The sequence below is a fragment of the Bos javanicus genome, chromosome 24, assembly GCF_032452875.1.
Source record: "Bos javanicus breed banteng chromosome 24, ARS-OSU_banteng_1.0, whole genome shotgun sequence".
NCBI lineage: Eukaryota > Metazoa > Chordata > Mammalia > Artiodactyla > Bovidae > Bos > Bos javanicus.
Genome location: NC_083891.1, coordinates 378,652 through 500,547, shown reverse-complemented (window position 1 = coordinate 500,547; position 121,896 = coordinate 378,652). Strand labels below are relative to the sequence as shown.

At 46.2% G+C, this 121,896-nt stretch overlaps 1 protein-coding gene across 1 annotated transcript; it reads right to left on the bottom strand.

Annotated features, from left to right (window-relative positions):
* Positions 1-9,817: 9,817 nt before the first annotated feature.
* On the bottom strand, positions 9,818-87,773 carry PARD6G (par-6 family cell polarity regulator gamma). The gene is made up of 3 exons (XM_061399454.1): positions 87,104-87,773; positions 46,658-46,880; positions 9,818-12,639 (listed from the first exon to the last, which is right to left on the bottom strand). Exons 1-3 carry the CDS (start codon positions 87,173-87,175, stop codon positions 11,819-11,821), a joined length of 1,116 nt encoding a protein of 371 aa, XP_061255438.1. The 5' UTR covers positions 87,176-87,773; the 3' UTR covers positions 9,818-11,818.
* Positions 87,774-121,896: the final 34,123 nt, after the last annotated feature.

Sequence of the window (121,896 nt, the reverse complement as noted above, 5' to 3'; positions counted from 1 at the left end):
CAGTGGGTTAGGGTGTGAGATGCACTTTCACTTCAGTCATGTGGAGTTGTTGCAAACCTAAACTGTAAAAGAAAAGGGTGAGCCTACAAGAAATTACTCTGATGTTTTGTATAAATGTGGTCTTCATTACTGTATTACGTATTAGAGGTTTCTAAAAGTTATCAAAATCTTGGCCATTAATTAATGTTGGACCCTTTGAGTTCAGTAGCTCAGTGCCTCATCACTGGAGGATTGTGGAATTTGTACATGTGTGTGATGTGGGTCTGTGTTTACATTGCTTCTGGTCCTTGTATGGTTCACCTGAGCCCACCTGTGAGTTGGTGTTACACTGCCCCAGACTGAAAGCATGAACTGCCTTAGAGATTTAGATTCTAATGTTTATTCTTTGCCACGTGCTGGTTACAAAGTCATAACCTGAAATGAAAAGATAGTAAATAGATGAAATAGCTTTTTTTGCTATTGTTGCAAGTTCATTTGGCATCTGAACATTTGGATGCTGCTGCTGCTAAGTCGCTTCAGTTGTGTCCGACTCTGTGAGACCCCATAGCAGCCCACCAGGCTCTGCCGTCCCTGGGATTCTCAAGGCAAGAACACTGGAATGGGTTGCCATTTCTTTCTCCAATGCATGAAAGTGAAAAGTGAAAGTTAAGTCACTCAGTCGTGTCTGACTTTTAGCGACCCCATGGACTGCAGCCCACCAGGCTCCTCCATCCTTGGGATTTTCCAGTCAAGAGTACTGGAGTGGGGTGCCATCACCTTCTCCGAAATATTTGGATAGATTAATTAAAAATCCATATATCTTGGTAATTTGGACATATGACCATATCTTAGTGTTTAAATGACAGCAGTTTTTAAGATATAATCCAACATATCGACAAACTCATCAGCTCTCATTAGAAGGTCTTCAAGACTCTTATCTGAAGGTTTGTTCTGTAATAAGAAAATGTTAGTTTTCAGTTCAGTCGCTCAGTTCGAGTTAGTTTGTCAGTTCAGTTCAGTTGCTCAGTCGTGTCCGACTTTGCGACCCCATGAATCACAGCATGCAAGGCCTCCCTGTCCATCATCAACTCCTGGAGTTCACTCAAACTCATGTCCATCGAGTCGGTGATGCCATCCAGCCATCTCATCCTCTGTCGTCCCCTTCTCCTCCTGCCCTCAATCCCTCCCAGCATCAGGGTCTTTTCCAGTGAGTCAGCTCTTCGCATGAGGTGGCCAAAGTATTGGAGTTTCAGCTTCAGCATCAGTCCTTCCAGTGAACACTCAGGACTGATCTTTATGATGGACTTGTTGGATCTCCTTGCAGTCCAAGGGACTCTCAAGAGTCTTCTCCAACACCACAGTTCAGAAGCATCAATTCTTCAGCGCTCAGCTTTCTTCACAGTCCAACTCTCACATCCATACATGACCACTGGAAAAACCACAGCCTTGACTAGACGAACCTTTGTTGGCAAAGTAATGTCTCTGCTTTTCAATATGCCATCTAGGTTGGTCATAACTTTCCTTCCAAGGAGTAAGCGTCTTTTAATTTCATTGCTGCAGTCACCATCTGCAGTGATTTTGGAGCCCCCAAAAATAAAGTCTGACACTGTTTCCACTGTTTAGGAGTAGCTAAATTTGTGCATTGAATTTATGAACAAAAAGTTTTTAAGTTTTTAACAAAAACTTAAAAGAGTAGTGTGCAAAGAGTAGTGTTGTTATTAGCTAGATAATTTGAATTGCAAAACTATTTTCACGTGGAATGTTTGTTTTTGAGTTGATAGGTTTGCTTAATAGAAGTGTTAATTTAACCTTTCTTGTTTCCATTATCGCAATTTGTAAAACCTGATAGGAATAGTGGAGCAGGGGCTGAGGTTCTTTCTACTCGTATTAATTTTAAAGGATACCTATTCAATTCTTGATCACGTGCAGAGGTGCCTGCTATGTCTGCGACGCAGCACTGGTGTGGCCGTAGACAGCAAGCCTAGTAGCCGCTGGGGACATCACTCCTTCGTCCATCATCCCCGCTCCGTTAAGTGGTGAAGGGGCAGAAAACAGACTCGCCTCGGGGTAACCCGAGCTCGAACCCAGCACGCAAGTCCTGGCTTCCTGAGCAGCTTTCTTAACACAGGCTTATACTCCTTGTGCCTTCTCATTTGTTTGATGAGAAATGAGGCTTTCTTTAAAGGCAAGTTTTGAGAGTCCCAGTAAGAAACAGGTGTGAAGTTTTTGTTTTTTTATTTCAATAGAAATGGTTCCGTAGAGTGTGTATTTGCATAATGCCTGCAGGCCGCTCACCTGAGCCTCTCGATCCTGTGGAAGACAGAGGTTAGGCTTTCCTACTTGCAGACAAGCCAGCTCTCCCGGAGGGATGCGTGCCTTTGCTCAGGCCGGGTGACACGGAGCGCGGGGGTGACTGCCTGCCTGCCAAGCACGTGTGGCTCTGCCGTGCGGCGCGAATCAGGACGGCTGCTCCAAGAGCACCGCGAAGCCGCGCGGAGGGCAGGGGCGCCGGGGGGCGTCAGGAACCGGGCCGCAGGGCCCCCAGCCCTTGAACCCCGCGGAGGGAAGGAACTGGCCAACTGACTCAAGATGTATTGGCTTTCATATTCTCCAACTGCGCTTTTCAACCTGGGAAGGGCAGAAACACCTTGCAGAGATTGAGGAGGGTGAGAAGGAGCCGCTTTCCGAGCTGGACAGTGCAGCTGCCCAAGCGGATCACCGATGGGGCTGGGGTGTCTCCGCCCGCGGCCTGCCACCTGGCGGGCCCTGCTGCGGACGCCGGGGAGAGGGCTGCGCCTGAAGGGCCGGCGGTCAGGTCCGAGCGCTCATTGAGTGGTGCGCGCCCGCGGCCTGTAGCCGCCTGCTCTCCTGCCTCTGCCTCACCCCCTCAGGTGCGGGGAGAATCCCAGTCTCCGGGAGACCCCACGGCCTGAGGCCTTGAGCCCCGCTCGCCCCGGGCGGCTGGACCACTTCCTCCCGGCTTGCCTGCTCTCCCAAGGTGGGTGTTGGCACTGCCCTGGTCGCCGTGCTGGCTGGCCTTGTGCCAAACACATGTGAAACGCCATTTATTGTCTAGTGGCCGCACTGTGTCTCCCTTGCTGCACGCAGGCTTTTCTCTAGGTGCGGTGAGGGGGCTGCTCTCCCTTGCGGTCCCTGGCTTCTCTCTCATCGGGAGGCTTGTGGGGAGCCTGGGTTCTGGGGCGCTTGGGCTTCAGCAGTTGTGGTGCGTGGGCTCAGTTGTCCCTCAGCGTGTAGAACCGTCCGCGTCCCTTGAACTAGCAGGCGGATTCTTAACCTTTAACTACCAGGAAGTCCGAAAAGCACTTTTTTTATTTTTTTTTAAACAGTTGGAATGTAAGTGGTGCATAAGTCCGTTTTTTGTTTTAGGGGTCTGGGGTTCATTCCGTGCTTTTCCTTTGGGTACTGAATTCTGCATTCAGTTAGGAAACATCCCATTCAAGTTACTTCTCGTCCCCCGACCTCGCTGCCCTTCTGTTTCCGCCTGGAATGCTTCAAGTGAAAGTGAAGTCGCTCAGTCGTGCCCGACTCTTTGCGACCCTATGGATAGTAGCCTGCACCGAGCTCCTCCGTCTATGGCATTTTCAAGGCAAGAGTACTGGAGTGGGTTGCCATTTCCTTCTCCAGGAAATCTTACCAACCCAGGGAACGAACCCAGGTCTCTTACACTGTAGACAGACGCTTTACTGTCTGAGCCACCAGGGAAGTCAAATGACGCTTCAATCAGCTACTTCTTTGTTCCTTGATATTTAAGGACCAGCGCTAGCCTTAGATTTGTTGTTGGGAAATTAATGTACTCCAGGAAAGTGTCATGTAACCTTTAAGACCCATTCAAGCACAGACCCCAAAGTGATTCATGGTCCACATTTTGCTGGTTATCAGACCACAGGTCAACAGGGTAGGTTGTGTGCAAAAGGATGTTTGTACCCAGGCAGCCTGAAGAGACAGGGAAGAAGCCGAGTGAACAAATCAGCTCAGAGTCCAAAGCATATTCCTAGACAGCTTAGGACCAGAAGTTTTGGACTCCTTTCCTTCCCCCCGCCCCCCCAGTTTTAAACATTGTGTTAGAATATACAGAACATAAAATATACCATCTTCAGTTCAGTTCATTTCAGTTGCTCAGTCGTGTCCAACTCCTTGCAACCCCATGAATTGCAGCACGACAGGCCTCCCTGTCCATCACCAACTACTGGAGTTCACTCAGACTCACATCCATTGAGTCAGTGATGCCATCCACTCATCTCATCCTCTGTCGTCCCCTTCTCCTGCCCCCAATCCCTCCCAGCATCAGAGTCTTTTCCAATGAGTCAACTCTTCGCATGAGTTGGCCAAGTACTGGAGTTTCAGCTTTAGCATCATTCCTTCCAAAGAAATCCCAGGGCTGATCTCCTTCAGAATGGACATGTTGGATCTCCTTGCAGTCCAAGGGACTCTTCAAGAGTCTTCTCCAACACCACAGTTCAAAAGCATCAATTCTTCGGAGCTCAGCTTTCTTCACAGTCCAACTCTCACATCCATACATAACCATAGGAAAAACCATGGCCTTGACTAGATGGACCTTTGTTGGCAAAGTAATGTCTCTGCTTTTGAATATGCTGTCTAGGTTGGTCATAACTTTTCTTCCAAGGAGTAAGTGTCTTTTAATTTCATGGCTGCAGTCACCATCTGCAGTTAAGTTTACAGTTTGGTGGCATTAAATACTTCTACATTGTTGTGCCACTGTCACCACCATCCATCCACAGAACATTGTAAAAAAATAATTGTTTTATGGGTTGATGGGACTTTTAAAACATTTTTTTGTTTGACTGAGTTGGGTCTTAGTTGTGGCACACGGGGTCTTGGTTTTCCTTGTGGCAAGTCGGATGGATACCTGACCAGGGACTAAACCTGGGTTCCCTGCACGGGGAGCACAGAGTCTTAGCCATTGGATCTCCAGGCAAGTCGCCAGAACACTTTTATCTTCCCAAATTGAAATGCTGCCTCTATTCAACAGTGACTCCCAAATCTCACCTCCCCCAGCGCCTAGACCCCAGCATTCTGGTTTTTGTCTCTGTGTGATTTTTGCCTACTCTAGGGATCTCCTTTACATGGAGTCATTCAGCGCTAGTCCTTTTATGAGTGGCTTATTTTACCGAGCAGAGTCCTCCAGATTCATCCATGTTGTGGTGTGTGTCAGAGTGTCCTTCCTGTTCAAGGCTGAATGATATTCCATTGTATGTGTTTCCATTTTCTGTTTACCCGTTCTTCCATGAACAAGGCAGCCGTGAACATGGGTGCCCAAAGGCCTCACGCATCTGCTTCCACTTAATGCTCAGGGCATATGGGCCGGTGAGGGTCAGCTGTGATGTGGGAAGGGCAAGCTGCGCCTGGTGCAAGACGAGCCATGAGTCCCTTCTTGGTGTTTTTCTGTACTTTACAAATTTTCTAAAATTTCACTCAGTTCTTTAAAAATACAAGGGGTGTGTCATCTAACAGGGTTACCAGTTGGAAAATGTGGTTAAATCCAATTGACCCACTCATAAGTGAGATCAGAGTGTCTGTCTGTGTCTGACTGACTGCACTTAGCATGGTGCCCTCAGGTCCATCCATGTTGTCCCAAATGGCAAGAGTTTGTTCTTGTTTATGGCTGAGTAGTATTCCTTTGTATGTATATGTGTTTACATAAATATATTAATGAAAATTATCTGTATATAATTATACTAGGCCTGTTAGTATTTTCTTTATATATGTAGAGGCTCCTGTGTTGGGTGCATAAATAGTACTTCTTGTTGTTTAGTTGCTAAGTCGTGTCTGACCTGTAGCCCTCCAGGCTCCTCTGTCCATGGGATTCCAGGCAAGAATACTGGAGTGGGTTGCCATTTCCTCCTCCAGCATAAATATTTACAAATGTTATATCCTCTTGTGGATTGACCCCTTAATCATTGTGTGATGCGCTTTGTGTCTCTTATCACAAACTTTGTTTTAAAGTCTATTTTGTTTTAAAGCATAGCTGTTGCAGCTTTCTTTTGGTTTCCATTTGTGCGGAACATCTTTTTCCACCCCTTCATTTTCAGCCTGTGTGTTCTTACATCTGATGTGTAGATAGCATATAGATGCGTCTTTTTTTTTTTAATCCATCAGCCACTGTCTTTTTTTTTTTTTTTCCAGTCTGTCTGTTGATTAGAAAATTTAACCAATTTAAATTTAAATTTATTATTGATGGGAATATATACGTTCCCATTTTGTTACCTGGTTTCTGACTGTTTTGTAGTTTCTCTGCTTCTTTTTACTCTCTCCCCTTGTGGTTTGATGACTTTCTTTAGTGTTCTTAGATTCCTTTCTACTATGTATATGTTGTAGTTAAGAGTTATTTTTACTACTTTAGTTTCTTAACCTTCATATTAACTTTATAAGTGATAAATCCATGTTTTGCCTTCTTATACAGTTCATGGGGTTCTCAAGGCTGGTATACTGGAGTGGTTTGCCATTCCCTTCTCCGGTGGATCATATTCTGTCAGAACTCTTCACTATGACCCATCCATCTTGGATGGCCCTGAATGGCATGGCTCATAATTTCGAGTTATGCATGAACTTGGGCAAACTCTGGGAGATGGTGAGGGACATGGAAGCCTGGTGTGCTGCAGTCCATGGGGTCCTGAAGAGTTGGACATGACTTGGTGACTGAACAACAACAACAATCCACTACCTTTACCTTTTTCAGTGAGAATTAGACTTCCATATATTTTCTTTTTACTAATTAGAGCTTAAAATCATTCTTTTCACATTTCTTGTAAGGCTGGTGTACTTGTGATGAACTCCATTACTTTTTGCTTATCTGGAAAACTCTTTATCTCTCTTTCAGTTCTGAATGATAACTTTGCCAAGAAAGTGTTATTGGTTGGAAATGTTTTCTTTCAGCACTTTGAATATATTGTGCTACTCCTTACTGGCCCGCAAAGTTTCTGCTGAAAATACTGCTGATGGTATTATGGAGCTTCTCTTGTATATATGTTGTTTTTCTCTTGCTGCTTTTTTTGAAGTATAGATTTACAATATTACATTAATTTCAAGTGTACAACATAGTGAATACATATTTTTATAGATTATACACCATTAAAAATTATCACAAAGTAATGATTATAATTCCCTGTGTTGTACAATATATCCTTGCTGATTATGAATTTTATACACAGTAGTTTCTGTAACTTAGTCCCATCCTGCTAACATGCTCCTTCCCATTCCCCTCTCCCCAGAGGTAACTACTAGTTTGTTTTTTCTATCTGTGAGTCTGTTTTGGTTTTGATATATATATTCATTAGTTTTATATTCCAGAAATAAATATCATTATAGTATTCGTCTTTCTCCATCTGATTTATTTCACTAAGTGTATTTTCCAGGTCCTCCCGCATTGCTGCAAATGGCAGTGACTCATTTTTTTCTTATGACTGAGTAATATTCCATTGTGTGTGTGTGTAGTAATATTCCATTGTGTGTGTGTGTACAGTAATATTCCATTGTATGTGTGTAGTAATATTCCATTGTGTATGTAGTAATATTCCATTGTGTGTGTGTAGTAATATTCCATTGTGTGTGTGTGTACAGTAATATTCCATTGTATGTGTGTAGTAATATTCCATTGTGTATGTAGTAATATTCCATTGTGTGTGTGTGTAGTAATATTCCATTGTGTGTGTGTGTACAGTAATATTCCATTGTATGTGTGTAGTAATATTCCATTGTGTATGTAGTAATATTCCATTGTGTGTGTGTGTAGTAATATTCCATTATGTGTGTGCGTAGTAATATCCCATTGTGTGTGTATATAGTAATATCCCATTGTGTGTGTGCGTAGTGATATCCCATTGTGTGTGTGTGTACAGTAATATTCCATTGTATGTGTGTAGTAATATTCCATTGTGTATGTAGTAATATTCCATTGTGTGTGTATGTAGTAATATTCCATTCTGTGTGTGTGTAGTAATATCCCATTGTGTGTGTGCATAGTAATATCCCATTGTGTGTGTGCATAGTAATATCCCATTGTGTGTGTGCGTAGTAATATCCTATTATGTGTGTATGTAGTGATATCCCATTGTGTATGCGTGTAGTAATATCCCATTATGTGTGTGTGTAGTGATATCCCATTGTGTGTATGTGTAGTAATGTCCCATTGTGTGTATGTGTAGTAATAGTCCATTGTGTGTGTGTGGGTGTAGTAATACCCCATTGTGTGTATGTACAGTAATATCTGATTTGTGTATGTGTAGTAATATCCCATTGTGTGTATGTGTAGTAATATTCCATTGTGTGTGTGTGTGTATGTAGTAATATTCCATTGTGTGTGTGTGTAGTAGTATTCCATTCTGTGTGGAATTTGCAGTGCTTCCCTGGTAGTTGCTTCAGTTTATATTCAGTTCATGTGGGTGGGCTTGTATGAAGACCGTGATTTGGTTCTGGAGCAGTAACACAAACCCTCGGTTTGCCATGAAACACGTGTAGGCATGCTTGATGCAATCACTGGATCCACTAGAAGCAACACTTGTGTGGAGAGAGCTCTTCCCCCGGCACACTAGCTTGGGGTCAAGAAGGTTCAACTCAAGAAATGTTTCCTTACAAAGCTCCCTGGGAAAGGGAATGTGGAAAACAGTGCTTGCTTCCTGGAGGGGGGACCATTCCTTAGGAAACTGGTAAGGCAAAGTTCTCAATCCCTGAAAGTTATCTTTTTATGAAGATCCTGAAGAAAATAAGATAAATGAGGAAACATGGAAAAGGAACTTGTGTGTTGACCTGGGAGGTCTTTGGGATAAGAAGTATGTAGCAAGTTGATGTCAGAGGCAGAAAGGAACAGGTGTGGTGTTAGAAGAAAAAGTTAATCACTGAATAGTATTTCTGCCCATCAGGAAACACTTTTTGAAGGTTACCTGATATTAAGTTAGGATCTTAGTACCAGCATTTTCCAGACATCTTTGTGACTCACCAAAAGACGTCACTGCCAGTCTTTGGCTGCTCTGTAAAACTGAGATGCTACATAACCACTGATTGGTGGATAGGGTCTCCTTGTCGGCTGCAAGGCTGGTTCTTCTGAGGTGTTGCAGGCTCTGGGGCTGGCAACATGTGTCACTATAAGGTCACATGACCTGCACTCCCCAGCTGGTCAGCCAGGTATGTTCCCCTGCATCTCTGACCCCACCCCTGAGTCAACTCAGAGCATGGATCCAGCCTCAGTCCCCGCCTCCCCAGCTGCCCCTCACAGGTGTGGGGTCACTCTAGAAGCACTGCTGGTGTTCCCTCCCAATGGAAAGGGCTGTCTGTAGCCCAGTGTGTCAGGGAGGGTGTAGTGCAGTGCCTCATGCTGGTAAAGCATACGTGCTATTTCTTCCAGGAATTGGTACTTGCTGCCATCACCTTGTCATTTGTAATTTACTGCATGAGTGGATCTTGATGTATTTATCATTGACAGTACTGAATGTATAAGTGTTATTGGAAAATTTTCAAACTAAGGTGTATTTTCAAAAAGCTGCATGGTTAGTTTTTCAGAAAAGCTGTTTCATATTGACTTCCAAAGAAGGTTCTGGACCTAAGACACCACCACCTCCTGTCAAATATGAGTGCAGTTTGTCATTTGAAATGCCCTACTGCCTACTTCAGTCTGAGCCCATTTTCCCCTCTGTAAAGTAGGGCTACTGGTGCTTTCCTGTGAAGAATGCGTGAGCATCAAGGGAACACACCTGGCACACGAGAGGCACTTGGTAAACATTAGAGGCGTTTCATCCTGAGGGTAAGTTTATCTCTGCTGATCGTTAACACACATGCTCTCCGATATTTAGAACCAGCTGGAAAATATTAAAAGCAAAGAAAGAGTTTTTATTCTTTGATATATAAAAACCAAGAAGACTTTCAAGTGTATACAACATAGTTTTTTTTTTTTTTGTCTTTTTTCTTTTTTTTAAGAAGAAAATTGCAGAAATATAGACTTGGGTAGAAAAATACACTCAAGCAGCTGCTCAAGACAATTTGTAACTCCTAAAATTATGAGCAATAGCACACAAATCTCAGCATAAGCCTTTTTTTTTTCTTTAAAAAATTATTCACATTTGTTTAAAAACTTAAGATACGGTAAGAAATATAACTTTCCTTCTTGGTAACACACCTTGTTTTTTGAGAAGATATTCAGTGACCAGCAATAACTTAGTGATAGAAACTTTGCCTTAGAGTTTTGGTTCTATGACACGTGTCATAGTAAAAGAAATACTTCCTGCTCCTGGGGCCCCCAAATGCTCATACAGTTCATTGGAGCCCATAAACTTGGGGGTCCTAGACCTCAGAGGAGGAGCATCCTTGGTCTTCCCTGTATTTTAGGACCAAAACAGACAGTGATCTTGGCATACAAATAACAAAAACAAAGGTGCAGGAGACCACAGCTACTCAGTAAAAGCTATTTATGTCCAATAAATAGTTTCTAAGAGAAAAATAACTTTCTTTTCACTTAATGAATTCAGGAGAAATAAAAACATTGTGATACACGGCTTGACATCTGTTATCAAACTGACATCCATAAAGTCAGTTCTGCCACTGACCAGCAGGGGGTGCTAGACCACAGGAGAAGCAGCTGCATAGTTTCCCAAAGGGCAACCTACAAAAATACATCTACCTGTATTTACATGGAAACTTTTTTGGGTGAAAGTTTAGTTTTCAAAGGATAAATGTAACATTTTCTCCTCAACACTGGGTTCAAGCAAAAATACATATAAAATTTGGATGAAACATGAATAAACCTTTAAGATTACTAAATATGTAAATATTGATCGAATATCAAAGGGAAGTGACAATGAATTTACTCTGTGTTAAAAATCTTTACACTTCATATGACTTGTTATTTAAAAGGAAAGATGCAGAACGCATACATCTGAATGGCTGAGACCTCTCAGAGGCCCAAGTGACATGTGGCTGGCTTGGCCACCATTCCTCATGGAAACATGTCAAAACCACCCTCAGAGTCACAGTCCCAGAACAGAGTGGTGTTTATCTCAGAGTAGATAATGGCTTTTGATCACAGATGGTGAGCTGCACCTTCCACTCTCTTCCAAAGTTAAATTCACCTTCAAAGGTCTTACAAAGTTGCCCACAGGGCGAGTCCCCCGCCACGATCACCATGACCACTTCACATGGGTTCTCTCTTCCCAGCGAGGTGTGGGAGTTCAACACCCACTTGGCTATTTGAGACAGGACTACAAACTGTGAAATTCTGAAATTCATCCTCTGCAGTCATGCTTAGTATAGGTTTGGGTGCACTTGCTCTTAAATTCCAGTCTCTGCCTTCTTGCCACATTCTGTCTTCACAGCCTTCTGGCCCATCAGCAGGATCAGTGCAAGTCGGCAGGAAGCACAGTGAAAACATGACGACTATTTACTGAGTTGGCCAAAAAGTTTCTTTGGGCTTTCTCATAGCATCTTACAGAAAAACCCGAATGAGATTTTTTGCCAACCCAATACAAAAGTAATTTAAAGGCTTCATTTTTAAAAAAAGTATGTTTTTAAAATTTAAAAATGAAATATTTTCTGCGCTTAGGTCATTTCTACCACTTCACAAAGGTGCTGGACCTGGCACCTGGGCCAGTATAGACTGTGCACGTGTGTGTATTTTATATTCTACGGAGAAACTCTATAAAGTTTTTTTCTATTCATGAGTTGAAAGAAAGAATAGGGTTATGGATGAAAAGGGAGGGATAAGTAAAAACAACAAATAGGAGGAGTGAAGTATATAATTTTTTCTTATTTTAAAATTGGAATAGAATTTTAGAAGTGTTTCTCCTTGGTAAACTGAGCTGTCTGGTGCCTGGCCCTACAGGGTGACCGCCGGCCCGTGCTCCTCCACCCCTCCCGGGGGCAGGGCCAGGCTGTGGCGAGGGTCAGAGCGGAGGGAGCTGAGAAGCCTCTGGACACTGCCCTCCCGCCCAGGGCTGTGTAGGCTGGGCGCCAGGCCTGCGCCGTTGACGCGCGTGAGGCTGCCTGGAGGCGGCCTGGGGGCCAGCCGGGGCTCCAGCACGCCCTCGAGGACCACGTCGGCCTCCTCGTCGCTCTCCATCTCGTCCGGGGGCAAGTTCTGCAGGACATGGGCCGCGGGCAGGCTGTGGCGGCTGGCTGTGCTGTCCGAGGAGCGGCCGGAGCTGCCTGAGGCACGGCTGCCCCGCACCACGTTGTTCCTCTGGTTGGCGGGCTTGACCGTCACGATGAGGTTGTGGCTGTTGGCGATCATCATGTCCGTGACCTGGTCCAGTGTCTTCCCAGCCACCTCAATCCCGTTCACCTCCAGGACCTCGTCATCCACGGCCAGCAGCCCGGTGCTCTCGGCGAGGCCGCCAGGCACCATGCGGGAGATGAAGACGCCAGGCACCTTCTCCAGCCCCTGCGGGGCCACACGCACACTCGTGCCGTCGCGAATGTAGAAGCCCAGCGGCTTCTGGCAGCCGTGCCGGTACAGCCTCACGCGGCGGTGCGTCTCAGGAACGATGTCCACGTCGATGATGGAGGACACCGGGCGGAAGTCGTGTGGCAGGCCGATGTGCAGGTGTGTGCGCCGGCGGGGGCCATCTTCCCGCAGGGCCAGTGGGCGCCGCCGCCTGGACAGCGAGCCCGCCCCAAAGCTGCAGTGCTCAGCCTCTTCTGGAAAAGCACAGAGAGGACAGTGAGAGCACAGATCGGGGGCAGCGGGGAAGCACAAGTCAGGCTGCACTGAACACTCAGAGTGTCAGGTAAGTCCTGACTTTCTGCAGCTCGCCTCCCACCACCTCTCTGATGTGTTGTGTGATCCTAGGAAGTCTGAGACGGTGAGCAAATCAAATGGTGTAAAGAACTAACTAAAACACAGAACTCCCACACATGCCTTGGAGCTGAATCATCAATTCATCTTGTCACACGTCAGTTTTTGGGAGAGTCTCGGCTTCTTGGATGACATGCAGGCTACTAGCTTCACTAGTGGTTTTGATGAGCCCACAGCAATCCTGCCATCGGCCAAACTGGCCCAACAATATTCACCAGGCAAATGTTGGATGCCAAGTTCAAGCACAATCACCTCCCTAAATTCAGCTCTACAGGCAACCAACAGAATGGTTGAAAGGTTAAGACAATTAACAGTAGATGCAAGGTTTAAACGTGCCTGGCTGGATTCTGTAGTGACAGTGGAGCAGGGACTCCAGGAATGGCCCCCCACCTGGACAGCAATGGCAGGGGCAGAGTCTGTCTGATGTAACTAATTTGGAACTTGAGAGTCTGTTGAAGGCTCACCTTCCAAGGGAAGAGCTGGCTGCTAATTGAACTCAGTTCTGGGTAATTCAACTCTCAGTGCAGTAGCAGCTACCTAGTCCACCCCCAGCACCCTGGCAGGCAGCTGTGCACTGATCCTGGAGCAGTTTGTGGGACCTGTCCTCCAAACATCAGGTATCTTCTCTGACTACTGATTGATCCTTCTCATCACAAAGGTGTAGACGGGTGGGTGGCTTTTGCTGCACCTCCCTGTGTTGTTGCAAGCCCCTCCCCTTCCACCTGAAGGAACATTCCAGAGAGTGAGAGGACTGGCACCCTTTCTCTCCCTTCATTTTTCACCTTTTCCCACTTTGGGAGCCAAAGCTTAAAGTCCAGGACATTAAAAACAGCTGCATATATAGGGAAAGTTAGAAAGTGACTGTGCATGCTCAAGGAAAGGCTCAGAAAGGACCTTAGAAGACCTTAAGTTCACACTTTAATGCTGATACTCAGCACAAAGACAGTCTACAACAATTAAAAAAAAATTAGAAAAACAACCATAGCAAATCCTGGGGAAGGGGTACAATCTAATTTTCAGAGCTACCACATTATGAATCCCCATTGTTCAGCAACAACAGAGAATCACAAAGCCTACAAACAAACAAGAGTGTGCCCCAACTCAAAGGAAAATCGTAGTAGAAACGGTCCCCGAAACAACCTGATGGCAGATTTACTAGACAAAGACTTTAAAACAATGGCCTAAGACATGATTAAAAACAAAAAGATATAGGGCAAATCAAGAAAACAATGTGTGAACAAAATGGAAATATCAAGAGAGAGATAGAAAACCTAAAAGGAAACTAAATTGAAATTCTGGAGATGAAATTACAATAATGGAAAGTAGTGAATGGGGGATTCCAAGGCAGATTTGAGCAGGCAGAAGAAGGAATTAGTGAACTTGAAGACAGGACAGTAGAAATTATCCTTTCTGAGGAAAAACAACAAAAGGTTAAAGAAAAGTGAACAGAGCCTAAGCAATCACCGGGACATCATTAAGCAAACTGACGTGTAGTTTGTGAAACTCTCAGAAGGAGAAGCGGAGAAGGCAATGGCAACCTACTCCAGTACTTTTGCCTGGAGAATCCCATGGACGGAGGAGCCTGGTAGGCTATAGTCCATGGGGTCGCTAAGAGTCGGACACAACTGAACGACTTCACTTTCACTTTTCACTTTCGTGCATTGGAGAAGGAAATGGCAACCCACTCCAGTGTTCTTGCCTGGAGAATCCCAGGGATGGAAGAGCCTGGTGGGCTGCCATTTATGGGGTCGCACAGAGTTGGACACGACTGATGCGACTTAGCAGCAGCAGCAGCAGCAGCAGCAGCAGCAGCAGCAGGAGAACAGAAAAGGGTGGAGGGACTATTTGAAGAAATAATGGCTAAAAACTCCCAAATGTGATGAAATGTGCAAATGTAAAAGCCCATGCTCAACGAACTCTAAGAAGAAGTCAAAGAGACCCAAGATGACAATATAATCAAACTTAATTAAGACAAAATGTAATTTTACATGCTCCAGAACCCAGAAGCAGTAATATGAAAGGAGGCTGGGGCAGACCCACCTGTTGATCTCAGAGAGTCTCCTGGGTAGGTAGAAGGTGACTGCAGATCACCCTAGGGACACAGATGCTGGTGGCCGCCATTTAGGGGAACTCATTCTGTCACATGGACTCTAGCACTAGAAAGTGCCATCTTTGACTTCTCCCTCTAGCTTATTAGCTTCAGGACCCAGCCCATCCCCTGCCCAACAGTCTGAAGGCACCAGCACTGGGAGCTGGGCAGGGACACAGCCCCACCTACCAGCATGCAGGTTGCCTAAAGACCCCCTGAGTCCACAGCTACTCCTGCAAACACCTTCTCCACCAGAAGGCCCTGGCACCACACACTGGAGCTACAGCCAGGGTTCCCCTAGGAACACCGCAGCTAGAGACTCCAGGACCTAGCTCTGCTCACCAACGAGCCTCAGAGCCCCCTGAGCCCTGGCCACCAGCAGACAGACACCAGCCCCAGGAACACCACAACCAGAGACTCCAGGACCCAGCTTCACCCACCAGTGGGTGGACACTGGCCATAGGATTATTGCAGCTTGCCTTATCAGCTCTCAGGCCATCAGCAAACTGGCCACAGTCTAAGGATATCTCAGGATCCAGCCGTCAACGCCCCCCCTCGCCCCCACCAACAGTGGGATGAAACCTGCTATGAAACCCCAATGGCCTTTCAGTGAGAGGCCTCAGGACCTGGCTTCAACCACCAGTGAGCCAGAACTAACCCCTGGACCCCCGGTCCCCAGAATCAGTTACCTTAAAGCCAACAGCAGCTCTGAGATACCTTAGAATCCTCAGCCAGCTGCCCAAGGAGAAAGTCCCATTCACCAGCAGGCCGGTATCAGCTTTGGGATACTGGAGAGCCTACCCACCAACAGGCCAACACTAGATCCAGGAAATCTGGTTCTGCAGCCATCCACCCTGGAACCAGGCTCCACCCAACAGTGAGCACTAGACCTGCAGGCAGGCAGGGTTCTGCAGCCAGCTGCCCTGTGACCTGGCTCTGCCACCCAGAGGCCAGTGGTCTCCACCCACAGTAGAGCCTGGCAAACCAGCAGACAGGGCCAGCTGCACCTACCAGACTGCCCATAGGGTCATCCTGCTGCAACAGAAGAGCCCACAAGCCCTCACGCAGCATATTGCTCTGGTGACCAGAGAGGTGTGTGCTGCAAGGAGCATGACATCTCCTAAAAAAGGCTGCTTCTCTAAGATCAGGAAATGTAACCAACATATGAGATACACAGAAATAAAAACAGCAAATTAGGCAAAATGAGGCAATAGAGGAACAGATTCCAAATGAAAAAAACAAAACAAAAACAACCCATAAGAACCAAGAGAAATAGATAAGCAATTTACCTGGTAAATAGCTCATGGTAATATCATCAAGGTAATCAAAGAACTTGGGAGAAGAATGGATGAGCAGATTGAAAAGTTATTAATTTTAAACAAAAAGCAAGAAAATATAAAGAATGATCAGAGACATACAATAACTAAAATGAAAATACACTAGAAGGAATCAACAGCAGATTAAATGATACAGGTCTGGATCAGCGAGCTGGTAGACAGAGCAGTGGAAATCAGAGTAGTGCAAGCTGAACAGAAAAAAATAAAATGAGGATAGTTTAAGAGGTCTCTAGGATAATATCAACTATACTAACATTTGCATCAAAGGGGCCCCAGAAATAGAAAAAGGGGCTGAAAATACATTTAGGATATACTAGCTGAAAACTTCCCTAACCTGGGAAAGGAAGCAGACATCCAGGTCCAGGAAGTAGAAAGCCCACGCAGGATCAATCCAAAGAGGACCATACCAAGATAATTTGTAATTAAAATGGCAGAAATTGTGATGAAGAGAATATTCGTGGCAGAGAATATTAATGGCAGCATTAATATTAAAGGAAAAAACAAAAGCAACACACAAGGGGCTTTTCAGCAGAAACTCTGCAAGCCAGAAGGGAGTGGCACCATATATTTAAAGTGATGAAAGGGAAAAACCTGCAACCAAGAATATTCTACTTAGCAAGGTTCTCATTCAGATCTGATGGAAATCAAAAGTTTTACAGCTAGGCAAAAGCTAAAAGAGTTCAGCACCATGAAACCAGCCTTACAAGAAATGTTAAAAGGACTTCTTTAAGCACACAAGAAAAGACTACAACTCGAAACATGAAAACTACGAAAGGAAGAAAGCTCACCAGTAAAACCAAATATATAGGAAAGATAGTAAACCTACCACATACAATGGTAGTAGGAAAGTTAAAAGACAAAAGCAGTACATCATCTGTATCTGCAATAGGTAGTTAAGGGATAGAAAAACAAAAAATATGTAAAATGTGATGTCAAACAGTAATTGTGGGGGGAGGGGAGTAAAACTGCAGTTGTTTAAATGTGTTTGGAATTGCAAGATCAACAACTTATCATCCCTCATGGTAACCACAAACCAAAAACCTATAACACAAACAAAAGAGAAAAATTTTCAAACATAACATTAAAGATACTATCAAAAGACAAGGGAACAAAAGAAGAAAGGATCAAAAAAGAGCTACAAAGCTGCCGGGAGCCGGCATATTGCATATTGAGTGCATATTGAGTGCATGTTGCATATTGAGTGCAGCACCTTCACAACATAATCTTTCAGGATCTGGAATAGCTCAACTGGAAGTCTATCACTGCCAGGAGCCAGCGTGAGGAACTCCGCCCGTGGCAAAGGTCATGAGGAAGGAGGCTCGGCATATGCAAAGGTGAGATCGAGCCTCAGGAGTCCCCCTGGAAATTCTCAAGCATCTACCCCCGAAAACCAGAGTCTGCCTACTTTCTGCTTTGTGCTCTCACCTACACCTCTGACTTTACTGGGGGCTGTCCCCCACTACCTCTCTCTGAAAAAAGAGTTAGCTTATAGCTCCAGTTAATAATTCCTGGGTGTGACAGTGTTTCAACCTACAAACTCCTTTGGAAATCCTCTAGCCTGCCTGAATAGGTTTTTCCGGCCACATGTGATTGCTCAGAGCCTCCCAACTGTGAGAGGCATGAGATGTTCTAAACTGTCTAAATACAGATTCCTTTGAGCAGTTAAAAGATTGATTAGAAATTGTGTTGGTGAAGGGTTTTTCACTTGTTGGGCCAATGTTTGCTGCTAGGTTTCCATATCCCTTACCTACTGTGTCCTTGGCAGTGTATTGATTGATATAATGGGTGTATAGAAATGTAAGTAATAGCCTCAATGTTTGTAACCTTGGACCCTTGAGTTAATTCTTTTCTTGATTGAGCCCACCTCACTTTTGCCCTGTAGGAATGCAACTTTATCCAATGCTTTTTTGGAGGCTGGCGCCTGACTTTAGAATAATCACTTTTAGAGAAAAATAAGTTTCTTAAAATGTTAACAGGCCTCCTGGCCAGAAGATGATGTAAATCACCTAAACTTTTGCATATGATAAGTTTGAAAGCCTGGCTTCGATTAGGATCAGGAACTGCTGTCCTTGCATGACTCTACCCCTTCCCCCGTTATCTTCTATGCATAACTTAAGGTATAAAAACTACTTTGGAAAATAAAGTGTGGGCCTTGTTCACTGAACTTGGTCTCCCCATGTCTCTCTCTCTCTCAAATTCTGGCTGAGTCTCCATCTGGAGTGAGGAACCCGCCATGCTTACTAATTATGCCTGGGCTTCTAAGATCCGACCAGGGAGGCCTCAGTGTCTCCTCTCCTTCGGGAGAACGGAAGGATGCCTGCAGCCTACGTAAGTGGTGCAAACTTCTTGTCTTGAAGTTTTATTGGTCTCCCGCGTAAACCAAGCTACTCAGCCTCTTTTCTCCACTGAATTTCCTCACTGAGCTATCCTCATTCTATTACTCTTTATATCTTTGATAAATATTTAAATAAATACGCCGTCTCTCCTTCGAATACCCTGGATCAGCCGGGGCTGGACCCTGGCACAAAGCAACTCAAAATTAACTAAAGTGACAATAAGTATGTACCTATTAATAATTACTTTCAATGTAAATGGACTAAATCCTTCAATCAAAAGATACAGAATGGCTGAATGCCTACAAAAACAAGAGCCATGTATATGTTGCAGGAGACTCACTTCATATCTAAGAACACACACAGATTGAAAGGGGATAGACAAAATTTATTCCATGCAAATGGAAATGGAAATAAAGCCAAGATAAGAATACTAGACAAAATCGATGTTAAGATAGACTGTAACAAGTAACAAAGAACGACATTAAGTAATGATCAAGGTATCACCCAAGTAAAACGATATAATAGTTGTAGATATATACATACTCAACGCGGTAGCACCTAAATACAGAAAGCAAATGTTAACAGACACAGAGGGAGAAACTGACAGCAGCACAGTAATAGTGAGGGTCTTTAACATCCCACTAACATCAGCAAGGGCGTCCCTGGTGGCTCAGTGGTAAAGAATCCGCCTGCCAGTACAGGAAATGTGGGTTCAGTCCCTGGGTTGAGAAGACCTCCTGGAGAAGGAAATGGCAACCCACTCCAGTATTCCTGCCTGGGAAGTCCCATGGACAGAGGAGCCTGGCAGGCTGTAGTCTATGGGGTTGCAAAGAGTCAGACACAGCTGAGAAACTAAACAACAACAACATAAACAGATCAGACAGAAAATCATTAAGGAAACTGGTCTTAGATGACACATTAGATTACACGGACTTATATAATTCCACCCAAAAGCATCAGAATATGCATTCTTTTCAAGTGCACATGGATAGATCACATGCTGGGCCATAAAATAAGTCTGAATTTTAAAACATTGAAATCATGTCAAGCATCTTCTCCAACCACTATGCTATGAGACGACAAAACCAACTACAAGAAAAAAAAAAAACAAAACAAAACAGCAAAAGACAAAAGCATGTAGAGGCTAAACAATATACTACTAAAGAACCAATGGATCTTTAGTAAGATGAAATAAAAAAATATTTGGAGACAAATGAAAATAAAAACACACTGATCCAAAATCTATGGGACACAGCAAACGTAAGAAAAGTTTACAGTAATACAAGCCTACCTAAGGAAACAAGAAACATCTCAGACAACCTAACCTTTCACACAAGGGAACTAGAAAAAGAACAAACAAAACCCAAAGTTAGTAGAAGGAAATAAATCATAAAGATCAGCAGAAATAAATGAAATAGAGACTTAAAAAATAGAACAGATGAAACTAGGAGCTGGTCCTCTGAAAAGATAAATAAAATTGATAAATTTTTAGCAAGACTCATCAAGAAAAAGCTATCAAAAAAGAAAATTATAGGCCAATATCTCTGATGAGCATAGATACAAATATTCTCAAAAAAAATGTTAGCAAACTGAACCCAACAATATATTAAGATCATACACCATGATTACACAGGATTCATCCCAGGGAAGCAAGTATGGTTCCACACCCAAAGATCAATCAATGTGATATAGCATTTTCACACATTTGAAGGATAAAAATCATAGGATCATCTCAATAGATGCAGAAAAAGCTTTTGACAGAATTCAACATCTATTTATGATAAAAACTCTCCACAGTGGGCATAGAGGAAACATACCTAAAGATAAGAAAGGTTGGACCTTGTTTTCATCACCGGTCACATCCACAACTGGGTGTTGTTTTTGCTTTGGCTCCATCTTTTCATTCTTTTGGAGTTATTTCTCCACTGATCTCCAGTAGCATACTGGGCACCTACTGACCTGGAGAGTTCATCTTTCACTGTCCTATCTTTTTTGCCTTTTCATACTGTTTTTGGAGTTCTGAAGGCAGGAATACTAAAGTGGCTTTCCATTCCCTTCTCCAGTGGATCACATTCTGTCAGAACTCTCCATCACGACCTGTCTGCCTTCGGTGGCCCTACATGGCATGGCTCATAGTTTCATTGCGTTAGACAAGGCTGTGGATGTGACTGGTGATGGAAGCAAGGTCCGATACTGTAAAGAGCAATATTGCATAGGAACCTGGAATGTTAGGTCCATGAATCAAGGCAAATTGGAAGTGGTCAAACAGGAGAATGGCAAGAGTGAATGTTGAAATTCTAGGAATCAGCAAACTAAAATGGACTGGAATGGGTGATTTTAACTCAGATGACCATTATATCTACTATTGTGGGCAAGAATCCCTTAGAAGAGATGGAGGAACCATCAAAGTCAACAAGAGAGTCCGAAATGCAGTACTTGGATGCAGTCTCAAAAATGACAGAATGATCTCTGTTCGTTTCCAAGGCAAATCATTCAATATCACGGTAATCCAAGTCCATGCCCCAACCAGTAATGCTGAAGAAGCTGAAGTTGAATGGTTCTATGAAGACCTACAAGACCTTCTAGAATTAACACCCAAAAAAGATGTCCTTTTCATTATAGGGGACTGGAATGCAAAAGTAGGAAGTCAAGAAACACCTGGAGTAATAGGCAAATTTAGCCTTGGAGTACAAAACAAAGCTGGTCAAAGGCTAACAGAGTTTTGCCAAGAGAATGTACTGGTCACAGCAAACACTCTCTTCCAATAACACAGAGAAGACTCTACACATGGACATCACCAGATGGTCAACACTGAAATCAGATTGATTATATTCTTTGCAGCCACAGATGGAGAAGCTCTATAGAGTCAGCAAAAACAAGACTGGGAGCTGACTGTGGCTCAGATCATGAACTTATTGCCAAATTCACACTTAAATTGAAGAAACTAGGGAATACCACTAGACCATTCAGGTATGACCTAAATCAAATCCCTAATGATTATTCAGTGGAAGTGAGAAATAGATTTAAGGAACTGGATCTGATAGAGTGCCTGATGAACTATGGACAGAGATTCGTGACATTGTACAGGAGATAGGGAGCAAGACCATCCTCAAGAAAGAGAAATGCAAAAAAGCAAAATGGCTGTCTGAGGAGGCCTTACAAATAGCTGTGAAAAGAAGAGAAGTGACAAGCAAAGGAAAGATATATCCATTTGAATGCCAAGTTCCAAAGAATAGCAAGGAGAGATAAGAAAGCCTTCCTCAGTGATCAGTGCAAAGACATAGAGGAAAACAATAGAATGGGAAAGACTAGAGATCTCTTCAAGAAAATTAGAGATACCAAGGGAACATTTCATGCTAAGATGGGCTCAATAAAGGACAGAAATGGTATGGACAGAAGCAGAAGATATTAAGAAGAGGTGGCAAGAATACACAGAAGAACTGTACAAAAAAGAGCTTCATGACCAAGATAATCACAATGGTGTGATCATTCACCTAGAGCCAGACATCCTGGAATGTGAAGTCCAGTGGGCCTTAGGAAGCATCACTACGAACAAAGCTAGTGGAGGTGATGGAATTCCAGTTGAGCTATTTCAAATCCTGAAAGATGATGCTGTGAAAGTGCTGCACGCAATATGCCAGCAAAGTTGGAAAACTCAGCAGTGGCCACAGGACTGGAAAAGGTCAGTTTTCATTCCAATCCCAAAGAAAGGCAATGCCAAAGAATGCTCAAACTACCGCACATTTGCACTCATCTCAGATGCTAGCATAGTAATGCTCAAAATTCTCCAAGACAGGCTTGAACAATATGTGAATCGTGAACTTCCAGATGTTCAAGCTGGTTTTAGAAAAGGCAGAGGAACCAGAGATCGAATTGCCTACACCTGCTGGATCATGGAAAAAGCAAGAGAGTTCCTGAAAAACATCTATTTCTGCTTTATTGACTATGCCAAAGCCTTTGACTGTGTGGATCACAATAAACTGTGGAAAATTCTGAAAGAGATGGGAATACCAGGCCACCTGACCTGCCCCTTGAGAAACCTGTATGCAGATCAGGAAGCAACAGTTCAAACTGGACATGCAACAACAGACTGGTTCCAAATAGGAAAAGGAGTATGTCAAGGCTGAATATTGTCACCGTGCTTATTTAACTTCTATGCAGAGTACATCGTGAGAAACGCTGGGCTGGATGAAGTGCAAGCTGAAATCAAGATTGCTGGGAGAAATATCAATAACCTCATATATGCAGATGACACTACCCTTATGGCAGAAAGTGAAGAAGAATTAAAGAGCCTCTTGATGAAAGTGAAAGAGGAGAGTGGAAAGTTACCTTAAAGCTCAACATTCAGAAAACAAAGATCATGGCATCCAGTCTTGTCACTTCATGGCAAATAGATGGAGAAACAGTGGAAACAGTGTCAGACTTTATTTTTTTGGGCTCCAAAATCACTGCAAATGGTGACTGCAGCCATGAAATAAAAAGACACTTACTCCTTGGAAGAAAAGGTATGATCAACCTAGACAGCATATTAAAAAGCAGAGACATTACTTTGCCAACAAAGGTCCATCTAGTTAAGGCTATGGTTTTTCCAGTAGTCTTGTATGGATATGAGAGTTGGACTATAAAGAAAGTTGGGTGCCAAAGAATTGATGCTTTTGAACTGTGGTGTTGGAGAAGACTCTTGAGAGTCCCTTGAACTGCAAGGAAATCCAACCAGTCCATCCTAAAGGAAATCAGTCCTGAATGTTCATTGGAAGGACTGATGCTGAAGCTGAAACTCCAATACTTTGGCCACTTGATGCAAAGAGCTGACTCATTTGAAAAGACGCTGATGCTAGGAAAGATTTAAGGCAGGAGAAGGGGACGACAGAGGATGAGATGGTTGGATGGCAACACCGACTCAGTGGACATGAGTTTGGGTAAACTCCCGGGGTTGGTGATGGACAAGGAGGCCTGGCGTGCTACAGTCCATGGGGTCGCAAAGAGTTGGACACGACTGAGCGATTGAACTGAACTGAAGAAAGGTCATATAGGATAAGCCCACACCTAACATCATACTCAATAGTGAAATGCTCAAAGCATTTTCCCTAAGATGAGGAAGAAAACAAGATTGCCAACTTTCACCAGTTATATTCAACATTGTATTAGATGTCCTAAGCAGAGCAGACAAGAAAAAGCAAAAAGAGGAATCCAAATTGGAAAGAAATAAAACTGTCACTATTTAAAGATAACATGATCCTATACATAGAAAATCCTAAAGATGCCACCAAAAACTTACTAGGCCTCATCAATTAATTCAATAAGGTTGCAGCATACAAAATTAATATTCAAAATAGTCATATCAAAAGAGAATAAATTACATAGGAATAAATCCCAGGAGGTAAAGGACCTGTGCTTGGAAAACTAGAAGACACTAACGAAAGGAGTTGATGATGACACAGACAGAAGGAAACATACGCTGTTGATTGGAAGAGTCATCATAATACTGTGAAAATAACCGTACTGCTCAAGGCAATCTACAGATGTAATGCAATCCCTGTCAAAATACCCATGAGACTTTCCACAGAACTAGAACAAGTAATTAAAAAATATGTATGGAAACACAGAAAACCTGAATAGCCAAAACAATCTTGAGAAGAACAGAGCTGAAGGTAACATGCTCCCTGAGTCCAGGCTATTATAAAGCTATACTAACCAAAACCATATGGTACTGGCACAAAACAGACACAGATCAATGAGACAATAAAAAGCCCTCAAATAAAGTGTGGGAGGCAGGTGGCTGTGGCCTTGGCCAGGCCGTGCCGGACCTCAGCACCCAGACACCTCACGCCTACAGGCCACACTTCCACCCACCCACTCCCCTCCGTTCTTGTAACTGCTCAAGTTGGGAAGCTCCAGACAAATGTAGAAACCAAGGCACATTCTGCCCACCTGACAGAAAGCCCCTGCCCTGGTGCTCAGAGGGGTGTCCTCAGCTTTTCCTGCCGATTAGGCTAGGCCTGCAGGGAGGAGAGGGCCTCTCCAGGCGCCCCGCCTGCCATCCAATAAGCCGGGTCCACTGTCCTCCGTCTTGTGCTGCTGACTCAGTTTCTCCAGACACAAGCTGAGGCGGTCTGCTTTCCTCCTAGCAGAGTTAGCATCATGGAGAGAAGGAAGAGCTGAGGAATGAGTGTGATCGCTGTCGGGATCACAAGAGAGCCCCAATGACTGCTGCATGGTCACCGGAGGAGCACCCAGACCCACAGCACAGGAAGTGGTGCAAGCAGACTGCTGGCTTCTGCGTAAAAGAATTCTACAAATGAAAGGGATTCCAGACAGAAATGAGAGCGCGGAGGGGAACAGTGGGGAGGGGGAGTGGCCCAAGAACATCCTTCTACCTTTCAGTGACGCGTACCCCACGGGTTGAGAAGCTCACACGGGGACTTTAATTAGCCGTCACCCAGCTGCGTGCAAATACTGCCTCCAGTCTGAGCTTGTCCAGGGTAGCTAAGGCCAAGCAGCTCCCCTGCCCATGATTAAGCAGACATGGACACCTCCCGGAAGAGCTGCACTGCTGGATCAAACACAAGTCAGAACGAGTCTATTCTTAGAGACACTGGAAACGTCAACATTTGAAAAGTCTGCCACATAAGCTGAAAAACAAAATGTGCCACATATTGCAAAGGAATCTGAAACTCCTGCAGTTTTCTTTCCTCACAAGTTTTGTCCTGAAGCCTCAAGACCTGTCTCCTTAGTTTTTTTTTCCCCTCAGTGCCCCTGATAAACTCAGTTCCTGCAGCGATCAGAACTCCCTGGAGGGTCCCCCACCTCCCAACCCCAGGCACTCAGCTCTCTCCACTCCTAGCTCTGATTCGCTGGGCTGCAGGGACTCAGATGCCACTTCCAGATGTTCCGTCTTGGCCCCCACCACCCCATCCCCCATTTTCCTCAAAGGAAGCTGTCCTGTTAGTCCCCATCTCCCCCAAGAGTGCAGCCCCCAGGCTTGCTGAGCCCCTGTGGGAGGAAGCATGGTGGGATGGCTCCAGGGGCACCCAAGGGCCACACACTGATCATGCGCCAGGCATTGGTTTGGCATCATGGTTGCTTTTATCAGGTCTGGTTCCAGAATCAAAGGAAGTTAAAGAGGAAGTTAAAGACACTAACGAAAGGAGTTGATGATGACACAGATAGAAGGAAACATACGCGTGGCTCGGGAGCCGAAAGCCCCGTCTGTCCCTTCCTGCCCCACAATGGTTCAGCTGGTTCCGGAACCACGATCTTGGGTGGGGCTAGGGTTGGGCTCAGGCCAGTCAGGGCCCCTCTTGGAGCTGTGGTCCTAGGACCCTTCCTAGAGGTAAACCTGCATTTCAGTTCTCTCTGGGAAGAAGGGGCTGCTTTAGGGTGTGGCACCTCCCGACGGCAGACACAGCTGTTCTAGCAGGGGGTGCACAGGCTCTGGGGGGCTTTCCGTGGACACTCAGCACATGTCTAAGCATCTCTGCTAATCATCCCAGCAGGGAAGCCCTGGTAGCCCTGGGTCACTGGGCCATCTTGGGGATGAAGGGAGGCAGGTCCACTGTCTGTGCCATCTGCAGAGACCCCACAGACCAGTGTCAGGAGCCTGGAAGGAGAGCACAGGAAGCAGGGCTGAGGGCCGCTCACAGGGCTCCCGGGGCGCGGCCTTCTCAGAGGCTGTGAGCTCCATGTCCGGGGCAGGCAGGGGCCCTGAACTGTGTCCATGAACTAGAGTCGGCTTCTGGGGCTTGTGCTTCTCAGGTGACAACATCTGTTTTAACCAGCACAGAGGTGTCTTGTGTGCTTGTGTTCTGCTCCCAGTTGCTTGACTTTTCTTTTTTTTTCCCCCCTCCTCTTTCCACGAGAGATGCTAGTTGCCTACCTGCCCCCTGCCCCCACCCACCCCCCTGCAACTTCAGCAGGACAGGCTCTGTCAACCCCGAGGCTGGCTCTCGGTTGACCAGACTGCAGATGGTGGTCAGCAGGTCTCAGGCAGTGGCCTCCACCTACATCGGGGCCAGGGACTAACCAGCTTCCTAGCCTCTCTGCCTCCCACATAGGTTGGGTTGTGGGACGGCCAGCAGCCTCCTCCCCCAACCCCAAAAGCTGACTGACAAAGCTTCCTTATATTCACACCTGTGGATCCACCCTTTTTGATAAACTCTAAGAATCTTTGGTCCCTTATTATTAGCAATACTCACTTATAACCACCTCGCGGCAGAGTAGCACCTTGGGTCCTACATCTGCCAAGCAGGTGACGGGCCTGGAAGCTGCCCTGGGGTGCTCAGGTGAGCATCAGCCGCAGGCAGGTGGGCTGAGACACACCCGTCAGCTAGGTGTGCAGACAGCCAAAGAAACCTGAAAACAGGTGGGGCACAGGTGCCCATCGAGAGCTGGGAAGGTGGGAAGGAGCACCTCCAACTCGTACGGCGGTGGTTGCAGGGCGGAGGCTGGAGCACCAGTTGGGAGAAACCCTCCCTAACAAGCTCTCCAGTCCTCCAGCCCGGCTTCCCTCAATTTAAAACATGTTCTTTCAAAGTAAACTCCTCTCATGTGAGCTTCAGAAAGGCTGGGCGCTTGACAACAAGCTTTCTTCTGACGAAAAACAAAACGAAGTAAGTCATTCCTGGGTGTCTGAGGGCTCAGGCCTCTTACATGGCCCAGTGCCATTGGCCCTCCGTGTCTGTGGGCTCTGCATCCGCATCCTCTTCAGTCCTCAGTTCAACCGAATCCGTGGACGTGAGACCGCGGATACAGAGGGTCAGCTGCTCTAGTTTCCCCCTGGGTACTGTTTTTGGTAACTTGGACATAGAATTCTTTAGGCCACTCCCCACCCCAAGTCCAGGGCATGGAGTGTGTGTCGCTGGCCCTGACAAGGAGACACAAGGAAGGAATCAGCAGGATAGGGTTTAAATTTTCCTTCGAAAGACCCCAAAGCCATAACCCACTGCTCGGTCACCACTGTCGGTGTATCTTCTTCCCATGAGAACTGTCTCAGGCCGTGCCTGCCTGCTCCCCTGTGAATCCCTTGAGCAGGTGAGCATGGACGCAGCTAGAGGGTATCCCCACCCCAGGAGGATATTTCCACACCACCCTCCTCCCCTGCAAAATCTCTAAGACAGAGGAGCTTGCAGGCCCCCACACCTACCCCAGTCCATGGAGGGGTGTCAGCACGGAGCGCCAAGTGGCACCGCCCAGCTGTGTGTTTCACCAGCCCGTGTTCCTTCCCTGAGCGTTTGCCTTAAAAAGTGTTGTGTGCTTTCTTGAGATAGCATTCACATAACATAAAATTCACCATTTAAACCAATTTAAAAATGTATAATCCTGGGGTGTTTAGTAAATTCACAATGTTGTGGAAACATCACCACTATCTAATTCCAGAGCATTTTCATTACCCCAGAAAAAAACACCATTCAAGACAACCTCCTCCCTCCAGCCCCAAGCAAATGCTCGTCTACTGTCTGTCTCTGTCGTCTGGACACTTCATATAAGTGGACTCATACAGTATGTGGCCTTCTGTGTCTGACGTCTTTCAGTGAGCATTGTATTTTCAAGTTAATTTCTTATCTACAGCTGAATAATATTCCACTGTACAGATGGACCGCATTTTTTAAGTTCACGCCTCCTTGATGGACACTTGGCTTGTCTCCACTCTGGGCCTTTGTGAGCTGTGCTGTGTGAGTGTTCTTGTGTGGACACACGTGCTCATTTCTCTTGGGTAGATAGCTAGGGATGACATTGCTGGGTCGTATGCTAACCATAATTTCAACTTTTTGAGGAATCGCTGAACTATTTTCCGTGGTGGCTATGCTATTTTATATTCCTGTCGGCAGGGCGTGAAGGCTCTAGTTTCTCCACATTTGTTTCTCGTTGTCTTCATCTTTTCATGTGCTTATTGGCATCTGAATATCTTCTCTGGAGAAATGTCTGTTCAGGTCCTTTGCCTTTTTGTCATTGGTGAGGGTTTTCTTTCTATTCTAGATACAAATATAAGGTATATGACTTGAAAATATTCTATTCTGTCAGTTTTCATTTTCTTGATAGTGTCCCCTGATACACAGAAGTTTTACATTTTGATGAATTCCAGTTTATCTATTTTTCCTTCTGTTGGGTGTGCTTTTGGTATTATATTTAGGAAGCCATCGCCTAACCCAGGGTCATGTCCCTGTGCATTTCTAAGTAAAGCAGCAAACAAAAGTAGCTATGGCCCTGGTTCTAAAAAACAGAAACATAAATAACACCGTGTGTGCGGGATCTGGTCTTAGGAGCTCTTTTCTGTCTGCCCTGCAGAAGAGGCCCAACACAAAATACCATGCATTAATAGAAGTTGCTGGAACCAGCATGATGAGAATATGAGCAATGCAACCACACAATGCATAGAGTCCTAATTTGAAAAGTGAAGCACGGCGTTCCCTCCCAGTTTCCCAGTCTCGTGTGAGGGTGACGCATGCCAGGAGGCTGAACAAGTTTACCAGGAAGACAAGACTCAGACCATCGTCCATGTTTTCTGTTAAAAATTTCCTCAAACAGATGAATCTTGAAAGCACCTCAAAGTGAAAATAAAGTCAACTCTAAAACACTTTTCTCTGCCAAGAGGAAGCCATGCCCAAGTTCTGCGAGACGTTTGATCCGCTCCCCAAAGAGTCGGCTGAGATGCTGTCAAAGCCCACTGTGAGCAGTGCTAGGTCCTGCGTGGCCAGTTCTGGGCAGCACCCAAGATTCTCCACCGAGATTCAGGGTCTAGATTGCTGGTGGGACCTCTGAGGTCAATGACCAGTGAAGCTTTATGGCTTCAGGGCATGGAAGAAGCCAGGCTGAGGCCCAGCTGGGTCACTGTAGCCCAGGGAGTGGTTTGCTCCTTCTGAGCCACCCTCGACCTCCCCGGGGCTCCAGAGCAAGAAAGCAAAGGCACATGGAGCCAGGATGTCTGAACCACCCTCTCCAACCCACTCCAGGTGCTCAGGGCCCAGCCTCAGGCCCACAGACACAGGCAGGTCAGGGGGCCAGGAGCCACTTGGGTGACTTTCCTGAGGCCTGGAGAGGCCACGTCAGCTGGGATCACCCTTTCCCGGAGGCCGAGCTGGCTAAGAGCGTCCCACCCCTTCCTCCTCAGTCCTCAGGGCTCCCGAGGCCCAGGGAACCTCCCTCTGAGGCTAGATGCAGACGCCACTAGGTACAGGACCCCGGTGCTCGCCTGCACACTGCTCCAGAGGTGGCAGGAGTGAAGACAGCGTCAGGAAGACTCACTCCCTCCTGCTGGTTCGTTCATTCAGTCAATGTACAGAGAAAGTGCTTGACATCTGTCGGGAGCCAACACTAAACAGATTGGATCAAGTGGATTAAATACACAAAACACGAAGAAAACGCCCCGACATTCCTGCTCCTCCCTAGTAAATGTCTCGTGCAAACTTTCCCAGGCTGTTTCGTGCGCCGAACACGTGTCTGTGTGGGGAGGTTCTCCAGAGACATGGAGCTGGTAGCACATGTGGACACAGACAGGAGAGGAGATTCATGGTGGTGTTTATGGAGGCCGGGCACCCCCCTGTCTGAGGGCAGGAAAGGCAGACCCTCCAGCCCCAGAAGAGAGGACCCCCTGGTTCACCTTTGTCCTCATTTGGTTGTCTGGCCGGTGGGGTGGTGGAGACTGGCCCCAGCCAGTCCCCAGTTCAGATGCCCATCTCTCCTGGAGACATGAGCACAGACGTAGCCTCTCTGGGCGTCACTCACAGCAGTCAAGCTGACATGTACGATTAACCATCGTGACACAAATGCAGAAAATACATTCAGTAACACTTGATGTTTTGAGCGGAATGGGGGGCTGTGTTAGCTTGCCAGGTGGAGCTGCTGTGCAAAGCACCACAGGCAGTTTATTCTTAGTCCTGGGGCTGGAGCTGCACTTGGTGATGTGTGCTGGATTCTTGTGAGGCCTATTCACAGTGGAGGGGGTACCCTCGTGGCTCTCTTCTTTCTAGAAGGACACAGGTCCCCTCCTGTGACCTCATTTAACCTTAGTTGCCTCCTGAAGACCCTCAGGTTGGGGTTAGGGCTTCGACGTGCGGCTCTGGGACAGAGTTCGGTCTGTGCTGCGTGTGTGCGGTTCACGGCCGGCTCTTTTTGTTTACTGTATCTTGAGTGCCGTCTGTGTGGGACAGGTCTTTGTCACTCTGCAATGTCTAGTGCACACTGCAGGGATAGGCCTCCGTACTCATGTGACCCCCCAACTGCTCTATGTGGGGGCCCCCCACAGGCCCCCACTCTACGTGCCTCTCCGTGGGCTCTTCCCGGAAGTGAGGCTGCTGAGCTTTGGGTCAACACGCATGGTGAGCCACCCCAGGCCCGCTTCTGTGATGTCGCTGCGGGCAGCATCTCTAAATCCAGTGACCCTAACTGGCCACGAGCCCCAGCAACACACCGTGATGTCTTTCTGGCCAGATAACAGGAAATCCTAAGCGGTTTTCTGAAGGAGGGGCTTTGGGAGGAGAGGAGAGGTTGGGTTTGTGGTGAGGATCAGCCTGGAAGATAGAGGAGGATGGGTCCTCTGGGGACACTCCTGGTGCCGACTCCAGGGCCTGCAGTGTAGACCAGGTGCATGGGAGGGGCTGGGGGCCAGTGCTCTGCTGCTCCAAGAGGGCGTGGATCTAAGACAGAAGGGGCAGGGAACACAGTTCGGGGTATCCAGTATGGCTTCCTTGAATGTCATCCCCCAAGCCAAGCTGCAGAGGCTGCCAGGAGGGTGTGCTCTCTCCTTCCTCGGCCCCAGCCCCCTCCCACCTTCAGGGCCATGTCAACTCCAAATAGCCTGAAGGTTGCAGGCCATTTGCTCCTCTTGGGAAGAAGAGGGAGGAGGACAACCCAGCCTGGGCAGATGGTTAATAAAGAACATGCCGAGTCAAGGGAAACACAGAGCCAACTGCCCGATTTCTTACATATTTGCAGAAGCCACAAAGGGGGACGGATCACAAAGCACCAATCGGAACTCGCCGTTCCCGCCTCTAGCCCATGTGGGAGGACTTCTTGCCAAGCCTCCCGGCCTTGTGCCCACAGCCTAGCCCACAGGGAGGGCCTGGCTGGAGGGCTGCAGTCACATTTTTGACTAGAGGGGAACATTTTTACTCGGTTACTCCGGGATCTGAAATCACTCAGGTGTGTCTCGGGGCTGCTGCCTCAGACACATGCGAGGCCAGGGCAGGTGAAGTCATCTTTCTCAGCTAGGCGCGCACGCCCCAACCTGCAGCAACACGCCTCCCACCCCCTGGCCGTCGCGGGAGAGCAGTCTTTGCTTGCCAGGACTGTGTCCTGCCCTCCACGGGTCACAAGCCTCAGCGTCACTGCAGAAGGGCTAACGGTGGGGCCCTGACGAGTGACCCGCTCCCTCTCCCCGGGTCCCCAGGCAGGTCTTGTCCGGAGCCTCCTGCCTCCGGGCCTGAGGTGCTGACCTCAGACAAGAAGCTCAGCTGAAGACTCAGCACCGTGCCCTCCTACAGTGTGGTTAAGCCACAGCTCCAGCTCAGCAACCGGGGAGCAGGCTGTGAGCAGCCGTCCTGTGGACCCATCGCTTCACAAAGCATCAGGAGATGGAGCTGGTGTCTCTCCCAAAAGGCACACTTTCAGAAGCCTGGAAGCAGGGGCCCTGATGCCAGCCCTGCCCTCTGCCCTCACCTCCTCCACCCTCACCTCCAGCTGGGGCTGCTGTGCTGGCTCGTGGTCCAGACACCACACCCCAAGACTAACAGTCATGAAAGACCCTGGGTCTCGTCTCACCAGCCCCAGCACACTGTGTTGGGGGCTAAGCCTGATTCAGGCCCTCCACTTCATGGACATGGACAGGAAGAGCTGTCCCCATCTCCCACTCTCTCACATTTAATCGTTTTTATGAAATAGGCAAGAGGTCAGATGAAATGAAACGTGAACCTTCAATTTCCAAGGAAAACACAGGGCCTCTCAGGAGTCTGTCTGCGAGCAGGACGGAACTGCCAGGGGCAGAACGGGGTTGGACACTTCTGAAAAGCCAGCTCTCCAACCCATGTTGGAGCCAGTGGGTTGCCACCAGCTCATGGTGGGCTCCTGGTTCAGCTGCAGAGCAGAGGGTGTGGGAAGAGTATCAGGACTGAATCAGAGAGAAAGGGCCGTGTTCCATGGCTCCCTTGCCTCCGAGCGGCCACTTAAAGCCCCAGGGGTCGCCGGCCCCACCAGGAGGAGTGGAGCCATCCACGTGTCCACCCTTCCTGCCTGGGGCTGTGATTCAGCCTGTATTTACAGGACACTACAGCGGTTACCAGAGGGGACAACTGTAATTCAAACAGCTGAAAATAACTGTTGGCAGAAAAGCCCATACTTAGAGCAGACCTCCTTCAGCAATTCCCACAGCTGGGCCCGACAGCAGAGGAGGGCACGGATGTGCCAGAGCTCAGCCGGGCAGGGGGTACAGGCCCTTGCCCCTGCCCTCAGCTGGCCCAGCTCTGCGCCCTCCAGGCACTGTGAGCCTCACAGCACCCGCCCGCTGAGTGCCCACACACGGCAGCAGCCCTTTCTCAGCAGAGGCCGCTGGGCACTGCGTGATGCCAACAGGCAGATGTCTGTCTCGTGAGCCCACGGCAAAGGCCACCAATGCCACCCAGGTGCCTCACCAGCAGCCCCTGAGGATGAATACCCGCAAGCAGACCCAGGACCCTGCACACACTCAGGCCAGCCCTCCCCTGGGTCCTCTACTCCATACACCCTGAAGACTCTGCAGAAGACACAACTTCACAGGGACCCTCAGTCCAAGAATCCAGAGCAGAGTCGAAGACCAGCTCATGTTATATATGTGGCAGAGGCTCAAAGTCAAGTGAAACACCTGCTTCAAAAAGACGCTTTCACTGCTGGCTGAGCCATGTTCGGTGCGGCCCTCGAGAACAGTGCACTCAGCTGTGCAGCCATCACTGTCGCCTAATTCCAGAGCACTGTCATCACCCCAGAAGCAAACCCCAAAGCCTTCGCTGCTCCCCACCCCCACCCGAGGCTGTGACTTTGCTCATTTATCAATCACCCCAGAGTCTGTCTGTGCAAATATGAGCAGGTATGAACGCAGACTCTTACCCACTGCTCAGTGTAGCATCGTGTGCATACAATTCTGCACTCTGTGTTTTCTCCTCAGTACGTCTTGAGGACCCAGATTTTAAGAGCTGAATAGGCCATCTTCCTGCTGTTTCTCAAGAGCTGCCTGGTACCCCAGCAACAAGCCAGGTCAGCAGAGGGGCTGGACAGCACGGGCATCCAAGACGGAAAAGCCATGGCAGCCAGGAACCACAGTGTGCATCCTTCTTGCGTTTCAGAGGAATTTGTGGTCTGTCCAGGGACACTTTCTGATGCTGTCTTTAGGCCCATGGAAACTGCAGCCTGTGGGCCAGGCTTGTGCAAGTGCCCAGCTCCTCTGCTGACCGCCCCAGAGAGCTGCAGCCTCCTTCACTCGCAGCTCCAGTTGTGGGAGGAGACGCAGAGACACCTGAACCTCTGAGAAGCCACATGACCTCTCTGGGACTCAAGTTTGTCCGTTGTAAAGGAGGGATAGGTCACCCCCCTCAGAGAGACCATGGACTCGAGGACACCAGGCTTGCCTGTGAGGCTCCGCAGCCCCGGGAGTCTTCCCCGACAAAACCAGCTCCTTTTGCAGGAAACAGGGCTCATTGAGTTCCTGCTGTGACAACAGCCCTGAACCTGACGCCTGACTCCTGGTGAAACACACACAGTCTCTGCAGCTCCCTCACCCCCATTCTTGGGACACCAGGACCCCTGCCAGTCAGTTACCATGGGGCCTGGCAGAGAGCATCTGCAGCGCAACCCCGCAGCTCACAGCACTCGAGGTTAACTGGTCTGTGGCACCAGTGGATGAAGACTTAAAAAGTAACAAAGGTGAGGAGGACGTATTTTAGTTTCAGAAGCACCTCACGACAGAGCGTGGTCGGCAGGGATCTCCCAAGGGGCCTGAGGAGTACCCAGGGCCGCGGGATCTGGAAACCTCCTCATGCAAAGCCCAGGGAGCTGTCGCACTGAGTGCAGGGTCCCCTCACCTTCTGAATTACGGCAATTCCACTGATTCTGCCGGCGCAGGAGCTCCATCAGTGTGTGCTAAGTGTGCCCAAGTGCCTCAACAATGAGGGCCGCCAGAAAGCTGCTGGAGAGATGGTTTGGGGGTTCTCTTCTTCACGCTGACAAACCCTGAATCTAAACCTCAGTCTCAGATTCTGCCCTCTGATGGTCCTGAGCATCAGAAACATGCATCTGGTGTCTTCAGTGTCAACTGCACAAAGAAATTTCATTCACTAAAAGATGCTGAAAGAGACTGGGGTGGCTCCAAGGTCAAAGGCTTACTAGCTGCAGGTGGGAGCCATGCGGGCTTGGCCGTCACCTGGCTCCCCTCTCCTGAGTCTGGGAGGCGGAAGGAGGAAGGTTTGCAGGGAGGCAGACAGGCAGCACAGCTGTTGGCCGAGGGTTCCCAGTGTCTCAGGGGACTCTACTCCCAACACGCAAACACATGTCATGACACAGATTGCACTTGCCAGCTCACTGGGGTCCCAGCAAGAGGAAGACCAGTTAGGGCGCTCGACCTTCTGAGTCACTGCTGATGCCCTGACGTGTCCGGAGTTGCTGAGACTCCACATACAGCTGAAGTCGAAGAAGCACAGCTCCCACTGCCGGCCTCCAGGCCAGGGCAGTCAGTGCAGGGGAACCAGGGGGAGGGTCAGCTGCAGACGCAGCCCCCAGGAAGGCGTGGGATCTCTGCAGGGACGTGAGGACTCCAACTAGCAAGTGACAGTTATTTCCTAAGTGATTTACTGTTTGAAAAAGTGTAATCCCTCACCTTGGATTAGAAATTCTAACAAGACTGTAGACGTTTATCAGCTATAAATGTGCCCCATGGGCATTTTATAGGGATTTATACTTATATGGACAGAGGTACTTTTTGGCATTTGATTTAACTCCCTAAAACACACTATTTTTAATGGGTGCAGTTCCAGCTGGGAGACAAAAAGGTTTAGGAGGTGGGTGGTGTTTGCACATCAGTGTGAATGTGCTGAGTGCCCCTGACCCGCACGCTCAAAAAAGGGTAAAATGGTCAGTGTGATGTTGCCTGTGCTTTCTCACAATGAAACAGCCTTCCATGTGGGTAGTGTCAGGACTCTCTCTCCTCTGCAGGCCGACAAGGCGCAGCTCTCCGGGGCACCTCCCTCCCTCTGTGGTTCTCGCGGGACAGGGAGTGTGGTGGGTGGGCCAGGGGCATGGCCTGCCCTGGTGTCCCCACAGAAGACAATGCAGGAGTGAGCAGCTCCAGTGCCAACCGTCAGTATCGCCCTCATGTCCGCCTGCACCTGTTAAATGCTACAAGATAGCTCGGGTTTATGAGACCCCGGGTGCAGGTGGAGTCTAACAGAGACGCGGCTCCGGGCTGAATCACTTTCCCACCGGAGAGGGTGGAAAGTACAGAGAAAAGGGCAAAAACAGGAAGACAGATCACTATGCAAGAGGAAATCCAAATCTTGCTTACGTCTCTGGAAAAGAGAAAAGTTCATGATGGAAATGTTAATCTCTGGACTCCAAACCAGCACAGGTAAACCATTCCCATGATAAACACCTTGCGCTGAGGTCCCACTGAAGTTGCTGCTGCTGCTAATGCTGCTAAGTCGCTTCAGTCGTGTCCGACTCTGTGTGACCCCATAGACGGCAGCCCACCAGGCTCCCCTGTCCCTGGGATTCTCCAGGCAAGAACACTGGAGTGGGTTGCCATTTCCTTCTCCAATGCATGAAAGTGAAAAGTGAAAGTGAAGTCGCTCAGTCGTGCCCGACTCTTCGCGACCCCATGGACTGTAGCCTACCAGGCTCCTCCGTCTATGGGATTTTCCAGGCAAGAGTACTGGAGTGGGGTGCCATCGCCTTCTCCGCCCACTGAAGTTGACTGTATTCTAAATAAGGGCTCTCCTGGCGATAGGAAGACAACATGGTTGTGAGGTGAGGGCCCACCTCGGTTCCAGCTCCCAAGGCTGGGGCTTCCTCTGACTGCCGACAGTCACATGTCACACCCATCACAGTGAAATGCCTGGATGTCACCCCGTACATCCTTTGTTGAAAGGTGCCAGATAAGCCCTCACCAGGGGCTATTATAAATAGATTCCGAACAATTTCAGTTGAGAATTATGTTTGGAAGCTTTGACCTTTTCTGAAGCTTCAGTTTCATCATACACAGAATGAGAACAATCATATAGCCTGGTTTGTTGTGAGAGTCACATGATAGCTGGAAAGTCCTTGGTCAACCTCAAACTGTTAAATGAGCATTTGTTATGAGAGTAGAAGGGATAGGTGCATTCTGGCGCCATGAACACGAGGCGCTGGAGGAGCAGCTCTGACCTTCACCCGGGGGTCCTGGCTGCAATTGGGACAAGCTGCTCACAAGCCCCTCACCTCCCTGGGGTGCTGATGCCAGTGGTCTCCGGACCACACGGGAGCCACTTCTAAGGGCTCCCTGAGTGGGCAGGTAACAGCGATGGATCTTAGGCAGGAATGGATGCTAAAGGGAAACAAGCAGGCTGCGATGGAGCCGGCCAACAACACAAACATACAGAAGGCACAGTGTGAGATGCCCACGAGACACGCCTTGATACACCATAATACGAATGTGACGAGGATCCCCGAGGTTGCTGCGGGGCCGGGCAGCGCGTCGGGGCCAGTCCTGCCTCTAAGCTGTGGAACCAGGAGGGAGTGATGGGCAAGGAGCCAGCCTGGCCCAGTGCAGCCAGAGAGAAAGAGGAGGGGGCAAGACAGGCAGAAGGCTGAGAAACAGTGTGCGGTGCGGGGAGCCAGGCCAGAGTTTGGGAAGGAAGGAGAAGGAGAAGGAAAAGGTAAAAAGGAGCAAGCAAGCATCTCCAGAGCTGAGAGCTCGGGCCTGGAGGAAGGCGGCACAGGAAGGCTTCATCCCAGGCTTGGGGCCACTCTTTGAAAGCAGGGCTTCCTTCCCTCGGCTGCTGCCTGTTCACAGCGGTTCCCTCCTCCTCACTGGTGAGCCCCACTGAGGCTGCATCATCGTGGATGGGTGGGCTGAAGACACACCCTCTGGATTTCCACCTGCCTCTGGTCTCCACAGCTGTCCTCTGCCACGAGAAGCCCTTTAAACAGAAATGGCCTGTCGCAAGAACACCCTTAGTGTCTCTGTGCGGGATGATTTCATGGGAGCTGCTCCGGGGCGCAGCCTTCTCCCTGGGGGCGCCGCCTTCTCCCTGGGGGCGCCTATGGAGCCCCCAACCAAGTGCAGCTTCTCCTCCAGCTGTCTTCATTCTCGTCCCGAAAGATTTCCCTCCAAATGCAGTGGCATTTAATTGGATTCAAAGCGATTACTAACAGGAATGAAAACAGCTTCCTCAGCTCACTGACCGTGAGAACACAGGCAGGTGTAGACTAGATGGGTAAGAAAGAAGATTTAAGTTTCCAGTGTCCTGGAGCTTTTTTCCAGCAAAAATGCATCAAATAGAAAATGCTTAAGATCTTTAAACATTTAAGATGAATACTCATCAACTATTTCTCACCTAAACAAAAGATGTTTTAGCCAGCCACTGTTTTTTTTTTCCTGCTCTGGGTCTTCGCTGTTTTGCTTGGCTTTTTTCTTGTGTCAAGCAGAGGCTATGCTTCGTTTCGGTGCAGGGACTTCTCACTGGGATGGCTCCTCTTGTTGTGGAGCACAGGCTCTAGGTGCGTGGGCACAGTACTTGCAGTATGCGAGTTCTAGGGAGCTTGTGCTTCAGTAGTTGTGGCTCTTGGGCTTAGCTGCTCCATGGCATGTGGGATCTTCCTGGACCAGGGATCAAGCCCACGTCTCCTGTGTTGGCAGGCAGATTCTTATCCACTGCACTACCAGGGAAATCCCTGTTTTAACCAGCCACTTTATAAACAAGGACACTCCACCAGTTCACAGAGCATCTGCTTAAACCTCCCCGTGGTTCTGCATCAGCTTTGGCACAACCTGCACAGTCTGTGGGACCCGGCCCCTCTCTGGAGCTGCAGTGGCCCCGCGACCTGCCCCCCAAAGGACAAACAGGACCAACCTGCTCGCCGCAGCGCTGGAGACTCAGCAAGTCCAGAAAGGAACGGCCATATTCGCCGGCCTGAATGCTAGGTGGGCCCTGGGGCTCTGCCTCCGTGGGAGGTGCCCCAGCGCCAGGCACACAGGGGAGGCTGGCAGTGCAGTCACAGAGTCTATAGGCAGGGTGGTTTCAGAAGGCCAAAGAATCTCTCCCTTCTAAAAATGGGCAATGGCACATAACCCTAACCCACTCTGGAAACAGAAACACAGCCCTGTTATGTTACCAGAGGAGTCTGCTGCTTTGTGTTTAGACAGATTTTTACAAACAGAAATCCTACTCACACTGGCAGCTTGACAACCAGGATTATCAGCTCAAACATGAAAAGAAAGCCCCAACTGTGCTTCTGTTTTGGGGCCTTATTTCCCGTCAGACTGGAAATCCTTGAGCTCATGCTCACTGAAGAACCAGCTTAAATACACGTGTTAATTGTCGCAAACGACCCACTCGGACCAGACAGGAAAACAACACCGTGACCACATTCAGCCCCACGACCCTCCGGCCCCTGTGGAAGCACGCTGCTTCAGCAGGTACCGGCCCCCTGCACCGCCTCTCCCCTGGAGCCCTGTCCTGAAGGTCCCCCGGGGAGACCTGGCTGGGAGGGGCTCCCTGAACTCGGGGTGCGGTCAGGCTGGACTCTCGGAGTCCCCCGTGGCCCCAGGTGGTGCTGTCTTAGCCGAGGGCAGCCCCTCACCCCACAGCGCTGCTAGATCCTTGCTGGCCTCACTGCAGCCTTCAGGAGGGTCAATTCAAAGCTCACGAGTTTTCATGCCACATAAGAACAGTCTTCAAAGGTGTGTTTTAAAAGACCCAATTCAAATGTCATTTTAATGCCCTGCTAAAGAGAGGCCCACTGGCATAAATACACTTTAATTAAAAATATGCCTTTTAATCCAGCAAGAACCTGAATAATAATAAATAAATACCAATTTAATTAATACCAATTAATCCTGAATCTGACATGTATATAAAAGGTACAACACAGTTTACTATAGTGAAAAATTGGAACAGTGTAAATTAATATGGGATTAGTCAGAGTTTGTTACATTCATACAATTGCTGTGTCTGTTAAAAAGATGGTAAATACTATATAATCTACAAGGAGTCAAAAATGTGATGCTAGACTAAAATAATCTCTGTAGTATGTGTATTATGACCCTGTTTATATAAAACTGTATCCAACGAGTTGTATCTACACCAAGGGGTCTGGAGGCGCCTCACCAAACTACTGACAGTGGTCGTCTCAGGCTGGTGGAGTTATTTCCATGTTGTTTGAATTTTCTTTTACAAATATGTTATAAATAGTAAAAAAAATTTAAACGTTTCTTTTTAAATTAATTAATTTTTGGTTGACCTGGGCTTTTGTTGCTGTGCAAGGGCTTTCTCTAGTTGCAGCGAGCTCGGGCTACTCTTCGCTGCTGCACAGACTTCTCATTATGGTGGCGTCTCTTGCGGAGCACAGGCTTGAGGTGCTCGGACTTCGGGAGTTGCAGCCCAGGGGCTCAGAAGCTGTGGCTCGCAGGCTCGAGGGCACAGGCTCAGAAGCTGTGTCACACGGGCTTTAGTTGCCTGTGGCATCTGGGATCTTCCTGAACCAGGTATTGAACCTGCGTCCCTACGTTGGCAGGTGGATTCTTATACTGGACCACCAGGGACGTCCCAGAAAAAAGCAAAACAAAACATTTTTTAAAACAAATGTTTTACAGAGGATTTAATGACCTAGGATATGTTTGTGATGTGTAAAGATTTTTAAAAGAATCCAAATTATTAATATACTATGGGCTTAAAAGCATTGAAAAGTATATATGACTAGCAAGTAAATAAGAAAGGAGCAGATTCCAATTCCATCTGTGTAAACGCTCACTGTTTATACACAAGGTGTCTGTGGGGTGGTCAGAGAACAGGCTTAGGCAGCTGTGTCTCCCCTCCCTCCCAAAGGCCCAACTGGAGGAGAGGCTGCAGTGACACGGATGGAGGGAGCGCGTCCAGGAGATGGGGCGGCCCTGGCTGTCTGACGGCGCCTCCAGAGTGGCCAGCCTCCCCAGGACAAGCCCTGGACTCTTCTGGACGGTGCGTGGCTCGGGCTCTGTTTGCTTTTTAATGAGCTGCGTCAGCACATTCTCTCCCACATCCACTCCCACTCCAGGGTGAACACGGGGTTCAGGCGTTTTGTTTTCTGCATATTCCCGTGGTAGAGCAGTGGGAGAATTTTTGTCCTGTTTTATAATTAGAAAATAAAAGGAAATTCTCCAAACATGTAAACGTCCAGAAATCAGTGACAAAAAAGTAAATGTGTCTTGTGAAACATCTCCCATAGAAGAGGGTGTTTACCTGCAGGTTCTATGCCTGTTCCGAAAAGTGTGGGCACAGAGAGGAAGTGAATTCAGTGAAATTACATCTTTACCCTACCCTCAACACACAGCCTCAAAACCTTAGGCAGTATCTTAGGAAACAGAATAAAATGAGGAAAAAAATACAGAAATTCAGTGTGGGAACTTAAAAGGTTACACCCACTGAATGCTTTCTGCTCAGCAGTGAACCCCTAACTCCAAAACCAAACACACCTCCTGCTACTTAACGCAGAACCCAAGAAAAGCATTTATAAAGCAGAAATTATAGATTCTGCCAGTATCTGTAACCAAATTTGCAACCAACTTATTTTGAAGAACACCCCTTAATTACTTTTTCTGGCAACTCACTTAAGTGACATCACAAGCAAATACCCTTACCTCCCTACCCTACCCCCAATCATGCAGTTTCTGATAACCAAAAAAGTTTTAAAATGTATCTTCCTCATTCTAGGAACCCAAAAGAATGCCAAAATGCCAAGAACAGTTAACAGACACATGCAAATGACCCATATTTATGTTTATTTTAAAAGTAAATAGTTGCTGAGAGTCCTCTAATTATGCTGGGAATCTTTTGGTATACTTAAGTCATCAAGCCTCCCCTGGCACTGTGGGAGGCCCCTTACCCCAGGGGCAGAGAGCCACTGAGATTCCATTAGGGCCCCTCCCCTGGTCGTGGTCTGGGGCCTGAAGGGTACAGGCCCATCTCATAGATGGTTAGAACACAGGGGTCGATAGTACTGGGAGGTTTTATTTTGTGGGTGAGTGGTGACAAGTGAGTATCTGTACTTCCTGTTTATTCTGCTGAAAATAGAGACACTCCCAGTGCCTTGCTGGTCTCCTCCTGCACTCCCTCCGCCTTGGGCCAGTCTCCCGCTGTTCTCACAGGCCCGGGGAGGACAGGAGTGTGTGTGTGTGTGTGTGTGTGTGTGTGTGTGTGTGGCGGCGGGGGGGGGGGGGGGGGGTGGGGCGAGGGTGGGGTGGAGTGTGCCGGGAGGGAGCAGATTTTGACCAGATTTGGATTCCTCCACTGTGAGTACTTAATTCTGGGGACTGCTGTTCTTAAGTGGGCAAAGCATTACAGTGAAAGGTACAGTGACATCTCTTACCCTTCCAAGGGGAAAACCTGCACAGCTTGTAACAGTAGACAGCCCTGGGCGGACGAGGGATAGTGTAGTATGTGCAGAAGGACAGGAAGCTGCAGATGTGAAGGCTATGGGCGTGGGTTTGATCCCTGGTCAGTGAGCTAGATCCCAGGGGCCACAAATAAGAGTTCCCACACTGCAACTAAATGTCCTGCATGTTACAACTGAGATGCGGCACAGATAAAGGTACATTTATATCTTAGAAAAGACACATGCCACTGAGTAAAAGACAACCCTCAGAACAGGAAGACATATTTGCAAATAATGTGTCTGAATGAGGGATTAATATCCAGATAAATAGAGAACCAAAACTCCACAACCGGAAACAAACCACCCAGTGCAAAATGAGCAAAAGACTTGAATAGATATCTCTCCAAAGAAGGCATATGAATGATGATTAAGCAAGTGAAAAGATGCTCAACATCACTAATAATGGGAAACACTAATCAAAACTACAGTGAGCTATCAGCTCATATCCATCAGGATGGCTATTACCCCCAAACCAGAAAACAGGTGTTGGTGTGCGTGTGGAGAAACCAGAACCCCTACCCTCTGTTGGTGGGAATGTAAAATGGAACAACCACTGTGAAAAACAGTATGGGGCTTCCTCAAAAAAATAAAAAATACAGTTACCATTCCACTTCTAGGTTCATACTTGGGAATTGAAAGCAGGGTCTCGAAGAGCTTTTTGTCTCTCATGTTCACAGCAGCATTATTCACAATAGCTTAACGTGGAAGAAACCTACGTGTTCATCAATGGATGAGTGGAAAAGCAAAATGTGGTAGCCATAGAATGTACTATTATTCAGCCTTAAAGGAACAGTAAATTGTGACATAGGTTACAGCATGGATGAAGCTTGGAGGACATTTTGCTCAGTCACTGAAATAAGCCAGTACAAAAGGACAAATACTGTCTAATATCACTTATATGAGGTACTCAGAGTTGTCAAAATCATAGAGGCAAAAAGTGGTGGTTGCCAGGTTTGAGGGAGGGGAGATGGGGAGTCAGTGTTTAATAGGTAGAGTGATTCAGTTTTATGAGAAGAAGTTACTGGGGCGGATGGTGGTGGGTGCTGCACGACAGCAGGAGCATATTTAATTAGCCAGTGAGCTGAACGCTTACATGGTCCCAACACGAAACTATTCTTTTTATAATTGTGTTTGTTTATCTGGCTGTGCTGAGTCTCCATGGCTGTGCTGGCTTTTCTCTAGTTATGGAGATGGAGGGCTACTCGCTCGTTGTGGTGCACAGACTTCTCATTGTGGTGGCTTCTCTGGTCGTGGCCCCCAGGTTCTAGGCACAGGCTCTGTAGTTCCGGCACCTGGACTTGGGGACTCTGTGGCATGTGGGATCTTCCCGGATCCGGGATCCAACCTGTGTCTCCTGCATTGGCAGGTGGATTCTTTACCACTGAGTCAACAGGGAAGCCCCTACACTGCTAAATTTTATATGTATTTGAATACATTAAAAAAAAAAAAGAAAAATGTGGAAAATGTGGCACTAAATAGACCATGGAAAGCACACAGTTCACAGTGTGAGCTGAAACAGGCAGGCAGAGCAGCGCCTACTCTGCCTCGGTGGGAACGTGCGTTGGCAACCTGTGCGCGTCTGCAGACAGCCGTGAAAGTGCTGCTACAGATAAACTGGTCACAAACAGAACCCGGTGGATCGTGCGTGGAGCCGTACAACACAGGCCGGTTTCATCCACGAGGCCTTGCTTCCCGGCTGTACTGCAGGCTGGACCCCAGCGCTTCACTCCTTCTTATGGCTGAATAAAACCTTGGTGGGCAGATACACCGCATTTCGTTTATCTGTTCATCCACCATCAATTTACAGAAATTTATGAAGTAGATGACAGAGCGGGTGTGATTACCGTAAAATCACAGAAATAGCATTTCTGTGACCCAAAGCTCAGAGCCCATGCTGTGGGAAAGGACGTGGGGTTGGAGAGTTCCCTCCAGGACTCTCAGGCCCGTCCATTCCCAGGAAGGACAGCCCCGTCACAGGGCTGGTGGGCCTTTCCTGAGCACGGCGGGCATCAGGGTGGTGCTGCTTCCCGCCTGCCGTCCGGAGAAGCGCAGCTGCCCCTGCCTCTCCCGGCAACAGCGACAGTATCGAGGGGCCAGGCTTCCTACACAGCGGGAACATTCTTCTCTTGAAGCCTGACAACAACCCGAGGTGGGCTCCCCCATAGAACCGGTGAGAACGGTAGGCTCAGGGGCCACCAGGCCGTGATAGACTAGTGCTGGGGGGAGGGGGGAGCAGGGGGGAGAGCCCCTTGCAGTCAGGGTCCCTGAGAGAGTGCTGGGGGGCCGGGGTGAGCGCCCCCTGCAGTCAGGGGCCCTGAGAGAGTGCTGGGGGGCAGGGCAGGGGTGAGCACCCCCTGCAGTCAGGGTCCCTGAGAGAGTGCTGGGGAGGCGGGCGGGGGTGAGCACCCCTGATATCAGGGTCTCTGAGAGAGTGCTTGGGGGGCGGGAGTGAGCGCCCCTGCAGTCAGGGTTCCTGAGAGTGCTGGCGGGGGGGCGGGAGTGAGCACCCCCTGAAGTCAGGGTCCCTGAGAGAGTGCTGGGGGTCGGGGGTGAGCGCCCCCTGCGGTCACGGAACAGAAAGGCAGCGGCTGGAGGCGAAGCCCCAGCGCTGGAAATGCTTACAAAAAGGTTAGAGCCCTGAGGCAGCTGGTTAATCTTCGGGCCACTTCTGTGAGGCCAGGGAAAAAGCAAAAAGTACAAAGGACAGGACGCGGGGCCTGAGGCCGCACGCCTGAGCAGCAGAGCCATGTGTGCGGCCCCGCGGGCAGCGTCCCGCCTCCCCTGGTCTGCCAACGGCACAGGTGTGTCACGAGGGCGCCAGTGGTGCCTCCCACCCCACTGCACGTGCCAGCGGCACAGAGACCCGTTTCTCACACACGCGCACGGCTTCACACCCACGCCTCACTTTCTGCACCTCGGGAGGTGACGCCACAACCTGGGATGGCCGGCAGAGCTGTGGACGTGGGATCTGGACAACACACCAGCCCTGGGAGCAACTGATGACACAACACGGAGAAGCCAGAATAAAGAGACGAGAGGATGGCGGGGATGCAGGCTAGTGGAGATCAGGCCTGGCTGAGAGGGTCGAAGGAGAACAGGCACCCAGACGTGAGGGGCAGTTGGTGCAGGTGTAGCCACACAGGAGGGGCCGTGGAGGGCCCGAAGCCCCGGCGACTGCACCGGAGCGCCCGCGCCCGCCTCACCCCAGTCACCGTGAGGAAGTGGCAGCTGTGTTGACTTTTCGGGACCAGCAGCAGGACACACTGGCTCAGTCAGGGCCGCAGATGCAGCGCTTCTGATCTGGTGCCAGAGAACCAGATCGAGGTGAGGTCAGCGGCCCCCCTGCGGGCCCTCCTCCACGTCCCCTCCAACAGCGCACACAGGAGGCCCTGGCCGATGCTCAGCGCGCTCTGCATGTGTGGCCCCCTCGCCACAGGACAACTGGTGGCGAGCGATGTAAGAACACCGTCAGTCAAGCAGGGACTCAAGTGGAGGAGAGAGAACCAGGTCCCCGGCCCCATGCCAGCAGCTCTGGGCTCCGCGTCTGGGCCTTCCGCCCGCACACTGCTGCTGCTTCCGGTGGGAAGAGCCCACAGCCCCAGGGACTAAGGCCAGTCTCCCTCCTCCCCAGACGGCAGAGTCCTCAGCAGAGAACACTGTGAGAGGTGCCCCCGCCCACCACACTGCTCCCCCAGGGCGGCGCAGAGGCCCCTCAGGGAAGGAGGGACAGTCACCCCACGGGAATTGGAAAGAGCCCTTTCCCCACGCCAGGCCTCCCCTGCTAGTGTCCTTCTCTCCAGGACGGTATTTAGAATTGTTAAGGTTCTCCCAAGTCCAGAGACAAGAAAACAAGTCTAATGTGCAGCTTTGAGGAGTAAATCCACCGGAATGCCCCCACCTCAGTCATTAACCTGTGTTAGCGATTTATTTTCACATAAAGTTATACTGCTGTTACAGGCCTTCAGAGCTAAAAACCAACCAAAGTTATAATCTAAAGTTTACATTTTTTCCCAACCCTAAAAAGACAGTGGAAAACATATACTAACAACCTTTACTTTAATTCTTGGGTTACTGGCTAATGACTCCGGTTAAAATACTGAAAATATCAATGTCATTTTCTCTCAGTATTTAAAAATCATGAGTCAACACAATTTCAGGTGGAAAATGCAGTTTAAATATTATTAAGAATGTTTTCTAAGAAATTAATGTTGACCAAACAGATCTTAATTTCTTTAGTCTCTCATCAAAGGCTAGAAAACAGAGTAAGTGGGATGGGTGGAGGGGATATATATATATAATTTGTGTTGTTGTACGGCAGGAACCACACAGCATTGTAAAGCAATTTTCCTCCAATTAAAAAATAAATAAAAAAAAGAAATCAGAATAACATGGTTCTGAAATGACAGACGAAACTGGAAGGTGTATTTATTTTTTAAATGAGCGCCAAGCAGGAGCATGGGCTCAGTCTCTTGAGTACCTCGTTTCTGGATGAAAACCCTGAGCAGGGGGTTTGCGCTGGAGACGGCCTTGCAGAAGTTGTCATCGTTGTTGATGGGCAGCAGGTCGCCATGCACGTCTGCATAGCCAATGGTCACCTCGGTGTTGGCGATGTGGTGGGTGTGCACGACGAGCTTGTAGAAGTCTTCGAACCTCCCAGGCTTCTGGCGGTCCAGAGAGAACCTTCGGAACTCGGCTCCAAACTAGGAGGAAACAGATAGTGGGCGTGTAAACAGCAGGGACCGGCATCGGAGAAGAGGCGTCATGACCGGGCCTCCTGGAGGCCTGGACATGGCTGCATCAGCACCCCAGTCCTCGTGGAGCTTCGAGAGAAGGGAGACGGGAGTGTGGGGGAACAGTTTATGCGCATGGACCCCTGTCCTGCGGACCCCAGGAGAGGTGCGCAGCTCAGGCTGTAGGGTGGGGGCCCCTCCCTCACTGGGGACCCTGGAGCATCCCCAGGCTGGGCCACACTGTCTGCACAGCCCCTGACAGCCATCAGACACTCAGAGGCGTGAGTGAAGCAAAGGCCAGCTGCAACTTCTGAACTCTCCCCTAAGGGGAATGGGAAGTCCTGGGCAGTTTTAATATTAAGGAAGGAAATGACTGGATATGATTTGCATTTTAAAAACACCAAATGGCTGCACTTCAAAAGGATCAGAAGTGGCAGCAAAATTGAAAGAAGAAAAGAACCTGGTGAAAACCATGCTTCACAAACCTCTGGGAGGCAGGAGCATGGGTTCTGGCTAAAAAGACAGAGCAGGTCCCTTTAAAAAAGATGCAGCTCGGCCCTGCTCTGGGAAACAGCCGGGCCCACCTCTTTCCTGTCAGCCCCTGGCTCTGGCTCAAATGACCACAGCGTTGCCTGCAGACCTCCAGGCCACCTGCTAGGCGTACCCTAGGTCACCTCCCGCAGGCTGACCTGTCCAGCGATCTAAGGACACCGCCTGTTTGTTTGGCCTGAGGCCGCTGGATTAGGACACGCTGTTGTTCCTCACTTGGCAAAAGGGAACTTTATTCATCAGGCAGGACAGACTTTGTGCTCTTCTATATAACTGAAAACTAATTACATTGGTTCCAAAAAACACAAAAATGAAATGTCTAATGTTTACATAAAACTAACAGTTACATCACCTAGACATGTCAACTACAAGGGCAATGCAACTCAAACCATGCAGGTGTGAGTGGCTCTAAAATTTGGGGAGGCATCAGTCATGGAGGACCTCCGAGTTCTGGAACTGGCTAATTTGGAATGCAGCCCAAGAATGTGCATTTTTCACAAGTTCCCAGGAGAAGCTGATGTTGCTGGTCTGGGAATCACGCAGATAAAACCACTGACTTAAAGGGAATATCACCAGACCTCAACTTACACAGATCTCTGAGAAACAGTCTCAGATCCCATTTCCCTTTTAAAAAGCAAAGGAAAACACTATTCTTCATTGCCCCTGGAATAAAAAACTTCAAGTTTGGGAAAAGCCACCTTCAGTGGCTAATTAAAGTAAAGCCTGCTCCACACGCTAAGGTCCAGAGGCGCGCTCTCCTCCATCCCCTTGCCCTCTCCCCGTTACTTCTCGATATTTTCTCCAAGCACGCTCACATGAGCAGGCTGCCAGGCTGCCAGGGAGCGAGGCACACCCCCTCTTACACACAGGGAGACATCCTAGGCTGGCAAAACTTTTCAAGACACGAGATCAAGCAGACAACACAAGTTTAATGTGATTTCTTTCATAATCAGTTATCCAGTCACGTCATGATGTTTATTTCAGTAACAGTCACCCATCATCTTTCCTGTTTGATATTTCACATATGCTAATTTCCAGAGCAATTAGTTTTTATCAACACTTGCCTCATTTTCACTAAACTAAAACTCTGCTCCCATCAAGCAGTAACTACCATTTCCTGGCTCCCTGACCCTGCAACCACCGCTGTGCTTTTGCTTTCTCTCTCTCTCTACATATGTATAGATTTCTCTCTCTCTACATATGTATAGATTTCTCTCTCTCTCTATATATATATGTATATGCATATAATTCATTATCAGATACATGATTTGTAAACCTCTCCTCCCATTCTGTCTTTTACTGTGTGGTGCTGGGAGGGAAAGATAAACTTTTGATACAGTTGTGTAACTTACTTCCTAACCTAGGCCAGGCACAGTAATGCAAGTTTTTCTTAAAACTTTCCTTGAAATTGGTAGCTGTTTTACAGGTTGATTATGGAATAATGTAACAGACGAAGGGGTGAAGCTCAGCGGCTACCCTTTCATGAGTCCTGCTGTGGAGACACTGTCCACAGTGAGATACTGAATACGTTAGGATGTGAGTCTCCAGTGAATTTCAATTTTGGTTCAGTATTCCATAGGGATCCCTCTCCCCTAATGCTGTGGTCTTCACATGTGACATATCCCGTCAAGAATTTTGGAAAAACCTACTAGTATAAAAGGGATAATACACCTTTAAGTTGGCATCTAAATTTTTCATAATAAAAATAAATAGTTGCAAAGGATATAATTTCCAGCTGTGCTGTGCTTAGTCCTCAGTCGTGTCTGACTCGTTATGACCCCATGGACTGTAGCCCGCCATGCTTCTCTGTCCAAGAGATTCTCCAGGCAAGAATACTGGACTGAGTTGCCATGCCCTCCTCCAGGGGACCTTTGTAACCCAGGGATAGAACTCAGGTCTCCCGCATTGCAGGTGGATTCTTTACTGTTTGAGCCACGAGGGAAGCCCTAATTTCCAGCAAGCTGTAAATATTTTATTTAAAAATAAATATTTTATCATATGATCTTTTAAATATAGTCAACGAAATCTAAATGCCATAGTCATTTGATACTACCATCATGCATTTTAAAATAGAATGAACGAGCTCTTTTATAACAATCAAAAAATCCAACAAGGTTGTTTCTCTTTGATCTCTGGTTTCCATTGCACTGCCCCAGAAGAATTTAATCCTGATATATATATATATATTTTTTCCTCAGTTCATATAATTCATTGCAGTTAGCACACAGTTTAAAAATTCACCAACACACAAATAGTACAAAACTAAACAGCATTATAAATTATTCCCCCCTCAGGAAAATAAAACATACTATGATTGTCAAAGCTAGATGTCAGTCTAAGTTTTAGAACAAAGGAAGAATGTGAAACTAATAAAAGGAAAAAGCAATCACTTACAATGACCACAAAAAGAAAATCCAAAAGAAAGTCCGTTTTCTCACAGACATTGATTGTCTTCTCTAAATTAATAAAAATTATCTTAACATAAACTGTACTTTAAAAAAAACTAGAAACTCTTCAAGTAACTAAAGATAATGCTCCAAGGCCATTTTCACAGCTTTTTTTTGTTTGTTTGCTTTAAATGCCTTTACAGCCAAATTAACACACATTTGACCAAATATGTCCAAAGCAACACACAATGGAGTTTTCCATTCAGTATTTTAAGCACAAAAATAGGCTATGTTTACAGTAGTTAAGGCGATCAAATTTTAAACAAAAGCAATTAAAAAAAAAAAGGGAAAAACAGTAAACGTTTTCCATGCTACTCCCATAGACCTTATTTGTAAGTGCTAATCCTGATATTTTATCCTAATAATTTATGCTTGGTTACCCTATCACTCTCCTCTACAACAAAATTAGATAAATTGAAGTTAAACATTACCCTTGAGGCTAAGTCTCTCTTTGTGAAAATATTTCAAAGTTGTTTCTATTGGGAATAGAGTTTTAGTTTTGAAAAATGGAAAGTGTTCTGGAGTAGATGCACTACAATGTGAATGTAACTAACACTACTAAACTGTACACGGGCTTCCCTGTGGCTCAGCTGGTAAAGAATCTGCCCGCAACGCGGGAGACCTGGGTTCTATCCTTGGGTGGGGAAGATACCCTGGAGAAGGGAAAGGCTACCCACTCCAGTAGTCTTGCCTGGAGAATTCCATGGACAGAGGGGCTTGGCCGACTACAGTCCATGGGGTTGCAGAGAGTCGACGTGATTGAGTGACTTTCACTTCACTTCACTTCAAACTATATGCTACAAAGTGGCTGAGATAGTAAATTTTATGCATGTGTATTTTATCACATTTATAAATCAAGTAATGTAAAAAAACAGATTTTTACAGTAAAAAAATTTCTAGATTGAGTCTTTGCAATTATTAAATCAAATTGGAACATAGTTATAAGATTTGACAAATGATTATTAGCCTTCCAAAGTAAACATTTAAAAAGTCTTTAGTTTAATGACAAGTATTGATTGCTGAATGTGGCACGGCTTGCACTGACTCTTCTGGGGCTTCTCGTTGTCATGGTGTTGGTACTGAGAGGCCTTTCATGTGACAGGAGGAGACAGCAGTGAGAGCTCTGAAGGCACAAAGATGCTCAGCCTGTGAGTCTCACCAAGTCTAATGCCAGAAATAGCCATAGAGCAGCCTATGATTAGAATTATTTCAAACGGTCCATTAGACGACAATTCAATTAGGACCACATTCAAGTTTGCTGAAAACAGATTTGGAAAATATGTGACTTGGAAGATTTATTGCCCAGTCATTAAAGCCATTCACTTTTTCAATTTCTGGTAATTATACCAAGAATTATATGGCAATGAACTGTGCCAGTTAATTCCTTCATTTAGAGGAAACTTGTCTGATCTGATCTAACGGGAAAGTAAAAATAGAAAATTAAAAAATAAAATGGTTTTGTCATATTGAAGTTGGACCCTTCCCTAACACCATTATAAAAAATTAACTCAAAATGGATCCATGGCCTAAATATAACACATACAACTATAAAATTCTTGGGCAAAAACATAGGGCGAAAGTTTCAGGACACCGGGTTTGGTGATAATTTCTTGATATGACACAAAATGCACAGGTAACAAAATAAAAAACACACTAGAATTCTTAAAAACTTAATTTTATTCATCAGAGGACAATATCCACAGAGTAAAAAGGCTTTGAAAAGTGGTGAGCACAGTCCTACCTTTATTTCAGCAGAATCCTAAGAAGGTCAAGTCCCTTACATAAAATGCTGCAATATTTGAATGTAACCTACACACACTCCACACGCCCATACTTTAAATCAACTCCAGTTCAGTTCAGTTCAGTCATTTAGTCGTGTCCGACTCTTTGCAGCCCCATGGACTGCAGCACGCCCGGCCTCCCTGACCATCACCAACTCCCGAGTTTACTCAAACTCATGTCCATTGAGTCAGTGATTCCATCCAACCATGTCATCCTCTGTTGTGCCCTTCTCCTCCCGCCTTCAATCTTTCCCAGCACCAGGGTCTTTTCAAATGAGTCAGCTCTTCGCATCAGGTGGCTAAAGTATTGAAGTTTCAGCTTCAGCATCAGTCCTTCCAATGAATATTCAGGACTGATTTCCTTGAGGATGCACTGGTTGGATCTCCTTGCAGTCCAAGGGACTCTCAAAAGTCTTCTCCAACACCACAGTTCAAAAGCATCAGTTCTTTGGCACTCAGCTTTCTTTATAGTCCAACTCTCACATCCATACATGAAACCATACATATGGTTTTTCCATACTGGAAAAACCATAGCCTTGACTAGATGGACCTTTGTTGACAAAGTAATGTCTCTGCTTTTTAATATGCTGTCTAGGTTGGTCATAACTTTCCTTCCAAGGATCAAGTGTCTTTTAATGTCATGGCTGCAATCACCATCTGCAGTGATTTTGGAGCCCCAAAAAATAAAGTCAGCCACTGTTTCCACTGTTTCCCCATCTATTTGCCATGAAGTGATGGGACTGGATGCCATAATCTTCGTTTTCTGAATGTTGAGCTTTAAGCCAACTTTTTCACTCTCCTCTTTCACTTTCATCAAGAGGCTCTTTAGTTCTTCTTTGCTTTATGCCTTAGGGGTGGTGTCATCTGCATTTCTGAGGTTATTGATATTTCTCCGGGCAATCTTGATTCCAGCTTGTGCTTCCTCCAGCCCAGCGTTTCTGATGATGTACGCTGCATATAAGTTAAATAAGCAGGGTGATAATATACAGCCTTGATGTACTCCTTTCCCAATTTGGAACCAGTCTGTTGTTCCATGTCCAGTTCTAATTGTTGCTTCCTGACACGACTGAGCGACTGAACTGAACTGACCTGACCTGCATACAGATTTCTCAGGAGGCAGGTTAGGTGGTCTGGTATTCCCATCTCTTTCAGAATTTTCCAGTTTGTTGTGATCCACAAGTCAAAGGCTTTGGCATAGTCAATAAAGCAGAAATAGATGTTTTTCTGGAACTCTCTTGCTTTTTTGATGATCCAATGGATGTTGGGAATTTGATCTCTGGTTCCTCTGCCTTTTCTAAAACCAGTTTAAACACCTGGAAGTTCACAGTTCACATACTGTTGAAGCCTGGTTTGGAGAATTATGAGCATTACTTTACTAGTGTGTGAATAAGTGCAATTGTGCAGTAGTTTGAGCATTCTTTGGCATTGCCTTTCTTTGGGATTAGAATGAAAACACCTTTCCCAGGGCTGTGGCCACTGCTGAGTTTTTCAAATTTGCAGGCATATTGAGTGCAGCACTTTCACAGCATCATCTTTTAGGATTTGAAATAGCTCAGCTGGAATTCCATCATCTCCACTAGCTTTGTGTATTTTGTTCTGTGTATTTAACACAATTTTTCAAAAAGATCTAGGGTTCCTCATCAAACGGGGTAATTCTAGATATGAGTCAAGAAATTTGTATGAGCCTATGAATCTCATCCTTCTAAGAGGCAAGGAATTATCAAAGACTATTAGGGTCATATCAAAAGGACTCAGGAACTAGTTTGAATAATCTCCCAACAGTGGATCATTTGTGTGTTTATCATTGATAAGGATGATAATTTCTGGAAGTTTCCTAGGAACCAACCTACTTTTTTTTTTTTTTAAGTTATGGCTGTGCTGGGTCTTCGTTACTGTGCAGGCTTTCTCTAGTTGCTGTGAGTGAGGGTTACTCTGTGTTGTGGTGTGTGGGCTTCTCATTGCAGTGGCTTCTCTTGTTGAGAGTATGTGTTCAGTAGTCGTGGCTACAGGCTCAATTGCTCTGTGGCATGTGGAGTCTTTCTGGACCAGGGATTAAACCCATGTGCCCTGCACTGGCAGATAGATTCTTATCCACTGTACCACCAGGGAAGTCCCAACCTACTATTTTGAAAATAAGTAAATAAAAAGAAAGAATCAAGCATTAATATTTACTGAATTTTACAGCTGACCATATCTGTTATTTCTACAATGCTGCTGCTGTTGCTGCTAAATTGCTTCAGTCGTGTCTGACTCTGTGTGACCCCATAGACGACCTCCTACTAGGCTCCTCTGTCTCTGGGATTCTCCAGGCAAGAACACTGGAGTGGGTTGCCATTTCCTTCTCCAATGCATGAAAGTGAAAAGTCAAAGTGAAGTCGCTCAGTCATGTCCGACTCTTAGTGACCTCATGGACTGCAGCCTACCAGGCTCCTCTGTCCATGGGATTTTCCAGGCAAGAGTACTGGAGTGGGGTGCCATTGCCTTCTCCGTATTCCTACAATAGAATAGTAAAGTGGCAGGGGAGGGTGGAGTTCACTTCTTTAAAATTTTTAGTTATCTCAAATGAAATAAGGAAGTCAGTAAGCAAAAATGAATCAGTCTTTAAATGAAACTCACTTTTATTTCCTTTAAAATATTAAGTAATAAAATGACCATTATAATTTCAAAACAAAGATTTATCTATCTATATCTATCTTATCTATTTTGACACCTTTTCCTTCAGGAAGAAGGGATAGTTCTGACAAGTGCTTGTTGAATGAATAATACCTAGAACTCAGTTGCTACAAACATAATATGCTATTGAGTAAACTATGTTTCCAATAAAGTTCTTTTTCACTGAGAAGCCTTTCCTTGGCCAAGAAGCAAAGAGGCAAAAAGAGTGGTAGAAACCCAATAAAGCTAAGAACTTGGGAAACACAAGTTATTTGTTGTCCTAAAAGTTAACCTTGAAGTACTTCTAAAACAGTGGAGTAATGGTCAGCAAAAATCTGCTCCTCCATAAAAGCAATGAGAGCACTGGCAAAGAGAGTAAAAAAATCCAACTTTTTGAGAATTCTGGAAATTAATCAAAGGTTTGCAAGCAACAATGCAAGGTGTGTTTATTCCAGAAAAGCAGCTGAATCTCAGAGTGGCAAGCTTTATGGTGTTTTAACTTCCTGTCCTCTGTTCCTCAGCTTTGGAAACCAGCAGCCTAATAGTTTTACAGGGGGCAGAACTGGTTTGGAGCTCACCTCAGAGCCCCATATGCACAGAGCTGTCATCATTAAACCTGTTTCACAGGTCCCTAGAAAAGCCCTGTTCACAGGGTTTGTCTTTATTTGACTTGAGTCAGAACTCACTTGTTGGGAAAAGCCCTTTCCTCAGGACATTTGTTAAGAACAATCAGCAGCAATTGTTTAATGAATAAAGATCATATGGTACAAGTTTCATTTTTAAATGGAATTTTTACAATGTGATGGAAATTATCTTTTTTTTTTTTTTAAAATCATTATTTATTTGGCTATGTTGGGTCTTAGTTGTAGCATGCTCAGTCTTTGTTGCCGCATGTGGGATCTTGTTCCTGACCAGGGATTGAACCCAGGCCCCCTGCATTGAGAGCTCTGAGTCTTATCCACTGGACCACCAGGGAAATCCCCAGAAATTATCTTTTGTAACTACATTCATTAGGGACTTCCCTGGTGACTCAGATGGTAAAGTGTCTGCCTACAATGCAGGAGACCTGGGTTCAATCCCTGGGTCAGGAAGATCTCCTGGAGAAGGAAAGGGCAACCCACTCCAGTATTCTTGCCTGGAAAATCCCATGGACGGAGGAGCCTGGTAGGCTACAGTCCCTGGGGTAATAAACTACATTTATTACAAGAAAACTTAGACGTAAACTTCAAAATACATTGGCTTCCCTGATAGGTCAGTTGGTAAAGAATCCGCCTGGAATGCAGGAAACCCCAGTTCAATTCCTGGGTCAGGAAGATTCCCTGGAGAAGCAGTAGGCTACTCACTCCAGTATTCTTGGGCTTCCCTTGTGGCTCAGCTGGTAAAGAATATGCCTGCAATGCAGGAGACCTGGGTTCAATCCCTGGAGAAGGAAAAGGCTACCTACTCCAGTATTCTGGTCTGGAGAATTCCATGGACTACAGTCCATGGGGTCACAAAGAATCGGACATGACTGAGCAAATTTCACTTCACTTCACTATACAGGTAATTCTCAAAATTCTTTTCACGGGGTTGTAATGTATGAAGATTACTGCATAGGGCATAGGAATTGCCACAAAAATACCCGAGTTAAGGTACCAGCTAGGACAAAGACAATAAAAAGGAATGCTGGTGATTCTCACCTCTTAGGATGACTACTATCAAAAAACAGAAAACAAGTGTTGGGGAGGATATGGGGAAATGGGAACCTTAGAGCACTGTTGTTAGGGATGTAAACTGATACATCCACTATAGAAAACAGTAGGGAGGTTCCTCAAAAAATTCCCCAACCAGGGATCAAACCCATGCCTCCTACAGTGGAAGCGTATAGCCCTAATGACTAGACTGCAGCGAACTCCTGGAAGTTATTGTTTAATGGGTATGCATGCATGCATGCTAAGTTGCTTCAGTCCTGACTCTTTGTGACTCTATGGACTGTAGCCTGCGAGGGATTCTCCAGGCAAGTATACTGGAGTGGGTTGCCATGCCCTTCTCTAGGGGATCTTCTTGACCCAGGGATCTAACCCGTGTCTCCTGAGGCTCCTGCACTGGCAGACAGATTCTTTACCCCTAGTGCCACCTGGGAAGCCCATAATGAGTATATAGTTTGAGTTTAACAAGATGAAAAGTTATGAGTATAATAGTGTGATGACTGTACAACAATGTGAATGCATTAATACTATTAAACTGTACCCCTAAAATGGCTAAGATGGTAAATTTTACTACAATAGAAAAATAGAGGAACATTTTTGAAATGCTGGGGAATGAGTTGTCCGAAGAAGGCTTTGATAAGCTCTGATATATTCCTGGAAATATATAAGCGCACATACACGTGCAGGACTGTGGGCATAGTCAGGAAAGACCTGAGAATGCTGTAATCTCTCATAGCTGGCTGACTGTGAGATTCTGTGCAATCAGGAATTGAAGGCTAAAGCAAAGCTGTAAACTGCTGGAGTGCTGAAGATGTACTCTAGTACATACATATAAACCAAAGGACAGGAGACTTATTGGTTCAAATCATTTAAAGATATCTATGTCCAATCATCAGATGACCATTTAAGCTAAATGAGCAGAGCTTCAGTGGTCACATATGAGGAAAAATACACTTTACAGCATTAACCCAGGAGAGTTATTGAACAAACAGTAGGAGCAACCACAAACCTTTGAGGGAACAGTCTGACTTTCAGAGTTATCATATCATATTATTTAAAATATTTGGTTTTCAACAAAATTATAAGATATACAAAGAAATAGTGAAAAAAGCCTAAACAGAGTTAAACACTCAGTGCAAACTGTCCTTGAGCTGGCCCAGAAGTTGCACATACTAGACAAAGATTTTTAGATAAACTATTATAAATACTTACAAATAACTGAAGGATACCGTATACAAAGAACTAAATGAAACCATAAAATGATGTCTCACCAATAGAGAATAATAGAGATGAAAATCTTTTGTTTGAAAAGAAACAAATAGAAATTCTAGAGTTGAAAATTATAACTGAAATGAAAAATTCCCTAATCTCAACAGTAGATTAGACATGGCAGAGAAAGAATCAGCAAACTTGAAGATAGGTCAATTGAGAGTATCCAGTCTAAGAAGCAGAAAAGAAAAAGAAATGAAGGAAAATGAACAGTCTTAGAGATGTACTATCTGTGCCATACTATCAGGCATACCAAAGAACACATCTGGAAGTCCTAGAGGAGAGTGAGAGAAATAAAGGCTAAAGGATATTTGAAGAGACACTGGTCAAAAACTTCCCAGATCTGATGAAAAAGTTTAATTTACATATCTCAAAGTTCAACAAATTATAAGTAGGATAAACTCAGGCCCACATTTAGATGAATTATAGTCAAACTACCAAAATCCAAAGTCAAAGAGAAAATCTTGAAAGCAGCAAGAGAATAACAATTTGTTGTGTACAAATGATCCTCAATAAATAAAATAAATAAATAAATAAAAACAATTGTCTTCTTATCAGAAACCACAGAGGCTAAAATGCTGCAGAATGACATGTTCCAAGTTGTGGGTGGAAAAAAAAATCAACCAAGAATTCTATATCCAGCAAAACTATCCTTCAAAATGAAGGCAAAATGAGAGATTCCCAAATAAACAAAAGCTAGGCAAATCTGTCACATGGAACATTCTCCAAGATAGATCCTATTTTAGACCCTAAAACAAGCCTTAATAAATTTGAAAGGACTGAAATAATAAAAAATATGTATAATTCCAACCACAATGGAATGAAATTAGAAATCAACAATGGAGGAAATTGGGGAAATTCACAAATATGAGGAAATTAAACGACACACTCAATAAATAACCAATGGGTTAAAGAATAAATCACAATAGATTAGCAAACACAGAGAGATTAAAGAAAATGAAAACACACCATACAAAAATTTATGTGTCTTGGCCAACACAGTGCTTAGAGGAGATTCACAGCTATAAATAGCCATAGTGAAAGAAAAAAAAAAAGATCTCAAAATAATAACCTAAACTACCACCATTCAGTTCAGTTGCTCAATCTGTCCAGCTCTTTGCAACCCCATGGACTGCAGCATGCCAGGCTTCTCTGTCCACCACCAACTCCCAGAGCTTGCTGAAATTCATGTCTATCAAGTCGGTGAAGCCATCCAACCATCTTATCCTCTGTCGTCCCCTTCTTCTCCTGCATTCAATTTCCCAGCATCAGGGTCTTTTCAAATGAGTCAGTTCTTCGCATCAGGTGGCTGAAGCTTTGAAGTTTCAACTTCAGCATCAGTCCTTCCAATGAATATTCAGGACTGATTTCTTTGAGGATCAATGGGCTTGATCTCCCTATAGTCCAAGGGACTCTCAAGAGTCTTCTCCTACACCATAGTTCAAAAACATCAATTCATCAGTGCTCAGCTTTCTTTATAGTCCAACTCTCACATCCATACATGACTATTAGAAAAACCATAGTTTTGAAAACTACCAGCATTAGAAACTTTTTAAAAAAGCACAAAAGTAATCCAATTGCAAGTAGAAAGTAAGAAATTATAAAGATTAGAACAGAATGTGATAGAGAATAGAAAAAATATAGAAAATAACAAAAGCAAAAATAGGTTTTTGAAAAGATCAAAGATCAACAAAATTGATAAATTTTAGGTAGGAGGGGTCAAGAAGAAAAGATTTGGAGTACTAAAATCAGGAATGAAAGAGGAAACATTACTATTGAGCTTAAGGAATTAAGAAGGTTGATGTATGGCAAAACTAATACAATATTGTAAAGTAGCCTCCAGTTAAAATAAATAAATTTATATCTAAAAAAAAAGAAGGATCATAAGCATCCTAGTAGTAACAATCATACCTAACACCCAAGAAACTCCTTGAAGAATTGACTGACTCTAAAAATGGTATACAGAACACAAAAGATGAGCCTGGGAAATTTTATAATACCAGACAGTAAGAAAGTGCTAAAAGCAAAATACCTAAGCATGGGGATATGTCAAACAGAAATACGAACCAACTGAAAAAGCTCCCAATTGCTGAAGCTGGTATAATATGAGCAACATGATCAGTAGTGGTACTGGATTAAACTCAGTGTACAAAATAAATGTCCACATGTCCATAATGACATAATAAATGGGTGAACAGTAATTGCGAGAGAATAGACAGATCTATCATGCAGAATAACTCCAAATAATTGATGTAGATACACACCTTCAAGGAGACAGAACATACCCCAGAGCTCATCCCGAATACCATAAGGAAAGTGAGAGAAAGAATAAGTGGAGAAATGGGGCAAACATTCCCAGCCATGCCATCAAGGTCAACAGCAATAGTAACGGGTCGTGTTGACAGTGTGCAGTCTTGAAAAGATGTGATGAAAATGGCACTTTACCTCTGTGGTCTTCCTCCCCAAACCAGTACTCTCTGTACAGTAATGAGAAGCCCAACAGGCAAATCTCACTGAAGGACAATCCACAAAAGATAGTGGATTTTTAAGAAGTGACCAACACTTCTTAAAACTGCTCAGGTCCCTGCTTGAGCTACTATAACAAAATACCACGGACTGGCTAGTTTAAACAATTTTTTTTTCTCACAGTTCTTGAGGTCGGAAAGTCCAAGGTCAAGGTGTTGGCAGATTCGGTGTCTGGTGAGAGCTCTCTTCCTGATCTGCTGATGGCTGCCTTCATACTGTGTGTCCTCACATGATGGAGCACTTTTGTGTCTTTTCCTCTGGACATTAATTGCATCACGAGGTCCCCACCCTCATGACCCTAATGTAACCCTAATTAACTCCCAAATGCCATCAAACTGGGGATTAGGGGTTCAACATATGGATTAAATTCAACATTCAACTTATAGAGGTAATAAAAAACAGAGCATGATTCTCGTGGTCAAGAGGAACCTAAGGAGATATCACAACAAATATAATGTATACTGTACAGGATTTTGAAACACAAAGCTAAAAAGAATATTAGATGAGAACTAAGGAAAAATAAATATGCATTCCATTGAAATGTATCAATATTTACAGACCTATTATAACACAGGTACCATTAGATTTTATTAACATTAGATAGTAATAACAGAGGAAATTCAATGTGGTATACATATGGAAATTTGCTGTACTATTTTCTCAACTTTTCTATCAATCTAGAGTTGTTCTAAAATTAAAAGTTTTCTTTTTAAAAGTATGACAAAGGAATGCTACTAATAACTGTATGTCAACAAATTTGATAACCAAGGTGAAAAGGATAAATTCCTAGAAATACACAGATTACCAAAACTGACTCAACAAGAAATAGACAACCTGATTAAACTTATTACAAGATATTTAATTAGTAATTTTGAAACTGCCCACAAAGAAAAGCCCATGTCCATATGGCTTCACTAGTGAATTCTAGTAAACATTTACGTAAGTAACACCAATTCTTCACAAATCTTCTAAAATGTAAAAGAGGAGGAAGGAACATTTTCCAGCTTATTCTTTGAAGCATTACCCTGTGAAAGCCAGAAAAAGACATTATAGGAAAACTACAAACAAATATCCATTGTAAACAGAGACTCAGAGATTCTCAACAAAATACTAGTAGGCCATATCCAGTAAAGAACTATACAAAAAGAACAATACATTATGACCAGTGAGATTATCACAGGGATGCAAGATCAGTTTAACACCTGAACATCATGTAGTATATAATAGTAATAAAGAACAAAGCCACATGATCATCTCAGTAGATGCAGAAACAGCATTTGACAAAGAGATGGCTGGATGGCATCACTGGCTCGAAGGACGTGAGTCTGAGTGAACTCCAGGAGTTGGTGATGGACAGGGAGGCCTGGCGTGCTGCGATTCATGGGGTTGCAAAGAGTCGGACATGACTGAGTGACTGAACTGAACTGAACTGAACTGAACACATTTTAATGATCTAAAATACTCAATGAATTAGGAATATAAGGGGACTTCTCCACCCTGATAGAGGGCTTCTATGAAAATCCATAGGTAACCTCTGGAAATTAAAGGAAATGGCAACCCACTCCAGTGTTCTTGCCTGGAGAATCCCAGGGACTGGGGAGCCTGTTGGGCTGCCGTCTATGGGGTCGCATAGAATCGGACATGACTGAAGTGACTTAGCAGCAGCAACAGCAACTAAAATTAGAGTCAGGAATGACCTGCAGAGGGAGCTCTCATGCATTACCGCTCACCGTCATTTGCACACACTGATCTTCATGTGCACACCCCACAGGAAGAAGCATACCTTGCACTCCCAAACAGGAAGTGACTACATTACTAACCCAAAGGAAGAATTTCTCCTTGCTCAGCAACAGTCCTGCCAGTAAGAAACATCACAGCTCAACCAATGAGAAGCCATCACCAGTCTGAACCTCCACCTTCCTCCAATGAACTTTCACTTAGAACAGACCCTGCAACTTCCCCATTTTCCCCATAAAAGCAGATTCCCTTCCTTTGTTCTCTGAACATGCCTGTGGTTTGCCATAGATTGCATGCTCATAATGCAATTTTTTGCTCTTTCCAAATAAACCCTGAAAGTGTGTTAGTTGCTCAGTCGTGTCTGACCTTTTGCAACCCATGGACTGTAGCCCACCAGGGTCCTTTGTCCATGAAATTCTCCAGGCAAGAATACTGGAGTGTGTAGTCATTCCCTTCTCCAGGGGATCTTCTGGACCCAGGGATCAAACCTGGGTCTTCTGCATTACAGGCAGATTGTTTACCATCTGAGCCACGAGGAAGGTCCCAACACCTCATGCTTAATGGTTAATGACAGAGATTTTCACCCTGAGATGTGGAACAAGGAAAGAATTTCCACTTTCACAACTACTGTTTAAACATTGTGCTACAGGTTCTACCCAGGGCACCTAGGGAAGGAAATAAAAGACATCTGGATTGAAAAGGAAGAATTAAAAATATGTCTATCCCCAAATGATACATTCTTACAGGTAGAAAGCTCTAAGGAATCTGCAATAATTACTTATTAGACTGAATAGATGAGTTCAGTATGATTGCTGGGTACAGTATCAACACAGGAATATAAATTTTATTACTGTACACTAGCAATGAGCAACTGAAAATGAAATTAAGAAAATTTCATTTATAATAGCATCAGAAAAGATTAAAATATTTAGGAATAAACATAACAAAAGAAGTGAAAGACTCGTACACTGAAAATTACAGTTTACAGAGTATTGTTGAAAAATTAAAGAAGACCTGAATAGTGTGAGCACATATATAGACATGTAAAAAGGACAAAATAAAGTCTTTAATTCATAAAGTAAGACTTTTGTTTCTTATATATTACCTATAATTCTCTGATGAGTTCACATTTTGCCAAGTATTTTTCTCAAAGTTATTGGCAGACATCTTCAGGAAGCAGATGGTTACTTATGGCATGAAAGGAACGAGGGAAGGAAGGAAGGAAAGAAGGAAAAAAAGATTCAATGTTTATGAACTGAAGACTGTTAATACTGTTAAGATGGCAATAATCCCCAAATTAAATACAGATTCATTTCAAGCCCTATCAAAATCATAGCTGCCTTTTTAAAATAATTGGCAAGCTGTCCCTAAAATATATATGGAAATTCAAGGGACCCAGAAAATCCACAAAATTCTTAAAAAAGAAGAACAGCAGGGATTCATGCTTCTGAATTTCAAAATTTACAGTGTACTGCTGGCATAAAAGTAGACATATAATCAATAGAATAAAATTGGGAGTCCAGGAAAATAACCCTTACATTTATGATCAATTGATTTTGAGAAGAATTCTAAGATAACTGAATGGTGGCATAGAATAAACTTTTCAACAAATGGTGCTGTGGGAATTTGATACTCACAGGCAAAGCAATGAAGTTGGATTCCTACTTCAGAAATAGATTGAAGGGCCTAGATCTGATAGATAGAGTGCTTGATGAATTATGGACAGAGGTTCATGACATTGTACAGGAGACAGGGATCAAGACCCTCCCCATGGAAAAGAAATGCAAAAAAAGCAAAATGGCTGTCTAGGGAGACCTTACAAATAGCTGTGAAAAGAAGAGAAGCGAAAAGCAAAGGAGAAAAGGAAAGATATAAGCATCTGAATTATAAGCAGAGTATAAGTATAGGCAGAGTATAAAAAAGATATAAGCAGAGTTTCAAAGAATAGCAAGGAGAGATAAGAAAGCCTTCCTCAGAGATCAATGCAAAGAAATAGAGGAAAACAACAAAATGGGAAAGACTAGAGATATCTTCAAGAAAATTAGAGATACCAAGGGAACATTTCATGCAAAGATGGGCTTGATAAAGGACAGAAATGGTATGGACCTAACAGAAGCAGAAGATATTAAGAAGAGGTGGCAAGAATATACAGAAGAACTGTACAAAAAAGAGCTTCATGACCAAGATAATCACGATGGTGTGATCACTGACCTAGAGCCAGACATCCTGGAATGTGAAGTCAAGTGGGCCTTAGAAAGCATCACTATGAACAAAGCTAGTGGAGGTGATGGAATTCCAGTTGAGCTATTTCAAATCCTGAAAGATGATGCTGTGAAAGTGCTGCACGCAATATGCCAGCAAATTTGGAAAACTCAGCAGTGGCCACAGGACTGGAAAAGGTCAGTTTTCATTCCAATCCCAAAGAAAGGCAATGCCAAAGAATGCTCAAACTACTGCACAATTGCACTCATGTCACATGCTAGTAAACTAATGCTCAAAATTCTCCAAGTCAGGCTTCAGCAGTACATGAACTGTGAACTTTCAGATGTTCAAGCTGGTCTTAGAAAAGGCAGAGGAACCAGAGATCAAATTGCCAACATCTGCTGGATCATGGAAAAAGCAAGAGAGTTCCAGAAAAACACCTATTTCTGCTTTATTGACTATGCCAAAGCCTTTGTGTGGATCACAATAAACTGTGGAAAATTCTGAAAGAGATGGGAATACCAGAACACCTGATCTGCCTCTTGAGAAACATATATGCAGGTCAGGAAGTAACAGTTAGAACTGGACATGGAACAACAGACTGGTTCCAAATAGGAAAAGGAGTACGTCAAGGCTGTATATTGTCACCCTGCTTATTTAACTTCTATGCAGAGTACATCATGAGAAACGCTGGGCTGGAAGAAGCACAAGCTGGAATTAAGATTGCCGGGAGAAATACCAATAACCTCAGATATGCAGAAGACACCACCCTTATGGCAGAAAGTGAAGAGGAACTAAAAGGCCTCTTGATGAAAGTGAAAGAGGAGAGTGAAAAAGTTGGCTTAAAGCTCAACATTCAGAAAACGAAGATCATGGCCTCCGGTCCCATCACTTCATGGGAAATAGATGGGGAAACAGTGGAAACAGTGTCAGACTTTATTTTTTTGGGTTCCAAAATCACTGCAGGTGGTGATTGCAGCCATGAAATTAAAAGATGCTTACTTCTTGGAAGGAAAATTATGTCCAACCTAGATAGCATACTGAAAAGCAGAGACATTACTTTGCCAACAAAGATCTGTCTAGTCAAGGCTATGGTTTTTCCTGTGGTCATGTATGGATGTGAGAGTTGGACTGTGAAGAAAGCTGAGCACCGAAGAATTGATGCTTTTGAACTGTGGTGCTGGAGAAGACTCTTGAGAGTCCCTTGGACTGCAAGGAGATCCAATAGTCCATTCTAAAGGAGATCAGCCCTGGGTGTTCTTTGGAAGGAATGATGCTGAAACTGAAACTCCACTACTTTGGCCACCTCATGCAAAGAGCTGACTCATTGGAAAAGACTGTGATGCTGGGAGGGATTGAGGGCAGGAGGAGAAGGGGACGACAGAGGATGAGATGGCTGGATGGCATCACTGAGTTAATGGACATGAGTTTGAGTGAACTCCGGGAGTTGGTGATGGACAGGGAGGCCTGACGTGCTGCAATTCAGTTCATTTCAGTTCAGTTCAGTTCAGTCGCTCAGTCGTGTCCGACTCTTTGTGATCCCATGAATCGCAGCATGCCAGGCCTCCCTGTCCATCACCAACTCCCGGAGTTCACTCAAACTCATGTCCATGGAGTCAGTGATGCCATCCAGCCATCTCATCCTCTGTCGTCCCCTTCTCCTCCTGCCCCCAATCCCTCCCAGCATCAGAGTCTTTTCCAATGAGTCAACTCTTCTCATGAGGTGGCCAAAGTAGTGGAGTTTCAGCTTTAGCGTTATTCCTTCCAAAGAAATCCCAGGGCTCATCTCCTTCAGAATAGACTGGTTGAATCTCCTTGCAGTCCAAGGGACTCTCAAGAGTCTTCTCCAACACCACAGTTCAAAAGCATCAATTCTTCGGTGCTCAGCCTTCTTCACATTCCAGCTCTCACATCCATACATGACCACTGGAAAAACCATAGCCTTGCCTTTCTTGGCAAAGTAATGTCTGTGCCTTTTTTTTTTTTTTAAAGAGCTGACATTTATTAACATTTACTACATGCCATTTACTACACTGGTTATAGGACTCTTTGCGGGTGACCCCATGGACTACACAGTCCATGGAATTCTCCAGGCCAGAATACTGGAGTGGGTAGCCTTTCTCTTCTCCAGGGGATCTTCCCAACCCAGGGATCGAACCAAGGTCTCCCACATTGCAGGCAGATTCTTTACTAGCTGAGCCACAAGGGAAGCCCTGTCTGTGCTTTTGAATATGCTATCTAGGTTGGACATAACTTTCCTTCCAAGGAGTAAGTGTCTTTTAATTTCATGGCTGCAATCACCATCTGCAGTGATTTTGGAGCCCCAAAAAATAAAGTCTGACACTGTTTCCACTGTTTCATCATCTATTTCCCATGAAGTGATGGGACCGGATGCCATGATCTTCGTTTTCTGAATGTTGAGCTTTAAGCCAACTTTTTCACTCTCCACTTTCACTTTCATCAAGAGGCTTTTTAATTCCTCTTCACTTTTTGCGATAAGGGTGGTGTCATCTGCATATCATGGGGTCACAAAGCATGAGACACGACTGAGCGACTGAACTGAACTGAACTGAAACTAAAACTGGATCCTAGACATAAATGTGAGAACTAAAATTATAAACCTCTTAGAAGAATACAGAGGATTAAATTCATTACTTTGGTTAGGCAATAATTTCTTCAACATGATACTAAGCATACGAAACAAAAGAAAAAAATTAGATAAATTGGCCTTCATCAAAACTGAAAACTTCTGTGAATCAGGAACATGAAAAGATAATCTACAGAATGGGAGGAAAATTATCAAATTATATATATAATGGACTTGCACCAAAAATATATAAAGAACCCTTAAAACCCAATGATGACAAACAACTTTATTAAAAATGGGCGAAGGACTTGATAGACATTTCTCCAAAGAAGATATGCACATGGCGAATAAACACACGAAAAGATGTTCAACATCATTAATCGTTAGGAAAACACAAATCAAAACTGGAATAAGCCACCATGTCGTCCACTGGCATGACTACGATTAAAGAGACAGGGGACAGGGTCTTCCCAGGCTGTCCAATGGTCAAGATGTTATGCTTCCACTGCAGGGAGCACGGGTTCGATCCCTGGTCAGGGAAGTAAGATCCTATGTGCTATCTGATGTGGGAAAAAAGAGACAGAAATGACAATGTGTTGGTAAGAATGTGGAGGAATCTGGACTCTCTCATACATTTTTGTAGGAATAGAAAATATGTCTGTATTTTGGTGATCAGTTTGGCAGCTCCTAAAAATGTTGAACAAAGAATTGCCATATAGCCCAGAAATTTCACCCCTAGGCATGTACCCAGGATAAAGGAACACATAGGTCCACACAAAAACTCGTACATTAAAAACTCGTACAATAATAACAGCATTATTCAGAATAGCCAAAGAGTGAAAACTACTCAGTTGATGAATGGATAAACCAAAAGTCATACATACTCTTATTCCTGAATATTATTCATCCATGACAAGGAAAGAAGTATGACAAATTTGAACCTTGAAAACATTATCTTAATGAAAGACATGAGACACATCAGATCATATATTATATGATGCTATTTATATGAGATATACAGAAGAGGCAAATTCATAAAGAGAGTAGAGTAGTGGTTTCTAGGGACTAGAAGTAGTAAGTAATTGAGAATGGCTGCTAATGGGTATGGGGTTTCTTTTTAGGCTGAAGAAAATGTTCTAAAATTAAATAATGGTAACGACTGCACAACTCTGAAAATACTGAAGTGAAGTGAAGTGAAGTGAAGTCACTCAGTTGTGTCAGACTCTTTGTGACCCCGTGGACTGTAGCCTGCCAGGCTCCTCTGTCCATGGGATTCTCCAGGCAAGAATACTGGAGTGGGTTACCATTTCCTTCTCCAGGAGATCTTCCCCACCCAGGGATTGAACCCGGGTCTCCCGCATTGGAGGCAGACGCTTTAACTTCTGAGCCACCAGGGAAACTGAAAATACTAGACCCTACTGAATTTATACTTCAAAGGTACGAATTTTATTTCATATGAATTGTAGTTTATAGGGCTTTTTGACCTTTCACTTCAAAGAACAATTTTAAAAATTATGTATTTATTTATTGTTGGCTGTGCTGGGTCTTCGTTGTTGTTTGGGCTTTTCTCTAGTTGCAGCGAGCAGGGGCTACTCTCTAGTCGCGGAGCATGGGCTTCTCATTGTGGTGGCTTCTCTGTTGGGGAGTATGGGCTCTTGGTCTCTCGGGCTTCAGTAATTGTGGGGCGTGGGCTTAGTTGCTCTGCAGCATGTGGGATCCTCCTGGATTAGGGATGGAACCCACATCTCCTGCATTGACAGGCAGATTCTTTACCACTGAGCCACCAGGGAAGCCTAAGAATAATTATTTTTAACAGCCAATTGAAGGCTTTTTGGAAGTTTGTGTTGAGAAATATGAAAACTCCAGAAGGTGGTGGCAGACTGGTTGGTGCACATGGAGGCCCTGCTTTTACTCCAGGCAGATGGAAAACACTAAGAGACTAAGGGTCCAGGCATCCCCCGTCAGCACACATCAGTTTAGACGATGAAGATGTATTAAGGACTCAGGGAAGCCCCCACTCCCATTACTGCTGGCCCTTGCAGAGGAGAACAGGATGTGAGACTTCATCAAAGCTGGAAGGGCAAGCTTTTCCAGTTTGAATTGGTCCAACAGTGTTGAACTGGTAGGGAAGACAGCGGCAGGCACTCTGAACAGGGTAGGACTTGCCTCCTTCACATGCCCATCTCCACCCTGACCCCAAACTGCAAACGGCCCTCAGGCCCTCTTGTCCAATGTAGAAGCTAAAACTTTATATGAATGATGCTTTTGGAGCCACAAGTCTCTGACAATACAAATGTATTTTCATCATCCAAAGTCACGTCACTCTATGGTTCATTCATTACCACTACCATAATTATCTCTTACTTTCCAGGTTAACAATGTAAACTTTTCTTTTTCTTGAGACCTGAGGAGTTCTCTCTACAGTTATCCATATGTTTAAACAAATCCCTTTTGTATGGAAACATTTAGTTCAGCACATGCCAGGCTCATTTGGTATGCACTGCAAGTCTTGCTGGCTGTCTTCATGCCCGCAACTAAACCATAAGTTCCCCCTAGAAGTGCACTTCTGAACTCCTATGCTGAGGGGTTCGGAGAGAGATCTGCCCAGAGCCATCGAGCTGCTGGATTCCAGGTTGGAAACAGACCCCGTCTCCTCTGGTCCTGTGTTCCGTCTGCAGCACTAAGCTACTGCCACTTCAAACCAACCAAAAAGCTCATTCTTTTTACAACTGAAATCATGGTCTCCAGGTTTCATCTTAAAGTCACTTAGCTACTTTCACTTAAAAACTCTAGCATGTTTTTGATGATTAAGATGCACTTCTGGCTTAATACCGGAATACCATTCCCAAAGAAACCTAGTCTGGGTAAAGCACCCTCCTGCTGATCTAACATCAATGGAGGGAGAGGAAAATTATAAGTGGTATTGTCTTCTCACCTCGGGCCTTCATGCTGTTGTCTTTCTGTCTGGGGAGGGCTCCTATACCTGACCCCATGTGGTGTCCCTCCGTGGCCCCAGGGCCACTGTTTCCATCACGTGGGGAGAGGCTGTGAGAGGTGACGGTGCACAAGGGGCTGTGTCTCTGACAGCTCTTTGTGGGCAGGAAGCACACCACATTCTTGTAGCTTTCAAGCTGCCCCGTCCTTGATCCCCGATATAGGTAACTGATATCCAGAGATGTTTCTGGTCACTCTCTGCGACTGTATCTGACTCAACCACTCCAACCCCCAGCTCACCTTCCCTTTCAGGTTGCTGCTGCTGCTGCTAAGTCGCTTCAGTCATGTCCGACTCTGTGGGACCCCATAGACCGCAGCCCACCAGGCTCCCCTGTCCCTGGGATTCTTCAGGCAAGAACTCTGGAGTGGGTTGCCATTTCCTTCTCCAATGCATGAAAGTGAAAAGTGAAAAGTGAAGTCGCTCAGTCATGTCTGACTCTTTGTGACCCCATGGACTGCAGACCATCAGGCTCCTCCATCCATGGGATTTTCCAGGCAAGAGTACTGGAGTGGGGTGCCATCGCCTTCTCCGCCCTTTCACGCCCTTTCATCACCTTCTCCCCCCTTTTTTCATAAAAAAGGGGGAACTGAACTTTAAGGACAAAGGTCTGCAACTCTGAATGTCTATCCTCCTTCATCATTTCCTTAAAATACTCTTAAAAAAACCCACAACAACATTCTTTTCCCTCCTGCGTACACAGCTCATGGTAATCTTCACCTTGGAGGCAGTCCACAGAGCTGACTACTTGTGCCCGTGAACACAGTCACTCTGGAGAAAGCAGCAAGATTCATGATGGACAGAAAAGAAGGAGGGAAATCAAGGTCCAGTGTGTGGTGTGACACTGAGGTGCCCTGGGAGCCCAGGGCTCACTGTCCTGCAGCCATCCCAGCCCCACCTGGGCAGACCCAGTGACTAAAGCTCTGCATGGGAGAGAGGACACTCCTCAATCTTCTCCAACATGCTTTTTTTTTTTTTAAAGAAAAAGTAGGATCACAGAGCCTGGTATATTTTTCTTTATGGTGTGAATGGAATAGAACCACACAGCTCAAAATTCAAAAGGTATTCAGTGAACAGTCTCCACAGGAACCAATGATTTCAGTCCTCTATTCCTTCAAAAGCCATCTCGTGCACGTGAGAGCAATATCTGTGACCTCGTCTCTGACAAGCAGCACGCTGTCCACACTGGTCTACTTTGATTTTTTTTCACTTATCTGCTCTACTTGAAAAACATTCTTTTGCTGGATGTTTATAGTCCTAGGAGGTAGGTAGGTATCTTGAACTTACAGGTGCTCCTGAACATGAGAAAGGTCAAGTCGTCTGGCTCCTGTCTTGTAAGTGCCACAAGGGACATCCTGTTACTACGATAGCAGTACTTTCCTTGGAAAACCCTTCAGGGCTAGACTCTTCCAGTGATCCTGAAACTGCCCCAGTCTTGAGGGACCCAGAAGAATCCTAGACATTCCAATATCCACCGACTGCTCCCTGGCAGGAGCCTGGAGCTGAAGCACCCAGGATTCCTCAGCTTGTTCTGTCGTGAAATGTTGTGTTTATCGTGAACATACATACTCAGGGCATCGAGGGAGCTATTGTGTTCTTTCACAGACGAACGACCCCTTGTAATTAAAGTCTGTCTTACAACGTGAAGTTAAAAGGAAGCCCACACATTACTCACCTTCCCAGCTCCACAGTGTAGATAGAAACCCAGCCAAGCACTCCGGACCTTGCAGCAGAGGCCCCGCCCCCACACAAGGCCCCGCCCACCGAGGCCCCACCCCGAAGCCCCACCCATACCAAGGCACCACCCCAGGCCTCTCAGGCGAAAGCAATCACAGGACATCAGAAGCACAGGTAGATTCGGATGGAAAATCATCATCAAAATATGCACAAAGGTGAAAAGTGGAAACTGTAAAAGCTCATCAAACAGATGAAGCATGTTCCCAGGATGAAGCCAACAGAAGTGCTGTATTAGAAAGGCTTGAAGGACTCAAGGAAGCCTTTACAATATGGAAAGTGAGAGAAAACACAACCCAAGGGTAAGTTTCCAATGTGACCCAATCAGATCGAAAAATATTGTACTCGGGCTGAACACAGAACAAAGCAGCAAGGCCCAGCCCCAGGCCTGGACTCCTGCCTGTGCCACGTTCCAACTCCTGCTCAAGGTGTGTTGAGCAGCAACGCCAGCAACATCTAGAACCTGCTGGAGACGCATGACCGTAGGCCCCAGGTCTAGGGACTCAGAATCTGCAGTCTAACAAGATCCCCAGGGACTTTTCAAGTCCAAAAAGCTGTGTCATGAACATCCCAGTAAGCACCTTGCTAGTTACTGTTATAGGCTAGTTTTTAGTACCCATTCAGATTGCACTGAATGCCCAGTACGGCCCTGGGCTAGTGTTGAGTGACTTCACAAGGCTGACAGTTTGTTTGAGAGCCCATTGTTGAGATGTTGAACAGTAATCGCATGTGCAAACGTGTAAGGACAAACTGAGAAAAGTACACAAAGACGCTGTATGACAGACGTAGGCCCTGGTTTAAACTGAGCCTATCAGGAAAGCAGTAATCAGATGAAGAGAGGGCCAGAGCGCGCCCCACACCATGGCCCGGGACCAGGGCGGGCAGGACCTTACTGCGCGCCAGAGGCTACAGGGCAGCCCCGTGGGCTGTGATGCCTCACGTCCTGCTTGCTTTTCATCAAGGTGGGTCCTGGAGTCACAATCAACACAATACATCCAACCGCGAAGGAGAACGAACACATCAGGGCCACTTCAGGATAGGGCCAAGGAGCATGCGCACACACGCATGCTGTGTAAGAAAACCATGCAGAGACGTCCATTTTTGGGATGATCAGGCAGCACAGGCTGCCAACCTCACGAGGCATCTGCCAGAGCGTGGGACCTGCCAGGGGGTGACCTCCGGGGCGGACACGTCGGGACAGTTTAAAATCAGGCCACAGACCTGTGAGTCAGATGGGGTGGAGCGGACAGCCGAGCCTGGCCCCTTGCTGTGCCGCGTCCACCCACCTCAATCCGGAGCAGTGATGGCGTAGCTGTCAGCACCTGCAGAACTGCTCAGACAAGCAGCGGCTCCTGCGTGAAGCTGCCAAGCAGCTGCCGGGGGCTGAGTGAGCCCTGCGTGTGCTCCACACGGTGTGCTGTCCAGGTCACAAGTGTGATCTGCACCTATGGACCCAGGACTGCTGAATGTAGGAGTGGGGCAGGGCCGAGAAGGGAGCAGAGAGATCTCGGGACACGGCTGTGGTCCCGACGGTGGGAGAGAAGGTGTGGTCGGGGCCAAGCTCTCCTCACAGCACCCCAGAGGTGTCGCTGTTCCCATTTTACAGACCAGGAAGCTGAGACCCAGAAGGTTCAACAACTGTGCACAGGCACAAGGCTGCTAGCAAAGAAAGGACCTGAGGCTGACACGGGAGAGGGTCTAGAAGAGGTCCAGGGAGCGCCAGTGGGGGCGTGAGAATTCCACGAGAAGGGGCCGCCCCATGTGGGAGGGCCGACACCCAGGCCAGCTGGCAGCCTGGACAAAGGGGGCCATGGTGGGCAGGAGAAGCCTTCAGAATTTTTATTTATTCCAAATTTATTCCAATTCCAATTTATTCCAATAATTTTTATTTATTCCAATTTTTATTTATTCACTATAAATTAGTGAATTTTACATTGTGATAGCTGATTCATGACTAAGTTTAGAAAATGAAGCTAAATCCCTCGTGTCTGTCTGGGTATATGTATGTCTCAGTATGTGTCTTTGGATAATATTGCTATGGTTAATTTGTAAATGAGCTCTATTTAATTGGCTTGAAGAAAAGTAAGTGCTTACAAATCAAACAATTCTAAATATAAGAGAAGTTAAGTGAATTTCAGGTTCACTTGAACTGGGAAATATTCAGTATTAAATTGATACCTGGTATTCTCTTACAAACCTATCAATAAGAAAAGTAACTCAATGTTACCCAAGATCCCCTTGAGGAGGGCATGGCAGCCCTCAGTATTCTTGCCTGGAGAATTCCATGGACAGAGGAGCCTGGTGGGTTACAGTCTACAGAGTTGCAAAGAATTGGATACAGCTGAAGTAACTTAGCACACATGGTGGGCGGAATACCACAGACCAGAACCAGCTGCTCTAGAAGCTGAGGTAAAGGTGCAGGGAGCTGACGGGCTGGAGGGTCCAGCTGGGCCAGAGTGTGGAGGTCAGTGCCAGGCTGCTCACCTGTCTCTCCTTCATAGCACTTCCCCGGAACAGAAATGCAGAAATGCACTCAGGCAGAGGCCTGGAGCCCCAGCCCGAGTAGGGAAGCAAGGTCACATCTGGACCTGAGCTCAGGAAAAGCGCCTGGAAAAGAGGCAGTGTCCAGGGACGGGATGGGCTGAGGGGACGCTGCCTGGGTCAGTGGTGTCTTAGCAGGCAGAAGGCAGAGGCATCAAGAGGCAAGGCCCTGGATGGAGACCTAGGTTCAAACTCCTGACTCACCTTGAACTGGCTGGTGACTCTGGATCATTTAAACTTCTCCAAGCATATTTCCTCCTTTGTAAAAGAAGGACACAATATATTCCCCAGAGGGCTGTTGTGAGTCCTGAATCAAATCCGTGTCCTGAGTGAGAGTCCATCGAACAGCAGCTTGCACTTGATCACTTTGTTCCAGAGCTTGTGCTCTTCTTGGCCAAGCGCACATGGAGAAGGTGTACAGGGCACATCAGGCTTCCACACGCACCCCAGGGCTGCCAGATCCCTTCTCAAACACCCAGACTTGCAAGCACCACACAGTGAGACCTCTGCCCGTGTGGTTTATAAAAGACAGAGCAGGAAGCATGCCCCTACAGGAGCACACCCCTCTTCAGTTAAGCCACCTTCCTAATTTCTGAATACGAGTCATGACTTTTTTAGGCCCTGTCCCTTCCATCACTGGCAGTTATTTTTCAGGTTTTTTTTTTTTTTTTTTTCCACAAGGAAACCACTTTTTTATTACTCTGTGAGAGAAAAGTGGTGCTCAGGAGCATGACCTTAACCCCGATCTCTAGACGGGGACTCAGAGCTGAGCTGAGCAGAAGCTGCCCATCCCAGCCTTGCAGCCCAAGGGGCCTCTGCTCGGTCACTGCTGACACTCTGAGCACAGCTGCAGAGGGGGGCTCTGCCTGCAGCACCCCTTCCGCCCCCAGCAGATTGCACACAGGCCAAAGTGCATGGGGCGGCCTCAGAGAGGGGGATTCTCAGGACACAGGAGGGATACTGAAGAGGCAGTGCAGCCCTGAGCCATGTCCTGGAGGGGCTGGGGAGGGAGAGAGAGCGATACATGCTGTGGCTGCGGAGCAGTCCAGACCAGGTAGGTGTTGTCCGTTTTCCATGAGGTGGAATCAGGGGATAATGAGAACTAGGTGAGAAGCAGGATGGCAGAGCAATGGAAGGTTGCTGGGGCCTTGTTTGGGGCGAGTTAGCAGCCTGGTCCAGACCCCAGATCTTCCTCTCTGCAGCCCACAGGTATGGTGTCATGAGCATCACGGAAGCACCTGAGCTGAGTGCCCAGTAGAAGGGCTGGCACAGAGCCGATGCTCTAAGAAAGGACACTGTAACCCCAAGCTGAGAGAAGGACTCAGGTGATGTGACCAGGTGGCAACTGCTCCTACCAGTTGCCTAGGGCAGGGAGGGAGCCCAGAGACTGTGGCCCCCCAGAATTCTTTCCCAGGAAGAACCACAGGGCAACCTCAATAGTGCACGTTGGCTTACTCTCCAGGGCCAGGTGCTAACCCTCTTCCGATGAATGGCTGTGACTGGGTGGTGGAGAAGAGGCATTGTGAGGAGACAGACAACACCTACCTGGTGTGGAAGCTTGCGTGTGTCGCTCTCCCTCCCTCCCCAGCCCCTCCTGGACCCTCAGCTCACCACTGACAAGCAGTGGGTCACATTCCTGGAAAACTGTTCCCAGTTTGCGGTGGGGAAGCGCAGTGACTCCAGCTCCAGGTGAACAGGGACAAAGCTGCTCCAGGGCAGCTCCTCTCCTGAGGGTGGAGCGCAGCTGCCCCAACATACCATTTCTCACAAGAGCATTCTGACCTGTGGAGCCTCGGCATCACCTTCTGGCAAAAGGAGCGCGTTCCTGTGAAGGTTGGGGGCCCTGCTCATCCCTGCAGCTGCTGCCAGAGCCAGGGGCTCCTCCTCCATGAGAGGGGCCACATTACAGGCAGAGTATTTGTTTTGTCCCATAGCAACACCCCGTTATTATTCCAGACCGGTGAGGGAAGCAAGGTCATGATGCGTGGGCGGGGAGCCAGTGGCTCAGGCCCCCGAGCCACAGAAAACAGGATGCGAACAGTACTTTAGTCTCCCAGTTCCTCTAGCACAGCATGTAAAGATGACAGCTTTAGCGGCCTGCGTGGTTTTCTTCCATGGCCCTTACCCAGGGCCCATGCACAACAGCACACCTCCCAGGAGAGGCCATCTGAGGGGGCTTTCTGGGCCTGTGCATCAGTCCCCCGCGTCCTGTCTCGGAAGCAAAGGCGCAGAGAGATAAGCTCTGCAGACCGATGAACACACAGTCCAGCTTTCGACAGACACACTGATGTGATGAAGTGGAAAATAAACATACCCGATCACTAGGCAGGACTTTTAGGAGGAACACAGAAATTCCCAAAGGCAAAGGATGTGACTCACCAACACCCTCAGGTGTGCGAGTGGGAAGCTGCAGGAAGACACAGGCAAACCCCAGGTGAAGGCCACCTGAAGTGCGTGGCCCCACAGCCCACCACCGTCAAGGCTGCTGTGGGGTCTTCATTCCACACGTGAAGGACAACTTTCAAAAGGACAGCTGTTCACCTCCATCGAAGACACCGTGGGACGTGCTGTCCTGGACCCACTGAGCAGCATCAGGCCCGACCCTGTTCACCTGGTGTCTCAGCCCCCCAGGAGGGCTGCAGCGGGTAACGGAACGCACAGGATGGCATGAAAGCTGTGAGTCAAAGTGCAGAATTAGAGGAAGGGCTAGGAAAGCCTTTCAACTCAGTAAACAAATCCCTGATTTGTTTTGATTTAGTAATCGACAAGTAATTAATAAGCCATGGTTCAAGGCCTTCAGGAACTCCTGAACCCTCAGACCTCCGACAGCAGCTGCTCCACCCCGGTCCACTCAAGTCCAGGGCTGGGGTCTGTACACGGCTCCGGGACAGCACACTGGGCTGGGAGGAGGCTGATCAGGGCTACGCCCAGCCAGCTCACAGCAGCATCGAGAACCGCTAGTGGAATCCAAGAGTGTGTTGAAGAGGAGCCTAAAGGAGGCTTTGCGCCCCTGAATCTCCATCCATACAGACAGATGCATAAGGAATACTCTGAATCCACTAAAAAAAACTGATCTCCAGACGCACACAACATGGATGGACCCTCTGGACGCAGAGTGCACTGTGACATTGAATCTGAGCACCAGCATGCTCACCCTGGTGACAGAGCCCTGACAGCAGTTAGGCTGGGGGTGGGTGCTGACGTGGAGGGACCTTCTCAAACGCTGGAATGTTGCACACTTACTGTGATGTGCACAGTGCTCACCAGGTGTGCAAACATGTAAAATTTCATCAGACTGCACGCCTGAGATTAGTGTGTTTTACTGCCATGCCCAGCTTCCCTGGTGGCTCAGATGGTAAAGAATCCATCTGCAATGTAGGAGACTGGGGTTTGATCCTTGGGTTAGGAAGGCCCCCTGGTGAAGGAAATGGCTACCCACTCCAGTATCTTGCCTGGAGAATCCCATGGACAGAGGAGCCTGGTGAGTGAGCTACAGTCCATAGGGTTGCAAAGAGTTGGACATGACTGAGCCACTCACACACACACACACACACACACACACACACACACACACACTGTCATGCACACTGAACTCCACACAGGAATGACTCCGGTGTCACATGTGAACAGGTCCCTGAAAGGCAGCAGTCTCAGCCTCAAGGTACGGCAGAGCTTTCTGGGCAAGTGCAGGAGAGGATCTTTTTCCTGGGGATGGTCTTGATTCCTGTCTCCTGTACAATGTCACGAACCTCCATCTATAGTTCATCAGACACTCTGTCTATCAGATCTAGTCCCTTAAATCTATTTCTCACTTCCACTGTATAATCATAAGGGATTTGATTTAGGTCATACCTGAACGGTCTAGTGGTTTTCCCCACTTTCTTCAATTTAAGTCTGAATTTGGCAACAAGGAGTTCATGATCTGAGCCACAGTCAGCTCCCGGTCTTGTTTTTGCTGACTTTATAGAACTTCTCCATCTTTGGCTGCAAAGAATATAATCAATTTGATTTCGGTGTTGGCCATCTGGTGATGTCCATGTGTAGAGTCTTCTCTTGTGTTGCTGGAAGAGAGTGTTTGACATGACCAGTGTGTTCTCTTGGCAAAACTCTATTAGCCATCACTTCATGGCAAATAGATGGAGAAACAGTGGAAACAGTGGCTGACTTTATTTTTGGGGGCTCCAAAATCACTGCAGATGGTGACTGCAGCCATGAAATTAAAAGACACTTACTCCTTGGAAGGAAAGGTATGATCAACCTAGACAGCATATTAAAAAGCAGAGACATTACTTTGCCAACAAAGGTCCATCCAGTCAAGGCTATGGTTTTTCCAGTAGTCATGTATGGATGTGAGAGTTGGACTATAAAGAAAGCTGAGCACTGAAGAATTGATGCTTTTGATCTGCAGTGTTGGAGAAGACTGTTGACAGTCCCTTGGACTGCAAGGAGATCCAACCAGTTCATCCTAAAGATCAGTCCTGAGTATTCATTGGAAGGGCTGATGTTGACACTGAAACTCCAATACTTTGGGCACCTGATGCGAAGAGCTGACTCATTTGAAAAGACCCTGATGCTGGGAAAGATTGAGGGCAGGAGGAGAAGGGGATGACAGAGGATGAGATGGTTGGATGGCATCACCAACTCAATGGACATGGGTTTGGGTAGACTCCGGGAGTTGGTGATGGACAGGGAGGTGTGGGGTGCTGCAGTCCATGAGGTCACAAAGAGTCAGACACAACTGAGCGACTGAACTGAACTGAACTGAACTGCAGGAGAGGATCAGGTGCAAGGGCAGCCTATGGACCCAGGGAGGCCAACAAACGAAGAATTAACAGGGATGAGCAGTGCAGAAGGGTCCAGGTGGTTTTTGAATTCTTTAAGCAGCAACATTTTTTTTTTTTTTTTTTTTACTTTCCTCAAGTAAAATTCAGGGAAGGCAATGGCATCCCACTCCAGTATTCTTGCCTGAAAAATCCCATGGACGGAGGAGCCTGGTAGGCTGCAGTCCATGGGATCTCGAAGAGTCGGACATGACTGAGTGACTTCACTTTCACTTTTCACTTTCATGCATTGGAGAAGGAAATGGCAACCCACTCTAGTGTTCTTGCCTAGAGAATCCCAGGCATGGCGGAGCCTGGTGGGCTGCCGTCTATGGACTCCCGTTTATGGGGTCGCACAGAGTTGGACATAACTGAAGCAACTTGGCAGCAGCAAGTAAAATGCTACACACTTTCTCCAAAATATAGAGCAGATGCTCTGGCTTGGGATGGTGAAAGGAGCCATTCCCTTGTCTCCTCTGCCAACAAGCATCTTCACAGAGCCCCAGAGGAACACAGCCTTTGGAAGTCAGAGAGCTGGACGGTGGGGTGTGGGACACACCTCCCGGAGCCCAGGAACCAGAGGAGAACTGAATGAGGGGACTGGGGAAAGGTTTCAAAGGTCACTGATGCCCCAGCTGTAACAGTGAGTGCCCAGTCCTGCCCCACGCAGTCCTGTGGGTAACAGGGCAGCTCTGAAGGAGGTAGGGAGGTCGGTGCCATCTCTAGGGAAGGGGTATGAGCACTGCATAGAGAGATGCGTGGGGCTGGCTCTGAGGAGGTGCCCTGAGCCCCCGAAGCTGTCAGCCTAGAGTCTAGCACTAAGGAAATTAGGTGACACTATCAACATGGACTTGAAAAAATAATTTTATCTATTTAATTGGCTGTGCTGGGTCTTCATTTCTGCGTGGGCTAATCTCTAGTTGTGGGGCACGGGCTGCTCACTGCGGGGGCTTCTCTGGTTGCGGCTCCCGGGCTCTAGAGTGCAGGATCGGTAGTTGTGGCACATGGGCTTAGTTTCTCCGGCCTGTGGGATCTCCCTGGACCAGGGATCGAGCCTGTGTCTCCTGCATCGGCAGGCAGATTTTTTTCCACCTGAGTCACCAAGGAAGCCCCCAATGTGGACTTTTAAATCAGCTTCCTTTGGACTTCCAAAGCTTCTCTTTTCTGTTTAGCTCATCTTGTACTGCTTCTTTCCCTTCCCTCCATGGCACTAGTGGGGAGGGGACAAGGCCCCTGAGCCCTCTCAGAGATGCCCTGGGGCTAAGTCAATTAGTGAATCCAGCTTTGGTCACTTTCCTCAAAAAGCAGTTCCTTTCTAAAGTACCCTAAAAGACCACTGCTGAACTAGCCATTGTTGTTCAGTCTCTATGTCGTGTCCGACTCTTTGAGGCCCCATGGGCTGCAGCATGCCAGGCTCCCCTGTTCTTCACTATCTCCTGCACTAGTAGCTATCTGGAAAACCTGTTCCTCATCTGAATTTAACTCAAGTGACATTTACTGGGCACCCACTTCATGCAAAGCCCTGCTGGTCACTTCAGATACTGAATCTTTCCTTGGAGTATACTACTGAGAAATGCAGGGCTGGGAGACAACTAGAGTCCCCAGGTGAGGAAAACTGGAGACTGGAGGAGCCCAGCTGCTCCTGGAAGCAAGGAGGGGAAAGGGCGCTCTGCCTCAGCTCCAAGCGGCCTGCGCAGGTGCCGCTGCCGCTGGTTCCAGAGAAGCTGAGAGCAGCTCCTGGAGGCCCGAGCACCACGACTGCTCCTGCTGTGCGGGCGGGCAGCAGGGGGATTGGAGACCTCAGCCTCCAGCTGTGACCCTGTGGCTCTGGCGATACTTTGGGCATCAGGATAAAGGACCCTCATGCCCCCCCACTGCCTACACACAACTGGACCTTCGTTGGGCCATTTGCTTTTAAGCTGGGGATAGTGGCTATCTTGGTTACCTTTGTACCCCAGCATGAACCCCATGCCTCACATACAGTAGGTGCTCAGTAAATGAATACATGAGTGGATGGTAGACTTCTAAGAATACCTACTGGAGAGTGTACTTCCCTTGAGGCCACACAGCTAAAACCTGCTGCAGGGATGGAAGCAAAATAGAACTTCCTTCCTCAGAGCACCAGGCCTAACCCTTCCAAACTCCGGATCGAGAGAGCCCAAGGGGTCTGTTTCATTCTATGTGGGAATACCTGTGTCAGTATCTGGACCGGACTTGAGGGCTTGTCGGAGGAGGCGGGGCAGGAACCCTCCTTCACTAGGGCCACAGACAGTGCATAGTAGAGACTGGAGTCTGGAGCCGAACAGCCTGAGTTCTCCGACCTGGGCCAGCTGAGTGGACCCCCCCGGACTTTTCCGTGTATAATGGGGGTGATAATAGAACCTATCTGGCAAGGTTGTGATGGAGAGTAATGAATTATTATTTGCAACTAAAATGTATTTATGAATATATATATATGTGGTTAAACTTATTTTAATGCTTCTGGGACTTCTCTCATGGTCCAGTGGCTAAGACTCCGTGCTTCCAATGGAGGGGGCCCGGGTTCAATCCCTGATTAGGGAACTAGATCCCACATGTTATAACTAAAAGATCTTTCACAGTGCAACTAACACCTGGTGTAGGAAAATTAAAAAAACATATATATATTATATATATATACTATACACACACACACACACACACACACACACACACACTAAGTTGCTTCAGTGATGTCCAACTCTCTGCGACCCTATGGACTATAGCCTGCCAGGCTCCTCTGTCCATGGGATTCTCCAGGCAAGAATACTGGAGTGCGTTGCCATGCCCTCCACCAGAGGATCTTCCCAGCCCAGGGATCGAATCCACGTCTCTGATGTATTCGGCACTGGGAGGTGGTTCTTTACCACTAGTGCCAATTGGGAAGCCTATATGTGTGTGTGTATATATATATATATATATATATATATATATATATATGTATAAAGAGATACTTCTGGATGCAACCTGTTCACAGAGGGCAGTGTCCAGCCTGGACCCTGTGTTCAGGGGCACCTCAGAGGAGGGTTGCAGGGTATGTACTGGGGCTTGGAAGGTGTACAGCACCTCTCGTTGCTTCTCAGGATCACAGTAGGAGAAACCTGCGAGAGGAGGTGGGGAGCAGTAAGCAGGTAAGCAGCCCGCTGGACTCTAACCGTGCTGCCGCTCCCTGGCCCCCAAGGTCCGTTTCAGCGATGCTCTGATGTCACTCCGGGCTCCCTCCTTGCTTGTCTCTAAAAGTCCAGGAGGCCCCTCTGTGGGAAAGGGGCAAGATTCCTCTCTCTTTCTGCTGATTCACAAACAGTAGCCCTAACCCTAACCCTGACCCTAACCTTCTGACTCCTCAAAGCAACTTGAATGGTTGCATCTCCCAATTCCTGACATGCCTTCCCTGCCCTAAAATTGGAAGACCCCTCTATCTGAAATGTCACAAGTCCCAGGAAAGGGCTGGAACCTCTGCTAACTGGGTGCCCCCAGGAAGGTCCACAGGGGCTTTCTGCTGCTCACAGGGTGTGGGCAGCACCACCATCCATGCCCATCAGGTGACACTCCCCACCTGGGTCTCTGATGACAGTCTCCTCTGGACGCAACTTCCCAAATCGAGTCACCAAACCTGTTTAAACACAGACGTGCACGATACAACAGAACCAGAATCTTAAAAGGGTGTAGCTGCACATAGAGGTGAGTCAAACTGTGTCAGGCGGTTCTCAACTGGCCCGCAGGAGGCAAGTGCCCAGCCATCGCGTGGGGAGGGCATGGCCCCTGCTCCAGCCCCCAGATGCAAGGGCATGGCCAGGCAGAGACAAGATCTGGGACCACAGGGTGCACTGACACCTAGCAGCATCTGCACCGACTGGAAAATCTCCCGTGGATGAGCAGGTCCATAACTCAGTGAAAAATAAGATCACTGACAAAAGAATGCAGGAAAGAATATGGCAGCTAAAAATAGACACAGAGATATCTAACACATATCAGAATATTCCATTCACCAATAACCCAAGACTACAAATTAAAACAGTGGGGTAGTGTTTCACTTATCTAATTTGAAAAGAATAAGAAAATACCCAGTACTGGAGGGTATACCAGAGGGAGGGAGGGGATAGACACGAAGCAGGGTGTACACGTTTATAGAAGAGACTTTCTGGAAGAAAATTCAGCAATATGTGTTCAAAGTCTTAAAAATTTGCATACGTTTCACTTAGTAATTTCATTTCTAAGAATCTGTCCTAAAGAAATAATAAAAGTCCTGCAGCGAAGTAAGAGAATCAACATCTTTATAAACTTGGTGTGCTCAGTCGTGTCCGACTCTTTGTGACCCCATGGACTGTAGCCCACCAGACTCCTCTGTCCATGGGATTTTCCAGGCAATAGTACTGGAGTGGGTTGCCATTTCCTTCTCCAATCCCTGACATGCTTTATATACTTCATATGATATACATTCTATATGTACTGTTTATATAAACGTTTAAATGCAAAGTTGTTATTCACAACATTGTTTACTCTAAAAAAATGGAAAATAACCCAAATAGGATATTGGTTAGGTTAATTATGGTTCACATATAAGATGGAATACTATGTATTCATTTCAAAAATATGTCTTCTGAAACTATTAATGACATAAGAAAATACAACACTTCACTGTTAAGTTGAAAGTGGAACGCTGAAGGCTACAGAAAAATACACCTATAAAATATGACCCTGATTCTGTCAAACGAAGACATCTGCATGTACAGATGCACATAAAGGGTCAGAAGGACATGCGACCACGCTTGGAATGTGAGAATTACCTCCGCTTTGTGCCTGTTGTGGTTTCCACATCTTCCACAATGATAGTGTATTTGTTTAGAATACAGAAAAGCTTCCAGCAGTAGGGCTTCCCTAATAGCTTGGTTGGTTAAAGAATCCGCCTGCAATGCAGGAGACTCTGGTACAATTCCTGGGTTGGGAAGATATGCTGAAAAAGGGATAGGCTACCCACTCCAGTATTCTTGGGCTTCCCTTGGGGCTCAGCTGGTAAAGAATCTGCCTGCAATGCAGGAGATCTGGGTTCGATCCCCGGGTTGGGAAGATCCCCTGGAGAAGGGAAAGGCTGTCCACTCCAGTATTCTGGCCTGGAGAATTCCATGGACTGTATAGTTCATGGGGTCGCAAAGAGTCAGACTGAGAGACTTTCACTTTTCAGTATCTAAAACAAGCAGCCCAAACTGGATTAAAACCTTTAGTGGTGTTATTCTCCCCCGACACAAGGGACACCAGAGGCCACGGGTGTGTCATATAGCCCTGGGCCCCCGTCACCAGTACCAAGGCCGCAAAACGAGAGAAACGTGGGGAAGGGGCGTGGGATGGAGAATGCTCGGCCTGCAAAGGCGGCTTGGCAGGAGGAATGTCAGGATAGCACTGATTCTTGGAGAAAACACTTCAGGTGCGGGAAGCCACAGAACCAGGGCCCCAGAGGCCAAAGAGAAGACAGAAGAGACCTGCCTGCTAAGGAAGCTGGGACACCATGGACCTCACTTAAGGCAGGGGTCTCCAGGCGGGGGTGGAGGAGGGGGGCGCAGTGTAGAGCACACTGCGGAGATGGGGAAGCTGTGTTCCTTTAGACTTTTCAGGCATATGCAGATGCTGGTGGGACTGATGAGACAGTCACACAGTGAAATCTACTACAGAGCTCACAATGGCCTGTGTGGCCTTCTGTCTTCCCCTCACACAGCCAGTCAGCTCCAACTACTTGGGCCCTGTAGACTCCTCCCCAGCACTAGACTTCCTGCTATCCCTCTGAAGGGCCAAGACTGCTCCCCTTGGCCTGAGACATTCTCCCCAGACATCTGCATAGCCCCTTCCCACTGTAGGTCTTCTGGGAAGAGGGGAAAAAGTCAGACTGAGTGTGAAATGGCAGCCCCGTTACCAGAACTGGGGAGTCAGAAGTGCATGCAGCCGGCTGGGAGAGGGACAGACAAATCACAGGTATTTGAGAGAAATGCTGGGTAGAGTTAGGGGCTATCTGATGGGGGAGAGCCACCAGATCCAGACAGTTTCTCTGTCTCAAGGCTTTGGGAATTGACCAAATGTGGCAGAGGGCTAATACCAACAATTCTGAGAGGATCAGAGGCAATTTTCAGACCTGATATCCTGAAATGCCACAGAGTCTTGATCTGCAGTGCTTAGCTCTTACAACTGTGGGTGCTCTGCAGTTTAGAGGTGTCTTCCCATTCATTGCCTCATTTGATCCTGTCGGGCTACCAGAATAGGTTCAATGACCATTGTACAGATGAAATGACTAAGGCTCAGAAAAGTTAGATGACTTGCCTGAAAGCTCACAAGGTTGGGTGGTAGAACTGGCTGGATTTTGGCACAATTTTCTCCACACGCAAACCCAGGTGTTATGGTGAACCATTTAGATTGGATAAAGACATCACTGTCATAATGGTTTGCCTCCCATATTTTGACAAGAGCAGCTGGAATAAGGCCCCCTGCAGAGATGGACCCCGTGGGTGCGTGAGAGAGTGGTACAGAAGGGGGAGCCACGTGGCCCCACTGGACAAACAGTAAGGCAAGCCACCTATCCCAAAGGGCCTGGGGCGGTGGTGTTGTGTGTAACCAGCCAGCCCAGCAGGGCCCAGCCTGGTGTGGCCCTCCAGGACAGTTCCCAAAACTTTCCCCCTCTGCCACTCACCCCTGGCGAAGCAGTCAGTACATCTGAACTTGAACCCAGGCTCGGGCCATGGGGCAGCCCTCCTTCTTCACTGGGGGTCAAGGAGGAGCGGCAGCCTGAGGTAACCCACTGGGCCACCAGAACACCTATGGCCCCCAGTTCCCCGGGAGAGGCAAAGGCAGACTCTTACTCTTCAGGCCTCAGGGGTCCGCAGTGTCCAGAGTGCATGACTGCAGGATGAAGGCTGGTGAGGGCATTTCCTCCAGGGCTAGCCCTCCGGACTTGCATCTGGTCAGGCAGCTGCCTGCCACCATGGCTGCAGAGCCCAGGGAATTCGGCCAGTGAGACTCGTGAACGGCCTGTGCTGTTCATCACTTAGAACCACACGGCCACCTTGCAGGGGTGAAAGGCTGCCAGGAGGTCCCCTCGCGACGGAAGTGGTCCTCGTGGAGACTGCTGGGCCTCAGGAATGCACGCATGACAAACTGTGACCTGAAAACGCCGCAAGGCCCTGGATGTGACACTGTGATACAAGATGGCACCTGTGGGAAGTCTCTGTGTTCTTTCTCCCAACTGCCTGTTAATCTATGATGATCTCAAAATAAAGAGTTAAAGTGAAACACCATGGGTGCTCAGTGGCTACTGTCAGGGGACAATGAGTTCTAAGAAGCCACATTCCCACTGAGTTGAAGAAACGTCAGTTATTTGGTGCTCCCACTCAGGCTTGCTGGTTCTTCCCCCCACACAACTCACAGAGGTCACTTTTGATTTGGGGGTGTGGGGAGTTCTGGGGCTAAAAAGAGATGAGTGCTGGGCCAGGGTCACAGAATTAGCATTGGAGGTAATTAGATATGAAGGTTCATAAATAGACTGCCCAACAAGATGTGATGAAATCCCACAACTCATTCTGTGGGATTCCTGCAGAGAACCCCCATTCTCGGAGGAAGCCCTGGAAATCCTACGCCAAAGGACCCCACCTTGATCGGTACGGTCAGCCCAGACAGGGGCCATCGGGTTAGTCTTCCCAGAGAGCGAACCAGGGCACACACGCTGGCGACCAAGTGTGCACAGATTTGGAGGTCAGAGCCCACCCTCGGGTCTGGCCCCTCTGCCACCACTCAGGTTCTCCTCCTTGCCAGACCAAGCCGGGGGCGGGGGGGGGGGGGGGGGGGGTGTAGCGCAGAGAAAGGGCGAAAGCCGATCCCAGGCAGCAGTAAGCCCGAGGCCCCCTCCTCCAGGACCCTGAACAACTGCTGCTCTTCATCTGCGGCAAGGTCCACCCCTGAGACCCTCGCAGACAAAAGCTTCTGCCGCGAAGGTGCCGCCCCCGCAACGGGCAGAAGCGCCAGATCCTATCAGCCAATTATCCAAAGCGCACAGCCACCCGCAAGTTCGGGCACGCTTGGGCCGGGGCGCGGGCAGCGGGAGGGGCCGCCGGTCCGGCGCGCCCGGGGAATCTGGGCCTGGGGCGCGTCGGGAGGCTGAAGGGCTGGTACGCAGGGCCGTGCTGGGGACCGGGGGTCCGGTCCGGGGATCGAGGACCCGCTGCCTGTCTCCCCCTTGTCGGTTCCAAGGCTCCTCCGCTGCGAAGGAGGCGGCGCAGCCAGGGCCCTCCCCCGGCCCGGGCCCCCAAGGCCCCTCCAGGGCCCCGAATCCGATCAGCCCCTGGGTCGCCCCGGAAACATCGCCCCTCCATCGCGCGGTGCGCCGGATCGCCGCCGGCTTGTGGAACAAAAGAGCCACTCTTGCGAAGGGTCCGGCGGCGGCGCGGCCCTCTGAGCGCCGGGGCTCGAGCCGAACCTTACCGGGCTGCTGGGCTTTGTGCGCGCGCAGGGGCGGGAAGGACTGAGGGACCCCGGCGCATCTCACGGACGCGCGCCGCGCTCCGAAGTTGTGGTCGGCGCCGGCCCCTCTCGCGCCGCCCAGTCCCCTTTGGGGTGCCCATTCATTCGTGGGGCGGGGAGGGGGCGCTGCGCAGACTGCCGGCCCCCGGCTCACCTTGCTCTTGACTTCCACCGCGCTGCAGTCGTAGAAGCCCAGGGTCTGAGACTTGTGGAAACTCCGGTTCATGGTTCCGGACCCGCTTAGCCTTGGCTTCGCCCTCGCTCTTCCCTATGGGGACTGCAGAAGGACCTTGGGTGCGCCACCCGCCGCCGTGGCCCCGGCCCCGGACCCTGCCCGCGCTCGCTCGGCCGCGGGGCAGCTCGAGTGCAGCGGCCCGAGCAGGGCTGGCCGCGCGCCTTGGGCACTCCAGGGGCCGCGCGCGGGAGGAGCGGGGTACGGCGGCGCGCGCCGCTCCAAGGACCCGCCCCCCGATACCCTAGAACCCACGTCCCGCCCAGAGCCCGGAGGATCCGCCACCAATCCCTGCCCAGCGCCCAGAATACCCGCCGCCAGTCCCCGCCCCGGGCCCAGAGCACCCGTCCCCCGAGGACCCGCCCGGAGCCCCGAGGACCCGCCCCACGAGCCCCAAGGGCCCACGTCCCGCTCGGCGCCCCGTAGACCCGCCGCTAATCCGGTTCCCCAAGGACCGGCCCGGCGCCGAGAAAACCCGGCTCACGTCCCGGGGACTGGCCCCACGAGCCTCAAGGCCCAGCCTCGCGCCTGAGGACCCACCCTCTCAGTCTGGAGGACACGCCCCCCGTCCCGAGGACTCACCCGACGCCCCACCCAGGGCTCGTCGGCCGGCCTCCGGAGGAGCCGCCGCCAGTCCCCGCCCCGAGCCCCGCCCACGGGCCCGCCCCGGAGGACGCCTCTCCCGGGTGGGTGCTCACTTCAGTCCACAAAATCAAGAGCCGGGGAGAGAAGCCCGGTTGACTCGCCGGGGTCGCCCCATTCCCACCGCGGCGCCCACACTCTTTCTCCCTTGCTCGCCTCCGCCAAGATTTTGTTAGCATCCTTCCGTCGTCCAGGAAAAGGGTCTGTTTTGGCTGATTTTTAACGTTGTCTTGGGTGATACCGGACTCACGGAGGCCTGACCCCCCTTGGGTCCATCTGTCCGTTAGAGCTGCCAGGTGGTAGATGGTTTGGGCAGAGGTTCTGCACGGAGGCAACATTCTAAGGCGTAGTCTAGCACAGGCCAAAGGTAAAGGGTTCGGAAGGGTCAGAAGCACCTATAGGCCTGTCTGATGAGAAGGAAGACTTCTGCCAGGGCTGGTAGAGGCAAGAAACAGAAGAAAGACGCCGTCAGTTGTGAGCAACGTCATGGGTGTTTCCTATCTAGAGCGCTCTGGAAGCGGGGCTGCGGAAACCGAAATCCTCGCTCTTGAGGAATCTCTGATGAAGCCAAGAACACAGGACAAGTAGGTGCTTCCAGAGTGCTGTGAAAGCGTGCTACACAAACTTACAATCCTATTTAGTAGATTATATATCACTTTTTCTTAGTTGAATTAATTGGAGAAAAAGGAAGAAGAAATACAAACGTGCTAATTATACATACAGAGGGGTGTATTAGTTAAATTTATGGTTTTAAATGTAATCAAAAACAGTATTAGAACAAAAATATAGCCTCTCCAAATTTTCAGAACATTCTATGTATATATAGAGTGCGAAACTAATGCAAACATATTGTAAAATTCTTTAGAATTTAAAATTTAAAATTAAAAAATTCTTTAGAATTTATAAAATTCATTATAAAATTCTTTAGATAGGGACTTACCTGGTGGCCCAGTGGTTAAGAATTTACCGGGGACGGGGTTTCTATCCTTGGCCAGGCAGCCAAGGTCCCACATGCTGCCCAGCAGCTAAAGGGGAACGTGCAGCAGAAGGAGCTGCAGACTGCAGTGCAGAGCCCCTGCAGCCAGAAAGCAGTTCCACAGACAGAAAACACAATGTAAAATAAATAGGAACTGAGAGTATATATATCTGCATGCCTGTAAATGTGAATGAGATAAAACACACCTGTTTTAAGACTTCCAAATTTGTTCATTAAGTAATACCCAGTCAAAAATGGTAAAGGAGATACAACTACAACAAAGTGACATAGAAAGGATGAAATTTAAAATATCAGTGAAAGAGAGAAAATGGGGTTCTTAATTTAAGATTATGTGGCTTTAGGGACAAAGGCATTACCCTATTTAATGGAAATGAGATACCACAGAGGAGAGGATTTTAGAAAAAAATAAATCGTATGGACAAAAAAATTTTTTTAAGGATAATGTTATTCCTTACTCCTGTTAAGTTTACTCAGTTGTTATAAACTCTTCACAAGACTTTGGAATCTCTTACATGATATTTAAGTAAAAGGCTCTATTTTTTGGAACACATACACACAATGAACCTTTATAATGAAAATGGTGGTATGCCAACATGAAGATCTAATATATGTAAATACTGCATTGATCAGCATTCACAAAATAAAATGACAGGAAATAGAATGTGAAATTAACTACTGTACCTTTGTTAAAATGCACTGTGCCGTGCTAAGTTGCTTCAGTCATGTCCGACTCTTTGCAACCCTATGGATTGTAGCCCTCCAGGCTTCTCTGTCCATGAGATTCTCCAGGCAAGAATACTGGAGTAGGTTGCCCTGTGCTCCTCCAGAGGATCTTCCCACTCCAGGGATCTAACTGCATCTCCATTGTCTCCTGCATTGTAGGCAGATTCTTTACCCACTGGGGCTTCCCTGGTAGCTCAGATAGTAAAGCATCCGCCTGCAATGCAGGAGACCCGGGTTCAAACCCTGGGTCGGGAAGATCCCCTGGAGAAGGAAATGGCAACCCAGGAAATGGCAACCCACTCCAGTACTCTTGCCTGGAAAATTCCATGGACGGAGGAGCCTGGTAGGCTACAGTCCATGGGGTTGCAAAGAATTGGACACCACTGAGCAACTTCACTTTCTTTCTTTACCCACAGAGCCATCAGGGAAGCCCATAAATTCATTGTGAAATAAATCTGGAGAATTCAAACACAAAATAGAAAAAGTTAAAATCACTTATACTACTTAGCAATCAACTCTATTACCTTTTGGTATATTTTATCTTTATTTCTTTTTCTGCATATATAGCTGTGAAAAGAAGAGAAGCGAAAAGCAAAGGAGAAAAGGAAAGATATAAACATCTGAATGCAGAGTTCCAAAGAATAGCAAGAAGAGATAAGAAAGCCTTCTTCAGTGATCAATGCAAAGAAATAGAGGAAAACAACAGAATGGGAAAGACTAGAGATCTCTTCAAGAAAATCAGAGATACCAAAGGAACATTTCATGCAAAGATGGGCTCGATAAAGGACAGAAATGGTATGGACCTAACAGAAGCAGAAGATATTAAGAAGAGGTCGCAAGAATATACAGAAGAACTGTACAAAAAAGATCTTCAGGACCCAGATAATCAGGATGGTGTGATCACTGACCTAGAGCCAGACATCCTGGAATGTGAAGTCAAGTGGGTCTTAGAAAGCATCACTATGAACAAAGCTAGTGGAGGTGATGGAATTCCAGTTGAGCTCTTCCAAATCCTGAAAGATGATGCTGTGAAAGTGCTGCACTCAATATGCTAGCAAATTTGGAAAACTCAGCAGTGGCCACAGGACTGGAAAAGGTCAGTTTTCATTCCAATCCCAAAGAAAGGCAATGCCAAAGAATGCTCAAACTACCGCACAATTGCACTCATCTCACACGCTAGTAAAGTAATGCTCAAAATACTCCAAGCCAGGCTTCAGCAATATGTGAACTGTGAACTTCCTGATGTTCCAGCTGGTTTTCGAAAAGGCAGAGGAACCAGAGATCAAATTGCCAACATCTGCTGGATCATGGAAAAAGCAAGAGAGTTCCAGAAAAACACCTATTACTGCTTTATTGACTATGCCAAAGCCTTTGACTGTGTGGATCACAATAAACTGAAAATTCTGAAAGAGATGGGAATACCAGACCACCTGACCTGCCTCTTGAGAAATCTGTATGCAGGTCAGGAAGCAACAGTTAGAACTGGACATGGAACAACAGACTGGTTCCAAATAGGAAAAGGAGTACGTCAAGGCTGTATATTGTCACCCTGTTTATTCAACTTATATGCAGAGTACATCATGAGAAACGCTGGACTGGAAGAAACACAAGCTGGAATCAAGATTGCCGGGAGAAATATCAATAACCTCAGATATGCAGATGACACCACCCTTATGGCAGAAAGTGAAGAGGAACTCAAAAGCCTCTTGATGAAAGTGAAAGAGGAGAGTGAAAAAGTTGGCTTAAAGCTCAACATTCAGAAAACGAAGATCATGGCCTCCGGTCCCATCACTTCATGGAAAATAGATGGGGAAACAGTGGAAACAGTGTTAGACTTTATTTTTCTGGGCTCCAAAATCACTGCAGATGGTGACTGCAGCCATGAAATTAAAAGATGCTCACTCCTTGGAAGGAAAGTTATGACCAACCTAGATAGCATATTCAAAAGCAGAGACGTTACTTTGCCAACAAAGGTCCATCTAGTCAAGGCTATGGTTTTTCCTGTGGTCATGTATGGATGTGAGAGTTGGACTGTGAAGAAGGTTGAGCACCGAAGAATTGATCTTTTGAACTGTGGTGTTGGAGAAGACTCCTGAGAGTCCCTTGGACTGCAAGGAGTCCAACCAGTCCATTCTGAAGGAGATCAGCCCTGGGATTTCTTTGGAAGGAATGACGCTAAAGCTGAAACTCCACTACTTTGGCCACCTCATGCAAAGAGTTGACTCATTGGAAAAGACTCTGATGCTGGGAGGGATCGGGGGCAGAAGGAGAAGGGGACGACAGAGGATGAGATGGCTGGATGGCATCACTGACTTGATGGACATGAGTCTGAGTGAACTCCGGGAGTTGGTAATGGACAGGGAGGCCTGGCGTGCTGTGATTCATGGGGTCACAAAGAGTCGGACACGACTGAGCGACTGATCTGATCTGATCTGATTGATATATCTTAAAAATTTTGATCTTTTTTTACCTCATGTTATATAAAAAGCATTTTCATTAAATGTTCTTAGAAAATATTGTTTTTAATATTTGAATACAGGTATAATTTTAATCATTTCATTATTGGGTATTTAGAATGTTTCCAGTGTTTAGATTTTATATAATCCTCTGTTTCTTGAATTTACTTATTTCTGATTTCATTACAATCAACTCCTAAAAATGAAAATACTAGGCCATAAAGCACAGATATCTCTAACCTCTTCAATACAGATTGCAAAATTGCAGTACTTAAAATTTAATTTTTATTTCCTTTTAATAAATATGCTGTTGGATGCCAGGGACTATGATCAGAGAGGCAGCGATTTACAGTCCCTGCTCTTAAGAGAAACAGCAGGCTGGCCAGAACTTGAGTTCCAGAACAAGTGAAGTAAGCAGGCAGACAGAAGAAATGCTGAGAGATGTCCGCAGAGTCAAGAGGAGACTATTCCAGACAGCACACTGAGCATGAGCGTTGTTCTGACAGCTAGAAAAGAATCAACCTGTCATCTACACGAAGTCTCATACATTCCAGGTAGAACCAGGAAATGTCAAAGATGCACACTGGGCAAGCAGCAGCGCAAACTGTATGGAGAAGCGCTGGCTTTCTCTCAGAGGGACATTTCCTAAGCTGAATGCAGGTTTTTGGCCCCAAGGACAGTTGCAGGTTGCTGCTGCTGCTTGTCCCCCGGGGGTAGGAGCAGCTCTGGGCGTGCTCACGGGGTGCTCCCGCCCAAACGTTCTAAGAAAGAGGGAAAGAGGCTGAGGGCAGATGAGCAGCTCCCTGGATGGGGGAAAGAGGAGGCTGAGGCCACAGGACTTAGTGGAGCAGCGGTCACCTCTGCCACGCTGGTGGCCTGTGGTCAGAGCCCCGTCACGTGTCTGCTCGGCGCCGTCCGTGACCCCCAGGCCTGCTGCAGCCTTTCCTACCCATCTCTCCTCTCCTCTGTTGCAGTCCCTTGTCGGTTGGTGCGATCAGCAGGAGGAAAGGCTGGGAACACTGGGTGGTTGTGCGTGGAGGCTGAGCGTCCAGCTGAGACTTGAATAAGGTCCTTGAGGGCTTCAAGCCTGTGGGTGGGTTCAGTGTAGACAATCAACTTGCCTAGCAAAGTCTTTCAATGGGAAAATCTCTTCAAAGTCCAGAAGCTTGATTGAAAACCTCCCTGTGCATCCTGACCTGACTGGCACCATGGGGTCATGGAGCCTTGGGAGGCCTCACTGGGAGGCTCTCTGCGGCTGGCAGACGCAAGGTACACGCTTGCCCCACAATCCCGACATAAGATGCGGTTCTGTTAGTCATCACTGAGCTGGCTGCCTCAGTGAGGTGTCCAGAGCTGTGAGTGCAGTTAAATGAGAAGGCCCTCTGCAGAGGGCTGGGAGCGTGGGGAGGCCTTTTACTTCAGTCATGCGTCCTGCAGGCACCCATGAGGGCCCTGGGTCTGGGCAAGCTTGGACTGTCCTCTCAGCTGAGCCTTGGGCTTCTCTATTTGTGAGGTGGGCACCACGGCTCTTCCCTCACCCACTTCCTGGCCGTATCCTGGCAGCAAAAGGACACCACGTGGCCCCACTTTGAAGTCTTTAAAGAGGTCTGTCAGTCAGAGTGGCTGCACCTTCCCTGAGCCACGGCTGGGTCTCGTGGAGAGGGTGTCGGGAGTCTGCAAGGAAGGCGCAGCTGCAGAGGTGCACACTCCCCATGTGTACACGGCTACAGACTAGTTACAGACAGAGACCAAGGAGGAAAACGGGCAGGTGTAGGGGTGCAGTCCTCCTCATGTCTATGGCTTCAAATAGTCCTTCCAAAATTGGTACTCATCCCCCCAGTATCGAGGGAAACATGCCACAGACCCAGGGAAATATTTTCCCCCAAGTCCTGGGTATGCCCTCACAGTCATCAGTATCCAAAATGGAAGTAGCAGTAGACTTAAAACCCTAACCTCTAGGGACTTCTCTGGTGGTCCTGTGGCTAAGACTCCACACTCCCAAAGCAGGGGGCCCAGGTGTGATCCCTAGTCAGGGAACTAGATCCCACAGGCTGCAACCCAGAGATAGTATCCTGCAACTAAAGGTCCTGCACGCTGCATCCAAGAACCAGTGCAGCCAAATAAATAAATGGAAAAAAAAGGATATCTTAAAAAAAAACCCAAAACTTCTAGGTATTTGAAGACCAAAGGTGTTTCATCAGAATGAAAAGGGATTTAATAATGAAAACACAGAGATAAATTGTTTTTAAGACCCTGATAACAGAGAGGAGAAATGTCAACCTCACATGAGTTACTGAATCAGCAGTTAGGATTTTTGGATGCCAACTGCGGTGGAGAAGAGACTCCAGTCCCACCCCCGACTCCAGAGTGCCTGGTGAGTCCTGCCTGTGGGCGCCCTGGGCTGCCCAGAGCAGGGGGGCAAGTGCGGGGCTCCAGAGCAGAACCATGTGGCCCTCCCTGCCGGGACACTCAGTGCCCAGGACAGCCCTACACAGAGCAGTTCAGTCCAGAAAGTTAGCAACGCCGAGGGGGAGAAGCCTAGGCATGTGGTAATGCCAGCCTGCAGAGAAGGAGGACAGCCCATCCCTCTCTCTGCCCACGAGTCAGGGACAAGCCTCTCCTGTAGCTTAAGACTTAAGGACTTTTTGTTGTCCAGTGTTTGTGAATGACCTGGTGGCCTGGCCTCAGGAGTTGGAAATCGAGGGCCTGGTTAACTCCCCAATTCCCTGCCCTCCCCTCTGCTGTGGAGCAGGGTCTGAAAAGTCAGGGGGTGCTGCTGGGCTTGGTGCTAGCAGGCTTGGTCTTGGTCTCACTGGTAATACACAATGTGGAATTTGGGGTAGAAAGAGACAGCCTGGGCCAGTTAGTAGTGAGGTCGTGGCTGCTCTGTGGAGCACCCTTTAGTCACATGGCTCTGGGGTCAGCTGATAAACAGAGGTCTGACGAGGACACAGACGCACACCAAGTCTGCAGCCCAGGCCCTTCAGAGTGTGCCCCTTCAGACGGATCTCCCAGCCAGACACCCCCACCTCAACCCTCAGCGTGTTGCCAGCTCTGCCCTGGACATCTAGGGGTAGTGTGGGATGTGATGTCCATCCCAGACTAAAGTCCAGGTTAGAGAGGTCAGTAAGCCTGAGGCAGAGAGGTCATGGATCCACAGGTTAGTGGCGAGTATCTCTTGGGATGGAATCACAGGGAGTTTTGACTTCCTCTCCATTATTTTCTGCATTGTAAAAACATCTGCATGAGTATACATTTCTGTAATCAAGACCTTCTTAGAGTGGAAGCTTAGTGGGGGAGCTTTGCAAAAGGATCTTGCCCGACTTTTGACCCCCTGTGTGAAGCTGGGGCCTGGCCAGCAGTGCTGACCTTCTGAAACAACTTAAAACCTGTGGACAGGGCATGCTCCTTTCTGGGAGACTTGAGTTCTGTGGTTCTCAGCTTCCTCAAATCACTGCGGACTGTGACTGCAGCCATGAAATCAGAAGATGATTGCTTCTTGGCAGGAAGGCGATGACAGACCTAGACAGTGTGTTGAAAAGTAGAGACATCACTCTGCCGCCAAAGGTTCATGTAGTCAAGGCTCCGGTCTTCCCAGTGTGAGAGCTGGACCGAAAAGAAGGCAGAACACCAAAGAATTGATGCTTTTGAACCGTGGTTCGAAGAAGGCTGGAGAAGATTCCTGAAAGTCCCCTGGATAGCAAGGAGAGCAAACAAGTCAATCTTAAGGGAGATCAGCACTGGATATTCCCTGGAAGGACTGATGCTGAAGGTGAAGCTCCAGGATTTTGGTCCTCTGATGCGAACAGTTGACTCACTAGAGAAGTCGCTGATGCTGGGAAAGATTGAGGGCAGGAGAAGAGGACGGCAGAGGATGAGATGGCTGGACAGCATCACGGATGCAATGAACATGAACTTGGACAAATTCCGGGAGGTGGTGAGGGACAGGGAGGCCTGGCGTGCTGCAGTCTATGGGGTCACAAAGAGTCAGACACGACTGAGCATCTGAACGACAACAACAGTGTTCCACAAATGTCTACAAGTGCCCTTGGAGAATGCCACTCTGGGCACAGACATGTGCTAGAGAGAGGTGATGCTGCTGTTGCCCATCACAGTTCAATCTCAAAAACTCAGAGCACAGCTCTTTGTTTTATGCTTTCCTTAGCCTCTGTGGATGTTGCTCTTTGTTTTCTGCTTTCCTTCGCCTCTGTGGATGTTGGCTGGCACTTGGTCTTGGCCCACGGGGCATGTCATGTTCAGTGTGTTGACTGCAGAGCCAGCGCACTGCTGTGGACGTGTGCTCGAGTGGAGGACGGGGCTGTGAGGGGGTATCGCTGCCCCTCCTTCCCAGGCCCACTTCCTCTTGTCCAGTCCCCAGGTCTGCCTCTGCTTTTCCAGTGAAACCAGCTGCTTCCTGTCTGCTGGGACCTGGGCTCTCCCGTCTGTCTTCAGGTTTCCGTGTGCTCATAGCTGGGTAGAAACCTGCCTGGGGTTGTTTTTCAGGCAAACTTGAAGTAACTTGCCCACATAGATTAGTTAAGAGCCTGTAAGTCTTGAGGGGATTTGTGGAAAGGACCTAGCAGAGTCTCCAAGAACGCGAGGAGGCAGTGGCTGGAGCCAGGTGAGCCACAGGTTAAGGACGTCTGGGTCTCATTGTGTGCGAGGGTGGCTACGTTCCCGCACTGCCCTGCCTCAGGCCCTCATCCGTGAAGCGGAGGTAGTGATGAAAACTCCCCACATGAGGTTGTCATGAAGATTAATGTGTGACCCCCCAGGACACACAGAGCAGCCCCTCACGCCAGGAAACACCTGTGTGTGAGCCACTGTTATAGCCTGATGGCTTCCCTTTTCTCCACCAGCTCCTTCTCTGGTGGAAAGCAAGGAGGGGCATATTAGGGGGAGAGAAGACCAGAAGAGAGGAGCAGAGAGGTCCAGGGAGCAAGGGCTTCTGTTTGCTAGTGAATGGGTGGGCGTGGGGTCCAAACTCAGGGCTCTATACGTCTTCAGGAATCTTCAAACCCAGCTTCTGGAGGGAGCAGAGCATTTACCAACCTCAAGTAGGTCTGGACAGAGCAGAAAGACACCAAGTCTCTGCTGCTACAATCCCAGCTATAAAGGCCCTAGGCAATACTTTACCCTCCTGAGTCCCTGAGGAGTTGCGAGGTGCTGGTGCAAGGGCACAAATTTCAGTGATGCCAGATGAATAAGTCCTGGAGGTTGGCTGTTAAATATGGCTCCTGTACTTCACAATACTGCACTGTGTACTTAAAATTTACGATAGGATGGATCCTATCTTAAGTATTCTTACCGTACACATAAATGATGATGATACTGATAATTATAAATAAATGTTTACGGTGTAGACTGTGGTCATGGCTTCGTGGATGTAACCTATTTCCAAACTCAGCTTTCTATATGTCAATCATACCTTCATAAAGCGGGTTTATAGAAAATAGAAAGAATAGGGGAGAATACAGCCACTCACAGTAAATATGCAGGTAAATGTAGTCATGGTTCAACCTTAGCTCGGGGCTGACAGTCGGTCCCACAGGCACTTAGCTGGTGGTTTCTGGGGTCAACTGCTCCCCCCGTCTCAGCACAAGGGCTGGCCCGTGTGGAGACCAGCTCCAGGTGGTGCCCCTGACAGAAGGTGGGCCGGTCACAGACACTTGGTTTCGGTGACTTGCTGTTGCCTCCCACACACACCCTCTCACTGTTCTGGTCCCTAACCCTGAACTCCTGGAAGAAGCTGGGTTTGAAGATTCCTGAAGACACTTTGCAGCAGCAGACCTGTTTTGTCATCTCCCTTGTGTCTGGAGATGAAGGTGGGAAGACAGGACTCTGAGAAAACAATCCTAAACACCAGGCGAGCTCACCCTCAGGTGCCTCAGACTTCAAAGAAGTGGCAAACTAAGCAGCTCATTTTATACATGGCCCTCTTTAACCACACATCTATGCACATAAAACGAAACTGTACCAAAATCAACGTTATAACTGAATGCTTGCTTTGCAAAAGACACTTTAGTGTAAAAGTCCCTAAGAAAATGTGTTTTGTAAAGGACCAGCAATGCGTGAAAGTGCAAATGCAAAGTATGATTCACGGGTAAAGAGCTGTTTCCTAGGAACTCAAGGTGAAATGAGTGGACTGTGCGATTTGGACTCCAGCTGCATCTTGTGACCGCCCATGTAAGTGTGTTGGCAGGACCTCGAAGGGCTGGCTGGTGGGCTTCAACTGGGAGGATGGTGGGCATCCCTGGTGCTCTGGGCTCAGCAAGACCTGAGGTGGGTGAGGAGGGAGTTGGGTGGAGGTGGGTGAAGACACGGTTTTGCCCAGAGCTGTCTGGAGAGGTGGCCTGTGTCCGGGGAAACAGAAGGCCAGAGCAGGCCTGGGTGACCCAAGGTGCTGGCTGATTGTCTGGAGCTAGGCCAACCGTCATCTCTTCCTGGTGCTTGGTCAGGTCCTCAGCATCCCCTGCTGGTTGTTTCCTGGTCACACTGACCCCTGTGCTGTTCAAGGAAACCTTTGTGTCCACCTCCTGGAGCCTCTACAGATCCACCCGGTCTGGCCGGCCCTGCACACCGCCTTGGCCCTCCTGTTGTCTGAGTTGTTCCCCTGAATGTCTCCTCTCGTAGCACGTGCCACACCACATTGTCATTTTCTGTTTCTCTGTCTGTCCTTTCCACTGGATGTGAATTTCCATTGGGTGTGCTGGCTGGCTGACCACAGCTGCCTGGATCCCGGACCGGCAGTCCTAGAACAGGATGTGCAGGGCAAACCTTTCTGTCTACGTGCTCCCAGCCTCGGTGGGTGCAGGGCCTGGGACAAGGCAGGACCTGGGATTTCTGGGTCCTTCCAGGGGCAAGTTGTTGTATGCAAGTGGATTCTGCATGACAACATCGTCTAACCACATAACATGGCATTTAGTCTTGTATAATCACTGTTTGCAAATAGGAATACCCATCAGTGTTTGAATTCCCAAGGGATTTGCGAAATAACTGGCTAATTCCCAGTGAAAAATCATCCTTTTGTCTTCAACTACAAACTGGTTCTAATGGTTATTATGTAAAATTAAAGGGTGAAAGACAGACACAGCAGAACCACCCCAAGAACAGCAGTTCCAGGGAGTTCCCTTGTGGTTTTTCCCCGGCTTCCCCTGCAAGGAGGCACCAGTGTAGTCAGGGAACTAAGATCCCGAAAACCATACCGTGACATCAATAAATAAGCAAATATAGATAAAACCAGAAAAACAGCTTTCTAAAAGAAGAAGAAGAAAAGAAAAGCAGTTCAGGACACAAATCAGAGTTGGTAAATCGAACTGATGTGGAGTGTAGGCCTGAACTGCCTCTGTTTCCACAGTAGCTCCTCATGAGACCATGTAGCCTGGGGGCTGCAGTGAGCACTCCTAGCTCCACGTGTTGTGGGCTCTTAGGGGAGCATGAGCCTGAATCCCCCTCGACAGAAGAGGCTCCTTGGGCCAGCCCTGCAGCTGAGCTCCAGCGAGCGACCGAGGGTTAGGCCTGTCCAGGGTGATGCGTGAGGGGAGACTGCATCCCAATGCAGTCATCCCTGCAGCCGAGGGAAACAGAAGCAATCTTTCCCTATACTTAAAGTGTTTTTTGTAGATAAATTATGTTCTGAGATGTAACTACAAGTTATTGTTTAAAAGAGCCATCTCTGCCAACAATTTCTTAAATGTATTTATTAAATAGTCACTGGTCACCAAGACTTAAATCCATAAAGGTGGGGGTTAGGAGAAAATCAAGTGGGTGACTCTTTTATGATTGCATATCTGTTACAGATATATATATGTATATATATCAGATATATACATATATATATATATATGTTTCCTAAGAAAACATCTCTAAGATATGTTTTGTCTGGATAATAGGAAAGCATTACTGTAATGTTTGACTCAGTTTGTGGTTATATTTACAGGGCATCCTAAATTATTTTCTGGAGAAGAAGAAATGAATTTATTTTAGGATTTCCTTTGCTGTGCAAATGCTGTTAAGATTAATTAGGCACAATTTGTTTATTCTTGTTTTGTTTTTGATTATTGTAAGAAGTAGATCCCAAAAGAACTTGCTGTGATTTACATCTCCCTATATTTTCCTCAGGAGTTTTATAGTACCCATCCTTAGGTTTAGATTTTTAAACTGTTGGGAGTTTAATTTTGTGTGTGGTGTTAGGGAGTATTCTAATTTCACTGGCCTTTTCATTGTTTGAGAAAGCTCCACTCTGTCCTCCAGAGTGGCTGTTCGCAATTTGCATTGCCAGCATCAGTGTGGGAGGGTTCCTTTTTCTCCATACTGTCTCCAGTATTTATCCTTTGTAGGGTTTCTGCCAATGGCCATTCTGACCACTCTATGGTGATACCTCAGTGTAGTTTTGGTTTGCATTTCTCTAATATTTAGCAATGCTGACATCTTTCTTTTCATGTGATTTTTTAAAAGGGTGTGAGTGAAACATGTCTCTTGAAATTGGCTTCTTGAACTTCTGCTGTGTATTGGATTTTTTTAAATTAATGACCATGCCTATGACATTTCTTGAAGGCAGGTGAGTTTTACTTACAGCTCCGCAGGCCGTGTGAACATTAAATGCCCATCAACGCACCTTTTAAGTGCTTCCCTGGTGGTTCAGATGGCAAAGAATCTGCCTGTAATGCAGGAGACTGGGGTTTGATTCCCAGGTCGGGAAGATCCCCTGGAGAAGGGAATGTATACCCACTCCAGTATTCTTGCCTGAGAAATTCCATGGACACAGGAGCCTGGCAGTCTACAATCAATGGGGTTGCAAAGACTCAGACACGACTGAGCCACAAACACACCTTAAAAAGTTGCTGTTACAGTGAATGGCTACAAGATGGCAGCATTTCTTCATGCCCCTATTTTTTGTTTTCTTTGGTAATTTCATTTTTATTGTTGTTCAGTTGCTAAGTTGCATCTATTCTTTGCAACTCATGGACTGCAGCACACCAGGCTTCTCTGTTCTTCACTAAATCCAAGAGTTTGCACAAACTCATGTCCATTGAGTTGGTGATGTCATCCAACCATCTTGCCCCCTTCTCTTCCTACCTCAATCTGCCCCAGCATCAGGGTCTTTTTCAATGAGTCAGCTCTTCAAATCTGATGCCAAAGTATTGGAGCTTCGGCTTCAGCATCAGTCCTTCCAATGAATATTCAGGGTTGATTTCCTTTAGGATTGACTGGTTTGATCTCTTTGCTGTCCAGTTCCGTTCAGTTCAGTCACTCAGATGTGTCTAATTCTTTGCAACGCTGCAGACTGTAGCACGCTAGGCTTTTTTGTCCACCACCAACTCCCGGAGCTTGCTCAAACTCATGTCCATCGAGTTTGCAATGCCATCCAACCATCTTATCCTCTGTCATCCCCTTCTCCTCCTGAAGAAGAAAAGTTAAAATTTTACCTCCTTCTGCCTCTGTAACTCACCTTGCCACTTGCAAAGTCTGGATCACGTAGTCTCAGAAAGTGGGGACTTGTAATACTAGGAACTGGAGTTTATCGTACACATCCTTTCCTGCTCTTTGCAATCACCCAGCCCCTGCCAATCTGTTTCATCATGCCTGTCCAGGTCAGGCATCCCCCTCCCCATCTTGACCACTGTTCCCATGCGCGCGAAACCCCTTAGTTTAAACCAGCCTATTAACGGCTAGCGTTGCCCACTACAGTCGGTCTATTAAAACTCTGCAATCCCTTTGTTCCGGGCTCAGAGCTTGGAGTGTTAACTCCTCTGGGCCCGCTGGCATAATAAATCTGAGTTCTCCAACTCTCCAAGTGTGGTGCTTGGTTTCTTGAGTACTGGTTTCTGCAACATTTCTGAAGGCCCCAGCGAGATTCCAACCCCGCTAGGCCCTTGAGGCGCCAGACTGGTGGCTCGGCGGGGCTGGAGTGAAGGAACCCTGAGACGAAGGAGGAGGCGCGCCACCTGACGGTATTCCGGGCTCTCTTTTGGACCTGCGTTCCGACTCTCCAGACGGCCGAGCCCCAACTGTACTCACTGGAGGGACGGACCAACTCACCAGGAATGGCCACAGGATAAGGTAAGGCCCAAAGCCAATCCCTAGGCAGGAACCTACCCCAGTGGGTGGAAGAGGAGACTGATCACCTCCTTGGGCTCCCAGGAAGGGAGCATCAGATAGGGAGACCTGGGGACTCAGGGTAAGGAAAGCATTGTGATAGCCTCTGATGATTGTGAGTGCGTGATGGCTGATTGAACAGAGTGAGAGAAATTTTTCTTTTTGAAAACTGCAAAACCAATTCTTTTTGCATATGTAATTAAAAACAATGAGCTTGTAAAAAGACCTGCTCAGGGGAAAGCTTGAAGTTAACCCTTTCCATGTCCTTGAAATACACAGCCAGTTTTGCCTGAGACCTCAGCCTTGGGCAAATTAAAACTTCAAGTGAAGAAAAAAAGGGGTCAAAGATATATTTTATTTTATTTTTGCAAAATTCAGCAAACATTTTAATTTATACATGAGAAAAGGAAGTGTTCAAAAGGGTATGCATTTCAAGTTATTGCAGGTTATTTGTGAGAGAATTTCTGCAGGTAAAACATGTTTAAATTTAACCAACAGTAGCGTGTCAGTGTTGGAGAAGGCAACGGCACCCCACTCCAGTACTCTTGCCTGGAAAATCCCATGGATGGAGGAGCCTGGTAGGCTGCAGTCCATGGGGTCGCTAAGAGTTGGACATGACTGAGCGACTTCACTTTCACTTTTCACTTTCCTGCATTGGAGAAGGAAATGGCAACCCACTCCAGTGTTCTTGCCTGGAGAATCCCAGGGACGGGGGAGCCTGGTGGGCTGCCGTCTATGGGGTCGCACAGAGTCGGACACAACTGAAGGGACTTAGCAGCAGCAGCAGCGTGTCAGTGTATTTAAAATCATGACAAAAATCTCTCTGGTCATGTTGCCCACGACAAATTACTATGATGTTGTATGTTTTAGGGCAAGATGTCAATACAGCATAAATCCTGTGGCATTTTGGTTTTCTTCTAGAGATTAAAGCTGTTCCCCCCCCCGCCCCCCCACCCCCCGGCCTTGGGATAAATGCAGCAGCAAAACACAAACCAGTTGATCAAAAAAAAAACATTTCTGCCGTAAGTCCAGTAATTTTCAGGGCACATCAACCGATAGTAGTTTTGCCATTCCCAGTTCTTTTAAGGGTTACATCTCTGCACTGTTGCCTTAAGTATGTCTGTAAAAGCTTGTTCTCTGTTAAGCCAGTTTACTGACTATAGCCTGGTTGAGAGAATTTAGTTGGTTGGTCCATTTATCTAGTGCAATATATCAGGCACCACCCCTCTTGTGATGATCCAGTTCAAGGAGTTGGTTGACTTGATCAATTCGGCCATGTATAGTGTTATCCAATATGCACTGCACCAGCAAGCTCTCCACATCAGCTACATCTGTGTTTAACTCCTTAGAAATAAAAGGAATATGTATTCTTGTGTAAAGCTTAATTAATTTTATAAGCACTTGTGTTCTGATGTTTCGCAAAAGCTCTTCATTGTGTTCCCTTATGAAGGAATCATCCATGATGTTGCTGTGATTTGTTTTTAGAATCTTTTCAAATTCAATGATGTCATTATTCTGATAGGCACTTACTAAATTCATCATTGCTAGAATTTCTTAGAATGGACTGGTTGGATGTCCTTGCAGTCCAAGGGACTCTCAAGAGTCTTCTCCAGTACCACAGTTCAAAAGCATCAATTCTTTGGTGCTCAGCCTTCTTCACAGTCCAACTCTCACATCCATATATGACCACTGGAAAAACCATAGCCTTGACTAGACGGACCTTTGCTGGGACCCAAAGGTATATTTTAAATCTCAAGCAGAAAACTATAAGATCTCAGTCAGTCAGTCTGTCTGGATTTATGTATGTCTCACTATATATCTTTTTTTCTGATAATATTGTTGAAGTTGTAAATGAGTTCTAATTTAATTGGCCTAAAGAAAAGTAAGCCCTTACAAATCAAACAATTCTAAATACAAGAAAAACTAACCTAAATAAATTTCAGATTCAAGTGAACTGGGAAATATTCAATGTTAAATATCTAGTATTAATGTTTGGTAATCTAATAAGAAAGTAGGATGTATGTTTTTAATAAAGAAATACAAAAAAATAAAATTACATTTTATAAAGGGAAAAGAAAGTAGGTTTGATTTACAGATAGTTGTTACAGAAAGTAATTAAAAGGTTTGTGGAAGGTGGACCCTGAAAACATTTTGTGCATGGTTAGGACTGACTAAATTTAAAATAAATTTAATTAAATTTACCTAAATGAGTTTAAAGTAAGCTGGTGGAAAAACTTAAATTTGGCCTTTCTCTCTGTTAAGAGGACATACTTTCTTCAGATGTTGAACTGCTTTTAATATTAGATTTAATTTTTTTTTTTTACCTCTTAATTGACCTGTTTTATATTTACCTTTGAAATTTTTTGTTAACTTTGGCTGAGTAAATAACTATTATTTCATGGTAACTTATATGATCCCACCTGACTATTATAAACCCTTTTGATATTTATCAACAAAACTTCCTAAATAACTTGATTTCTAGCTAACTTTGGGATGCTTCAGAGGGCCCCTGAGACATCCTAAAGAGCTATTAAGCTACCTGGGTTCATTGGACATGTTAAATTACATGGGAATTATTGTTGAAGGGGTGATAAATCTTTTCAGGTTATACTGTATGGTTGATGTTACTAATATAGATATCCTAAAATTATGTGAAATTCATATAGATCTGATATGCCCTGATAAAATATGGTCAATTATGATTCTAGTTATCACATTAAAGTGTTATGAACAGGTTTCTTTGTCAATTGCAATAGAATCAGATTTTAAACATGCCTTCTACAGTTTTACTCTCATGTTTTTAGAAGAATATTGCTAGTTCTTCAAGATTTATGGAAAAGACTTTCTAAGATTAAACAGATAAACAAATTTTGTTATTAACAGTAAGCTGGTACCAGATTGGAATTTGGTCTTCTCTCTGTTTAGAGAACAAAGTTTTCTTAAAATGCAGCTTTTGATAACAGATTATGAATTTCTTTGCCTTTAAGTGATTTATATTTGTTTTTAAAATCTTTTTGTTACTTTGGTAAAGTAAATAAACATTTAAGATTATGGTATTTGTGGACAAAGCTCATTCTGCTTCTGCAAAAATTAACCCCTCATGGTTAGACTTTTACTATCTTGATATCCTTAAAACATGGTGATAGTCTGCTCTTAAATCAGCAAATTAAAAATGGATAAACAACAACTGAAAATCAAAGAGCCAGGGCTATGGGAAATCCAAGATGGCCCCTTGGCTTTTCCCAGTTCCCTGACAGACCTTATTTTTATTTGATGGGTTAAAGCCTTGCCTGGCTACACTGTTAATGCCCTCACAATGAGTTCTCCAAAAAAAAGAAAAGAAAAAATTATGTGTCACTAAGTATTAAGTTCTAGTTTTGTTAATTAAGGTCTGTGTTTACTAAGACTCACTTCTGAGATAGTTCCTTGTTACGTTATATTGCTAAAAGTTTTAATTAAATTATTAAAAAGGACACTCTAAGATTGTTCCCAAAGCTTATCTCAGTAACCAGTCTTTGGATAAAGGTCAGATGCTCTATGATGTACAACCAGGAGAGTAACACTTGGCTATAATCATTTATAGAAAAAGAGGAAAACAGAATGGGAAAGACTAGAGATCTCTTCAAGAAAATTAGAGATACCAAGGGAACATTTCATGCAAAGATGGGCTCGATAAAGAACAGAAATGGTATGGACCTAACAGAAGCAGAAGATATTAAGAAGAGGTGGCAAGAATATACAGAAGAACTGTACAAAAAAGATCTTCAGGACCAAGATAATCATGATGGTGTGATCACTGACCTAGAGCCAGACATCCTGGAATGTGAAGTCAAGTGGGTCTTAGAAAGCATCACTATGAACAAAGCTAGTGGAGGTGATGGAATTCCAGTTGAGCTATTTCAAATCCTGAAAGATGATGCTGTGAAAGTGCTGCACGCAATATGCCAGCAAATTTGGAAAACTCAGCAGTGGCCACAGGACTGGAAAAGGTCAGTTTTCATTCCAATCCCAAAGAAAGGCAAAGCCAAAGAATGCTCAAACTACCGCACAATTGCACTCATCTCACACGCTAGTAAAGTAATGCTCAAAATTCTCCAAGCCAGGCTTCAGCAATACATACACTGTGAACTTCCAGATGTTCAAGCTGTAAACCAGAGATCAAATTGCCAACATCTGCTGGATCATGGAAAAAGCAAGAGAGTTCCAGAAAAACACCTATTTGTGCTTTATTGACTATGCCAAAGCCTTTGACTGTGTGGATCACAATAAACTGTGGAAAATTCTGAAAGAGATGGGAATACCAGACCACCTCACCTGCCTCTTGAGAAACCTGTATGCAGGTCAGAAAGCAACAGTTAGAACTGGACATGGAACAACAGACTGGTTCCAAATAGGAAAAGGAGTACGTCAAGGCTGTTTATTGTCACCCTGCTTATTCAACGTATATGCAGAGTACATCATGAGAAACGCTGGACTGGAAGAAACACAAGCTGGAATCATGATTGCCAGGAGAAATATCAATAACTTCAGATATGCAGATGACACCACCTTTATGGCAGAAAGTGAAGAGGAACTAAAAAGCCTCTTGATGAAAGTGAAAGAGGAGAGTGAAAAAGTTGGCTTAAAGCTCAACATTCAGAAAACGAAGATCATGGCACCTGGTCCCATCAATTCATGGGAAATAGATGGGGAAACAGTGGAAACAGTGTCAGACTTTATTTTTCTGGGCTCCAAAATCACTGCAGATGGTGATTGCAGCCATGAAATTAAAAGACGCTTACTCCTTGGAAGGAAAGTTATGACCAACCTAGATAGCATATTGAAAAGCAGAGACATTACTTTGCCAACAAAGGTCCATCTAGTCAAGGTTATGGTTTTTACAGTGATCATGTATGGCTGTGAGAGTTGAACTGTGAAGAAAGCTGAGCGTCGAAGAATTGATGCTTTTGAACTGTGGTGTTGGAGAAGACTCTTGAAAGTCCCTTGGACTGCAAGGAGATCCAACCAGTCTATTGTAAAGGAGATCAGTCCTGGGTGTTCTTTGGAAGGAATGATGCTAAAGCTGAAAGTCCAGTACTTTGGCCACCTCATGCGAAGAGTTGACTCATTGGAAAAGACTCTGATGCTTGGAGGGATTGGGGGCAGGAGGAGAAGGGGACGACAGAGGATGAGATGGCTGGATGGCATCACCGAGTTAATGGACATGAGTTTGAGTGAACTCCAGGAGTTGGTGATGGACAGGGAGGCCTGGCCTGCTGCAATTCATGGGGTCGCAAAGAGTCAGACACGACTGAGCGACTGAACTGAACTGAACTGATAATCATTTAACTGAGACAGATGACCTGGGGTATACTGGGCTATACCCAATGAAAGTTCTTGACTTAAATTCTTGCTTGTGACTTTACTAATAATTGCTAGCTATATTATTTTCTATGTAGCTTGTTTCAGAAGATTATTTATGTTACAAAATGTGTGACTGAGCCTGTGATAAACTGCTGATATACAGTTCCATATGAGATCAATAAATGTAATAATGTAACTCTAGATATGAGAAGAAGCAACAAGAGGAAATATTTTCTTGGAACAAGAGGCTAGTAAGACAGGTATGGTCCAGAGACTTGCTCCTTACAAGGCCTGGTCTGGTGCCAACACATGAGTGGCCTGTAAGTGAAATCTTTGTTAGATCTGGGAATGGGCCTTCCCAGAGCCGCAGGACACAATGACCATGAAATGCCCCCAAAACACGGTCAAATATGACTATGAAGGGGCCCTGCTGACTAGAAGTTGGTCCTTGCCAGCTGCCTCTACAAAGATTAAATCATGGCCACTACAAGATGCCAACCTTCAACACCCCCTTGAAAGGAGTTCAAAAATAAGGCATTCTGTGCTCTGGGAAAACCCATAAAAACAGGCCTTTGGATAGTCAGATGTTTTCAGGTAAGGATTTTTATGAGTCCAAATTCTTACATCTTCTCATGCCTAGAGAAGCGCTAATGTCACAAACCAATGTCTGGACCTGGTTCTCCTAGCTAGTGCCTTGGCAGCTTTCCTATTTCTATTAATCTTTGGGTCATACATCTTTAACTTTCTTGTTAAGTTTGTTTCTCCAAGTAGTAGTACGACAAGAATATCCCCCAGCCAACACCCAGACAGTGCTGCCAGAACAAGCTGCGTTATTCTCATTGCCCTCTGTAAATGCACCGTGGGGTCCTCAGACTATTCTCCCTTTGAGATCTTATATGGGAGACCACCCCCAGTGATAAAAAAGCTCAAGGGAGACCACCAACAACTAGCTTCAGTCATGTCTGACTCTGTGCGACCCCATAGACGGCAGCCCACCAGGCTCCCCCATCCCTAGGATTCTCCAGGCAAGAACACTGGAGTGGGTTGCCATTTCCTTCTCCAATGCGTGAAAGTGAAAAATGAAAGTGAAGTTGCTCAGTCGTGTCCGACTCTTAGCGACCCCATGGACTGCAGCCCACCAGGCTCCTCCGTCCATGGGATTCTCCAGGCAAGAGTACTGGAGTGGGGTGCCATTGCCTTCTCCACTCAATATAGCCCCCTAAACAATGGGGAGCTCTGAATGTCCTACTAAAACATGAGATGATGCTTTCTACAATGAGTGACAGAAGCATCAAGAGGAGGGAATGAAGAGGAAGAGTTAAAATTTTACCTCCTTCTCTCTCTGTAACTCAGCTTGCTCCTTGCAAAGTCTGGATCACATAGGTCACGTAGTCTTAGAAAGTGGGAACTTGCGATACTCGGAACCGGAGTTTATCTCATACACCCTTGTCCTGCTTTTTGGAGCCACCCAGCTGCTGCAAACCTGCTTAATCATGCCTGTCCAGGTCAGGCATTCACCTCCCCATCTTGATCACTGTTCCCGTGTGTGCGAAACCCCTTAGTTTAAACCAGCCTATTACCAGCTAGTGTTGCCCACTATAGTAGGTCTATAAAATCTCTGTAATCCCTTTGTTCAGGGCTCAGAGTTTGGAGTGTTAACTCCTCTGGGCCCACTGGCATAATAAACCTGAGTTCTCCAACTCTCCAAGTGTGGTGCTTGGTTTCTCAAGTACTGGTTTCGGCAACACTCCCGCCTTCAATCTTTCCCAGCATCAGAGTCTTTTCCAATGAGTTCGTTCTTCACATCTGGTGGCCAAAGTATTGGAGCTTCAGCATCAGTCCTTCCAATGAATATTCAGGACTTATTTCCTTTAGGATGGACTGGTTGGATCTCCTTGAAGTCCAAGGGATTCTCAGGAGTCTCCTCCATACCACAGTTCAAAAGCATCAGTTCTTTGGTGCTCAGCTTTCTCTATGGTCCAACTCTTACATCCATACATGACTACTGGCAAAACCATAGCTTACTAGATGGACCTTTGTTGGCAAAGTAATGTCTCTGCTTTTTAATATGCTGTCTAGATTGGTCATAGCTTTTCTTCCAAGGAGTAAGTGTGTTTTAGTTTCATGGCTGCAATCACCATCTGCAGTGATTTTGGAGCCCAAAAAAATAAAGTCTGACACTGTTTCCACTGTTTCCCCATCTATTTGTCATGAAGTGATGGGACTGGATGTCATGATCTTAGTTTTTTGAATGTTTAGTTTTAAGCCAATTTTTTTACTCTCCTCTTTCACTTCCATCAAGAGGCTCTTTAGCTCTTCTTCGCTTTCTGCCATAAGGGTGGTTTCACTTTCTGCCATAAGTGTGATGTCATCTGCATATCTGAGGTTATTGACATTTCTCCCAGCAATCTTGATTCCAGCTTGTGCTTCATCTAGCCCGGCATTTCACATAATGTACTCTGCATATAAGTTAAATAAGCAGAGTGACAATATACAGCCTTGATGTACTCCTTTCCCAGTTTGGAACCAGTCTGTTGTTCCATGTCTGGTTCTAACTGTTGCTTCCTGACCTGCATACAGGTTTCTCAGGTGGCAGGTCAGGTAGTCTGGTATCCCCATCTCTTTCAGAATTTTCCACAGTTTGTTGTGATCCACACGCTCAAAGGCTTTAGTGTTGTCAGTGAAGAAGTTGTTTTTCTGAAATTCTGTTTCTTTTTCCGTGAGCCATTGGATGTTGGCAATTTGATATCCAGTTTCTCTGCCTTTTCTAAATGCAGCATGTACGTTGAATTTCTTGGTTCATGTACTGTTGAAGCCTAACTTGAAGAATTTTGAGCATTACCTTGCTAGAATGTGAAATGAGTGCAATTGTATGGTATTTTGAATATTCTTTGTCATTGCCTTTCTTTATTATATATTAGAATAGTGTGGATTTTTAGGTGTCCAATGTGTTTTTTTTTAGGTGTCCAGGAACTTGATTCAGATATATGTAGATGTGTATCTATTCTTGCTCTGAACAGTGTGCTCAGTAGGGCTCTCTGTGCAACTCAGTATGTCCTTTATGATTATCTATTGGATATATATTAGTGTATGTGATAATGCAGAAGTCTTAATTTATCCTTCTTCCTAATTTTTTTTTTGTTTTTTAGTAATTGTAAGTTGGCTGTCGAAGTTGGTAAGTCTGTTTCTCTTTTGTATAGTAGTTTTTTGGTATAAATGGATAGATTCCACCTGTAGGTGATATCTGATGGTATTTCTCTCTCTCTGATTGACTTCACTGTGCATGGTCATGTCTTGGTCCATCTCTGCTGCTCCAAGGACATTATTTATTTAATTCTGTTTTATGAGTGAGGAGTATTCCTGTATCTAGTTGTCTCACTTAGTCTTCACTTTTCCATCCCTGATCTTGTTGGTTGATTCTCTATCTCAACTCTAATAAATAGTGCTGCTCTGAATAAAGGGGTGCACAAATCATTTCAGATTATGATTTTTTCCATATCTGAGTCTAAGAGTGGGATTGCTGGATCATATGGTACCTGTGTGTTGAGTTTTTTAAGGAACTTCCACGAAGCACAAGCTGGAATCAAGATTGCTGGGAGAAACATCAATAATCTCAGTTATGCAGATGACACCACCCTTATGGCAGAAAGCAAAGAAGAGCTAAAGAGCCTCTTGATGGAAGTGAAAGAAGAGAGTGAAAAAGTAGGCTTAAAATTCAACGTTCAAAAAATTAAGATAATGTCATCCAGTCCCATCACTTCATGGCAAATAGATGGGAAAACAATGGAAACAGTGAGAGACTTTATTTTTTTGGTTCCAAAATCACTGCAGATGGTGCCTGCAGCCATGAAATTAAAAGACACTTGCTCCTTGGAAGAAAAGCTATGACCAACCAAGACAACATATTAAAAAGCAGAGACATTACTTTGCCGACCAAGGTCCATCTAGTCAAAGCTATGGTTTTTCCAATAGTCATGTATGGATGTGAGTTGGACCATAAAGAAAGCTGAACACCGAACATTTGATGCTTTTGAACTGTGGTGTTGGAGAAGACTCTTGAGAGTCCCTTGGACTGCAAGGAGATCCAGCCAGTCCATCCTAAAGGAGATCAGTCCTGAGTATTCATTGGAAGGACTGATGCTGAAGCTGAAGCTCCAATACTTTGGTCACATGATGTGAAGAATCGACTCATTGGAAAAGACCCTGGTGCTGGGAAAGATTGAAGGCGGGAGGAGAAGGGGACGGCAGAGGATGAGATGGTTGGATGGCATCACCGACTTGATGAACATGAGTTTGAGTAGGCTCTAGGAGTTGGTGATGGACAGGGAGGTCTGGTGTGCTGCAGTATATGGGGTCACAAGGGGTCGGACACGACTGAGTGACTGAACTGAACTGAACTGAATGCTGTTTTCCACAGTGGCTGCACCCATTACACCCCCACCAAGAGTGTAGGAAGATTCCCTCTTGTATTCAAGATCTGAAGCATTTATTATTTGTGGATCTTTCTGATGATGGCCATTCTGACAATGGTGAGGTAATTCTTCCCTGTGTTTTGATTTGCATTGATTTGATAATAAGTCATGTGGAGTATGTTTCCATATGCTTTTTGATCTTATACAGTGAGAGTACAGTGTGCTGTTGCAATTGGCTTCTTGAACGTTGACTCTGTTTTGAATTCTTTGTTTGGTGATTTACCCCAAGGACTTTGCTTGAGAGTGGGTGTCCTTTCCATCCCTGCATGCGTTGTGAATATTCAGAGATCATCCAGTTCAGTTCAGTTCAGTCGCTCAGTCGTGTCCGACTCTTTGTGACTCCATGAATCGCAGCACGCCAGGCCTCCCTGTCCATCACCAACTCTCGGAGTTCACTCAAACTCATGTACATTGAGTCAGTGATGCCATCCAGCCATCTCATCCTCTGTCATCCCCTTCTCTTCCTGCCCCCAATCCCTCCCAGCATCAGAGTCTTTTCCAGTGAGTCAACTCTTCACATGAGGTGGCCAAAGTAGTGGAGTTTCAGCTTTAGCATCATTCCTTCCAAAGAAATCCCAGGGCTGATCTCCTCTAGAATGGACTGGTTGGATCTCCTTGCAGTCCAAGGGACTCTCAAGAGTCTTCTCCAACATCACAGTTCAAAAGCATCGATTCTTTGGTGCTCAGCTTTCTTCATAGTCCAACTCTCACATCCATACCCGTTTTAAAGTTGTTGTTATGGGAAATGGCCACAAGGCGGCAGCATTTTTCCTGCCCAACTCTGGTTTGTCTTCTCAAATGGTTGTCTGAGCAGGCCTTAGAAATAGCTAAGAAAAGAAGAGAAGCTAAAGGCAAAGGAGAAAAGGAAAGATATACCCACTTGAAAGCAGAGTTCCAGAGAATAGCAAGGAGAGATAAGAAAGCCTTCCTCAGTGATCAATGCACAGAAATAGAGGAAAACAATAGAATGGGAAAGAAAGACTAGAGCTGTCTTCAAGAAAATTAGAGGTACCAACGGAATATTTAATGCAAAGATGTACACAATAAAGGACAGAAATGATATGGACCTAACAGACGCAGAAGATATTAAGAAGAGGTGGCAAGAATACACAGAAGGGAGGGGGGGCGATCCTAAGATGGTGGAGGAGTAGGATGGGGAGGCCACTTTCTCCTCCACAAATTCATCAAAAGATCATTTGAACGCTGAGCAAACTCCACAAAACAACTTATGAACACTGGCAGAGGACACCAGGCACCCAGAATGTCAGCCCATTCACTTCAAAAGAAGGTAGGACAAAATAGACAAAAAGAGAGACAAAAGAGTTAGGGACAGAGACCTGTCCCGGGGAAGGAGTCGTGAAGGAGAAGTTTCCAAACACCAGGAACCCTCTCACCAGCGGGCCTGTGGAGTGCTTTGGAATCTTAGAGGGCAACATAACGGGGAGGGGGAAAAGAAACAACCCCTCAGAATACGCCCCTTAACTGCAACTCCCAGTGGATAAAGAGCCCAGATGCTCGCATCTGCCACCAGCGGGCAGGGGAGGCGTGGGCTGCATGATTAGGATAAGGACTGGGCATGAATGCCCTGAGGACAATCTGAAGGAGCTAACATAAGATAGCAACCCAAACTGTGGGATAGCCAGAGAGAGAGAAAAGAGAGAGAGAGAGAGAACTTTCCTGCGAAAAGCTCTAACCTATAACCTAAGGCACAGCCTGGCCGGTTCATAGAACAAAGGATTGAGCCAATACCAGAGGAGAGCTGGCGGGCTGCAGACCGGCCCATCCCCCTGCTGGAGGCAGAGAGGCAGGTGGGCGACAGCCAGAGCTGGAAGGCAAGGGGCAAACTCAACCCCAGAGACGGCATCCTCTGTCAAACTGCGAGCAGGCTTCCAGTTGCTAACCAAGTCTTCCTGGGATCCTGGATGGTTGACATCTGCCAGGAGGGTCACAGCCTGATATCAGCTCCCCAGAGGAGACACACGGCACACCTGAGACAGTGCTCTTTCGGTGCATCTGGGAAACCGAGCAGCTGGGACCAGGGAGGTGATTAAGACGCATGGTCCACGTGGGACAGTGTGCTCACCAAGCACCTGGTCACCTGAGCTCCTTGTACATGGAAAGGGCAAAAAACGCAGGCCCAGCCAGGTCTGTGCCTTTGTGCAGTACCTGAGAACCTGATTTCACATATTTCACATATGTTTCAATGCTATTCTCTCCAATCATCCCACCCTCACCTTCTCCCACAGAATCCAAAAGTCTGTTCTTTACATCGTGTCTCTTTTGCTGTCTCGCATATAGGGTCATCATTACCATCTTTCTAAATTCCACATAAATGTGTTAATATAATGTATTGGTATTTTTCTTTCTGCCTTTACTTTGCTTTGTATAATAGGCTTCAGTTTCATCCACCTTATTAGAACTGATTCAAATGCATTCTTTTTAATAGCTGAGTAATATTCCATTGTGTATATGTACCACAGCTTTCTTATCCATTTGTCTGCCGATGGACATTTAAGTTGCTTCCATGTCCTGGATATTGTAAACAGTGCTGCGATGAACATTGGGGTACACCTGTCTCTTTCAATTCTGGTTTCCTTGGTGTGTATGCCCAGTAGTGGGATTGCTGGGTCGTATGGCAGTTCTATTTCCAGTTTTTTAAGGAATCTCCACACTGTTCTCCATAGTGGCTGTACTAGTTTACATTCCCACTAACAGTGTAAAAGGGTTCCTTTTTCTCTGCACCCTCTCCAGCATTTATTGTTTGTAGACTTTTTGATAGCAGCCATTCTGACTGGTGTGAGATGGTACCTCATTGTGGTTTTGATTTGCATTTCTCTGATAATGAGTGTTGTTGAGCAACTTTTCATGTGTTTGCTAGCCATCTGTATGTCTTCTTTGGGGAAATGTCTGTTTAGTTCTTTGGCCCATTTTTTGATTGGGTCATTCATTTTTCTGGAATTGAGCTGCAGGAGTTGCTTGTATATTTTTGAGAATAGTTGCTTGTCAGTTGCTTCATTTGCTATTATTTTCTCCCATTCTGAAGTCTGTCTTTTCACTTTGCTTATAGTTTCCTTAGTTGTGCAAAAGCTTTTAAGTTTAATTAGGTCCCATTTGTTTATTTTTGCTTTTATTTTCATTACTCTGGGAGGTGGGGATCCTGCTGTGATTTATGTCAGAGAGAGTTTTGCCTATGTTTTCCTCTAGGAGTTTTATAGTTTCTGGTCTTACATTTAGATGATTAATCCATTTTGAGTTTATTTTTGTGTATGGTGTTAGAAAGTGTTCTAATTTCATTCTTTTACAAGTGGTTGACCAGTTTTCCCAGCACCACTTGTTAAAAGAGATTGTCTTTTCTCCATTGTATATTCTTGCCTCCTTTGTCAAAGATAAGGTATCCATAGGTGTGTGGATTTATCCCTGGGCTTTCTATTTTGTTCCATGGATCTATATTTTTGTCTTTATTCCAGTACCATACTGTCTTCATGACTGTGGCTTTGTAGTAGAGCCTAAAGTCAGGCAGGTTGATTCCTCCAGTTCCATTGTTTTTTCTCAAGATTGTTTTGGATATTCAAGGTTTTTTGTATTTACATACAAATTGTGAAATTATTTGTTCTAGTTCTTTGAAGAATACCATTGGTAGCTTGATAGGGATTGCATTGAATCTATAGATTGCTTTGGGTAGTATATTCATTTTCACTATACTGATTCTTCCAATCCATGGACATGGTATATTTCTCCATCTATTTGTGTCATCTTTGATTTCTTTCATCAGTGTTTTATAGTTTTCTATATATAGGTTTTTTGTTTCTTTAGGTAGCTTTAGTCTTAAGTATTTTCTTCTTTTCAATTGCAATGGTGAATGGAATTGTTTCCTTAATTTCTCTTTCTGTTTTCTCATTGTTAGTGTATAAGAATGCAAGGGTTTTCTGTGTGTTAATTTTATATCCTGTAACTTTACTGTATTCATTGATTACCTCTAGTAATTTTCTGATGGAGTCTTTAGGGTTTTCTATATAGAGGATCATGTTATCTGCAGTGAGAGTTTTACTTTCCCTTTTCCAATCTGGGTTCCTTTTACTTCTTTTTCTTCTCTGATTGCTGTGGCTAAAACTTCCAAAACTATGTTGAATAGTAGTGGTGAGAGTGGGCATCCTTGTCTTGTTCCTGACTTTAGGGGAAATGCTTTCAATTTTTCACCATTGAGGATAATATTTTCTGTGGGTTTATCATATATGGCTTTTATTATGTTGAAGTATGTTCCTTCTATTCCTGCTTTCTGGAGGGTTTTTATCCTAAATGGATGTTGAATATTGTCAAAGGCTTTCTTTGCATCTATTGAGATAATCATATGGTTTTTATCTTTCAATTTGTTAATGTGGTGTATTACATTGATTGCTTCATCAGGGCCTGATGGAGAGGTTAGGCTTGGGCCAGGGCTGTGGATGTCAAGGGACTTAGTATGGGGGTTGGCCATACGCCCTGGAGGAGGAGCTCACAGTCACTGGGGCACAAGAAACTGGGAACCTTGGAGGCCTTCGTGTTCCTGAACCTGAAGAGGAAACGTTAAAATTTTACATCACCTCCTGCCGCTTCTGCCTCTGTAACTCAGCTTGCTCCTTGCAAAGTCTGGATCATGTAGGTCACGCAGTCTCAGAAAGTGGGGACTTACAATACTTGGAGCTGGAGCTTGCCTCCCTCACCCTTGTCCTGGCCCCTGCAAACCTGCTTGATCACGCCTGTCTGTGATAATGTAGAGCCCGCCTCCCTGACAATCCCCCCACCCCAAGGGGAACTCCCTGCTCTGCTAGAGCACTTCCAGCGGCTGTGGGTGGCCACTGACAGGCCTCTGGCCTCCTCAGAACCTGCTGAGACCTCAACTTCAGGACAGTGTGAGGTTCAGTTCAGGCTGACAGGAGATGGGTCACTACAGGACCCACGTGGTTTCAGCTTTGGACATGGTGGGGTTCAGCTCAGGTGGATGGAAGTCTTGCCTCCTCAGAACCCACTGGGGCTTCAGTATTGGGGCATGGTGTGGTTCAGTTCAGGCTGATGGAATCTGATCTCCTCAGGACCTGCTGAGGCCTCAGCTTCAGGACACTGTGGGGTTCAGTTCAAGCTGATGGAATCTGGTCTCCTCAGGACCCACTTGGGCTTCAGTTTTGGGGCATGGTGGGGTTCAGTTCAGGCTGATGGAATCTGGTCTCCTCAGGACCCACTTGGGCTTCAGTTTTGGGGCATGGCAGGGCTCAGTTGAGGCTGATGGGAGCCTGGTCCCTCAGGACACGCTTGGGCTTCAGTTTTGGGGCATTGTGGGGTTCAGTTGAGGCTGACAGGACTCTGGTCTCCTCAGGACCTGCTGGGACTTCAGCTTTGGGACATTGTGGGGTTCAGTTGAGTCTGATGGGAGTCTAGTTTCCTCAAGACCTGTAAGGAGGTGGTGCTGCTGATGGAAAATGTGAGGAAAATTGGGAAGAAGCTTTCTGTGTGTGGCTGTTGCTGAAAGTCTGCCTTATGAGAACCCAGGACTGTTAGGGCTTGATGTGGAAAGTTGTGAGATTTTAGTCAGTTTTTGTCTGTGGTATAAGATAGTGCCCTGTATTGTTCCTTGGTGTGTGGTTTCCATTTTTCCCAGCATGGTTTATTGCGGGGTGGGGGGGGCTGTCCTTTCCTGGGTGAATGTTCTTACTTCCTTTCTTGTAAATTAATTACCATGTACCTGTAGGTTTACTTCTGAGCTCTCTTGTCTCTGTGCCTATTTCTGTGCCAACTCCACACGTCTTGTGGTGACTCTGGGTGTATACTGCAGATTGAAGTCAGGGATGGAGATGCTGCCAGCCTGTTCTGCTTTCTCAGGGTCCCTTTGGCTCTTCTGGGTCATTTGTGGCCCCACACAGATGTGAAGATTGCTTTTGTTTCTGTGAGAAATGCCATTGAAATGTTGGCAGTGATTGCATGAATGTGTACATTGCTTTGGTCAGAATGGATATTTTAATGGTATTTTCACCCATAAACATGGGATATCTTTTTACTTGTGTCCATTCAGTTTCTTTGATCATTGTTTTGGAGTTTTTTAGCTTGCAGGTCTTTCAAATCCTTGGTTAGATTCCTATATTTTAGCTGGGTTGGAGGGGGGGGAATGCAATTGTAAAAGGGATTATTTTCTTAATTTCTCTTTCTAATAGTTCATTATTAGTGTAGAGAATCACAAATGATCTTACAGTTCTACTTTCTTTCAGTTTCATGCTTTCTTTTTTTCTTTTGGCCCTGCAGCTCGACATGTTGGATCTTAGTTCCCTGACAAAGGATCAAACCCATACCCCTTGCAGTGGAAGTGCAGAGTCTTAACCACTGGACTGCCAGGCAAGTCCATGAATTCACTTTTTAGTTCTGAAAGTTGCTTTGGTGTAGTGTTATGTGGAAAACTAGAATTAAGACATCTCATAGTTTTAGTTCTATTTGGGTCATCCAAATAGAAGGCATGGTGTCTACTAATATACTCTTCTTATGGTGCCTTTTAATACCATGTGGACTAGTACAAGGCAATTAGCATCACTACATTCGTTGAATTTGGTTTGGTTAAGTCTTGGCCTTTATTGCAACGTTCGATGTCATCTCTGATTTTCTGGCTTGTGACATACATGATTGTATTGAAAAGTAACTTACTTTCTAGTAAAATTTCGAATGCTTCAACTTTAAATAATGGTACAAAGTTTTCTACATTCACACTAAATACTGCAATGTGTATTTGTGTTTGTGTACCCAAAACAGGAGCACTTCCCTGGGGAACCAGCCCATAACCCCAAAATGGGGGATAATTGTTGTTTCCACATTACAATACTATCCATAGGACCAGTTCAACTTTCATCAGCTGTCCAAGCTTTGTGCAAATGTCCTTCTCCATTCTAATGCAGTTTTCATTTTCTGTAGACATCACTGGGGCTTTCCCTCATGTTAAAAACCTTTGTGGATTTAAAGTGACAAGATGCCTATGATCTGGGTGGCTTTTTCTATGTGGTTTCTTTCACCAAGAATGTTTTCCATGCTTTTCCATGTTGTTCCACGTGTCATTTTTTCATTGAGCTTACAGACATATAACAACATTTATCATTTGAGTCATTTTAAGTATGCACTTCTATAGCATTACCTGCACTCACATTGTAAAAATTTCCCCACCCTTCATCTCCAGAATCTTTTCCTTTTCCTGAAGTGACACTGTAACCATTAAACACTCACCACCCTCAATCCCTGGCCATCTTATTCTACTTGGAATTTGTCTTATATGGATATCTCATACTAGTGGAATCATAGAACAGTTTTCCTTTTGTGTCGGGCTTCTTTCACTTGGCATAATAACTTGAGGTTTCATCCACATTATAGCATGTGTGAGAGTTATCTTGTTTTTAAAGGTTGAATCATATTCCATTGTGTTTATACTACACTGTGCTTGTCCAGTCATCTGTTGGACACTTGTGTTGCTTCCAGCTTTTGGGTACTATGAATAACGCTGCTATGAATATGAGGTTCGAATATCTGTTCTGGTTCTTGGTTTTGAATATTTTGGGTGTATAACCTGAACCAGAATTGATGGATTCTATGTTAACTCTGTGTTTATGTTTTTGAGAAGCCCCCTGTTTTCTGCAGCTGTGGTACTATTTTACTATATTCCTTTATATGGAAGAGTAATTCATCTTATGGATGGATCTACCCTATTTGCTCTTCCATTCACCTGTTGGTGGGCATTTTCATTGTTTTTAACTTGGGCTCTCAAGAACACTGCTGTTGTGAATATTGGTGTACAAGTTTATATTTGAACACATGCTTTAAATTCTTTGGATGTATATAAGGGTGTGGAATTGCCAAAACATATAATTCAGTTCAGTCACTCAGTCATGTCTGACTCTTTGCGACCCCATGGACTGCAGCACACCAGGCTTCCCTGTCTATTACCAACTCCCAGAGCTTGCTCAAACTCATGTCCATTGAGTTGGTGATGCCATCCAATCATCTCATCCTGTTACTCCCTGCTGCTCCTGCCTTCAGTCTTACCCATCATCAGGGTCTTTTCCAATGCATCAGTTCTTCACATCAGGTGGCCAAAGTATAGCAGTTTCAGCTTCAGCATCAGTCCTTCTAATGAATATTTAGGGCTGATTTCCCTTAGAATTGACTGGTTGGATCTGCTTGCAGTCCAAGGGATTCTCAAGAGTCTTCTCCAACACCACAGTTCAAAAGCATCACTTCTTAGGAACTCAGTTTTCTTTGTAGTCCAGCTCTAACATGTATACATGACTACTGGAAAAACCATAGCTTTGAGTACATGGACCTTTGTTGGTAATGTCTCTGCTTTTTAATATGCTGTCTAGGTTGGTCATAACTTTTCTTCCAAGGAGCAGATGTCTTTTAATTTCATGGTTGCAGTCACCATCTGCAGTGATTTTGGAGCCCCCCAAAATAAAGTCTGTCACTGTTTCCATTGTTTCCCCATCTATTGCCATGAAGTGATAGGCCCGGGTGCCATGATCTTAGTTTTCTGAATACTGAGTTTTTTTTTTTTAATCTTCTTCCAAGAATGATTTATTTATTTATTTTACTTTACAATATTGTATTGGTTTTGCCATACATGGACTTGAATCTGCCATGAGTGTACATGTGTTCCCCATCCTGAACCCCACTCCCGCCTCCCTCCCCATTCCATCCCTCTGGGTCATCCCAGTGCACCAGCCCCAAGCACCTGTATCATGCATCAAATCTGGACTGGTGATTCATTTCACATATGATAATTTATATGTTTCAATGCCATTCTTCCATATCATCCCACCCTTGCCCTCTCCCACAGAGTCCAAAAGACTGTTCAATACATCTGTGTCTCTTTTGCTGTCTTGCATACAGGGTTATCATTACCTTCTTTCTAAATTCCATATATATGCATTAGTATACTGTTTTGGTGTTTTTCTTCCTGGCTTATTTCACTATGTATAATAGGCTCCAGTTTCATCCACCTCATTAGAACTGATTCAAATGTATTCTTTTAATGGCTGGGTAATGTGGTCATGTATGGATGCGAGAGTTGGACTGTGAAGAAAGCTGAGTGCCGAAGAATTGATGCTTTTGAACTGTGGTGTTTGAGAAGACTCTTGAGAGTCCCTTGGACTGCAAGGAGATCCAACCAGTCCATTCTAAAGGACATCAGTCCTGGGTGTTCTTTGGAAGGACTGATGCTAAAGCTGAAACTCCAGTACTTTGGCCACCTCATGTGAAGAGTTGACTCATTGGAAAAGACTCTGATGCTGGGAGGGATTGGGGGCAGGAGGAAAAGGGGACAACAGAGGATGAGATGGCTGGATGGCATCACCAACTTGATGGACATGAGTTTGAGTGAACTCTGGGAGGTGGTGATGGACAGGGAGGCTTGGCGTGCTGCGATTCATGGGATCTCAAAGAGTTGGACACAACTGAGCGACTGAACTGAACTGAACTGAATATTCCATTGTGTATATGTACCACAGCTTTCTTATCCATTCATCTGCTGATGGACATCTAGGTTGCTTCCATGTCCTGGCTATTATAAACAGTGCTGCGATGAACATTGGGGTACACATGTCTATTTCAATTCGGGTTTCCTGAATACTGAGTTTTAAGCCAACTTTTTCACTCTCCTCTTTCACTTTCATCAAGAGGCTCTTTAGTTCTTCTTTGCTTTCTGCATAAGAGTGGTGTCATATGCATATCTGAGATTATTGGTATTTCTTCCGGCAGTCTTGATTCCAGCTTGTGCTTCATCCAGCCCTGGGATTTCACATGATGTACTCCGCATATAAGTTAAATAAGCAGGGTGACAATATACAGCCTTGACGTACTCCTTTCCCAATTTGGAACTAGGCCGTTGTTCTATGTCCAGTTCTAACTGTTGCTTCTTGACCTGCATACAGATTTCTCAGGAGGCAGGTAAGGTGGTCTGGTATTCCCGTCTCTTGAAGAATTTTC

Bases quoted from the DNA above. Each gene is read 5' to 3' on its own strand.
- PARD6G (XM_061399454.1), bottom strand. From the start codon at position 87,175: ATGAACCGGAGTTTCCACAAGTCTCAGACCCTGGGCTTCTACGACTGC. The intron at 46,881-87,103 runs GTGAGCCGGGGG...GTTTCCTCCTAG, and splicing joins CGGTGGAAGTCAAGAGCAAG to TTTGGAGCCGAGTTCCGAAG. The intron at 12,640-46,657 runs GTACTCAAGAGA...GTGCTTTTCCAG, and splicing joins GGTTTTCATCCAGAAACGAG to AAGAGGCTGAGCACTGCAGC.